The 102,443-nt window shown below is 44.7% G+C and overlaps 2 protein-coding genes across 6 annotated transcripts; both read right to left on the bottom strand.

The window, feature by feature from the left end:
• Positions 1 to 16,265: 16,265 nt before the first annotated feature.
• Kdelr2 (KDEL endoplasmic reticulum protein retention receptor 2) lies at positions 16,266 to 33,773 on the bottom strand. Its single transcript, XM_076839947.1, has 5 exons — positions 33,563 to 33,773; positions 24,175 to 24,275; positions 20,186 to 20,344; positions 18,110 to 18,362; positions 16,266 to 16,445 (listed from the first exon to the last, which is right to left on the bottom strand). The coding sequence occupies exons 1-5, from the start codon at positions 33,651 to 33,653 to the stop codon at positions 16,411 to 16,413; spliced, it is 639 nt and encodes a 212-aa protein (XP_076696062.1). The 5' UTR covers positions 33,654 to 33,773; the 3' UTR covers positions 16,266 to 16,410.
• Positions 33,774 to 48,242: 14,469 nt separating this feature from the next.
• Positions 48,243 to 81,504, bottom strand: Grid2ip (Grid2 interacting protein). Of its 5 annotated transcripts, none has more exons than XM_076840412.1 (22): positions 81,109 to 81,504; positions 75,058 to 75,212; positions 66,503 to 66,751; positions 66,215 to 66,300; positions 63,819 to 63,888; positions 63,289 to 63,383; positions 62,813 to 62,996; positions 59,380 to 59,534; positions 58,118 to 58,267; positions 57,825 to 57,922; positions 57,499 to 57,616; positions 56,600 to 56,952; positions 55,762 to 56,178; positions 53,483 to 53,570; positions 52,589 to 52,666; positions 51,850 to 52,046; positions 51,386 to 51,541; positions 51,162 to 51,248; positions 50,670 to 50,799; positions 50,464 to 50,582; positions 48,539 to 48,703; positions 48,243 to 48,314 (listed from the first exon to the last, which is right to left on the bottom strand). In XM_076840412.1, the coding sequence occupies exons 1-22, from the start codon at positions 81,502 to 81,504 to the stop codon at positions 48,243 to 48,245; spliced, it is 3,618 nt and encodes a 1,205-aa protein (XP_076696527.1). The 5 variants fall into 5 exon arrangements, with proteins under 5 accessions (XP_076696527.1, XP_076696528.1, XP_076696531.1 ...); XM_076840413.1 differs by having other exon boundaries at positions 58,118 to 58,264; XM_076840416.1 differs by lacking the exons at positions 75,058 to 75,212; positions 81,109 to 81,504 and adding an exon at positions 73,909 to 73,922 and having other exon boundaries at positions 58,118 to 58,264.
• Positions 81,505 to 102,443: the final 20,939 nt, after the last annotated feature.

Here is a 102,443-nt window from a genome sequence, read left to right as displayed (position 1 = left end):
TACTCTGGTTTCCCACAATGACATTTGCTAACACCTTATCTAATATTGAAGTGATTCATGACTATGCAAAAGTATCAAAATTCTGTTGCAGCTAAATTTTCTGTTGTAAACTGTGAAAAGCCTTGATTATTTTGGCTACAAGTAGGCAGTGCTGGTCTTACTATATGTTGATATCTTATCCAAACTAGAGTAAATCCTTAGGTTTTGCCTAGAATCCACTGTTTCCTCTCCACTTCCCTTTTCCTCCTATGGATGCTGTCTGATACAACAATGACAGTTATACTAGAGAGATGGCAGAATGAACAGAAATGCTTTGCAAGTACCAGCCTTTCAGCATAAAGTTGCACAGAGAAACACTACAGTACAGGTGCTTGGGCTAGCCTCACAGATTCTGATTAAATGGGAATGACAAATGTTTTCACTGTTATAATTTTAGTTTTGGAAACGTCTGGTTGAATAAGGCAATAGGGATCCCAAAGGAATCAAAATCACTACAGTAGGAAATAAAGAAGAAATACTTTTGTGGGGAGGTGAGGTATGATCAGGGCCTTAGAGGGAAGGGCTGTAGCAGGTCTTGAGTCTTCCAATGAGAGGGACCCTCTGAACCAGGCTGCAATCCTGGTGAGTGACAACCCCTTGCTCAGCCTTGGGGTCCATGTGAATAGAAGGCTTCTAAGGAAGCTCTGCCCACCTCTGCCTTGGCAGGCTCACGTAGCTGAGTCTTCTCCTTTCACCTTCATTTGTACTTTAGTAAGTCAACGCCCCTGTACCTTGATAAGTTCCCCATCATGATCCAAAGAACTAGTGAAACCCTGGGGGAAAAGAATTAGTGCCAAAGGTGAACTTTTGCCACTTCTACCCAACATGGAATTCACAGGGTCCAGACTTACCGTCCCCTCTGAAACAAATTCAAAAAGAGGGAAAAAGATAAGAAATGTCAATCTTTAGAAATTTAAATTGCTGAGAGAAGCCAGACCAGAGAAAGAACAGCTCACTGGCCAGATGAGGAGTCTCCAAGCCATAGAGCAGGAGAACAGCTGGGCAAGGCAGTAGTGTCCCTGAGCAGAAAGGACAGAATTGGTACCTAAGGAGACATGGCAACTAGAGGTCACAGTGCAGAAACCAGACTGAAGCAGCCTCCCAGATCTGGGCTATGGAAGGTGGGAAGCGAGAACTGGGTGGGGTCCAGGAGTTCTGACTCTGCCCCTCTTCACCACACGGCTTCCTGGACATCCAAGTGTGGCTTCCATCCTCTACCTGAAACAGAAAAGCACCCAGATAAATGTCCCCTGGAGGGTTGGACATGTGGTTTCTGTCACCATTGTCACTTTTACTCCTGTAACAAGGATTCACTACCTGAGAGGGTAGGAGTGGAGCAGTGGGGCTCTAGCCTGCCCTCTGATTTTTAACTTCTTGTCCTGTTTGCATTTGGTAGAAGAAATGACAGCAGTATAGCATAGTTTTCTTGAACTTGTAGTAAAAACAAACATTTAAACTACCTTAATATCAGAAAAAGTCAATGAAACCAAAGGACACAAAGCCCACCTGAGAGGAGGGAAGCATGGGCACATCCCATCCCTGCAGAGACTGGAGCCGCAGCTGCATCTGACAGATTTGTACCTGCACCAATGTCGCATTGCCTTCTGCCTCTGGATTCCCAAGAGAGATGCCCAATTCAGGACTGTCTACACAGTATAGGCTCACTGTAATGTGCTCCCTGCTGGCCCTTCTTACCAGTGACTCCTAGGCCTGAGGCTTTCTATGCATTCCCTAAAATCCTTCCAAAATGGGGTCCAATAACCTCCCAGACCTCCTTAGCAACTGTGTTGCTCGTCACTTTCTAGACCAAAAATGGAGTCCTCACGTGGAATTAAGCCCTCACTACAATCTTTCCACCATTAAATTCCTTTACCACCTATCTTCTAAATGCCCTCTCTTTATCTTGTATTTCCTGTCAAGCTGGTTTCATATATTTGTATCTCATTAAAAATGACCTATTCTTTTTTTTAATATTTATTTTTAGTTGTAGTTGGACACAATACCTTTATTTTATTTATTTTTATGTGGCGCTGAGGATAGAACCCAGGGCCTCACACGTGCTAGGTGAGTGCTCTACTGCTGAGCCCCAACCCCAGCCCCCAAAATGACCTATTCTTAAAGTCAGCTTAAAAACTAACACCTACCTGGGCAGGGTGGCACCCATCTGTACTCTCAGCTACTCAGAGGTTCAGGCAAGAGGATTGCTGGAGCCCAGGAGTTGGACAACAGGCTGTGCAAAAAAAAAAAAAAAAAAAAAAAAGCGAAACCCTGTCTGTAAAACAAAACAAATCTGTGCTCTGTTCCCAGATCAGTCACCCTCTGCAGCCTGGCAGTGCTAAGGCCCATAATAAGATGGTATCATGTTCCCTGCCCCTTGCCCTAATCCCGCTGCACTGAACACCTCAGGAAGGCAGGGTCTTATCCAAATATCCAAACGTTTCAAAATACTAAGCTGACTTCTTTTTATCTTGCAAAAGTGTATATGTTATAGCACTTAGTCTATGACGTGGTCATAAGGCACTAGGCTATGGATAAAGCTTCATTCATTCATTCATGTGTTCAACAAAACGTTATAAAGTGGGTCCTCCGTGTCAGGGAATAGGAACTGGGGAAGGAGATCTATCAACAGCTTGTTGAATAAGTGCTCAATGAAAACCAAGCCATCCACTAGCAAATTGGTGGGAGAGGGATGACAAATTGGTGGGAGAGAAATAAACCAGGGTCAGGTCCTGACCTATGGGGGACACAGATGTGAGCACATGGAAAAAGCAGAAGGGAAGTGGGTGAGGACGGAGATGGGGAAACCGAGTCAACTGCACTTATTGCACTGGCAATAAGCAGCCTCAGGTGCTGCAGAGGGTTTCTCAGTAGCATCAGGGTGTGAGAGGTGCCCTGCAGAAGGTGTCTGTCCAACAGAGGCCTCCGGACCAAGGGTTAACTCTGGATAGGGATGGTGTAGTCCCTGTCTTAAGATGGTCAGCCTGAATTCTTTTTAAGGATGAGGACACCAAACGGAGGTCCTTCCTGGTTGTGCCCCTGAAAAACATCCTGATTTCTTTCCCCAGCTACCTGGCTAGTGACATGGAGAAGGATAACTGGGCTCCTACACAAGACATCTTTAGTTTCTTCTATGGGAAGAGCTATACCCAGCATCCCTTGTTCCACAGACCATGCTACCAATCATCTGTTCCATGGGCTGGAAATGCATGTTTCCATGGAGGAGTGTATGGAGGTGGGTGCAGACCTGTGTGCTTGTAGAGAGGGATGGGCTGGATAGAACAGACATGGGAAAGCGAGTAGTTGCAGGTGGAATCTGGGGAGAATGCTCTGGAGGATGCACAAGGAGGGAGGGTCTTTCTGATCATCCATCTCCTTTTGTGGTAGCTATTTTTCTTTCCAGATTCAAGCTATGATCCAGAACTCTGGGTTTGCGCTGAGATCACACTCTCATGCTCTAGAAGTTCTGGAACCATGGAGGTCTATGGTCATCAGCCTGAGGGAAGGTACAAAATTCTGTATCTCTGGCCTGCTGACAGGATCATTCATTATCTATTTAGGAGATCCAAAGGACCCAGCTGCTGGATGCCCTCCTGTCACCTCCCACCCACAGCTACCTTCTGCACACCATGTAACACCACAGCCACCTTCTGCACACCATGCAACACCATAGCCATGCACACACAGCCTGAATCTCCCAGGCAGCTTCATAGCCTCAAAACCACAACCACCCAGATGACCTCCTAGAAATGTGCTGGGTGCTATGAGGCTGCTTGGTCAGACCTGAGAGAGAACAGTTTATCTAGATGTGCTAGAAATCCTTAACTCAAGAGAATTAGGCCCAAATGTCAGCAGTGATGAAAAGTTATTTTCGGTCTAAGGTGAATAACTCTTAGCCATGAGTTTCCCTCTCTCCATATAAATTAATTGCCTTTTTACACTTTTCATTCATTTGGACCATTCTTCCCTAAGGATTCCAAGTATGGAGATTTATTTAGTCAGCTAAAAAACTAACACCTACCTGGGCAGGGTGGCATCCATCTGTACTCTCAGCTACTCAGAGGTTCAGGCAAGAGGATTGCTGGAGCCCAGGAGTTGGACAACAGGCTGTGCAAAAAAAAAAAAAAAAAATGAAACTCTGTCTGTGAAACAAAACAAATCTGTGCTCTGTTCCCAGATCAGTCACCCTCTGCAGTGACTGAGAATATGACACAGTAGGATATTCCATGCAACTGTTCACATATTCCACAATGAAGATATTCTCATTAACTCTATTTTCATTACAGTTTGCTCACAATAAAATGGCTTATGGCCAGAACTCACTTCTGAATATATGCTGCCCACTGACTTATTACTTCTGGACGAAGCTCTCCTCTTATATAATCACACTTTTCCCTGTCAAGTTCATGGTCAAGGAAGTTTTTCAGAACCACAGGGGGTTAAGAAATACTAGCTTCAGGACAGCTTCTTATGCAGAACACAGTAGAGTTTGAACTTGGGCAGAGGATGAAGCAAAGATTTTATTTCAACCACATGGAGGCAACCAAGTTAGGAGCAGGCACTATGGGGACAAATGAGGGGATTGGCCAGGGATCCGGCACCTGGTCTCCTGGTTCTTGATGTTGATGTTAGTGATGTTTGTCACAAAGTTAGTTCAAATGTGAAGTAACTGGCAAGCATCATGGTGTGAGTTAAACAAAGGGGAAACTTACAGCCACTGCACTTTTCACAAAGAGCCCTGTTATCTCTGATCTACCCATTCCTGGAGGACTCAGAACCCATCTGCCCTCAGAGACTCTTAGATGATGGATGCATATATTAGAAATGAAAAGGTCCCAGCTTGGGATCACAGAGCTTGGTTTCAATTATCCTCACTGATTGCAAACATTGTGGCTGTAATACATTTCATCCTCCCTGAGAGGTGGTTAATGGGACCATGTTCATGCTGTTGTAACTATCAAATGAAAAATGACCTAGTAACTCTGGTTCTAAGGTGGTGTATTTTGGGGTGATGATGGGCCCCCACAGTTTACTAGAAGCTCTTACTCATACAGATACCTTTTTGTTACACAAACCCTCACTCAGTTGTTTCCCTGGGGGGTCTCAGGTCCAAGAAACTTTCCCAGGAATGTTCCTGATCTCTTCCTATCCACCTCTATTGGGCAACAATCCCACACCTTCTCCAATGGAGGTCCTGTTCTCCTCTCTGCTCTCTATTCGCACTGAAGCCCCTTCTGGTTCCCAAACTAACACCAGTGTTCTGTTCACAGAGGATCCTGTTGTCAAAAGATTCCTGGCCTGGGACAAGAACCTGAGGGTGTCTGACAAGGTGAGGTTGTTCTCCACTGGGCTGTGTTCCTGCTCCAGCACAGCCTGGATGGGGAGGGCGTTCTAATCCCACAGTCCTTCCCTCTGCCTCCACGTAGAGCCAACAAAATGTGCCAAGTCCTGGCTCCTTTGTGGATTGTCACATCTCCCTTCAGGACTAGCAGTTTCCTGCAGAGAGGACAGGTGGAACTTGCTTCTTCTTGGGGTGCTTTGGGCTTCAAGCCCAAGTCCACAGTCTTGCATGGCTACCCTCTTTTGCTTGTTGCCACCTGAGGTTCTGGGCTCCTCTTCTGTTTGAGCTCCCTGAGACCCCCTGTTCTCCAGCTTACCCAAGACCCTCCTCACCCAGCTGACCTACATGCTTTCCCTCAAAAGGTCCCTTGAGATCTGGCCCTCCAGTGCACACCTAGGCCTTCTCTCCCCTTGACTGCTCCAATTGACCTTGATCCTTCCTGTCCTTCCCCAAAGAAGCAGGTCTCCTTACTTGGCTACTTTCTCCTAGGAGCACTCTCTACCCCAGACCTCCATTCTTCTTTCCCCTCTTTCCTCCTCTTCCAGGATATGACCTCTCTCTCTGTCTTTCCTCTCTCTCCATCAGTACCTCCTGTCTATGATCATAGCTTATGTTAGCCAGGCTGGCCTCTTCTCCTGGCAGTACCAATGAATCCACTTCTTTCTGGCCCTGTGAGTATTTGGTCTCCTTCATCAATCAGGATTCATTACTTGGGAGGGAAGAATGGGAGCAGAGGGGCACTAACCTATAGTTTATCTTTAGCCTCTTTGTCCTGTTAGCTCTTGGGACCCCCTGTTCTCCAGTTTACCCAAGACCCTCCTGTGTACAAGAAATTATAGCATTGTAGTATGGTTGTTTTTCACCCTTCTTCTAGTCAAAACAAACACATGAGCTTCATTAAGGCCAGATTTAAAAAATTAAAGGAAACCAAAGGAAACATGAAGCTCACTTAAAAGGAGTGAAGGAAGCATTATGTCCCTGGCAGAGAGACTGAAGGTGCAGCCACATCTGACTGCTCTTCCTTCCTGTATCTACACCAACATTGTTGTCTTCTGCCTCTGGATTTCCAAGATAGATGCCCAATTCCCAGCCCGGCACAGGCGCAGTGTAAAGTGCTCCCTTCTGGTCCTTCATACAGATGCCTTCTCACATTTGTGGCCTTGTACATACCTTCTGAAAATCCTTCCAAGATGGGTCCAACCACCCCTTAGGCCTCTCCCACAACTGTGTTGCTCAATGCTTTCTAGAAAAAGGCTGGAGTCCTTCAGAATGTGTGTGTCTGGCAGAGATCTCTGGACCAAGGCGTGGTCCTCTGTAACCCTTAATAGGGCTTGTGCAGTCCTGTCTGAAGATGGTCCTCTGGGGGTCCTTTTTGGGAAGCTGCCTCCAAGGGGAGGTCCTTCCTGATTGTGCAGGAACAACCTGGTTTCTTTCCCCAGCTACCTGGCGAGTGACTTGGAGGAGGACAACCAGGCTCCTAAACAAGACATCTTTCATTTCCTCTATGGGAAGAGCTACGCCCAGCGTCCCCTGTTCCACAAACTACCAATTCATCTATTCTATGGGCTGGAACAGTCGAGTTTCCAGGGAGGAGTATGAAGGGGTGGGTGGTGCTTTGTGTGCTTGTGGGGGGAGAGGGATGGGCTGATTGGAGAAACACAGGAAGGTGGGTGGCTGCAGGTGGGATTGGAAGGGGAGAAACTCTGTAGGTTGTGCACAGAGGGAAGGATTTCCAGGCAGTCATCAGTTTGTTTGTTGCATTTTTTTTTTTTTTTTTTTTTTTTTTTAGTGAACCAAATTTGTATCTCAATTTACTGTATGCAATCCTACAAAAAATTCATGGAAATTTACTAGGTATTCATAAGTGATTCAAGTAATAAAAGAAAGTTCCATTTTAGGAAAATGAAGTTCATATCTTGAGGAAAAGTAAAGTACATTAAAAATGTAAAGCCAAATCCAATTTCTATGCATTAAGGGAACTATAGTTTAATAAATCACATATAAGTGATTTTTTAGATATATATCTTGGATCTTTAGTATATATTTATGTATATATAGATTTAACAATTGTAATCTATGGTTTATTTTAAAGGAAGTGGATAAATGAGATGAAGGAATTTTCATACTATACTAAAATTATTCACAAAGCAGAACATTTTATGGTGAAATACATTTTCACTTAAACAATTTTTGCACAATTAATTACTACTTTGGATCTAACTAAAATTACAGTTTAATTATTTGTCTGGAACACTGAGATGTACTCTTTAGTTTTAAACAAAAATCATACCAAAACTACTGACCTGCCAACCTTATGGTTATGTTGAAACTATAATAGGATTTCAATGATTAAAAATACATTTAACTATGTAACTAAGTTGTTTTGATGGATCCAAGCATAAATATCACTAACCATTATTCCACTCAAATCAGAGACAATAATAAAGTTGTCTCTTGATAAAATCAACTTTTCAAGTTTGATTTAGATGGGACACCAAAATGATTGTATCTGTCAAAGCATCTTCACAAAATTTTCTACACAGCTAGCATAATTTATCTGATATAGAATAGGAAAGTATACTTAATTTTTATTGAAAAGAAAGCTGAAATATGATGTCCCACATCTTATATAATATGCTCCTGTAAGTGTTATCCATGTTAGTAAAAGTGAAATAATGTTGCGATATCCACATATAGCTACTTCATTTCTCACCAGGATAAATAAATCTAATAATTACACCTTGCTATGTGACCTCCTTTGTAGCTGACAGAACTTAGTTAGAATCAAGCCTCTCAACATTGTATTTGTTGAGATATTTGTAGACTGTTGAATCATGGTGACTAGAAAGTCTATATCAAAGTGAAGTAATTTTAAGGAATGGGAAAATAAATTAACTTTATCTTCAAAACACTCAATATCCTGTAAAGTCATCAGCTTTGGTGGGGGCTCTTTTTCTTACCAAGATTCAAGCTTATGATCCGGAGCTCTGGGTGTGGGGCTGATATCGCACCTTCATTGCCTAGAAGTCCTAGTACCATGGAGGCCTGAGGGGAGGTACAAAATTCTGTATCCCTGGCCTGATGACAGGGTCACTTATTGTTTATTTAGGATGCTCAAGGACCTAACTTCTTGATCCAGTCCTGTCCACCTCCCACCCACAGCCACCTCTGTAGAGGTGAAACAGACTGAATCTCCAAGACAGCTTCATGGTCTCAAACCCCAACCACATAGATAACCTCCTAGAGGTGTGCTGTGCTCTGAGGTTGCTCATCCAGACCTGAGAGAGACAGTTTGTCACTCAGGACATGCTAGAAATCCTTAACCCAGACAATTTGGGCCCAAATGTCGGCAATGGTGAAAGGTTGATCTTGATCTAAAATGAATGAATGTCCTTTAGCCATGAATATCTCACTCGTAAATTGTCTTTTTTACCCTCTTCTTTTATTTCATCTTGGGTCATACATTCCTTAAGAATATGAAGCATGGAGATGATTTATTCATAGGATTGTCATAGTTTTAGTACATATGATAAATGTTGCTTATTTTATCTGTTTATTTTAAATAGTTTTGAGATAAATGGTGTTTGGAAAACTGTTATTTCTTATTAGTTTTGTAATGAGTGTTATAACCGTTTGTGTACATAATTATTTCTCTGAAGTTTTTAATCTATTTTATTTGTTACTTTTATATCTCAGTGGCATTACCCCATAGTCTTAAAAGTTTTAATTTGATGTTCAATCATCATTATTGTGAATATTGAGCTGCTGTTATTTAACTTGCATTGACATGTTTTTCTGTCTCTTTAAAGTATGGATTGTAAAAGACCATGTGTGCTATGTGATTTTTTTCAGAGGGGCCTATGTTCTTTTGAAGATCATAGCTCAGTGCATTTGTAGGGAAACTGAATAAAGGTGAAAATCTTTCTACCTTAATGATACATATGATCATGTTATTCTAGATTGTTTGTTGTCAAATGATACTGTGGTTTAACAGGGTTGTTTTTAATTAACCAAATTTCTTACCTATGGAGGAAAACACCTCAATTATTTTTCATCTTGGAAAACAGAACTTTCTAACTAGAGTCTAGAAGCAGGAAACACAGGGAGGACATTGAGAGAGACAACACAGGAAGAGTGAAAGAAAATTCTAGGAGAGCTGTATAACAATCTAAATCCAAAATCAAGAAGAGGCATCTCAACAGAAGATGCCTTCCTGGTAATGGTCCAAGGATGGAGGACACACAGGGAATGGTAGACTTTGCTACTGGAATCACAATTTGAGTCTTTTCCACAACCTATTTCTAGTTTTACATAACAGAAGGAAACCCAAAGGGTCTTGTTGAAATAGAAACGGGTGAAGGGAAATGAAGGTACTAGGGCAAGTTGTGAGATAAATGAGATGATAGGAAGAGCTCAAGCTGGTAAATAAATAGGCACAGAGAGGAAAGAGCTAACAGTGTGGGCACTAAATGACTGCAGACAAGCATCTTGGGAGATGGGAGCTTCAGAGAATAGGGAGCAGCTGTGGAAAGAAGCAGGTGAAGCAAAGTATCAATTAGAAGAAAAACAAAGCTAAAGAGAGGTGGCAACAGAGCCAGTGATCAGATGTGGTGTGGGGTTGGAGAGGCAAATGGAAATGATGTCAAGAGGCTGGGAAGTACCTACATGCAATGAGCTTAAGGCTGGTTGAATGTGTTACAAGAGGGATGGTGGTTGGGTGAGTGGAGCAACTGAACAGGTAAAAGTTCCATGAAGGGAAGTCATTAAAGACAGATACCATGGGCTGCGACTGCGGCTCAGAGGTAAAGTGCTTGCCTGGCATACGTGAGGCACTGGGTTTGATCTTCAGCACTACATAAAAATAAAATAAAGGTATTAAAAAAAAAGGGCACTGTGCAATGCAATTCCAATGCTGATTAATTGCATGGAGGTCACATGCTACAAGTTGAGCCCACTGGCCCCCTCTACACTGCCCTGTCTTCAGAAACCAGCTATAAGCTCCAAGTTTTCCAGTCTACTTGCCCTTCTCACCAATGGCTGCAATTTTAGGGCTACCCTGATCCTATTGTATAATTCTCTATTACATCTCACTAAGCTTAGGAAAGCATAAATAAAAAGAAATAGGTGTCAAATATAAATGGCTACTTTTCACCTTTCATGCTCACACACAAGATGGCTGACACAGTACCTATAACAACTGCCAGAGGACCATGATAATGATCAAGTAACTGCTCAGCAGGATTCCATCAGCACATCCAGTTTCCCTTTATATGTGACATACAAAACTAGAATGCCAATCCACCTGCCCAGAAACAGGGGGGTGAGAAATGAAATCAAAGGAACTGTTTTATAAAACATGACACAAAGAAGTAAAGGGAGTTAATATTTCCCAAAATAAGGTAAGTCTGACTGTGGAATATAATTTTCATCAGTGAAAGATATACTAAGTCTTTAAAAGAGTATGACTTTCTTTCCTCCCCATCCCCCTACTTTCTAGGCTTATATCATTGTTCTTCTTCAATGCCTGCTGAATCCATTTAAATTCCTTTCAGACCCTAAGCTAGCAAATAAAATGTCAGCCTGCTGGAAACTGCCCATCCTGACTCAGAAATGTGCAACTGGTAAACCCTTTGGCCAGCGCTGGGACTTTTCCAGCGATTACTTGGTCTTCACTCCGTTCTTCAAGAAGTTCCTGCGAGTGCTGTCCGCACTGAGTAGGAGCGGGGTTGCAGGGTCACCTGAGACAGTGATGAGTCGCCAGCCTGCCAAACTTTGACTCTGTCACTGCGCTTCCCTTGTGTTCCCTTGTCCTTACCACCGCGAAGCAGGTAGGTGAGGTTGCTGTCCTCATTGTGCAAATGTCAAACTGAGGCCGGAGGAGGGAGGCTGTGTCCAAGGTCACATCAACAGCACCACTCGGGGTGTGGCGCTGAGACCTGGCACAGGGGAGCCGGGCCAAAATTGCCGACCAGAAATTCATGGTCTCCAATTCTTCGATCCAGGTGCACTTGTGTTTTTCATTCTACCAGCTAGCAACTCCGCGCAGGCGCACCGCCGCCATACAACTACCACTCCACTCACCCAACCCCACCCCCACCCCCCCCCCCCGCGCCCCCTACACCTGTGCAGGCCCCATGACCAGGTGGATAGTGTACTTTAAAATAGAAATTAAAGCCAGCGCTGAGACACATTCCTGTGATCTCAGTGGCTTGGTAGGTTGAGAAAGAAGGATCCTGCATTCAAAGCCAAGCCTTAGTAACAGCGAGATGCTAAGCAACACAAAATAGGCCTGTGGATGTGTCAACAGTCCCTGAGTTCAATTCCCCAATACAAAAAGAAAAAAAGAAATCAAAATCTTTCTTTCAAAATGAACCATCCAGATCAAAGCATAGCTATTTAGAAGGTAAAGCACCCTCATGCCTTTTTTATTCATGAGGAAAATGTTTTGGATATAGAGGAGTTTCCCAAAACCTAACAACTCACCAGGTCTCTTTAACAAGGGATAAAATCCTATGATATTCTATTTTTCCAAAAGTAAGACTTTTGGAAAAATGAAGATCTTTGATATCCTTTTCTGCTTTCCTTTTAGGTTAACTTCACCATTTGCAAGTTACAAGAAGCAGTCTAAAAGATTTGGTACTTCATCATTATATTCACGGGGAAAAGCATCTTGAATCTTTCATTTTTCGAAATTAATTCATACCTTCCTCTATTTTTCCATTTAGTACTTGATTTTCTTTGATTAGAGTCAATCCTAATTTGGAAAAAAAAATGAATATCTTTGCATTTAGCTTTTGCCATTCTTGCCTACTGAATTTGGATAGTTGATAATTGGTGTGAATATACTATGTATACAATCAAAGATATGAAAAATTGTGCTCTATATATGTAGTAGGAATTGTAATGCATTCTGCTGTCATATATAAATTTTTAAAATTACATTTAAAAAAAAAGAATTCTGTAATGTCCTGAGATCTTCAGTTCTCAGATCCTGAAGTTAACTTTGTTTCAGACACACAATTTCCTTATGAGAGACCCATTCATGTCATAGAAACTTTATTAGGAGAATAAATAGGTTTTATCTTTTCATTCTATTCTGGCAGCAGAGTCAAATGTGGCATTGGGTTGACTAAGACACCCTTTAAGTGCTGGAGGTGAAAGTAGGACAGAGACTTGGAGTGCTATTTTAGTATGTTATGGCTTGAATATGAGGTGTCCCCCAAAAGCTCTTGAGTTAAATAATGTTCACAGATGAAAAGATTAGATTGTGAGAGCTGTAATTTAATCAGTGGTTCAATTAACTTGATGGATTAATAATTTAAAAGGACTACTGTCCTATGTGTTAAGTGTAGGCAGATGAGGCGTGATTGGAGAAAATTGGGGGGCGGGGAGCGGTGACCTGCCTTTGGGTTTTATGTTTTGTCCCTGGCGCCTTGCCCATTCTGCTTCCTGTGTGCAGTGAAGTAACCACCACACCTTACCACCACTGATGTTCTGCCTCACCTGGAGTAAAGAGTAATACAGTTGGGAGATCATGGACTAAGTAAGACCCCCTTAAATCACAAGCCCAAAATAAAATTTCCACCTCTAAGTTGTGTTTGTCAGACATTTTGGTTAGATGAAAAGTTAATAGGATTATTAAAAAAACTATCCTTGCTTTATCATTTAATAAGATGAGTGCCATGTTGCATCTAGCTTTTAAATTGCAGTTCTAAAAGCAGCCATTACTTCAAACCTGAAGAAACACCCAAAGAACCTATACCAAGACTGTACACTGTGCCTGGGCGCAGTAGGACACACAGGTAATCTCAGTGAGTTAGGAGGCTAAGTCAGAAGGATCTCAAGTTTGAGGTGGTCAGCCTCCGCAACTCGCAACTCAGTGAGGCCCTATACAACTTAGACCCTTTTTAAAGAATTCAAAAAATTTTTAAAAAGGGAATGGAGATAGAGCTCAGTGGTAAAGCAGTGGTTTGATTCCCGATACTGGAAATATAAAAACAAACAAACAAAAAGTCTATACTATAAAAAGATTTAACCCAGACAGGTGGGGAAACCCATCCCAGAGTTCAGGTTCCCTGGAAATTCCACGTATGACTGACCCCTAAAGAGAAGAAAGAGCAAAATCTTCTTGAAGCCCCAATTCATTCACCATTTAACCTGAGGGGCCATTTGGGAAGGCACCAAGAGTCAACTACTCCTCATCTATTCCTCTCTGACAAGTATTTTGAGCAGAATTGACCAGTGTCATTAATTGGACAGGAAAGGCTCTTCCAGTACCAGTTATCAGCCAGCTTTGGGGGGTGCTATCTCTAAAGAATAGGAGAGGAAAGAGGGTCTTGGAAGTGATTTATATGTACCAAGCTTGGTTTTGTAGCTTGACCAACAGGGGCTTTTTGTTGTTAAATTTGTTCTTTTTAGATATACATGACAGTAGAGCTGACATTATATATACATGGAGTATAACTTATTAGGATCTCATTCTTGTGGTTGTACACGATGGGAAGTTACACTGATGGTGTATTCATATATGAACATCGGAAGGTTATCACCGATTCATTCTACTCTTTCCTTTTCCCATCCCCCCCTTCCTTCATTCCCCTTTGTCTAATCCACTGAACTTCTATTCTTCCCTCCCCCATCCCCAAACAGGGGCTCTTTTCAGCCTCATAGAAAGCCTGTGGCAGTAATTTTCCACGTAACAGGAGAACAAGACTCATGAGATCCCATGCCCAGAGAGCTGCAAGTGCATTAACACAAATCTAATCCCAAAGCTCATGCTTTTCTTATTTACAATTCCCACAAAGCACTATGATTTCTATCAAAATTATTTCTCTACCTCCGCTCTCGGAAGAATGTAAGGCAGCAGGAAACCTGATTCAAACACTCTGACTGAACTGGACAGGAATGGATCAGTGTCCATGAGTTTTAATAGTTATCACTTCACACACACATAGGCCGAGAGTGTAACTCAATGGTAAAGTACTCGCTTAGTGTGGGCCAAAGCTCTGGGTTCCATCCCCAATACAACAAAAAGAAACAAAGAAAATACACACATACACACATAAAACACCTCAATGAAAAATACTAATTACCTGATAACCTTTATTCAAGAAGTGAAAGAAAACAGTGCTTCATAAGGCGTGTCAGACAAGGAAAGGCCTTTGTTTCCAACACATGAGGACTTGGCCCAGTCCCGCACTCCAGCTCAAGCACCCTCCTTAATAAAATGTCATCCTGATTCACCATAAAATGGGGTGACATCTTAGCCAATTTGATATTTACTTAGGAATAAGGATCTCAGGAGGCTTTGACATGTTGAGGTTCCAGATCTTGTCCTGTGCTTGGTGCTTGTTCTGTGCATCCCAGCTTATCTGATTTGCATGCGCAAAGACAGGAATTGGCCCCACCCACCCCACCCCACCCCAAGTCTGGGCAGCAAGCAGTCTGCTTGACCTACTGCCACTCGATGTCCCACCTTTCCTCCTTACTCTCAGAATTGTCCCAAGGAGGATGAAAACAGAACACAGCCACTAAACCAAGATTAGGATGCTGGGAAGACAGGTAGACTGCTACACAAAGCAAAAAACATGAAGCAAGAGGGGAAAATAAAATAAGGGTTAAACTATGCAATTATACTGCCAATTTAGAAAGACATTATAATCCACACTAAATGAACATACAACTCATCCAGCTCCCTTCCTCCACAAGACATTTTAATGCAGGAAGCAAAATACTATATCCTCCTTGTGGTAAGCACTGTTAGTATTCAACACTTTCATACTGATGGGGCATCATATAAAAACAAAGTCATATACTTTTGCATAAATCAATAAAAAGTCAATATAATGGCAAAATCAGAAAGAAAAATTCTAGTTTCTCCACAAAATACAAAAATATTTAAGATTGTTAAGTGAAATGTTTGCTGCCAAATTAAAAACAAATCATCCCAATACAGGATGTTCAAAAGCCTAATTCATAAAAAAGACAAATTTATTCTGTATTTAATAAAATGTTTATTTGGGATAACATAAGTCATGCAAGAGCTCAGTTAAAAAAAAAAAAAAGAATATAAGGAATGGTAATTGGTATTGTCAATTTAAAAAAATTGTAAATCACTTTACCACCCAAGAGTGATAGGAAAAACCGTTTGAATTTGAGCAAGGACATGGTTGTGGGAATCTTTTGGGAACTGCTGAGAGATAACAAATTGTGTTCTGTTCCTAAGAGGAATAGAGTCTCATATCTAAAGTAATCATTACAGTCCCTCCCATCACACACTGGGAGGGCAAGCAGTCTAGAGCCCCTGCCCATTAATTCTTCGGCTCTCTTGAGATAGTCCCAAACTGAGACTAACAGTCTTAGGGGAGGAGGGCAGGCACCTTTGGCGACTCTTAGTTGACACCCCATCTACATTCAGAACTTTAAAATTTGGTTCTGAAAGACTTGCAAGTCACCATCACTAACCTTAAATGTAGTGTTGTGATGTCCACAGAAGGATTTCCACGGCTGGCAGAAATAAATTTGGACAGATATACAAAATTCAACATAGTGTCTCAGATTTCAAACAAAAATAACTCATCTTTTTGGCAAAAAATAAATATAGTGGAATGCAAGTTTGATAGATGTTAGAATAGATAATCTACCAACTGCCAAGGAGTACAATTTCATTGCAGACACAATCAACAATTTCCAAGAATTTTTAAAAATAAAAAAGTTTGCACTTATTCCTCACAAAAAATCATCACTTTTGGAACTATCCCAATTAAACTACACACTGAATTTATTAATACAGCATTAAGTTTCTTTGTGTAAAAAAATCTTTGTACATAGTAATAAAAAAAGATAAGGCAAGATGCATTAAACAGAAACCTTCTGGTTCTTTTCCTCTGCTTTCTTACGGAGCCACTGATGACTGTCTGCAACAAAAGAGTTAAGTTTCTGATTTTCCGCATCAAGCATCTCATGCCTTTGCTGTGGTTAAGAATTCTGTCCACGCACCCTGAAGGACAGAGGCTGCTGATGGTCTTTGGCACTTACGCTGGCAAACTGAGCTTCTTTCCCTTGAGTACTAGAATTGTAAAGAGAGGAAGAGAAAATGTTACCGATATTGACAACCTCAATTTCCTTTTTCTCATGCTTTGAAGGCTGTCATACACAAGATTCTACCCAATAAATACAGGGATATAAGCAATTACATTAAAAAATATAAATTCAACTAAAAGCACCACCAATTTACATCTACTCTTTGTTATGATTTCCCCCCACATCAACATATATTAAATATGACCTATGAAAGGGGTCTTGAAATTTTGGATATTAAAGTTGGCTGTAGTGGCACATGCTTTGGGGAGGCTGAGGCAGGAAGATGCCAAGTTTGAGGCATCTTAGCAAGAACCTCAGCAACTTAGTAAGACTCTATCTCAAAATAAAAAGTAAAAAGGGCTAGGGACGTAGCTCAGTGGTAGAGTGCCCATAGGTTCAATCCTCACTACCCTCCTACCTACCTACACACACATACACACACACACACACACACACACACGATAAATATGCTCCTTTATGGAACAAATCTACCATGAGGAATGTTACTATACAGCAGGGATACTTAGGTTGGAATCTGTGGTTATAGCTTTAGGTACTCCTGAATTCCCCACAACAATACACATGAATTTGTGTGCATATGTATAAATATATACTTTTTATGAGCAAGGACCACAGTTTTCATCAGATGTTTGTAAAGTTCACATATTTTATATTCATGCAAACATGAAACTATAAATGTATATATAAGGAGGTTGATTTAAGCACAGGATTTTAATAGCAGCAAATTAAAAAAATAAATTATAGTATATACAACACATAATGAAAGTCTATATGGATAATTTCTATTTATTGCATGAAAAAAATGTGACTTGGGAAAAAAGCAGATCACAGAATAGTAAATATAGTTTAAATGAAGTGTCTGCATACACTCAAGAAATATCTGGGGCTGGGGATGTAGCTCAAGCGGTAGCGCGCTCGCCTGGCATGCATGCGGCTCGGGGTTCGATCCTCAGCACCACATACAAAGATGTTGTGTCTGCCGAAAACTAAAAAATAAATATTAAAAAAAAAAAAAAAAAATTCTCTCTCTCTCTCTCTTTTTAAAAAAAAAAAAAAGAAAGAAATATCTAGAATTATGATTACTGAAACGTTAATCAAAGATCTCCATTTTTCAATCCTGAAAATATTTCAATGAAATTGACACAGGCACATTAAAATAAACTGGAATAACAATATGGAACTTATATATTAAGTGTAATATGTCACATATTACAGTTGTTATATTATCATTGCTATATGATTATGTTATGTCTTATATAATTATGTATTATATGTTTTTATCTCAGACAATGGGACAAAATGGGTTAACAGTGATTATCTCTGAGGGGTAGGATCTTGATGACCATCTTTTGAAATTAATTCTAATTTGAATCTTTCATAATGAAAACGTGCCATTTCAGGGGGAAAAAAAAAACAAAAACTGTAGCCAAAGGAAAAAAGGTCCTATATATCAGACCCAAAGCCCTGATCTTGAATTTTATTTGACAACCATGAAAAGGAATTTTCCTGAAGCCAGTTCTGTTCTGAGAGTCACAGTGTCAGATGAGCAGAGATGGACAAGGGAAATGGTAAGCAAGCTCCCAATAGAGGATGTGCCTACAGGAACCATGAAGGCCAGACCCAACCTACCTTTTGTGATGTACAAGTAGAAGAAGTCGCAGTATAGAATGGTCTGGACTACACCAGCCACTACAGCAATAAGGTCAAAGAAGCCCTCAAAATAGAAGCGCCAGATCCAATTGACAAGATACAAAGCACGGTAGAGGCCCAGGAAGAACAGGTAGTGGGTAGTGATGGTCTCAGCCTCCCCAGTCTTGCTGATCATAAAGAGCTGTGGAAGAATGGCCACTGATTCAAGGTAGATGGAGAAGGTCCATAAAATCTGGAAGAGAAAGGGCAAACTTCAGTCAGGATTTAGTGCCCACCATGTTTTCAGGGGAAATACTCTTGCTTTATTATAGAGTTGCTTAAAGAATAAGAAGTCTGGGTATGGGCATCTCGGCCTCAAATAGCAGCATGGTGACTACATACATCACAGATAGTTAAGCAACATTTTAGAGGCAGGGCACTGCCCAAGATAAGCTGGGTAACTTGGACACCTTTACCTCTGAATTTTCACTACCTTGTCTAACACCTTATTTTTCCCTGTATAACATTCTATGAATCTACATGTAAGATGTTCCTCCTGGACAAGCATGTTTTACTCCAAATCTAGAGTCTCCAATCAGCCCTGATTTCTGCCACAGTTAATAATTCCAATAGTTCACTGGGCACAGTGGCTCACACCTGTTGTAATCTCAGCAATTCAGGAGGCTGAAGCAAGAAGATCACAAGTTCAAGGTCAGCCTCAGCAACTCCATGAGACCCTGTCCCAAATAAAAAGTAAAATGGTGGGGCTGGGATTGTGGCTCAGCAGTAGAGTGCTCACCTAGCACAGGGGGGACCCGGGTCTGATCCTCAACACCACATAAAAATAAAGGCATTGTGTTATGTCCATCTACACCAAAAAAATAAATATTAAAAAAAAAAAAAAAAGTAAAATGGGCTAGAGATGAAGCTGAGTGGTAAAGTGCTTCCCTGGGTTCCATCCCCAAAATGAAAGAAAAAAAAAATATATTGATAACTGTGTTCCTTATACCTCATCACTGCTGTTTTTCCTTACCAATTGATCTTTTCCAGACTCCTATATTTTTCACTTACAGGTGACCTCTGACATAAATTTGACTTATAATTTATTATTTTATGATTGTGTGAAAGCAATACACACTCAGTAGAATGATACTGTGAATTTTGATCTTTTCTTAGACTACTGATATGCACTATGACACTCTGCTTTAATGTTGGGCAGCAGCAGCAGCCTCACCAGTAAACCACACCATCCAAGGGGACACAATCAACATTCTAAAATGTACCATATGTTGCTAAGCTGATTTCCGGTAGGTTAGATGTTATTAAATACTTTTTCAACTTACAAGGGGTTTATCAGGATACAACCCCATCATAAGTCAAGGACTTATATTTTTTTATTAGTCTTCAGGCTTTCAGGAGTAGCTAAATCAAAGGGTTCAGAAACTGGAAGTGTAATTATGAAAACTCTGTCCGATGTGGTACTTTACTCATGTTGACAAAAGAAGGACTTATAAGTAGTCTAGGCACTCCCAGCACTTATCAGACAACCAAGAGCACTGCAGACTTCTTATTCTTTAATAAACACCAAGGTGCTAATCAGCAGCTCTTCACTGGGAAAGAGGCACTTAGGAACAATTCACTCCACTGTGGTGTAAAGAGCACCATAAATCACTGTCCCTAAGGTAAGAAGTTTAGGAGTGCTGCTTAGGAGATGCACAGACACAAAATCAGTGTGCAACATCCATATGTGGAAAGGAAACAAAACCTAGTCAGAGTAGGGAGAAGACCATGTAATCTTCAAACACAAGGACAGGCAGGGCTCTGTGTTTGGAACCACAGAAGTTAAGATAATAAAACAGTTTTGAGTTCTTTCTCAAGGACAGTCAGGGGATAAGCTGTCAACAGATACCCAAATACTTGCATGCTTTAATTCCTGTCTATAATATATTTACACCAAATAGTTCATGTTGCACCAGAAGTTTACCTAAAAAACAAAAACAAAACTCCACATTATCTGCATATAGGTTTATTTCCTTAGAGAACCAGACATGACTACTAAATAACACCTTAACTAACCTCTAAAGGAGAGAAATCGTGATTGACCAGAAATGAGAGTCCTCCCACAGGGACCACCAGAAACTCCACTCGGAAGGTATCATGATTTCCATCATAGGTTGCCTTAAATTTCATGTAGATCAGGTACACCGTGGCATAAGAGCAGGCGATATAGATAAGCTAAAACCAAAAGAAAAATACCAGGTTGTCAATACATTGCAATTGTTTCAACTCCTCAGCTTTCTACATCACCTCTTGCTTTGTTTGTTTTTGTTTTTAATTTAAACATAGTAAAACTCACTTTGGGGAGATGTATACTTCTGAGTGATATAAACAGGAAATTTTATCCATTAAACTCAAAATTCCATCATCCTGTCTTTGTACAAAGTCAAGCCTCTCCAGGCTTCACCTTTAATCATCCCTGTCCCACTTTGCCTTTTCTAGAATGCCACATAAATGAAGTCAGATAGCATGTTGCCTTTTGCATGTGGCTTCATTCAGTTAGCACAATGCATCTGAAAGCCAACAAACTAGTTGTTTCCCATCCTCCACTGTCTGGGGATTGAACTCAGGGATGTTCTACCACTGAGCCACACCCCCAGCTATTTATTTTGAGACAGGATCTAACGAAGTTGCTCAAGCTGGCTTTGAATCTGCCATTCTCCTGCCTCAGCCTTCTGAGTAGCTGGGATTATAGGACTGGCCACTGTGTCCAGCATAGCATATATTAATAATCCATTTTATTGATGAGTACTGGCCCATTGTGAGGGCACATCATAAGTTGTCTATTCACTCGCCAGTTAGAGGACAGCTAGATGGTTTCCAGTGTGGAAGGGTGGTGGACAACGCTGCTATCAACATGTTACAGCCTTCTATGAGAACATAACTTTTCATTTCTCTTGGTTTTATATCTAGCAGTGGGTTTGTTGGGTCAAATGTTAACTGTTAAGTTTCACTTTTTAAGAAACTGCCAAAGAAATAAACTTTAATCTCATCTTACTATTACAGCAGATTAAAGAAAAAAAAAAGTTCAATGCAGTTCAAAATCCATGAACTTCCTTCTAGCATAACATTATTCCTTAGCTAGCATTTTTGTAAAGAAAAGATGCAATGCAATTCAAGTTAAACTCTGCCATGATGATTTACATAAAATTATGTTACTTTTAACACTGAACATTTGGAAAATTGTTATGAAATGGTTTGGTAACATAACAAAAGCAAAACCTAAAGTTAATGATAATTTGGAAAACACTGCTGCCTCTAAGGGAATGATTTTGTGCACATGGCAGTATAACTGCTCAAGGACTTACAATTAAGTTATGTGTTCTTTCATCTTTAAAAGGTCAAATATCATCTAGTCACCTGACCAAGGAAAAAGGTCTGATATGCTGAAATTACATCAATTTTCAAATTGCAGAAATTTAGGCTCAGGAATCAACAGCAGATTTAGTGCATAGAGACAACTGGGATAGGGACCACCCTGCTTGGTACTACTTCTCCTTAGGAAATATGACTTGAAAAACAATTAGAAAAACATTTGGGCAAACTACTTAACAGGAAAATGAGAGCAATCATCAAGCCTTCATATGCCTAAAAAAAATGTAAACAACCCACAAAGACATTAAAGAGTCCCTGGTATATTATGCAGTTATATTTGAAAGTAAACAGTCAACACTATTCAAATTGTCAGTCATAATCATACACATGCATAAATAAAGTACATATACATGTGCATTTACACTGTGCCCTCTTCTGGCACATATGCAGAAGAGGCTCCTGGCAGCCAGGGGCTCCAGCAAGCCAGGTAGAGCCAGGGAGGTTCGGTCCATCCAGGCCTTAGCAGCCACTGGGAAACAACAGCTGCTTGTCTCCTCTCACTAGTGCTTAAAGTTCAAGTAAAACATGAGGATGTACAACTTGGGTCTAACTCCACCAGCTTTCAGGACACAATGCTTGGGAATTACAATCAAGCAAACCAGAAGGATTCCTCTGAAAGGTGGTATCCTAAAGAGGAGGTGGAGGATTCTGGCTCAAATACCTTTAATGCCTGCAGTTTCAGTTTGCCCGGGCACCAAGCAGGGACTTAGCTATTTTTAAGACAGTTGATTGTTTCCTGATTACTAGGTTTCCATTGCTTAGTAAAGAATGCAATGATTACAGGTGACTCAAATTTGCTTTTTTTCCCCCTTCCTTCTTTTTTTTGAGGTACTGGGGATTGATACTGTATCCTGCCGCTGTGTTAAACTAATTAGTTCTAGTAGTTTTTTATAGGTTCTGTAGGATTTCTTATACAGGTGATCACATCATTTGCAGATAAAAAGTTTTACTACTTCTTTTCCAATTTGTATGTATGTTCTATTATTTTATTGCAACAATTAGAACCTCCACTATTTTGACTAGAAGTGATAAGATGGAACATCTTTGTCTTTATTATCTTTGCTATATCCCAAGACATTTTTACATTTTATTTTGATTCAGGGTCTTGCTAAGTTGCTCAGGCTGGCCTCAAACTTGCAATCCTCCTGCCTCAACCTCCAAGAGCTAGAATTAGGCCATGGCACCAAGTCAAATTTGATTTTTAGTAAAGAACACAAATTCAAATATTGCTTTGTTTATTTTAATAGTGCTTAAAATACACATTTGAACACAATGTGCTGGGGGGACACTTACTGAAATTCCACACCAACAGGCTTCAACTTAAATATTACTTTCTTAGGTGTAGCTATAACCAAATAACTAGAACAATGTCCAGCATCCAAGTGCTGATTTTGTAGAATGAATGAATGAAAGAAATCAGACACCTATTACACATCCTGAAAATCTCTCTACTTTTCCTTCATTGCGTCCATCACAAATTGCAGTCATTTATTTAGTGCTGGGATGATCTGCCTCTTCTCCCCCACCAGACTATAAGACTTGCTTATTTTTCAAATCAAATGCTCAGTGCCTAATTCTGTAGGTATTTATAGCACAAGCTCAATGACTGTGGAAAAGAACTGAGGCAGTGCTTCCTCAAGTGTGGACTATGCAGGGGTATGCAGCATTTTGTATTTTAATAGTTACTAATTTGCTTTAACATGAATTAAAAGAAATATAAAAGGACACCAAAGGTGTCATGGATATGAATGCTTGGGACAAGTTAAAAGGTTTAAAACATATTAAGTAAATTGTGGTGCAGACATTATTTAAGCATGACAAAATAAACAATGAGAGCACAAACACAGAAGTTTAGGAAAAACTAAGTGGAAAAAAGAAAAAAAGTGCAAGATTATACGTAGCAGCGAAACAAGACTCTACAACCAGAAGTTCCAACTTTAATTCCTCATTATGTACTGACTTGCTAAGTTCCTCTGGGAAGTCTATGATTTCCCAGTGCTTGAAAATATAATAGTCATCCCTCTTTCTTACAGGGTTATCAAGAGCTTTAGAAGCTCTATCATATTTAAGAAACTTAAATTTAAAAATCTCTAAGTAAAAGTACTTTAAATGATTGTTTTGAAACAGAAAAGTAAGATTAATGATAACTATTTCAAGTTATACACACAAGGTGGTCTAAAAGTTTTTAAGAACACAACAGCATATTTAGATAGTATTCTTGGAGATTTTTAATTAAAAAAACACAAGCTCCCAGATATTCAGGAGGCTGAGGCAAGAAGACCACAAGTTCAAGGCCAGTCTAAGCAACTCTGACCTTGTTTCAAAATAAAAAATAAAAAGAACCAGGGAAGCAGGGTGTGGTGGCATATGCCTATAATCTCAGCAGCTTAGGAGGCTGAAGCAGGAAGATCACAAGTTTGAGGCCAGCCTCAGCAACTTAGTGAGTCCTGTCTTAAAATAAAAAATAAAAGAACTGGGGATGAATAATTCCCCAAGCTCAATCCCTAGTACCCCAAAACTAAACCAAAAAAAAAAAAAAAAGAAAAGAAAAAAAAAAAACTGACATAAATTGACAGCTTCCATAGATCTGTATATTACAGATAAAATACATCCTACCAGATGCCATACCATACCTTCATAGATGTATTATATAATGAAATAAATGAAGTAAAAAGATCCAGGTAACGAGTTGTAAAGACCAGTGCAAACAGAAGCTGGCTTTTCCCAGAAATACCTAAAGAAACAAAAGTAAAGTATTAGAAAAGCCCTGGAGAGCTTTACAACTGCTGAGATCACACTGTGCAGATAGGGAAAGTGAACACTTGGGGGTCAAAGACTGAGCTTTGGGGATGAGTAAACAAGAGCAGTTTCAATTTTCTTTCCTTTGACAACTCTTAACCACACTCCTTTCCCGCCCCATCTTTATTTTTATCTATTTATTTATTTTCATGTGGTGCTGAGGCTCAAACTCAGTGCCTCACATATGCTAGGCAAGCACTCTACCACTGAGCCACAACCCCCCCACCCCCGCCAAACACACTCCTTTTGGAAGGCTCTATCAACTTTGTCTTACTATGACTGGTAACTTAGGAAAATGACTTTGTTACACCATTTCCAACTTACCTAGACATATTCTTCAAATGAACATTAACATTATACTTCTCAAATATGTCACCTTAGGTAGGAATAAATTTCTTTTAATAATTGTGCTGTTTGTGTTATAACTTGTCTTTACCTTCAGATCTTTCTTTCCACTTAAAAAGTATATATCCATGATGATAAATCTCTTGAGTATAGAGTTAGAATTTACTCTGATTAAGGAGATGAGGATTCAACTGAGGAACACTGTTTTAGGTAAGAATCTGAGCAATAACCCTGCATCCTCTGGAAAAAAATGGCATGACCTCCCAAGGTGATTACTTTGCTGAAAACAGCATTTACTTGGATGTACTGATTTTCAGAAACTCCATCATTTAAGATCCATCACACAACCAATCTGATATTTGTTTAAACATGTTCCTGGATGCTATGATAAACACAAGAGTAGGAACCTACAACTACAGGCAGTCTTCAAAAGTGTCTAACTTTGGCATAACTTGAAACTGTTTTCATTTCTACCACCAACCCATCTCCAAAGCAGTACATCCACACTCGCTGAGAGAGAATAGTTCACATGGCTTTTCTGACATCTACATTTGACCAAATGTTTATGTGACAAATGGTGTGAACTATGGAGACTGGGCAAATCCTTTAAGGAAACTGGAAGCTGATTAGACACCAGAATCTACCCACCCTCATCTATAATGCAAAACTTCATATCATTACACATCTCAAATGTCACTGCATTTAAGTCATCAGCAACACTCCTCTGGAACATGAAAATTACATTGTTTTTCAATGCTTTTTATAAGCATTTGCAGCTTGCTAAAATTAAGCACCTGGATTAAGAATGTTACTTTTTAAATGTAAGTAACTGCAGCTCCAGCCTATACACAAAGCAATCAAAATTTAGAAAAAGATGATTCTGTCTTTCCAAATTGATCAACAGAAACCCATTTTGAGGGTCAAAGGCGATGCAGGCTATAAGGTGCTTTGTTTAGTCTTTCCTCAGTAATAGAGACCCTTTTTTTTTTTCTATCAGAGATCAATGTTCCAAAGGATAAACAATGAAGTTGGTACTAAAAACTGGAAAGAGAATACAAGATGTGGAAAGAAAAGGGAGCAGACAGCTCACATTTGGTATCTGTTGAAGACATTTGCTATGTGGCTCATTCTAATATTTTAAATTAAAACTTACAGGATAGAGATGGGTACGGAGATTTGGAAGCCAAGCAGACTTAAGTCTTCTTTTCAGCATTCCAAACTAAAAACTTAGAACCATCATATAGCTCAGATCCTTCCCCTTTGTAACCCAATTCACCTATCACCTCCCCTGGGAGGTCATCTCTGAGATGCCCTTCTTCAATGGTTGGCATTCATTCAGCAGGCATACAATGGGAACTCCTTCATATCAACTGCTGGGCTTCCTCTTATTAGAGAGCTATAAAGATACATTGTGATGACCTGGTTCCTGCCTCTCCTCTCCCGCCAAACTCCCACCTGACACAGAAATCTCTAAAGGTTGGGGTCATACCTTATTCCATTTTATATTTCCTGTGCTGGGCACTGGGCCTGACCCACAGCAGGGTCCAGAAAATATTTCCATGTCATGTGGGAAATTCTCGAGTGGTATTTTGGGATAATACTTCTGAAGAATTTCCAAGTCCCACTGTGTCTCTATGACTATAAACAGACAATGTGCTATATAAGTTCTGCCCTAATTTACTACCAGCTAGAGGGTGGGAAAGACCCCAGGGTGAGCATGGAACCGAGGAGACAGGTCCTGTTCCATGCAAGAACCAGCATGCTGGGAACTGAATAGTTCTACACAGTTCTCCCTAGCCTGAATCTTTTTTTTGCTTTTTTCTTTCGGATACTGACAGAACTTTTATTTTATTCATTTACATGCAGTGTTGAGAATCAAACCCACTGCCTCATGTATGCTAGGCAAGCGCTCTACCACTGAGCCACAACTGCAGCCCTCTAGTCTGAATCTTGATTAACAAGTAGCAGCTTTACCCTTTAAAATTGCAAAACTGTCCTGAATTCCCAGAAAGGCAGACATACCAGGTGAAGACAGAAGGGAATGGGGCAGAAATCACCTGGTCATGTGAAATAACTGCTAAAGTCAGAATGGCTACCTCCCTGTTTTATTTTTATTTTTTATTTATTTTTTTTTGGGGGGGGATGGTACTGAGATGGAACCCAGGGCCTCATGCCTTCAAGACAAGCACTCTAACATTGACCTGTACCCCCAGCTAATACCTCCTTGCTAAGACTGTATCATGTAACATGTACTTATAGAATATTCAACTGTAAAGGTTTCAGAAACTGGCGTCCTAATACAAAATGCACCAAGTTACACATTCAGGAGAATAACTTGCCAAATGGAAATAATTCATTAAATTTAACACCATTCTGGTCTTTTCCCACAGGGTCAAGTGAAGTTTACAAAAGCCTATAACTATGTACCTCATTGTATGTTATTATACTGCAAGTGAAAAGCGTCTTTCCTTACATTTCTATTGGTTGGATAGATTCCTCAACCAAAAAAAAAAAAAAAAGTCCAGGAATTGTTCTCCTGTAATAGCAGGGATACAACAAAGCAATGCAAGTCAGACCACAGGACAGTCCTCAGGGCAGCACTGCAACTGTGCTCCTATCCACTCTCAAAGGATCTGGATGTTCCCTGGAATTCTTGGCTTAGTGGTTAAGAACAACCTCTTAACAAGGCTTTTTTCCCTTATTACAGAATGTGACTTAGGAAAAATGAGGCTTTGGATCTAGAGCATCTAGGTTCAAACTCAGCCACTTGTGGTACAGGCTCCATTATATATCACCCTGACCTTATTTTTTTTTAATTGGTTGTTCAAAATATTACAAATCTCTTGACATATCATATTTCATACATTAAATTCAAGTGGATTATGAACTCCCATTTTTACCCCAAATACAGATTGCAGAATCACATCGGTTACACATCCACATTTTTATATAATGCCCTATTAGTAACTGTTGTATTCTGCTACCTTTCCTATCCTCTACTATCCCCCCTCCCCTCCTATCTTCTCTCTCTATCCCATCTACTATAATTCATTTCCCTCCTTGTTTATTTTCCCCATTCCCCTCACAACCTCTTATATGTAATTTTGTATAACATTGAGGGTCTCCCTCCATTTCCATGCAATTTCCCTTTTCTCTCCCTTTCCCTCTCACCTCATGTCTCTGTTTAATGTTAATCTTTTCTTCCTGCTCTTTCTCCCTGCTCTGTTCTTAGTTGCTCTCCTTATATCAAAGAAGACATTTGGCATTTATTTTTTAGGGATTGGCTAGCTTCACTTAGCATAATCTGCTCTAATGCCATCCATTTCCCTGCAAATTCAATGATTTTGTCATTTTTTAGTGCTGCGTAATACTCCATGGTGTATAAATGCCACATTTTTTTTATCCATTCATCTATTGAAGGGCATCTGGATTGGTTCCACAGTCTAGCAATTGTGAATTGTGCTGCTATGAACATCGATGTGGCAGTATCTCTGTAGTAAGCTCTTTTAAGGTCTTCAGGGAATAGTCCGAGAAGGGCAATGGCTGGGTCAAATGGTGGTTCCATTCCCAGCTTTCCCAGGAATCTCCATACTGCTTTCCAAATTGGCCGCACCAATTTGCAGTCCCACCAGCAATGTACAAGAGTACCCTTTTCCCCACAACCTCGCCAGCACTTGTTGTTTGACTTCTTAATGGCTGCCAATCTTACTGGAGTGAGATGGTATCTTAGGGTGGTTTTGATTTGCATTTCTCTGACTGCTAGAGATGGTGACCATTTTTTCATGTACTTGTTGATTAATTGTATGTCCTCCTCTGAGAAGTGTCTGTTTAGGTCCTTGGCCCATTTGTTGATTGGGTTATTTGTTATCTTATTGTCTAATTTTTTGAGTTCTCTGTATATTCTGGATATTAGGGCTCTATCTGAAGTGTGAGGAGTAAATATTTGTTCCCATGATGTAGGCTCCCTATTTACCTCTCTTATTGTTTCTCTAGCTGAGAAAAAACTTTTCAGTTTAAATCCCATTTGCTGATTCTTGTTATTAACTCTTGTGCTATGGGTGTCCTATTAAGGAATTTGGGGCCCGACCCCACAATATGTAGATCGGAGCCAACTTTTTCTTCTATCAGACGCAGAGTCTCTGATTTGATATCTAGCTCCTTGATCCACTTTGAGTTAACTTTTGTGCATGGCGAGAGGAGGGGATTCAGTTTCATTTTGTTGCATATGGATTTCCAGTTTTCCCAACACCATTTGTTGAAGATGCTATCCTTCCTCCATTGCATGCTTTTAGCTTCTTTATCAAATAAGATAGTTGTAGCTTTGTATCACCCTGACTTTACCCTCTGTATCTGTCAAATGGGGAAAAATTATACTAACTGTGGGAATCAAAAGAGAAGTTAAAGTTTTATAATATAATATACCTGCCATTGCAAATGCTTGAGAAATGACAGCTCATTACATACTGTTGTATCATTTTTTTCTTATTTTCAAAAAAATCCATGTAAATTATTTTATTGAAAATTTCAAGTGGGATAAAATATATGGAATAAAAAGTGAAAAGTCTCTTGAACAACCCTGCCATCTCCATTTTAAGTGTAACTTTTCAAGCTTTTTTCCTATGTGTTTGCATGTTTACTGTTAAAGTGGGGCCAATTTTGAGCCTCCCAACTTGCCTTTTGAACTGAGTACCTCAGATTCATCTTTTCCTATTAATAGGTTTAGCTCTGGCTTATTCTTTATAAATGACTGCATAGTATTCCTCAATGTGGCTATACCACAATTTGTGCAACCACTCCATTATTGTTTATAATTTTTCTTGTTATAAATCCTGCACAAACATCTTTGTATCTGTAGCAATATTTTGTACTTATTTATAAACAACAAACATTTTGTACCCGAATGCCAATTATTCACACACTAATTTCTGTAGTTCAGATTCCCTAGAATTGTTGGAGTAAAAGACATGAACATTTCAAATTTGGTAAATATTGTCAAATATCTCCTAGAAAGAACATGCCAATTTACATATCCATTAACACCAGATGGGAAGGCCCCTTTCTTCATACCTTTCGTACATTAGACCTTTTAAACCTCTCTTAACCTTTTTCTGCCCAGCAGGCATATAAACAGTATTTGCTGTCATTTTAATATCTAACCTCCAAACTTCTAGTGACTGGGCATTCTTTTATGCTTAATTGGTCTTCTACTATTCTGTAAACTGCCAACTTTGTTCATTTTTCTATCTCTACTATTCTGTAAACTGCCAACTTTGTTCATTTTTCTATCAAGTTGTTTTTACCTGTAGGAGTACTTTAATATGGATAGTAACCTTCTGTCGTTTACATATACTACAGATTATTTCTCAGTTGTCTTTAACATTCTGAATTAATAAATTAATCTGGAGGGATGTGTTATCTTGCTTCTTCATCAGTCTGGCGGGGTTCTATCCAGGACCCTGATAAGAATATACATTCAAATCATCTGTATCCATCAGCAAAGTTTTATTCTTTTCTCCAGAGGTCTTGTACACTCCTTTGTGGAAAAGTCAAAGGAGGCATCTCTGGGACCTTTCTTGCTGCTTCAGTTCCATAGGATTTACTGCCCATACAACCACATCTTTTCATACATGTTTTACTATCTCAACTGAACGGCAACTTGACTTCTTCCTTTTTTTTTTTTTTTTTGCTGGGGGGGGGGTGGTGTTGGGGATATAACCCAGGGCATCACACATACTAGGGAAGTATAGTACCACTGCAGCTTTCATAAGAGCAAAATCTTTGATTGCTGCCAGCTGCAGCTCTGAACTCTGTCTCAGAGCCTTGCACACAGTAGGTAGTCGATAAATGCTGAGAGTAATGATTACTCAAGAGACTGGAACTCAAATGGACAGAGGTGACAGCTCCAAGAGGGAGCTGAGAATGCAAACATTTCTTGAAGTATTCAACACCAACAATAAAAGATGAGGTGTTTTCCATTGATATCCAATTATATAAAATGTGGAAACATCATTCTGGCCTGTCATATTTGATAGGGTGAAAAGTTTGCAACCTTCTAACAACTACTAGGAAAGAAGGAAGGAGACTGGGGAGTAAGGCTGGGTCTCAGAAAGACTCCACTGTCATTTATGTTCAGTAGATGCAGCACTGTTAATTATTAATAATATATAAGAAAACTTAGAAAGTCCTTCATCTAAAAACCACAGCTTTCTCTGAGGTTATTCAGGTCAGGGTTTAGGACAACACACACATAAAAGTGACAACTTGAGTATACTATGGATCAAGTTGCAATGGTAGTTCAGGAATAGGAGACATGCTTCATTTGGGCATTCCTCTGTAGTGACAATGGCAGATGCAGACACAAGAGAATGCAGATTCAAAGATTAACTCACTGCCCCCAGTTTAATATAGGTCCTTAAAGGCAACCATTCTGGAATTAGAAATGCCATAAATACCGAACCTCCAGCTTCCTCATAAATCTGCCTCACCCCTTCCTTTAGGGGAAAAAAAGCCCTAAGTTCCTAAAGCTATAGGCATGTTCAAAACAGGTGCTGAAATCCTAAAATGAGCCTCAATACCAGTATTTTCAAAGTGAGAAACACAATCTGGATGTACGTGTCTCCTATTCCAGTTATTTGAGAAACTCTTATCAAGTTCTTACTCCTCCAAATGTCTCTACACAACTTTTATAATTCATAATGGGAAAACAAATCAGTGAATTAAATTTAGCATTTAATTCAGATTAAATGATCTCAGTGATTTTTTACTTTTAAAAGACCAAGAAAACTCATATCAGAATGAAAATCATCCTAAGTCTGCAAATAAGAATAACTTAATAATATCTGAGGAATATTTGGGAACCACATACAAACTAATCTATTTTTCTTTCTTTCTTAGCATTTTAGCTGAAGTACTTTATATTTCTGTTAATGCTCTAAATCTCCCAAATGTAAACAGTGAATATTAAAAAATGACCAACACAGCAAATCTTTTCACTTTATCTTTGTTATTCAAGGTTCGTTTAAGAATTCTATTTCTGGAGTTGTACTAAATTCAATCAAACATCTTAGTTTAGATACACATTTAGGAGATAGCACACTCCAACACTTATCTGCCAGAAGAGAGGATTCTGAGAAACATAAGAAGACATAGAGACACATACAAGGACACTGAAGAAAACTAAAGATTAAAAATGATATCTCAGTGTAATAACAACAACAAAAGAATTTACACTATTGACATCTAATATTTAAACTAGAATTGTTTACCCCGAAGCAGACATTTATTCAAAACTCTTAATTGTGAATTACTGATTGTGTTGCATTCCTGGCTCTATCACTACTTTGCTCACTTCCCCAAGATTCAGTTCCTCTGTTCTCAGAATGGGAATAATGGCACCTACCTCATAAGATTAAAAACCACCTGGGATAAGCTGTATAAAAGCACTTAGCTGACTACTTAGTACATAGCTAGTGCTTAAACGTTAGCTATCATAATCACTGCAATAAATCTGCTACCATTGGAAATCATGCAATTGAGCCTCTCAGCACTATGTAAAAATTGAGAGATCACCTCCATGTCAGACATGGTTTCAGTACATGGACTTTGTGACATCCATTCTGATTGCTCAAAGGTCTTTTTTGGTTTTGCTTACTTCCTGGATCTCAGCTATGTTCCAGGGAGACAGGTGAGGGCTGCAGAAAACAGAGTCAAAAACATGGTGCTACTTCAAATGTGGAGATTTTTATAAATAAACCAGGTAAAGGGAATCTCTGCCACCTGCTTACTTTAAGACACCCATCTTTAACTGCCTCTGAAAAAACTTAAGTTTATGAGTTAATCAAAAGCTATTTCATGTGGCCGAACATCAAAAATAATGCATTTTGAGGCCATAGCATCAAAAATAATGCATTTAAAGAAATTATGTAAAAATTCATAATTCTTAAGCTTTTAGGATTAATTAAGTGTAAAACCCCACGGCTATTATCTAAGAAAGGTTTGTTCACTACCTCCCAGCAATGCTTGTATGAAATGTGTACTCCTGGGGAGGGACTGAGCCAACTCACTGGTGACGTGGAGCCAGGAACTGCAGAAGACCACATGAAACCTCAGCGGTACCCAACGCCACGGTTTTAGGAGAACCACTTATTAGATGGAGGCATTCGGAGTTTGACAAACTAGCTTGCTTCTCAAAGCAGCAAGAATGGCACCAAGAATTTCACTAAGAAGACCCACCTCCCACCGCCCCTCCCTTGGCAGGCATTATTCTGCCAGGACTTGAGTGAAGCCTACACAATTCTAAGCCCAGGCTTGGCTCAATACCCTACAGATTTAATAAGAATCTCAGTCTTTAAACGGGCAGGGTGGAGAGCGAAATGACCTCTCGCACCAACTCCCTGGCCGCCCCACCTCCTCGGGTGGCCTGGCTGCCACGTCAGGCGGAGCCGACGCGGTCCTGCCCATCCTCCTCCCGCCAGTCCCATTGATTCGCGGGCCTCCCACTCGGGACCCTGCCTGAAGAAGCGCCCCAGGAAAGCCCAAGGCGGGAGACACATTTGCTGGACCTCCACTCCCATTACAAACTTTTCAGGCAGAACAAGGGCCGTAAGCAATTCGGCCAGCGCCCCTCCGCCCCAACCACTCAAGTTCGCAAGCGGACCCAGCGCGCTGCGGGGCCCGGCGCTGCACACCCCGGCTCGGCCCAGGCACCAAACAGAGAGGCCGAAGGTTCACGCCAGGCCCGAGCGCCAGGCGAGCCAGCCAGGGGGGTGTGTCGGCCCAGCGCCGTCCCGACGGGTAGCTGGGCAGCGGAAGCCGGCGGGTCCTCCCGGTGACCCGGCCCCGTGTCCCAGCTTTTCGGGGCCTTGCCCGGCCGCTCACCGGCGCAGGAGCGCGTCTTCCAGATCTTCAGCAGCAGGATGACGATGGCCGCCAGGTGGGACAGGTCCCCGGTCAGCCGGAAGATATTCATGGTGGCAGCGGTCGGCGCGGCGCGGCAGCCCCGGGGCTCGGCAGCTCAAGCGGCAGCGGCGGCCCCTGAGAGGAAGCGGCGAAGATGGCGAGAGCGAGCGCGACGTGGCCAGGGACGTGGCCGAACTGCCGTCGCGCGCGCAGGGCAGCTTGGGAGCGCCGGCCGCCCCCGGCTCCGCCCTGGCCCCGCCCCTTAAAGGGGAAGCCCCGGAGCCTCAGGCCCGGCCTGGCAGCTCAAGGGGCGGGCGGCCGAGGACCCCAAGTGCTCGCCCACTTCCTTTTCCCCGGCTTCCGGCCTCCCCTCGGATGCCAGCGATTTCCTTTAATTTTTGAAATGACACACCCCTGGGAGGATTGTCTTTTTTCCCTCCCCCCTACCATTAGTTATAATAGCTCTAACAAGCTTATTGTATGAAAAAGAGGGAAATAATTCGGTATTGCATCTCTCAAGGTCGGCATTAGGGGTGTCGTGGAGGATGCAGCTCATATGGGAGACCAAAGATTTTACCATTCCTGGGGGTGTCTTTAAGAAAGAGAATCCAAGGGGAGCACGGTGGCAGACTCCTGAAATCCCAGCAATTCTGGAGGCTGGGTAGGAGGGTGGAAAGTTCAAGGCCAGCCTCAGTAATTTAATGAGACCCTGTCTCAAAATAAAAAATGAAAAGGTTTGGGGATGTAGCTCAGTGGTAAAGTACCCCTGGATTCAATCCCCAGTCCCCAGTTAAAAAAAAAAAAAAAAAGAGAGAGAGAGAGAGAGAGAGAGAATTCAAATACTCAGCCGTAGAGCACTTTTCAACCTGGGTTCTAGTCCCAGAACTGGGGGAAGGAGGGTAGAAGAAAGGGAATGCAAAATTAGGTAGAAAAGTGAACATTCTCTAGGATGAGAAAAAAGATCCAAGAAATTACAAACAGAACCGAGCTGGCAGACAGGCTCTGCTACATAATTTATAGGACTGGTTCAAAATGAAAACACAAAATTCATAAAAGAGTAAAAGAAAAATGCCCTTAAAAGTTTAACTAAAGTATAAAGCCTTTTCTTCTGCAGTCTCTCAATTTGTAGTGTTTCTTGTTTGCTATTTAAGAAGAAATTAAAAATTTTAATTATGATTTCATTTTTCTTGATTTTAGGCAAGTCAGCTTTGAATGCAAATATTAGAGCATTTTTAACTAGATGAGGGGTCACTGAAAAGATACAATTTCTATTTCTTGGCTTGTTTGTGGAGGGTGCCTGGGGTTAGCCAGAGGGATGATACCAGGAAGGCTAAAAATAAAAAGAGGGGGCCCACCAGGCACTGAGAAGACCAAGGGGACACACCTTCAGGTAAAAGGTGCCAAATGGGCCAGTGTAAACAATAATGTGGACCAAGGGAGCTTGGAGTGAGTTTGACACTCATGTGAGTCAGGGGAGCTTTGAGGGAGTTTGATGTCTTGAGCCATGTGTTGTCATCTGTTTCCTTGCACCACTCTATCTCTAGGCAAAGGGCAATCTTCAATGTATTATCACCCCCCTACCAGGTACCTGAATTGGGTGGGGAGAGATCTGACCCTGCTGAGTTGTCCAAATGCACCCTGGCACAAACCATGATGGATAACAACTATTGTGCCTTGCCCAGAGGAGCTACAGGGCACAGACTCTCACCTGACCCAACCTTCCCTGCTCTGTGCACTTAGGTCCCTGCAGAGCAAAGGGTGGCAGATAAGAGCAGAGACCGGAGCCTGCACATCATGGAGCAAATGATCAATAACCCATCCTGGGAAGGTAAAAGGGCAGCAAGAGGTAAAACCCACATGTGCCCATGGTCCAGGTCTGTCTTGTACTCCATTGTCTCATGGAGCTTTACTACAAAACATAAAATAAAAGATAAAATTATTAAAAATTTCAAGACTGTAACTGCAGAATACTAAACCTTGAGTGTGGGCCCTTATAAGCACTGATGGCATTGGCTTCTTGCCCATGAAACCAGCCTTGCTCATAGATTCTACCACAAAGAATACAAAAATCTAGAAAATGACACAATACTAATTAACCACCTTACGGATTTTTAAAAATTTTTAAGTTGTAGATGGACACAATACCTTTATTTTATTGATTTATTTTTTTTGTGGTGCTGAAGATTAAACCTCTTGCCTCCCTAAATTTCTGTCACTATACATTCTGCTTACCTTTACACATGACTGAGTTTGCATATTTTCTATAAAGAGAATAGAAAAATGCTCTTCCTCTAGTGTTTTAGTCAGCTTTATATCACTGTGACCAAAATACTCAACAAGAACAACTTAGAGGAGGAAAAGTTCATTGGGGCTCACAGTCTCAGAGGTCTCAGTCCATAGATGGCCAACTCCATTGCTCTGAGCCCACAGTAAAGCAGAGGAAATCTGCTTACTTCAAGACAGCCAGGAAACAGAGAGAAAGAAGGTGCAAGAGGGAAAGGGGCTTCCGGGTTGAAGCACCCCTTTGGGGCACGCCCCCAGTGATCCAACTTCTCAAGCCACATCCTACCTGCCTACAGTTACATCATTCAGTTAGTCCATTCAAACTAGGATGGACTGGTTAGGTGACAGTTCTCATAATCCAATTGTTTTACCTCCAAACATACCTCTATTAACACAGGAACTTTTCCTGTGTTAATAGAGGTATTTCCAAACCATAATATCTAGAATAGCTGATTTTAAAATATTTTTGATTGCTTGAAATATTTCTTTCATGGAAATTTTTAGGACCAGTGTCACATTTGGAAAACCCTCAGTCATGCTTCTTTCATATAAAAGTTGCAAGATTTCAGGGCATTTCTGGTTGTCTTGCCCAGGGACTAATGTGTAATACTTTCTGAATTGGTGATGCAAGTTAACCATCTTGTTTGTGTTCCTTATAGTTTGTGGTTTTGAAGTTTATTCAAAGATTACTTGATACTTCCCTTAAAAAGGGGAACTTCATTCCCATTACCTTAAATGTGGGCTGGACTTAGCAACTGACTTCTTACACATAGAATGTGGTAGGGATTGGGGATGTCACTCACTTAGTATGCATGAGGTCCTCAGTTCAAGCCCCAACACCAGAAAGAGGAAGAAGAAGAATTTTGTAGAGATGATGGCTTGTCTTTAGAGGCTAGGTCATAAAAGGTACCGTGACCTCCTCTTCCTCTCCTCTCTCTCTCATCACTCACACTGGGGGAAGTTAGCTCTCGGGTCATAAGAACATTGAAGCAGCCTTATGGAGAGATCCGTGTGGTAAGAAGTGGTCTTCTCATGGAAAGCCATCAAGTGACCTTCTGCTTACAGCCACAGGAGTGAACTCTAGCCCCAGTCAAGCCTTTGGATGAGTGCAACCTTGGTTGATGTCTTCATTAACTGTTGGGAAAACATCATTTGAAATAAGATCTTCTGAAGCTGGGCTGGTAGCTCAGTGGTAAAGCGCTTGCTTAGCATGTTTGAGGCACTGGGTTCATTCTTCAACAACACATAAAAATAAATAAATAAAGTTATCGTGTCCATCTACAAATTAAAAAAAAAAACAAACCCTCTTCCATTCTCAAGTTTTGGAAAAAAAAATAAACAAATGAAATCTGCCAAATCAGTAAAAACCTCTGCTCAAAATGCACAAAAGAGCCAGGTATGGTGGTTCACACCTGTAATCCCAGCAACTCGAGAGGCAGAGGCAGAAGGATTGCAAGTTTGAAGCCAGCCTCAACAACTTAGCAAGGCCCTAAGCAACTTAGCAAGACCCTGTCTAAAAAAAAAAAAAAAAAAAAAAAAAAAAAAGCCTAGGGATGTGGCTCAATGGTTTAGTGCCCTTGAGTTCAATCCCCAGTAGGTTAAAAAAAAATGCAGAAAAGACTGAAAACATTTTATTACTGAATAATCCTCAAAACAATTGTGATGACTATCACAGGCAGTTTGCTACAATCCACTAGATTCCCAAAGAAAAAGAAATTTCAGTCTTCTGTAGAGCTAGGCAGATACAATCCATTGAACTATAAATTGTCTTTATCCCCAAAGGAAAAAAAATATGTTACTTTATTTATTTATTTTTGAAAAGTTTTTTTTTTTTTTTTTTTTTTTTTTTTTGCAGTATTGGGATTCAAAGCCAGGGTCACAGGCATGCTAGAAGTGTTCTATCATTGAGGAATATCCCCAGTCCCTGTATCTTTTTGACAAGTAGGAGGACATTGTAACTTGGAGCCAGCATCTAGGCTAAATTCCCACAACCAGAGAGACAGAGCACCATTCTCTTACTCATTATTCATATTTCAAAGAGGCCTCCAGGAAAGACATGCCTAAGGTGCAAAACTGGCAAGGGGTTTATTTAGCTTTGAAAATGACTTATATACTTCTTTCTCTTTTGGCACCAGGGAAATCTTAACATTTTTAAGTTTTTATTTACTCATCTTCATAGATTTCCTGAAGGCACCCAGATGAGCTGCTCTCAAATCCCTGGCTTTCAGAAACTTTGAGATGATGAAAATGCTTCCCACCTCTTGTACTGGGAATTGAACCCAGGGGAACTTTACCACTGAGTTACATCCCCAGCTCTTTTTATTTTTTGAGAAAAGGTCTGGCTGAATTGCTGGGAGTGACTTTGAACTTGCAATTTTTCTGCCTCAGCCTTCACAGTCAATGAGATCATGGGTATGCACAGCTGTGCCTGGTGAAAATGTATTGTTTTAAGGTGGTAAATTTTAGAGTAATTTATCCAGTCACAAATAACTAATACAGGGGTGATGCAAAAAAAAAAATGCAATTTTATCCAAAGATATGCAGGATAAATTGTACTAGGGTTGGTACATCTATATAAGGAAACACAGACATTCTATTTTACTGAATTACCATAAAAAGAAAAATAGACCAGGTATGCTGGTATACTCCCAGCAGCTCAGGAGGCTGAAGCAGGAGGATGTGAGTTCAAAGCCAGCCTCAGCAACTTAGCAAGGCCCTATGCAGCTCAGTGAGATCCTATCTCTAAATAAAATATGAAAAAGGACCAGGGATGTGGCTCAATTGTTAAGGACCCCTGGGTTCAATCCTAGGTATTAAAAAAAAAATAGATTGTGTGTCCTCATGCTAATCAAAATATCAAAACACATATTCTGGAATGTTAAATTTCTGAAAAAACAGAATCCCTAAAGTCTAAAATCCTCTAAAGATCAAAATCCTGAAAATCACAATCCTGAACAATTAAAATCTCAAATTCCAGGGCTGGGGATGTGGCTCAAGCGGTAGCGCGCTCGCCTGGCATGCGTGTGGCCCGGGTTCGATCCTCAGCATCACATACAAACAAAGATGTTGTATCCACCGAAAATTAAAAAATAAATATTAAAAAAAAATCTCAAATTCCAAATTCTTGAAGTTGGAAATCCTGAAAACCCCAATTTCCTGAAAGAAAGGACTATATAAAGAGGGATAGAAAACTGGGTGCAGTGGTCCATGCCTGTAAACCAGTCACTCAGGAGGCTGAGATAGGAGGATTGCAATTTCAAGGTCAGACTCAGCAATTTAGCAAGCCCCTCAGCAACTTAGTGAGACCCTGCCTCAAAATTTAAAAAAAATATGTGGTGACAGATACCTGTAATCACAGCAACTTGGGAGGCTGAGGTATGAGGATTGCAAGTTTGAGACACCAGCAACTTAATGAGTCCTTAAGGACTTAGTGAGACTCAAAATAAAATATTAAAATTAAAAAAGGGTGCTAGGGATGTGACTCAGTTCAATCCCCAATACCAAAGAGAAAAAAAATTAAAGGACTGGGGATATAAATCAATGGTAAGGCACCCCTGGATCCAATCGCCAGTACTAAAACAAAAAAAGAGACGGGAGAGAGAGAGGGACAGGAAGAAAGAATTGAATTATAGGGAAGGGATTAGTGTGATTTTGTTTGTATGCAGGATAGTTGTCAAATTATTGAATCATGTACTACTTCTGCCCCTCCACATAGCATTATGCTTGCCTTCAAAAATACCCTTTATCAGAAAATGAAAATAATTCTACATACTCAGCAAACTTCTGAACCAAAGACACTTGCTGATACAGAGGTTACAAAATGCATTAAATGGTAAACTATTCTTGGTAAGGGATTTGACACAAAATGCATTAAATGGTAAACTATTCTTGGTAAGGGATTTGACTATCAAAGAAGAAAGATTTGTATTACCACATAGAAAAACCATCACAAGCTTCACTTTGCTTATTATATGGTGCTTTAAGAATTGTCCCACTGTGTGCTTTTTACTCTGTATTTATTTTTACATAGTGCTGAGGATCGAACCCAGTACCTCATATGTGCAAGACAAACGCTCTGCCACTGAGCTACAACCCCAGCCCCAATTCCAGGAACTTTTAATGAATTTAAGCTGCACTGCTCAGAAGTAGCCAGTGATGATACTAACTGGTTCAAAAAATAATTATGTGCATGATGATGTATCATCCCTAATGAAAGGGGGACAGTAAAACATCATGTCCCTGAAAAAATTTTAGAATTTAGCCACATGCTTATGAATTAATGACAGGAAAATGCAAAGCAATTTGTAAACATTTATTTGGTTTATAAGATGGTGGGTTTTGCAGAAGAAAAGGGATTTCAGTCAGATACCCAAACCATGATGATAGATTTGTAATTAAGTGAGAATCCACAAGTGAATTTCAAGATGTAACCAGTAAGTGTTTTTTTTTTTTCCATTCAGTCCCTTAAATCTTGCAGAAAATCTGATGAGTGGATATTGCCATCTATCCTATCTGGTGACCTAATGCTGGGTTCACAAAATCTGACTATTCCAATAGTTTAAGAAAACGACAGGGCTGGGGATGTGGCTCAAACGGTAGCGTGCTCGCCTGGCATGCGTGCGGCCCGGGTTCGATCCTCAGCACCACATACAAACAAAGATGTTGTGTCCGCCAAAAACTAAAAAATTAAAATTCAAAAAAAAAATCTTTAAAAAAAAAAAAAAAAGAAAACGACAAACACACAAAAGTACCTTTTCAGAATCTGAGACAGCTCTCTGACCTTAAGGGTCCATGGAAAGAAGGAGAGCCACTGAAATTCCTTATTCTTATATAGGGGACACACAAGGGGGGTGTGGTTTCCATAAAACATTCTATCCCAGTAAGAGCAAAAAGATAGGATTACAAAGGAACAGGTGAGTGTAACTCAACCCCAGCGGGTGATGCCTACTCCTGGAGCCACACCTTGTTATCAGAGCTGGGGTAACACCCAAGTTACTGTGACCTGGCACTAACCGTGCCAGACTGAATGCAGTAATTGTTTAGAACCCCTTGCATTACCAGGACTTAAGGTTTCTGCATCCAGGGCAGCTCCCAACAAGTGGATTGACAGTGCACAGAGCAACAATGAAAACTTCAATTTTGTCAATAGTTTGAATTGGCATTCCTTCCAACTGATAAAATTCCAGGAACTATATTTAATTTTTTTTTCAATTGTAGATGGACACACTACCTTTATTTTATTTATTTATTTTTATGTGGTGCTGAGGATCGAACCCAGTACCTCATATGTGAGAGACAAGCACTCTACCACTAAGCTACAACCCCAGCCCCAATTCCAGGAACTTTTAATGAATTTAAGCTGCACTGCTCAGAAGTAGCCAGTGAAGTTACTAACTGGTTCAAAAAATAACTATGTGCATGGTAGGATATATCATCCCTAATGAAAGGGAGACAGTAAAACATCATGTCCGTGAATACTCCATTCTGTTTCCAAAAACCTAGCCAAGTTAAGGGAACAGTGAGATAAAGCCTGGGCCAGATATCCAAACATATTATTTTGAAGACCTTTTCTTTTACATAGTAAGAGCTGGGATAAGTTAGTGTTACCGGTAGAAAGCTACTTTCTTGCATGGTATACAAGAACCGTTGCTCTTTGGGATGTTGGTCCTACAAACAAACTAAGCAAGCTGATGCCGGTGATGTCACTGCTTCTGCAGCCTAACATAACCCTCTCTCAGTGGGACTGGCACAGAACTGAGGGCACCATGAAAAGGATACATGTTATTTGTTCAGCCAGCCACCATCAGAATAGAAAAGCTCTGTGAAGGAGAGGAGGCACTGCTTAACACTTTGAGGAACAGAGGTCCTATTTGTTCAGCTTATCAGCACTGAACTCTTCCTGAAGCAGTCACTGATCTCTTGTAAGCCTTCCCTGATAAATCATATGTCTTGCATGCTGTATCCGGGTACTTTCTTTGGCTTTTCTGAAATCTACCCACTGCCCTGGTACAACTGGGCTGTAGGTGTGGAACTCAAATGGACAGAGGTGAGAGCTCCAACAGTGGTGCTGTTCCATCATTAGTATTGTTTCTGCCAAATCTGTGGTCTATATGTGTGTACATGCAGAATGGACTTTCCACATACCAAAAACAACATAGAAACATGGCACTGAAGATGGAGGAAAAACTGGAGGTAGGCAGTACTGGGATTGAGCCCAGAGGTGCTCTACCACTGAGCTCTGCCCCAAGCCCTTTTTTATTTTAGAACAGGGTCTTACTATGTTGCTGAGTCTGACCTTGAACTGGCAATCCTCCTGCCTGAGACTCTGAATTGCTGGGATTTACAGACATGTGCCACTATCCCTGGTTTCAGAAGATAGAAAGTTTTCAAAAGGTATGCTCATGTCAGTGTATATTGAATCATAGAAAAATTCAAGAACAGTGTCACCTACAAAAAGACTATGAACAATATGAATGTATTCTCCAAGGAGAGCCATTCCCTAAAAGAAAAAAAGCATCTGTTCATTACAATACAAGACTTCAAAATATAGTTAATGATTATAAAAACTGACTAGCTCTTAGGGACTACATCCATACAATTGTCCATAACTTATACTTGTAATACACTTTTTGTATATTGAATTTTCTTAGTTTTCTTTAATATTTTTAATTTATTGTTGTTCTTTTGATTGGTTTGGGGATTTTTTTAAAAATATTTTTTTTAGTCGTAGCTAGACACGGTAACTTTATTTTATTTATTTCTTTTTATGTGGTTCTGAGAATTGAATCCAGTGCCTCACATATGCCAGACAAATGCTCTACTGCTGAGCTACAACCCCAGCCTGGTTTTTGGTTTTGAGGCAGGGTAGCTCTGTGCTGCCCAGGCTGGCCTTGAATTTTTGATTCTCCTACCTTAGCCTCCTATGTAGCTGGGATACAAGGTGTGCACCACTACACCCGATTTATTACTTTTTTAATTTTTTTAAATTGTCAACATTATTTGTTACAAGTCACTAAGGCTATGTATTTCATCTTCACTTCCCTAGTACTAGAAATACGAGTTAGGTAAATAATTTTTTTCCTTTTCTTTTTTTTTTTTCAGTACTGGGGATTAAACTCAGGACTTCACGTATAGGAGGCAACCATTTTAACACTTAACATGTGGGACTTTTTATTTTTCATTTCAGTCAGGGTCTCTCTAAATTGTTTAGGATGTCCTCAAATTTATAATCCTCCTTCCTTAATCTCCAGAGTTGCTGGAATTACAGGGTGTGCCACCATGACTGGTGAGTTATATAAATAATTCTAATCCATTTAATGTGTTTTTTTCAAATTTGATTCTCATCAAAAGACTTTGTCATGGTATTTCCAATGACTGCAGATATAAAGCTGGGTGGATATAATTAGAAATGTGTTATCACAATGTTGACTTTGTTAAGCATTGTTCATGTACATGAAAACGGTGAAACTTCCTCAATAAATAAATATCCTTTCTGTACATATGCATTTGTGAAAGACAAAATTGAGATCTCAGCTCTTTGGATCACTGCATACATGGTAGTAACCCATTGCAGTTTTTTGTGTTTTTTAAAACATATTTTTACAAGCATAAACACAGGTTCATTTATTTTTTAGTTGTAGTTGGGCACAATATCTTTATTTTTTATTATTTATTTATTTATTTACTTCTTTATCAAAAAGTATTTTTCATGTGGTGCTGAGGTTCAAACCCAGGGCCTCACCCGTGCTAGGCAAGCACTCTACTGCTGAGCCACAACCCCAGCCCCCCCATTGCAGTTTTTGATGGATCTCATCAAAAGACTTTGTCATGGTATTTCCAATGACTGCAGATATAAAGCTGGGTGGATACAATTAGAAATCATAGTGATGCATGTTAATACATTTGTTTTTTGACATATTTTTATGAATACATTTTGTCTCTTCATAACCATTATATACATGTGTGATTCTTATGATGAACCTGTGTTTATGCTTGTAAAAATATGTATATTATTGGGCTGGGATTGTAGCTCAGTGGTAAAGCTCCTGCCTGCACATGAGACACTGGATTTGATCCTCAGCACCACGTAAAAATAAATAAATAAAATAAAGGTATGGTGTCCGTCTACAACTAAAAAATATTTTTAAAGAAATATGTTATTAATGTCTATTGGAGTGGTCTATAAAGTGTTCTGTTTATGTTTTTCAAGTAAATCCATTTAAAATGTAAATTAGTATCTTTAAAATATTTTTTTCTTTTGGTACCGGGGATTGAACCCAGGGACACTTTACCACTAAGCTATTTCCCCAGTCCTTTTTAATTAATTAATTTATTTATTTATTTTTGAGACAGTATCTTGCTAAGTTGCTGAGGATCTCACTAAGTTGCCAAGGCTGGCCTTAAACTTGTGATTCTCCTGCCTCAGCCTCCCAAGTCACTGTACCCAGCATTAAAAGAATTCTTTAAAAATATTTTTAAATTTTTAAATTGGCTGGAGATATAGCTTGATGGTAGAATGCTTGCCTAAGACCCTGGGATAAAACCCAGTACCACACAAAAATATTTTTCCATAATTATGTTTTGGGGATTTTTAAAATATTTTTGGGCAATATTTGGGATTATGGCATTTGGAGTTTTGTCTTTCCAGATTATGTAAAAACTTTGAGCATGCTACCTAGTAACGTCAACTGATACTACTACTTGGAAAGATGGTGCATAATTAGGCTATGTTGTTTTGTTATATTATTCAGAGATAACTTTATGAGGCATTAATTGTTTGCATCCACATTTTGTCATTTGATAATGAATTGCAGGGAAGGGACATGTACCGGTTCTCACGTAGGACTATGCACTGACTCTGGAGTAGAACCATCATAAAATATAGGAAACTAAACTCAAGAGAGGCTGATCCATAAGATGTCTGCTGCACCCAGCATTTTGCTTGGCACAAGTCAGAAAGTATTGGCAGTTGGGTGCAGCGGTGCATGCTTATAATCCCAGTGACTTGGGAGGCAGAGGCAGGAAGATATTTCAAGTTCGAAGCCAGCCTCAGCAACTTAGTGAGGCCCTGAACAACTTAGTGAGACCCTGTCTCAAAATAAAAAAATAAAAAGGACTGAGGATGTGGCTCAGTGGTAAACATTCAATCCCCTGACTTCAGGCCCTATACCAAAAAAAAAAAAAAAAGCAAATGCATTTATGCATGAAGAGAGCTCACTGAGCATGTTAAAAATACTCCGATGTTGATCCATAATGGGGGGGGGGGCAGGCAAGGGAATAATGGAGGAACTTTGGATTGGCAGAGGGGAGTGAGGGGGTAAATAGGGTGTTGGGGGAGATGGTGGAATGAAAGACATTATTACCCTATGTACAAGTATGATTGCACAAATGGTGTGATGCTCCATCATGTACAACCCGAGAAATGAAAAATTGTTCTGTTTGTGTAAAAAATAAAATTGAAAACAAAACACCATATTCTAAAAACATCCATTGATAGATATGTTAGTCAACCCTCTTAGGATCGCAAGTGACTGAAACCCATTCAAACCACTCTAAACCGAGAAATTAAAATATAATTTGAACATTTAAAAATGGAGGGGGACTTGATGACTTGGAAACTGACAAGTCCAGAAATCTACTTCAGGCACATTGGGATCCAGGGACAGAGATGTACATGATGATCTTCTCCTCTTTCGGCTTTACACCCAGATGTCTCTCTCCAGGTTTCCACCCTCCGTACACCATCATTTCCAGAGGAAAGGAAGCCTCCCTTTCAAACAGTTTCAGCTCAAGTCTTAGATTGACTCTGAGCTGCCCAACCAAACACGAGACCATTCATTTCCAATCAGCACAACTCCAAGGCCTGGAAGTAGGGGAGGGATCATTTCCCAAAGGAAAAAAAATGAAGCTTTTCTCAGCAGAAGGGTGAGATTGTTTGATGGGCAGGCTCAACCCACTGTTGCCCACTGGACTGATAATCAGCAGAGGAGTCAGGACTAGGTGAGGGAAACATGCCATATGGAGACACTTGGGATGGAAAACCAAGCAGTGCTGGGTCCAGGCAGGATCAGGACCATGTGGAGCTTTAAGGAGCATGGGATCTGCACCAGTGTCCAGCCAAAAGGCCATGTAGTAGATTGATTGCTAAAATGGTCCACCTGAATCCCACACCCTGTGCCATGTGGTTTTTGCAACATCTCCCATTTAGAATGGAATCTGGGTTGGAGATGTAGCTCAGCAGTATAGCACTGGCATGCACAAAGTCCCAGGATCCATCCCCAGCACTGGGAAAAAAAAAACTGGAGCCCATTTCCTAAAATTTGTGCTTCCCTTGTCATTGGTATTGATAACAGAATGTGATGGAAAAGATATTGTGCTATATCTGAACCTAAACCTCGAGAGATCCTTTGTGCCTTTGCTTCTTTGTTCTTTTGTTCCCCTGCCTCCCTCTTGTAAATGATCCTGGCTGTTTGGGAGCAGGATGAGAGACCACATGAGATTGTCCCAGGTTTCTCAGCCAACACCCCAGACACCAGAGATAGCCCTACATGATTAGCAAAGCTGCTTAACTGACTCACACTGACCACAGATGAATGAGAGCATCCACAGAGCCCAGCTCAGACCAGAACTTCCAGTGACCCCATACAGTCTTGAAAGTAAGTGGTTGTCATTTTAAACCACAGAGTTTGGGGACCGTTTGTTACACAGCATTGTTGAGGCAAACAGGTAAGAGATACAAGGCATATTAGGAGAAATCTAACTAGTGGTTGGTTTGCCAAACCATGCAATCCAGGGGCTGGATCTTCTAGAATAAGTAACTGTTTCAAACTTTCAGGAAACTACTAGAGAAGCTAGTTTGGCCTGGAGTTCCAGTCTATAATCTTTACACATCACATGCAGGGACTTTAACTGACCTGACATGTTTCCCAGAGACACAAGCACTGGGAATTTGTGGAATCTAGTCAGCTTGAGCTGCTGGGGATAAGTGTACCCCACTAGCCAGATTCCTGCTTGAAGAACACGTTTTGGTTTAGACATTTTTATATGATGGTAGTGAGTGGGAACAAAGAAGGAATTTAAATGGGCCTTAAAGAGGAAAGTTGTGGAAGACTGGGAAGAACCAAATGGGTCCCAAATTCTGCCCATGAGCAGCATTAACCATTTGCTGTAGTGTAAGAAAAAAAAAAAATCCAAGAGATAGGTTGAAAGCCTATTTCAGACTTCTCTGGAAGAACCAGTCACAGAAGAGGGAACAGGCAAAGCTGCCTGTCACAGGGATCTACCAATCAGCATGGAAAACTAGTTGATCTCCTTCCCTGCTCACAGCTCCACCTGCTCCAGGCATCCAGGTAACTCCCTTCTCTCTCCCCAGACATATATAACGTGGCCTCCTGGATCCCACACATGTCCCAGATTGTGTCATCTGCTTCCAAACCTGATTCATATGACCTGTTCCAGGGAACATCAGCACCCATCCCAGTGAGAAATGTGGCAGTCAGCCACCAAATCCCACTTACCGACCACTTTAACATTCCCTTGTTCTCCCTGCCCTAACTCTGAAGATTCCCAGCCCACTCCCAACCTTCCTGCTAAGAATCTAGCCACCTCTGCAGTGGACTTGAGTTTATCCACTGGTTTCAAACCTCAATTCTGCAGTCTAACATAGCAAGACTTCCTCTTAAAGCCTTCACTGTATCTCCCTGGCGTCTCTTCTCTGGTCATCTCCTTCCAACTTCCCAGACCTGGTCTTGCCCCCTGTCTCCAGGGCCTAGGTGCTTTGGGCTCTTCATCCTGCCTGCCAACCTGCCTTTCTCTGAGGGGCCCTGGCAGCCCAGAGCAAGCTGCCTTCTGATGCTGGCATGGATGTGCTCCAGATCACCTGTCTCCTCTCCAGGACCCATTCGAGCAGGCTCAGGAAGAGGTTCACAGTCTCCTGCCAGCTGGCGCACTCCTCACAGCCACAGACACTGTCCCAGGTTGGTGACCACTTCACAATCCACCTGCAGGCTGATGTCCCAGGGTCTCACAGAAGTACTTTATTCTATTCAACAGGCCAGGAAGGGATGTGGGGAGGTGGGGAGACCACAAGAAGCCCATGGAGCACGGGACGAGACCAGGCCACCCTGCCTGTCCCCCCTGCCCGGAGAGTCCCAGCTGACCTGCAGCGGGACACAGCAGGCAGGGAGGCCCGGACTGTTCTACGGTCTGCGGCTGAGGTAGCTGGAGACGCGGGCATGCCCAGGCCCTTCCCTCAGGCAGCCACGCTGTGCATTCACCAGCCTGAACCTCGGTGGCATGCAGGCTGCCTGCCCTCTGGGGTGAAGCCTCCGGTGTCCTTTGCTGTGCTCAGGCCACAGAGAATGAGGTGTGGCTGCTGTCACCAGGCCAGGGGTGAAGCCATCCCAGAGCTGCGTGGGCCCTCCCCGGCCTGCAGGTCGCTGAGTGCTCGCTGGGAGACAGGAGAACAAGGGGTAAGGGTGGTCAGTGGTCCCATGCCTTCCTCTTTCTTTTACCAACCCACACCACCAAGGCTGAGGTTGTGGCTTGCTCTTGTCCAGGAGTGGGGCATATCATTCCCTGGAACCCTTTTTCAGTAAGGCTTCAAGGAGGATGCCCCTAGATGACCTCTGGCCCCAACCTCCCGTAAGGGACCCTTTAGCCACTTTGGCTCACCTCGAACTTGCTCATGAATTCCGCAAAAATGCCGAAGAAGGCCTCGGAGGTGGTGGCTTTGGAATCCTCCCCAAAGAAGGCCAGCGCCTTGCTCAGTTCCTCCATGGCCTCTCGCTGCAGCCCATCCAGTGCCCGAAGTGCGGGCTGGGCGGTCTCCAGGAAGGACTAAGGGGCCTTCATTAAGGAAACAGCCAACCCTCTGGTGCCCTCCCATTTACCTTGCTGGGCAGTGACCCCAGACATCATCCTAGCTGCCCCACTCCCTCTCTGCCTGAGACCTTTGGAGGGACAGGCCCTGAATTAGCAGGGAATGTGCCCTGTTCTGGTCACTGACTATTAAGCTATTCTTGGAAACTGCCACAACTCCCAAGCCTTAGTCCTTCCTGGAGACAGCCTTAGCCCTTCTTCCCTAGAGCTCTGCCTAGAGGAAGGCTTCTGCCCCATCCATCCATTTATAGTGGCTCCTTCTGTCACTGTCTAAGCCTTACACTTTTTTCTATAGTATTTGGCACTATGTGAAACCATTCACAGGTTCATTCCCTGTGGTAATGCAGGCCTGTGCCCTACATATAACTCAAGTGCTTAGGATAGCAACTGTGTTCTTGAAAAAGATTTAGCAGCTCAATTGCTACCACTTTCTAGCATTTAAGCTGTGCCAAGCTTTGTTCTAAGCCCTCTACACATTCTTGTTTAATCATCATAATACCTCTATGAAGTACATTATTAGTATTTTATATGTGAAGACGTTAAAGTACAAAGAACTTTAGAAACTAGCCCAAGATCACACAATAAGCTCTATGCCTGAGCCAGAGATAGTGTCAGAACCAGGGTCAAAACCCATCTGCATCATAACCAGATAATGACCACATGGTCCACTTCTTACCTCTCCTTAAGAAGGAGTAAAGTAGGCCCAGAAAAGTAAGTGGCTTGCTTAAAGTCACACAGCGACTAACTGAATCAGGATTTGAGCCTAAGCCTGTCTAATGCCTAGGGCTAAAGTCCCTCTAAAGAGGCTGCCCTTGAATGACCACCCATTCTCTCTCTGAAGACCTCTAAACCCATGGAAGCAGAGAGGACACCCCTGGATTGAGTGATATGAAGTGAACTGATCCCTACCTGAATTGCCTTAGTTTCCATATCTGTAAAAATCTGGATGTTACATGGGTGAAAGGGAATGGGAATGAGAAGCATCTTACACAAACCACAGTATTTGCCTGAGAGGAAAGAGGGGATCAGTATCAAATTCCTACCTTGAGCTGGGGAGGAAGCTTAATGATAGAATGCTCACCTAACATGTGTGAAGCTCCAGGTTTGATCTCCAGCATCAGGGGAAAAAAAAAAATCCTACGGGGACACACCCCCAGCAGGCTATGTGCTGGAGTCAGGGACACATGGCTGGTGCTTGCCAGGTGAGGGCCAACTGCCCCGGCTATAGGTACAGGCCCCAGAGCCCTCCTTCTTGTCTAGCTCTCCCCTCAGCAAGGAAAACCTTGTGTTGTTTTTTTCCCCCTAAGGGGTGTTGGGGCCATAGAAGGGGACAGGGAGAAGAGTCACATGCCCTTACCCCAGTCCTCCCTGCTGGCCAGGCTCTGTTGGAGGGTTTAGCAAAAATGTTCCCCTTTCCTAAAAAGCCTCCCCTTGTATCTTATGACTTATATCCGGGTTCCACTGCCTACAGAGAAACAAAGGGGAAGGCAACAGCTATGGGACAACCTACAGAGTTCTGGCCTCAGTTACTCAGATTTGGCATGAGTACGTGGACTCTACATGATCCAGGATGAAACCTCTTCCAGGATCCCTGGATGCACAACCACCTGAGCCCAGAATCTCTGCTGGGGTCTGCAGTGGCCACTGGAGCCACTGCTGGCTCTACCCAGCCACCCCATGGCCCAGCATGGTGCTGGTACAGGCTGCTCAGAGGATACCGCCATGACCACAGCAAACCTGTCCTCACTGGAGGGGGACATGGTCTGGCAGGCAGCCTGAATCTCACTGATGGTGCCATGGAGGTCAGCCAGGTCGCCAGTCAGGGCCCGTTGGTTCACTACAGGAATGAACAGAAGGCTCGTGGGGTCACATTTACAGCCCAGGACAGCACGTTTCTGCCTCCCCACCTATCTACCCAGCCTACCTTTGGCAGCCAGGGGCACGGTGGGCAGGTCCTGAGCAAAGCCCAGGAGTTCAGGGAAGTGCTGGCTCAGCGATTTGGCAAGGATGTGCAGGAAGGTGGACTTCCCATCCACTGTCTTGGTGGAGTTCAGCTGCAAGTGATCCCCAACATACATCCTCCTCAAAGACCATACCACATTTCTGGTCATACATGGCCCCAGCTTCTCCTGGACTGTGGCACCAATTCTTGGTCCCTGATACTCTCTTTCTGACTCACCTCACCTTCTCCTCTTTTCTAGTTTCGGAGGCTTGGCACCTTCCCCACCCCTAACCTCAACATCTGCTACTGTCATATTCAGGCTTCTGTGCAGCCAGCATTTCCCCTGGGGTGGGGGAATGGCCCTCCTGGGTCATGCTGTTTTTCTCCTCCCCTCTGTCACAACTTGTGTTAGGTTTGGCCAGGGAGCCTGGAGGGTAGAGAGAGCTAGTCAATTTATTGCTGACTGGCTCTCACCTCTGTCAGAAAGTTGATCTTGAAGCCCGTGGTCTTGTTGGTTTTGGGCTGTCCATCGTTGAGATAGTTGCCCATGGCCAAAACAAACTGTGGGGAGGAAGATGGGTAGACTGTGGTGCTCCCCTCACCACCCACCCACCCCCAGGCCGAGGTGTCAGGATGGGTCTCCAAGGATGGCATCTACAGGGAGCACAGTAGCTGGTTGGGGAACGATGCATCCTGACCTCCAAGATCTTGGCGAGTTTCCGGCTGTTTTTAAGCTCAAGGGAAGCCTGTCGTAAGCATTCGAGGCTGCCTCGGATCTCCTCTGTCTTCTCCTGTAGGGTGGCCTGGAAGTGGAGGCTGCGCAGGCGGGTTTTATATTCGGGAACCGACAGCATCTGCCGTAAATTCAGGGAGGGACTCACCCTTCGCTTTCCAGGGGGACCCACTGCCCGACAGCGACCTGGGTTGGGGGCTGGCTGCCTGGGTCGGCTATGCCCTTAAGAAAAGTAAGCATGACCCCCTAGGGGACACTCTTATCCCATCTACCTTGGCCCTGGTTGGGCACTGGCCATTAAAGGTGTTAAACTGGTCTCAGCACGGCGGCGGAACCCAAGGGGCGCGGGACAGAACAGTCCCCGGTCACAGAGGGGAGCCTTGACCCAGGAGGCCTTGGCCATAGGGGCGGAGGTCGCGGCCGAGGCACCTGAAGAACGAACTGATCGGGCTCGCTGAGGCGACCGGGCGCCTCACGGAAGGCCTGGTAGCGCTGCTCCTCGTCGGCATCAGGCGCGAACAGCAGCAGCTGCGCCAGATGCGCGGGCTCCAAGCGCCGGGGCTCCATGCTCATGAGCACCTGCCGCAGTTCCGCGGGACTCAGCTTCAGGTGTGCTAAGAGAATGGCTGTGGGCAGGACCGCAAGGGTGAGCCGGGGGCGTGGCCAGGGCGGGGAGGGGCGGGGCTCCGAGATGGGCCTTGGCTACTGGGGGCGGGGACAAGAACAGGGGGGCGGGACCTACAATAGGCTCCGAAGCGGGTGCGCGGGGGCGGTCCCAGAGGACAGGCTGATTAAAGGGTTAGGGCGGGATCTTCAAGGAGAAGGACCAAGACCTTAGGTGGGGCCCGCGGGGGTGGGGCCAGGAGGTAAGCAAGGGTCTGCGGGTTGCAGAGTGGAGGATGTGGCTGGAAGCGGGACTAGAACTGGGAGCCGATTGCAGAGGGTGGGGCCAATACAGGATGAAGCCAAGGTTGGCACCAGCGACCAGGTGGAATTCCCACCCCCCAGCTATAGGGCCTTGGAGGGGGGCCTTCAGGCGGCCTGGCGACAGGTGTCCTGGCCCCCATAGATAATTCCTGTTATCCCTCCGGCAGGGTCCAAGACTCTATGGCCCAGAGAAAGGGCCACCAACAGCCCCAAGAATCCTTGGGATTCTCTAGTCCCTCACAGGTATTGTAGGCCTTCTTGTGAGACAGGATCTCCACCACCTCCTTCTTTCGGAAGGGCTCAGGCCCAGGCACAGGCTCTGGAAGAGAAATTAGACAGTTTAATGGAGAGGAGGAGATGCAGGGTGGGGTGGGGTCCTAGGCTGGGGCTGCCTTAGCTGGGCCTAGGGGAGGGGCAGCCACACTCAACTGCCCAGGGCCTCCCTCCTCCCAAGCACCACCTTGACTGGATCAGCGCCAGATGTCCGTATTGCCCTCATACCTCAGTCTCCCATTGCTGATCTGAATGCATTTAGTGTGTAAGGTGTGTTTATCCCCTCACTGTCACCTTCCCAAATGCCCTCTCTCCCTTGAGCCCTCTGGGCCCAGCTAGCAGGACAATGAAAACAAACGACCTCTGGAACTTTCAGATGATTCCTGAATGTACAAGTCAGTCTTTCTCCTCCATCCTGTGACCACACACTGGGCTTCTTGGAGTCCCACCCAAGCACAATAGAGTGATATCCATAAAGGGATGAGAGGAGAAGGAGAAAGAGATGTTTGTAGATGCTTTCTGTTTACCCTATTCTGCCTGTGTGACTTTGACCAAATTACCTAGCCTCTCAGATCTTCCTCATTAGGAAGGGGAGGTGATCCTAGAATCTACCTTGCAGAGTTGTCAAGGGATTAATGTAGAAGTGAGATCACCTGACATTTGGTCAGCACACAATAAATGCCAGCTTTTATTATTATCTCCACTTTGAGATGGGAAAAACTAACGGGGCTTGAAGGTTTGAAGATAAGTTAGTCAAATAGCAGTTAGGGCAGGCTTTGGGGACTCTGACCCTAAGGAAGCCACAAAAGGTAGCAGGTTGAGATGCCCTCTGAACTTCCCCCAGGACCACCAGGCCACTCACTAGTAGGTTTCTGGGTGCCGAAGTGAAGCTCCAGGTCAAGGTATTTCACCATGTCACTCAGTTTATCGTAGTCAGAGTCCTCCCCGAGCTGTGAGGGAGTAAGGGGAGGTTCAGAGGAGGAGGAACAGCAACAGCTGGACTGCCCTCTCCATCTGTCCACTCTGTGGGCTGTCCTGGGCTTGAGGGATGAAGTCCAAAACAGGAGAATAGTACAGAAAAAGCTAAATCATTCAAGTTCTCAGGTGAGGAACTTTCCCCTTGTAGTCAACAATACAACCATTCTTGGGACCCCATCCATGCTGAAGCTGGGCTGGAGCAGGGGATGTAAAGAAGCTGTGATGGAGCTGGAGACAAAAAGAGGGGGGCTGAAGGGCCTGGCTTTGCTCTGAAGTCTCCTTTGCAGGGAGTGAGCTCACCCCAGACCCATCCTGGGCAGACAGAGCTGGGGCTGGGGGAACCTAAGCAGTAAAGGCCACGGGCTAGAAGCTGGACAGGTGGCTGAAATGATCTAAGAAGGAGAGAACCCTCTGGGGCTTGGAAAGGGAGTGAGGATTGAGTGGTTGGCCATGGAGAGATCCCAAAGGGAGAGCAGTCTCAGAATATGGCCACATGTCAGGGACAATTAGCATGGAATTGGACTTGGCCGCATGGGTGACCTGTCACACAGGGTTTTCCAGCTTTGATAACCAGTGGAAGGACTATACTGTGGAGCAAATCTCAAGGACTCACCTAACACTTGTAGGACTAGGTCTGCAGGGGACCAGTAGGTGTCCTTGACCTGCTGAAAAGCTTTTTATTATCAACATGGAAAGATTTCTTGGAGATATGGGCTGATACCATCTAGGATGGGAAGACAGGAAAAAGAACCGAGACCCAGGACATGGCCAAGAGGAACAATGACAAGCATAACCTGAACAGTGTGGTTATGTGTGAGGGCATGTTGTTGGTCCCAAGAAGATGAAGAGACTGATGTTGAGGATGAGGTTGGGCAAGACCACTGTGATGGGGCAGGCCCAGAAGCAGGAGGGACCCCAGGCCATATTTAAAGAAGAATGGTATCCAAGTCCAAGGAGGTATGCTCCCTCCTCTGAATTGATCAAGTCCCACTGAGAGCTTGGAGACTGCTCTGTGACAAGGGCTTAACCACTGGACTATGGAGCTAGAAAACACATTGTAGGGGAATGACCTAAAGAATGGGTGTACAGTGAATCTTGTTCATCTTACAGGTTAGCTGGTTTGTGGATAAAACAATATACTTGCTCTGCCTTATTTAAAGGGCCAGACAGAAAACAGGACAAGGGAATCTTGGGAAGACAGGAATTCAGAGGAATACAAAGAAAGATGGTTACGTGTATCCAGTGAGGGGCTGAGGTTGTGGCTCAGTGGCAGAACACTTGCCTAGCACATTCAAGGCCCTGAGTTTGAGCCTCAGCACCACATAAAAATAAATAAATAAAATAAAGGTATTGTGTCCAACTACAATTAATTTTTTTTTTAATTATCCAGTGAGGGATGGAAGACCTCAACAGGTAGCAAGTTCCCCACTGGTGAAGGTATTCAAGTATAAATATATACTGGGAGAATATTCAAGCATCAAAGTGGAAAGGTTGCGACTAATATGCAGTTGGGACCAGATGTTTTTTTAAAAAGCCTAGGAGAACTAGCCCAGCCTCAAGAGTGACAGGTTTCGGGCTGGGGTTCTGGCTCAGTTGGTAGAGCGCTTGCCTTGACATGCAAGGCCCTGGGTTCTATCCTAAGCACCGCGTAAAAACAAATAAATGTTGGGGCTGGGGATGTGGCTCAAGTAGTAGCGCGCTCGCCTGGCATGCGTGCAGCTCGGGTTCCATCCTCAGCACCACATACAAAGAAAGATGTTGTGTCTGCCGAAAACTAAAAAATAAATATTAAAAAAAATTCTCTCTCTCTAAAAAAATAAAATAAAAAATAAATGAAATAAAGGTATTGTGTCTATCTACAACTAAAAAAAAAAAAAGTAACAGGTTTCAAAGGTTAGTGTGGGATATTTCCAAGTGTCCCCAGTGGTTTAGAGACACAGATTGGATTGGATTTAGACTGGACCAGGTGTAGATCTGCACTGACCAACAAGGGTAGGTGTGTCCTTGGACCGTGTCTTCACACCTCTGCTTGAGATGGGGAGGACCAGAGAGTGTTCCAACCAATATTGGAAGGGGCCTGGAGGATGATGGATCTTGTCTTCAATGCTGCTGTCTAGGCCACCCACCCCTCATTGGGGCACCAATGGGCCCCAGGTCACCTACCTGCCCCCAAATGGTGCCTTCTGAGTTCTCCACCTGCTCCCACCGCAAGCGCTTGACACTCATGTGGCTTGTCTCACTGCGCCGGTGGCCCAGGCCCCGTGATAACATGGGAGGTGCACAGGGCACAGGTGGAGGAAGGGGCGGTGGGGGTGGGGGTGGGACTGGGTGACCAAGCTGGGTAAGGGGCTTGGTCAGGGCTTGAGTGGGGCCCCTGGTACTATCAGAAGTGCGGGAGCTGGGCTTGGGATCATGGAAAGGCAGGGGTGGTGGTGGTGGGGGACTGAGTGGGGGTGGGGGAATGTGATCAGAGATGGAAGAGTAGGTCAGGGAACTGCCCTCTTCACTGCTGCTGAGACACTCGCTGGCACTGCTCCGCTCATTGGTCACGAAGCTGCCCTGGTCATCATGGAAGCTCATCTGGTGGGAGTGGGAGGAAATAAGTAAGGAGAGGGACAGGCCAGGCCCAGAGAGACCAGGGCATGTGGATAAAGCATGGGGTAAGAGATTAGAGGGCCTGGGGATGAGGATAGGACTGTCTCATGGTCACCTGAAGATGGGATGACTTGGGAGTGTGGCCTTGGATAAGGAAGGGGCTAATGTGAGATAAGTGTGTGGGGTAGCCTCGGGCAAAGGATGGGCCAGTGTGGGAAAGGAAAAGCCTTGTGGTTTAACCTGAGGCTGTGAGGGGGTAGCCCAGGATGAGGAATGGGGTAGCCTGGGGATATAGAGGATAGCTTTGAACAGGGGCAGATTCCCAGGGCAGGAAGCTTCTTGCAGGGGCCAGGGGATGCAGTTTCCTGACCAAGCTCCACACTCATCTCCCCCCTTGCATGCCCACCTCCTCATAATCATTCTCAGGTGTCAGGAAATCATCCACGATGACCCTGGGGCCCAGCTGCTCGCTCAGCACATCCAGAAAGTGGTCCGTGTCCCGGCTCCGAACGGGTCGGGAGAAGGTGAAGAGCTTCCTGCGGCTGGGCGGGCGGGCAGGGTCCGGGCTGGGGGGGCTGTCAGGGTGGATGGGCCCGGGGCCTGGCTGGGGGGAGGGCGCCCTGCTGCTGTCCAGGCTGGCGTAAGGGTGGGACTCGGAGCTGCTGGGGGAGGCCAGGCCCCCTGAGCACAGCGGGTCGTAGCAGGGGGAGGGCAGGAGCCGCTCACTGGGCCAGGAGACTCCGGACAGGGTCCTGGGCCCTGGGTGGGGGATGGAGTATGAGGTTCAAGGTTCCAGGCACAGGCTGGAGGGGAGCCCTGGGGAAGGTTGGCTCTGTGTCCAGGACACTCCCCTTGCCCTCTTTGAGCATAGTACTGGAAGCCCCTGGGTGACCCTGCCTCTAAGGCTTCAGAGACCAGACTGGGTACAGAGAGCACAGCTTGGATCCAGATCAGCCAGACTCTAGCTCATCTGGGAAACCATCTTCCCAGCTGGGTCATTCACAGAGTAATGCATGCACTTAATAGTTTATCCAAGAACCAAGTGCTAACCCAGGGACTTCTCTGGGGGCATTCCTCTGTTTTTGCAAATTCATAGCTGTGGTGAGGACCCTGGGAACAACAAAGGGGCTGAGGCAAGCTAGACCTTGATGGATGATACCCATGCACGGAAGCCTTTGGGATTCCCCACAGTCTAGCTGCACACACTTTACGGGTGTGCCTGGAAGTGGGAATGACACCTGGAAAGCCAGCCAGAAGGACAGAAGCCAGTGCACCCTCAGGACCAGAGGTTGGCTGAGTCCCTACCTGCTGTGCCTGCCAGACCAGGGCCTGGTGGGGAGGCCCGGGATTTGGACACACTCCCCATTTTCCCTTTGAAGCTGCTGTTCAGTCGAGATTCAAGCTCCGCATAGACGGCCGACATCTAGGGAGTGGAAGGGACAAGTCTAGATTACTCTCATTGCTCCCATATAGCCCCAGCTGGGACTCAGAGGCCAGGCCTGGGTCATGTGCCCTAGTTTGGAGTAGCCACAGGGAGTGTCTTGGCATGAGATCTCCTGGGGCCCACTTCATGGGCCACCCATCTTCCAACCCTCATTGATTCCACGTGGGAGGCAGACAGGAGGTCTTACCATCTTGGGATTGGGGGTCTCAGGGAGAGATGTGCCATCCCCAGCCTGGCGTTCACCTGGGATCAGAGGAAGAGGCATCTCAGGGCAGTCACTGGGACCTGCTGGGAGGGCACCATGGGATCTGGTTACCACATCTGAGTTCCAAGACTTAGTCCCCAGCCCAGACCCTGCAGGCCTGCCCTACCAATCCAGGAGGGCACCACCAGCCCTGTTGCCCCCAGTCCCTGCCACTTCATCTCTCATCAAGCCCATTTTACAGGAGGGTAACAGGGCCTTCCCATCTGGGGCCTTACCACAGCTGAGGCTGGACTCCAGGCCCTGGGACCGAAGGCTGTGGCGGCACATGGAAGAGGCCCTCACAGAGCTCCGAGGCTGGGGCTCTGGTGTGGGCTCTGGCGTAGGCTCCGGGGTGGGCTCCAGGTCCAGCGAGGACTCAGGCTCTGCTGTAGGACACACAGGGGAGATGGGGCAGCTTGACTTCTTGGCCTCCACAAGAAAGGGGCCTCCACAAACACCCATACATGGGCCCTCCATAAGCCAGGGGCTCTGCACCTATATGTTGACTCTAGGCTACGGACCTTCCCTGCTGGTCTCTAAGACAACTCTCAAAAAGAAGCCCTGGGTCCAGAAACCAGGTGAACCAGGAAGCACCTCACAGTAGTCAGCCTGAGGACAGAGCCTGAGTCAGGGCCCCAGTCCTCCCCAACTGGGCTGTCTTTCAGGACCCCAATCTTCCAGGATCTCAACATCCTGTGGTTGAACCAGCTGGTCACTGCTGGACAAAGAGGCTTTCAGGGTGAAACAAAACTTCCAGGCCTAGGCAGACATGTGATGTCCAGCCTGGATTCTGAGCTTCTTGCTAAAGCCCTCAGTCCTTCTCAGCAAACTGTGGATGTCTGAGACCAGGGATAATGGCCACACAAGGACTAGCAAAAAGCACATCTCTTGCAACTGCCATTGTGGGTGCAGAGTGCCTGTAGTGGGTAAAGCCACAGGGTCTGGAGTCCTTTCCATTCACATGGCTTCAAACATGAAGTGCATGGTTTTGTGGGCCGACTGCCAGGTAAGCAGTGGTGGGAAAATATGGTTGAATGTAGCCTAGTAGGTCAACGTGTGTGGGACTGTGAACTGGAGCCCTCCAGCCAGGATGACCCAACCAGGAGTTATGTGCTGATATATTGGAAAGCAGCAACCATGGGCATTTCTTGATCTGTGATATACTTCCCAAGGTATAAAGCACAAGTGCTAAGATTACTCTCATGTTGTGGATGAGAAACCTGAGATCCCCCAGGTGGTTAGGTGGAGCCTCTCAAGTCTCAGATCATGTGGTACATGCAGCATGAAGGTCAAGCTGGGCAGGCACATGCTCAGGGCCAAGTGTAGGCCAAATCCAAGTGTGGTATGAATTTGCCTGGTATGTGGGCACATCTAGGTGTAAGAGGGGCCGGGTCAGCCATAAGAACTCACAAGTGGGAACAGGTGTCTGAATGTTCACCTGATGGGCTGGGCAACTGGCAGCATGGGCAGGGGAAGGGGTATGCAGGGGATGCTTTACCTGTCATGGCTGTGTAGCCCAGGAAGCACGCGATTTTCTCCTGACAGAGCTCCTGCTCCTCATATGTCAGCAGCTGGTAGATGAACTGCCAAAGGACCTGCTTGGCAGGTGTGTCCAACACAGGGTAGACATCCACGATGAGGGTATCAATGTTCCTGAAGAGGGTGCAGGAGCAAGGGAGTCGTAACTCAGAGGATCCCCTTAGGGATGGGTGGCCAAAGGAGGCACTCAAGGCCACAGAATTCACCCAGATGCTCTGCCCCCATCCTTGAAAGAGAGCTGTGGATGAAAAGGATTTCAGCACCAGTAGCTGATTTTCAAATCTCAGTTCCTCCACTTGCCAGCTAAGAGACCTTTCATAATAAGCTCTAGATTAGGATTGCCAAACTATTTGAATGCACCTGTGTCAATTTAATTGAAATACATACAGAATTGAAAACTTGAGACTTAATGGATTGAAACACAAAGAGTGTATTGGGAAAACAGATTCACTGTGTCAGGGACTAACAGATGATGGCCTGTGAGCTAAAATCTGGCCCATCACCTATGTTTATAAAGCAAGTTTTATTGGAACAAAGCTACAGCCATTTGTTTACATTTGGTCTATGGCTGTTTCTAGGCTACTATAGTAGAATTGTGAAGGAGGACCACATGGGCTGAAATGTCTAAAAATTTTATTATTTACTAGTATTGTATAGGAAAGAAAAGTTGGATCCTTACATAATACACACACAAAAGAAAAGCAAATTCAATTTGGATGAAAAACCAAAATGTGAAAGAAAAAAATATTAAAATAAGAGGATATCTTTTTAGGAGTGGGGGGTAGAGGGGACTGGGGATTTAATTCAGGGGCACTTGACCACTGAGCCACATCCTCAGCCCTATTTTGTTTTTTATTTAGAAACATGATCTCACTGAGTTGCTTAGAGACTTGCTTTTGCTGAAGCTAATTTTGAACTCGCAATCCTCCTGCCTCAGCCTTCTGAACTGTTGAGATTACAGACATGGGGGACCAAGCCTGGCAAGAGGTATCTTTTGACTAGAAGCAGAAAAGGACTTAAAATTTCAAAATCTGAAACAATAAGACCAAAAATACGTCGATTATACAAAATCAAGTATATCTGCTCAAAGAAGCACAACTTAGACACAATAATATTAGACATAACAGAAGCAATAGCAAAATAAATGAGAGAAGATATTTTTAATGTCCAAAATGAATAAGGGATCAGTATCTAAAATAAACAAGAAATTTGAGCAAATCAACAAGAGCCAAAAACAAAAATGGATAAAGGATAGGAATAGATGATTTACAGTGAAAACAGAAAAACTAAAGACCACTCAAAATAATTGGTTATAAAAGAGAGCCAAATTTAAATCACAAGATGTCATCTTATGACTAAAAGACCAAAAATTTTTTAAAAATGGGATCATGCCAGGTGTGGTGGTGCTCGCCTGTAATTCTAGTGGCTTGGGAGGGTAAGGCAAGAGGATCACGAGTTCAAAGCCAGCCTCAGCAGTGGTGAGGCACTAAGCAAATCAGTGAGACCTTGTCTCTAAATAAAATACAAAATAGGGCTGGGGATGTGGCTCAGTGGTCAAGTGCCCCTGAGTTCAATCGCCCGTATCACCCTGCAAAAAAAAAAAAAAAAAAAAAAAAAAAAAAAAAAAATGGGATCAGGTTGTAAACAATGAGACCTTAACTGAAGTTATAAACAAATATTAAATATGCATAGAGGTAAATATGGACAGAGCTAAACACAGTAGCCAGACATGGAAGGTGACATATAACACAATGATGATATAAAAGAAAAATACATCAGTGATGCACTCCTATGATCTGACAGGCTCCGGAGGCTGAGGCAGGAAGATTTTGAGTTCAGAGTCAGCCTCAGCAACTTAGTGAGGCTCTAAGAAAATCAGTGAGACCCTGTCTGTAAATAAAATACCAAAAAAAGGGGCTGGGGAGTTGGCTCAGAAGTAAAGCATACTTGGGTTCAATCCCAAAACAAACAAACAAACAAAAAAAACATAATAGATAGCAATGCACAGTTTTTAAGAACACGTTCAAACAAAAAAAAATCAAATAAACTCATCAGACTGGTATATAGCAGGAATATTTAAAGTTGGACAGAAAGTAAAGCTCAAAAGGAATGAAGATAAAAACAATACATATATCTATCAATGTTCAAATGAATGAGCAAAACATGGTGCATCCATACAACAAAATACGTACAGAAATGAAGTATAAGCTATAACTTGAATGAACGTACAGGAATGAAGTACAAGCTATAACTTGAATGAACTATGAAATTACTACGCTAAATGGAAGAAATCAGATTTAAAATTCACATGTTATATGATTCCTGTTCACATATAAGTCCAGAATAGGAAAATCTATAAAGAAAGAAAGTAGATTAGTGGTTGCTTAAGGTCAGGGGGTAGAAATAAATAAGCATGTGTTGGAATGTCATACTGAAAGGGCTCAGGATTTCTTTTTGATGTGGTGAAATTCTAAAATTGACTGTAATGATGGTTGCATATATTTATGAATACAACAACCACTGAATTATACACTTAAATAGGTTGTATATGAAATATTCTTTTTTTTTTCTTTTTTGATGGTACTGGAGACTCAGTCCAGGACTTCTTGCATGGTAGGTAAGCACTGTACTACTGAGCTACATTCTCAGCCCTTTAAAACTTTATTTTGAGTCAGAGTTTCACTAAATGGCCCAAATTGGCCTCAAACTTGCAATCATCCTGCCTCAGTCTCCAGGATAGTTGGGATTACTGTCAAGCACCACCATGCCTGGCCATGAATCATATTTTACCATAATTGTTTAAACAAAATAAAAGCGAAGGATTAGGGCTGGGGTTGTGGCTTAGTGGTAGAGCGCTTGCTTCCCATGCATGGGCACTGGGTTCGATCCTCAGTACCACATAAATAAATAAAATTAAAAAACTAAAATAAATATAATGTTTATTTATAAATAAATAAAATAAAAAACTACAACTAAAACAAAATAAATAAGAAAAAAAAGTGAATGATCAAGTGAGGCTTGGCACAGTCCAGAATAATGATCCCATGGGCCAAGAAGGCTGATCAATGCAGTCTGCTGCAGCTGAGGTGCAGAAAGAAATATCCTACTCTCACTCGAAGAGCCTGGCTCATGACAAGTGAGGCTCTCATGGGGGTCCTGCCAATTTGCCCAAGGCTATGGGGCTAGGAGGTGTCAGAGCCAGAGTTTGTTCTAGGACAGACCAACACTCCAACCCCTGATCTCCCTGGTGCCAGCCACTGCCTTCTTGTACTCTGCCCTGCAAAAGAAGGGGCTGAACTGAGGAGGCTCAGGCTCCAAGAAAAGGGTGCTGAGTCTGCACAGGACTTGGGGCACACCCACAACAGGTTCCCTTCACCACTCTGCTCGCCCACCTGTGCTGGAAGAAGCTCTCAAGGGCCCGGCAGACCCCATAACGTTCAGGAGGCGTGAGCAGGTGCTCCAGCTGCTGGCTGAAGGTTCTCCCCTGGACCCGGATGCTGGAAGGCAGGATCTCGGCCACCCACTGCAGGGAGGTGAGCGCTGATGACGGGTTGGGGGAATCCATAGAATCGGAGTCTGCTGGGGCCATAGACAAGGGAATCAACAGTGACCCAAAGTCCCCAAGCCAGGTGTAGTTTTATTTTGGCAGCTGAAGTCAATGGCTCCTGAGCTGGGAGTGCCATGCATTGGGATGTGCACTGCTGCCTTCAGCGGGGGACTGGGATGGAGGGAGAGCCTTGAGCGGCTTCTGGTCGCTGTGCATTGGGACTCCATAGCGCCACCTTGGGCAACCCTGGGAAGGGAAGCTGCAGGTCTGTGAGAAGATCACGGAAGGGGCTGACCCAAGGAAGAGGCATGCAGGTCTCACCGCTAGCGAATGGGACGAGCCCTTCTTCCACCACCAGCGTGGGCATTGCGCCACTGCCCTGTAGCATGGACACCACCTTGTCATGAGAGCAGTTCCTGCCAAGCAGACATGGCCCAGGAGGGCCAGATAGGGGTGAGTCCTGTCCCCCTCCCTGCCCTGTCTGTAGAAGTCACACAGCCAGACCACAGCTGGACTAGCCAAGGCCCTGCCTCTCCTGTTCATCAATCTCCTGTGCAGAAGCCCCAGGCCTCAGCCATTTTGGTTTGCTACTGCCCTGAGTCTGACCTTCCTGGGCACGAGGAAGGAGCTGGGCCTGAGGAAAGAGCTGGGCCCATGTCATTCTGAGGCAGAGCTTCCCCTCCAGATTAAGACACAGATGGTCCTTTCATTTCTGTGTCCCCAGTAAGGAGCTGGAGCATTCTCTGGTTTGAAGTGATGACCTGCTGAGGGATAGATCCAAGAGTTCCCGGTAGGAGAGGGACAAACACCTAGGGCCAATAAATCAGAGGAGATCAGGACTAGTCTCTGACCTCATGTCCAGTCCATTGAGGAAGAGGATCCGGTCACCTGATTTGAGGGCTGCATTATCAGCTGGGCTGCCTGAAAGCAAGAAGAGAGGGCATACTGGTCAGTTAGCAGGGCCCTACCCTGGCCCTGTAGGGCATCCATCCCACTCTTCCAGCCAGATGCTATTCTCCTTATTTACAGGAGAGAAATAGAGACTCGGATCCAAACTAGCACTGGTAAGTGACTCACTTCTAAGAATGCAGACCAACCAATCCAGAGCCCACACCCAACCACCTCCTCTGTGGAGCTCTTTCACTCTGGGCCACTGTCCACCAACCCTTATCACACCAGGGCCAGGCACCCACTTAGTTGGTTTAGCCTGCCTCCCCCCTTCCTTCCTGTGAAAACCACAATAAAGACTCTGTTCATATTCTCCCCTTGCTCTGTCAGCCTCCGACCAGCCCCAGCACTTCTCCTCATGTCCCCTGTGGCATCCTGTACCTCCTCCTCTTGGGATATGCCTTGGCAAAACGATATTCCAGTGGCAAATGTCTCCTGACCCATTGGCTTCACCACACCTGAATCAATAAAACCTGCCTTTTAAGACACGTGGGAGCAGCTAACTTTTGCTGTCTGCCTTGGCAGCCCTGAAGGTCACCTACCACCTGGAAGGGAAGCTGGAAAATCAGCTCCTATGGATACAGATTTGCTCATTCTGCTTCCTTTACTTGTCATCATGCTAAACTTGACTTGGAACTAAGTAGGGAAAGTGATAAATGCCTAAATAAAATACAATCCCAGACTGTGCGCAATGCTCTCTTGAAGCTGTGGAGATTGTCTAGAGAGGAAAAAGACAATCTGGGAAGACTTCCTGGAGAGATGGGATGGGGGGACTGTTCCCAGGAACAGGAAAGGGGGAGAGGGTGATGCTGGTTATTAAACCAATGTGACCTGTCTGGAAGGGGTGGAAGGGCTAGGGGGCTGTCCCAGGGAACCAAAGATCACACCAGGCCTGGAGCCAGAAGACACCATGTTCTAGTGTTTGATTTGCCTGGGTCTCTTTAGGCCTCTGTACCCCCATCTGTAAAAGCTCCCATGATATAATTCATTCAGCGTCCTATGATAAGAAAAGCATGAGGTTACCAGCCTAGAGGTTGAGTTAGGGAGACCGGCACACCTGGATTTTAACAAGGCCCTAAGCCAAGTATCTTTACACACCTGGGAAAGGCAGGAAAGTGGGTCTTAGGGCGGGGAACAGTTGTAAAAGCCATAAACAGCAGCGTTAATCATTTCTAGAGGAAGCCCTCTAGGGAGCAGCCTTGGGCCTTTTTCCTACACCATTGTGTCAACAACTAAGTGATGCCCAAATCCAAACAGAACTACAGCATGCCAGTTATCAGGATAAGGAAGGTCTCAGAATGATCTAAAAGGTTGGGACAATGATACAAAAGCACTGAGGCTCTTTCCCATTTCACAAATCTGTATGCTGAAGATGCAGGATATGGAAGTGTAGAAAGGGATTAGCAGGGATACTGGTGGGGATGTGTCAATAGGAGCATCATGCTCAGGTGCTGGGAAGGGAGGGATGCACATTCTGGTCCTTGATTTCCCTGGGTCTCTTTAGGCCTCTGTTTCCCCATCTGTAAGCTGCAAACTTATGTGTAAGAATTCATTCAGCTTCCTATAATGGGAAAAGCATGAGGTTACCAGCCTCATTCAAACAGCAGTAGTTAATCATTTCTAGAGGAAGCCCTCTAGAAAGCAGGTGGCCCAACCCTGTGGAGGGGTTACAAGAGGGAAGAGTTCAATTCAGTGCCAGAAGTTTCTGCCTCACTGACACCTTCCACAATGGATGAGTACCTCCCCACCTCTGCCCACTGACAGGACAGGAAAGGATTCCTTCACTGCAAAGGCTCTGCCTTCTTGAAGATGCCATAATTTCAGGAGCAAGAAGGGGAGGCTGGTGGGAGGCAAAAGGGAGTCTGTCCAGTTTGGTGGCTGAATAGTGGGCAAGGCCCTGAACGGCAGCATACTTGCTAGCAGGTGCTCATGGGCTCTCTAAGCAGAGAATGTTGTTTGGGACTCAGTCTGGCAGGCACCAGCTCTGCCCTGGCTGCCCCAGTGTCCCAGAGAGTGTCCACAGCCCTCTCTTTGGACATAGGAAAGGTCTGGATCAAGAACTTGGATCACTTGGCTTAGAGTGATGGTGAACTTGGAGACCTCTAGCCTCAAGTATCTTAAATAGCTGGTTGATTTGGATACACTGGCACTCAGAGGACACAGGTTACATGACATGAGGTGGAAGTTTTGCTGAGCAGCAGTCTACAGGGGTAGAATGACAAGGGAGAAAGGTCTATAACAGGGTCTTTCACCAATCCCGAACCTTAGAGACTCTAAAGACAATCTGCCCACCCCTCACCAGGAAGGACGGACTCAATCCAGACTGGCCCGTGGCCACGCAGCGTGAAGCCGAAACTCTTGTTGCCCTTGTAGACTCGGACAGTCCTAGGAAGAAAGAAAAGCCAAGACGGGAGACTGGCAGCCTCCCCTGCTATGGGAGGAAGAGCTCAGCGGGTGGAGCCTTTAACCTCCTCTTAACCTTCCCTGTCCCCCCACATGCCCACCTCCCGTGCTCTCTGCCCACGTTTCCATCTCAAGGACTCAACAGAGAGGGGTCCGCTGCCCGTGCCCGCGCGCCACGGATTACCTGCGCGCTCCCCCAGGACCTGCGCGGCCGCCCACCAGCGAGGCAGCCTTGCGCGGCGGCGGTTCGTCCGGGCGGCGCGGCGGGGCGCTGGCGCGCGTGGACACCAGGAGGCGCTCGGGTCGCTCCTCGCTGCGGCTCCGCCGCAGCCGCTGCGCGCCCTGCGCCCGGCGGGCGCGGCACAACTTGCCCAGCAGGCCCTGTGACACTACCTCGTCGAAGCGCGCTCGGTGCTTCTTGGGGATGAAGATCCTGCGGGTGAGGAATGCAGAGTCGGGGTGCACCCCCTGACCGCGTCCCGATGGCGGCCCAAAGGTGTTCCCCGGTAGATGCCACCCGCAGCTCTCCTCCCCTCCCTCGGGATGGAGGTGGAATCTCCAGTCTCCCGCTCTGTGCCTGGACTTAGGCTCCCACTCGTCCTGGGTCACACCAGGAGGGTGGCGTCCTTCTCGCTCCACCTAGGGAAAGTCATGTTCACTGTCCCTCATTACTCTGACCTCTGTGGAGTTAGCATGCTTCGTCCATCTCCGATGTCTCCCCAACTCCTTCATCTCATGCCCTTGGACCCTCCAGGCCACGCCCCTGCCAGGTACCTGCAACCTCTCCACTACTTGTTTCTCTGTGTCTCTGCTGGAAAAAGAGCAGTGGCCACTTCTCCCAACCTTCAGGACACCTCCAGTCTTCCTGCTTGTTTCTCTGTCCAGCCCTGCTCTCCAGCTGCTGACTCAGAATTCACCAGGACCACTACATATGCCACATTTATTCCCACCTCTAAGCTTTCATCCAGGTTGTTGCCACTGCCTGGTCCCCTCTGTTTGCTTTCTAAACTGGTCTCGCCCTTCCATACCCAACACTGGTCTCCCTTCAATTTAATCCTATATGTATTCAATGAGTCCCTGCCATCTGTGCTGGCTAGGTACTAAGGCTCAAAGCTGAAAGGCCTGTGGGTGCTGCTTTCCAAGGAGTCACCCTGGAAATGTAGGGTGGAGAAAGCATGATCCCCATGCAGGGTCCACACCCTGGATGAGTCCTTGGCCTCCATGGTTCTCCTCTTGTGAGGCTGGCAGTTCTCCGAGGGCTGGGTCTGTAGCTCAGCTATGAGCTCAACATTTAGGAGGGACTCAGGACCCAGGGGGGCTGCAAGGATTTAATCACATCTCCAAGTAACAACAGGAGCTAACATCCTGGTGGACTTTGCAACTGGCTGCAGAGGATTTTTGAGGCACAGAGAGGATCTGTGACTTCCCGAGGTTACACAGCTGGCCCTAGGCAAGGCTGGAATCAACCTAGCCTTGGAAGCCTCAGCACTGTGGTGGAGTTTCTGACACCAGCAAGGACTCCCTGGCTGTATCCCAAGGCTCCCTTCCCTGTTCTTTGTATCAGAAGCCAGTGCCAAGGAAATAATGGGGAGCCGCGAGACAGGGGAACGCTGGCCTTGTGGCTAGCTGAAAGAACGCCCTCTGAGGTTGCTCTGTGGCACTCACACAGTTCCCCTGGCCTCTGTGGGCAGGACTAATAAGGCCAATCAAGCAGAATAGGCTGCCTAGTGGGAGGGAAGAGGAGTAAATCCTCTGGGAGTGGGTGAGCTGGCCCTGTCCCCCAGCGAGCTCTGCTCCAGGTCTGCATATTCCAGATGACCAGGAGGCCAGAATGAATGACCTGCTCAACTCTTTTGGGAGCCCTTTCCTACCTACCAGCAGTGATTCTTACAAATCTGGAGCCCCAGCCTCATTCCTCAGATGGTCACTCAAGGTCTCTGGAGCCTGACACTTCCATCTGCCTGGCCTGCACAAGCCCCACACCCTCCCAGTTCTCATGCCTCATGCCCAGGAAAAGGAGGGATGACAAGCCTGAGACTGTCCAGCTCCAGCCCCAGGCTCTGCAAGGCATCAGCTCTACACACCCAGCTCCTGAGTTCAGCCTGGGCAGGGGCCAAGTGACCAGCCCAGCTCCACCCTCCAGCAGCAAGTAGAAAAGTCTCTCCCCCTACTATGGGAATCAGACTGAGTCACCCACTGCACAGGTGGAAGAAGGATGAGTGACAAGTTCACTACTTGATGTCCTTGGGGCTGAGCCAGAGGCCAAGTCTGCCTGGTGAGCCAGACACCCTCCCTGGCTTTTGTGGGCCATCCATTCTGGCCATTCACCCCTGGGGCTGCTATGAATTGACCAACTCAGCACAGCTACATGCAGTAGAGTTGAATTGACTCTTTTGACGCCCCCTCTGACTGTGACAGCCTGGCAATAGGTATCCAGGATTCCCATGTCCCTCCTATGCCAGAAGTCCTTTCTGAGGTCCCTAGATTCTTCCTGAGAGCCACACAATGACCTTGCACTGGAGGTCAGTTCTGCTACCAGGGGCTTCCCTGGGTCCTCTCTCTCCACCACATTCCCTGGCCGGACCCAGCTTTCTCCATCTTGCCCTTGATCAACAGCCAGCGAATTGGTGTGGTGGGGATTGGGGTGAGGGTGCCCTGGTTCATCCGGGTTCAGCTTGGGACGGGCCATAATTGAGAGGTCGTGCCTTCCAAACTCGGGACAGGGAACGCTGCATTCTCACCCAGAGCACTCGACCTGAGCCTCGGCTCCCTGTCCAGTTCCTTCCACCAGTGTAGGAAGGAGAAAAGAGGGCTTTCCAATCCTAGCTCTTCTATCCGACCCCAACTCCTAGGATTGCATACCGAATTCTTGGTAACACGCAAACCTCGCCGCTCTAGTACCCTCCCAGTTTATTTACACCCTCCCCAGCCCCCAACTCCGCCAGAGCTCGGTGGATACCCACCCAGGGCAGGGAAACCCCTCAATGCCCCAGCCCCACCCACTTTCAGGTTAGCCCCAGACGAATTTGCCGCGCCTAGGGCGCACAGTTTGGGGGGGAAGGGCGCGGGGCGCAGTGGGGAAGCTACCTAAAGTGCCGAGAGAAGCCCTGGTCCTTCCCCATCTGGAACCCGGACGGCGGCGCCGCAGGTGCAGAAAGGCAGGGAGTGGCGGAGCCCGCGACCGAGCTAGGGCGCCGCAACTCCACGCGCCTCCGCCCGGCGAGCGCGCATGGCCCCTCCGGAACGGTCCGGGCCCCGGCCCGGCGCCCGCCTCCTCTCGGTGGCCCCGCCCCGCCCCGCCCCTCTCCTCCCCTCTTGGGGACCCACCAGTTAGCCGGAGGATGGGTGCGAGAGCCGCGGGGGCGGTTCGAGAGTGCTCTACTGCCTCTCCTTGGCTCCCTCCTTTACTCCCCCCCACCCCAGGAGCTTCGCCTGCGACCTTTCCCGCGCGGCACCCTGCCCCCCTGCACGGTGGCCAGTCCTCAATACCCAGCTGCACCCGACAGCTCAGAGGAAGCCTTATCTGCCTTTTGTAGAGCACGGAAGGCTTTCAGGAGGTGGTGGCCATTGTGCTGGGCCTCCGGGGGTCAACAGGAGTTGGCCAGCGAAAAGAAGCCCTTCCCTCCTACCCAGAGGTCAGCTGCGGTGGAGAAGAGGCTGGAAAGGGAGGCCTTGAATATCACGGTCAGCAATTGAAACAGCACCCCCAGAATAATGGGAGGGAGATGTGGGAGCTTATGGATTCAAGGGGAGGTGAAGAACGCCAGAAGTTTTAGTACATCCGGAGAGGGATGCTACTGGGAGGGGACCCAGGGGAAGGTGTTGGATTGCACAAGAGGCTAGATTCTAAAACACAGAGGAGGTAAAGATTTTGCAGCTTGGTGAGTGAGTAGAAGTGAGGAGGGGACTGCTCAGGAAGTAGGTCTCCCAGGAAGTAGGTCTCCCTGAGATGAACAGTTCCCTCCTGAGAGAAAAGCTAAGGAGGAGGAGAGAAAGGTGACAGAAAAGGGTCTGGATTCTTCCCCTGGCTCTAGGCCTGCTACTCCCTGAAAGTCAGTACAGTAGCGGACGCCAAGGACCTTCTCTGCATGGTCATTCCCACTGACTCAGAGTCCTGACCGCTGGAGAGGCCAGGATCTGAGATCTTGGATGGAAATGATAGATTCTAGGGAGCCAGTCCAAGCCATCCTCAAGGGGGCTTCTCAGAGACAACCTCAAAGGGGGACATTGACTCAGCAGGAGACAGACACCACCCAAATAGGCTCAAACTGCAGAGTAGGGAAACTCAGGACTTTACCTCTGTGTTCATCACCAGGGGCTGGCCTTCAGTTGCCACAGGAAAGAACCTGCAGAGCTGATCAGGCCATACTGCCCAGCACATCTCATGCCCCACCCCCCCATTCCTGGTCCCAGTGAGGCCACCACCCTGCCATGACCTCCCAGGGCTGCACTGCTCCCTAGCAACAGCAGGAGCCAGAGCCAAACTCCTCAAGCCATGATCTCCCCACACCTTGTCCTCAGCCCTGCCAGGGAGAGAAATGTTTGGTAACCCTCTCAGCACCATTTGCTGACATCCGCAGGGCTACCGCCACCCTCCCCAGGCAGGCATCATGACAGAGCCATTTCTGGTTGTTTTGTGCCAGCTGCAATGGTCCAGAACCAGGCACATCCAAAGGCTATGAAAACTGCCCACTGTGCCAAGGGCAGAAGAGATGTAAGCATGGAGCAAAGGCTTGTGCTGGATTCCAGACATACTGCCTCTGGGCCAAGTCCATTAAGGCACAGTGACCGCCCCTGATGGGCCAGCAGCTGGTTCTTTTGATAAAAATCCAAGGCAGCTTATGTGGGCTAGGGGACAAGTGACAGAAGCTGGGCTTCTCTGAAGTACCTGCCTCAGCAAGGAGTGTTCCCAAAGACCATTCTAGGATAATAGTTCTCAAATGGGCAATGATGCCCCTCCCCCAGGGGCCATTTGACACTGTCTGGGAATATCTTCGGTTTTCACAAAATGGCAACTAGGGGGATGCTGCTGCCAAACATCCGATACACACAGGGCAGCTGCCAACAACAGAGAAATTGTAAGAACAACAGAGAAAATGTCAATAGTGCTATACTTGAAAAACCTGATCGTGTTAAAAAAAAAGATAAGAGACCCCCTCCAGGAAGTCAATATTAATTGATCACATACTATGTGCCTTGGCACTTTACCTACACTAGCTCATAGAATTCTTCCAATAACTTCACATTGTGGTGTCCCTAGCACTTGTCACTGAAGAAGAGGTGGAGGGGGTGCAGATGGTCCCTCTCCCACCTCCAGATTGTCAGCTAATCCCTTTTCTGCCTACAGTTGGCAGGGTTCATTTCTACGGTTTCCTACCAAGAGTCCTGCTGGGAACACACGGGTTGACCAGACCTATTTTACAAACTGTAAAGGTCAACGAACCTGTTTAAGTTTGCACTGTCAGTGAGGGGAACTGGGGTTCCAGGTCTGTCTTGATTTCAAATTTCAGCTCCTTCCCCTACCTCAGTTGCTTTCCTCTCCAGCCCACTCTCACACACACCTCTCCCCCTTCCTCAAATGTTCCCAGAAACACTAGCGACCACCCAACTGACTGCCTTCCTGTTCCCTCCTGGCCACCTCACACTTTCCAAACTGCCTGGCCTGTCCTAATTAGAAAGTCATTTTATCACTTCATCAGACTAGGATCCCTCTGGGGACAGACCCAAATTAGGCTCTGAGTCACAGCATTAACTGATATTATAAAGGAAGCCTCCTTCAGCTTACATTGCAGCCACAGACCTGTCTTGCACCTCAAAATACTGCTTTTCAAAGGAGCCTGGATGTGTTCTATGTCAGCATTATCCCAGATGGTAGTCACTAGCCATATGTAGCTATCATATGTAGTGCCTGAAATGTGGCTAGTGAGACTTAGCTGAACTTCAAATTGTATCAAATATTAGTGAAAATTTAAATAAATAATCACATGTGGTTAGTACTACTATGCCAGAAGGCTCAGGTTTATGGTTTCAGTGCTTTTTCCTCCTGTTCCCCAAATTTTGTCTTTTAGGCACTGTGACCATCCCTCAAGAAGTCACAACTTTCTGATTTGGGTTCTAGTTTCCATGTGGAGCCTTGGCACGTACACACACACACACACACACACACACACAAATATATATATTTTTTTAACCCATCACCCTGTAGCAGCTCAACCTCTTATTTAAGCCTTGACTCCTTTTTTTTTTTTTTTTTTAAAGAGAGAGTGAGAGAGGAGGGAGAGAGAGAGAGAGAGAGAGAGAGAGAGAATTTTTTAATATTTATTTTTTTAGTTCTCGGGGGACACAACACCTTTGTTGGTATGTGGTGCTGAGAATCGACCCCGGGCCGCACGCATGCCAGGGAGCGCGCTACCACTTGAGCCACATCCCCAGCCCCAAGCCTTGACTCCTTGATGTGGGTTCTCCTGCAGGACCAGTCTCTCTGTGCCTGCATCCCCCCCCACCCCCAATCCTACGCTGGATGGTTTATAGCTGGCACAGTCGACTTCCAAGGGCTACTGAGACACCTCCCTCATCCTGGTCCTGACAAATTTTCCTTGGGGACTCTCCTCCCATCTTCGAAGGACACACCACCAGAACTCCCCCACCCCACCCAAGTCACTGTCTGAGCCACAGCACTGACACTTGCTACCTCCAGAGAGGAGCTTGCTCTGATTGCCTGTGGATGAGCTGGCCATGGTCTGCCCTGAGCTGGCACTTCATCCTCAGAGTCACAGCTGGTTGTGGCTGGACCCTTCCTACCTGCTCTGAGCTCTCCCAGGAAGGCAGTGCCCTGGAATCTCCACAGAGACCCCAGAACCCACCTTAGAATCCAGTAAAAGGTGAGGCTGGTGGCAACTGGCCAGACCTGGGAAAGAGGTGCTTGGAAGCCCTAGTGGAGAGGTGGGGGTGGGGACCGGTGGCTGAAGCCCTAATGACAGGGTAACCCTCTCCCTGCAGAGCTCAGCTGGGTGCCGCCCCCTCCTCCAGCAGCCTCGCCAATTTTCCTGTCTCCTTTGACACCTGCTGACAATACAGGCAGCTGTTTCATCCGCCCCGGGAGCTCCTAGGATGCTACGGGCACCGGGCATCCAGGAGTCCACGGTTCCCGCTTCCGGGGATTTAAGTAGAGCCACCGCCCCCCACCCCCGCCCCGCCTTCCTGACCTGCTACCTGGCCGCGGGTCGCTGGGGGACAGCAATCCTGAAAGACAGGGGCGGGGGCTGTCCCGGGAGAAGCGGGAGAAGCGGCGGGGACTCAAGCCGAGCAGCACCGAGGGAAATGAGGGGACCCGAGAGGGCCTCCAGCTGAGTCCTGCTGCTGGCACCCTGGGGACAAGCGTGCCAACTTCTCTAGGGACAGCCGGCCGCCTGAGCCCTCCCCGGCCAGCCCAATCCTGGTGGGGCGGGGCGGGGGGCTGCCCATCCGTCACCTCCCCAGGGATCTCTCAGCGCCTGTGCATTATCTCCGCGACAAATTCGGCTCTAGAAAGAACTTTTTTTTTTTTTTCCTCGCTGGATTTTCCCAGCAAGGGGCAGGACCCTTACTCACCCCAGGCAGCTCATGGTGGCCTCTTTCGGTGGCCTCCTATGCTCTGCTGCAGAGCCGAGACTCTGCGCCCGGGCTGGTGGGGGCGGGGGGTGGCCAGCCCGGTCCCTGACATTGGCCAGGCCCACAGGGAGGGGCAGGCTGCGGGGTGAATGGCAGCCAGGGATGGGGCGGGCTGAGCCCTGGAACCGCGAGGGCTGGGGGCAGTCACAGACCCGAAGGAGAGGGTGGGGGTGGGTGGGCAATAAGATGGGAGTTGAAGGGAATGCCCCACAGGATCCGGATAGGGAAAGCCCCAGAGGGAGCCTGATCCAATCTGGGCAGGCAGTGAGACCCTCAATCAAAGACATGGGATCTGGAGATTTATGGGACACCTCGGGTCACTCCAGGTGAGTACCATTTAGGATTTTATTTTATTTTTTTTTCCTGACAAACAAATTTAGACAGTGAGTCCACGACAGAGCAGAACAGCAGAAAGTGCACAGCAGACTAGCTTTAGGGTCCTGGGACTGCCACTATTTTGCTGTGTGATTTTAGGCCAGTCTCTGAATCTCCCTGAGCCTCAGTTTGACTCTGTGAAATGGATTAATAATAACACCAGGGGAATTCAGCAAAAGAATGTCCATCAAGGGCCTGGTGAGGTCCTTGGAACACACCATCATCATCATCATCATTAAAAGGTGTCAAAGGGCAGAGAGCAGGCATCATCTGCAAGATTGAGAGTGAGTGTCCAGATCCACACAGCACTGTCCAAGGCTTCCTGCCTTCCCACTGTGCCTCTGCTCAGCCTCAGTGAAGAACTGGGAGTATCTCAGTATCCTGTTGGAGATTTCCACCATCTGGAGTTGGGATGGAGCAGGGCATCTGTGGCTTTCTATCAGGAGGTGGGCCCTCTCTGAGGCCTATAGCAGCCTAACAGTTGGCAGTCCCTGTACTCACACAAGGTGATGTCCTGGCATCCAGCAGAGCCAATAGCTACCTTCTCTGGTTGCCTTTCAGGGTGATTAGCCTACCCTTGTTCTGGGCTGCAGATGTGTTGGTGGCCAGTGCAAGAGTCACTTGTGTTGGTGGGGTGCTCAGGATGATGGTGGGAAAGAGGACAGTGTGAGTAAAAATTACCCTCCCCACCCACCCTGCCCCTGACTGAGTCACCTGAGGTTCTCCAGGAGTGGCCCACAGGCCTCCCGGGGCAGCGCCAGGGTGAGAGCCCACACCAGGTCATCTACCCGTGGCTCAGCTGCAAATTGCTTCAGAGCCGAAAACACCTGCTCCTTGGCAGTCAGCTGGTCCCCCAAGATTTCATCCACCTGCAAGAAGGGATCCATGGTAGAACCAGGGAGAATCACTCACCTCTGTCTTCCTCTCTCAGTTTGCTTCCACAAAGTAGCTGACATGGAGAGAGTTTTGCCTATATCATCATTTTAAACCTTACAGCTTTCTCTAAATATTCATTCTACATCTAAAAACAAAACAAAACAACCCTGAGACTGATAGAGGTAAAGTGACTTCAGAAAAGGAATTTGTGGGCAAAACAGGTCATAGAATCAACGTGGGTTGCAAGGTTATGGGATCAGGGTTCAAACCCAGGGACAACTATTCTAATGAATATTCTAAGGATCAAAGGAATTAATACAAGAGCTGAAAAATGTGCCAGGCACTCACTAATTGCTAGTTACTATTATTATAATACTATGTTCTCTTCCGCTGAGCTGTTTGCTGAGAGATCCCACAGAGAACATTCTGGCTTCATAAAAACGTAGTGGAGTGTACTGTTAACCCTGAATTTTGACTCCCTCAGTTCTCCCTTTGGACTTTTGTTTTCTTTCTCTTTGTGCTCAAATCAGCTAATACTAACCAAGGCACATCTATTCAGAGGAGCGCGTATCCATGGAAAATGGGCCTGCAAATGCACACAATGTTTCTGGAAGGTAGCTTGTTAAGTGTATTGAAGGCCCATTCTTTTATCCAATGACCTGGTGTCTAGGAATCTATCCTAGTTATGTCCTGACAAATGCAGGATGATGTATGAGTGAGGAGGTCTACCTCCTCATTGTTATCATACTTAGATGTTGGGAGCCATATAAATATCTGACAATATGACCTAAATAACTGCAGCACATTCATGTGGGGGATATTTGTAGTTTTTCTTTTCTTTTTTTCTTTTTTGGTGCCAGGGTTGAACCCAGGGGAGCTTAACCACTGTGTCACATCCCCAGCCCTTTTTTATATTTTATTTAGAGACAGGGTTTCACTGAATTGCTTAGGACCTCGATAAATTGCTGAGGCTGGCTTTGAACTCTCAATCTTCCTGCCTGAGCCTCCTGAGCTCCTGGAATTACATGGGTGTGCCACCACACCTGGTCATATTTGTAGTTTCTTGGTTATCCAGCCAAGAAGGGAGGAAACCCCAAACTAAGTGAGAAAGAAGATCCTGGTGGTTATGCCGCAGCTTTGGCCACTCAGAGGCCCCTAGCTGATTGGAGGCCAGGACTTTGGCTCTTGAAGGAGTGCTGTAGAAATGCAAAGATTGTTTAGGGCATAACAGAGCTCCACAGTGCATCCTGAGCAGATTCTCCTGAAGGGTGCTTTAGGACAGCTGTGTCCCTGGTTGGAAATCCTTTCTTGATCCTAAGCTTGCTCAAAGCTGATACTGTGAACTGCCACTCCCACAAACTTCTTTTCTGCCTGTCAATGGAGTCAACTTCCATTATTCTATAGTCAAGTACCCTCCATACTATCAACATTGTGTATCACTGATTCTAGGGTGAGAATTTTTTAATACTTGAACATCTCTGAAATCAGATGTGTCTTGTTGATAGTCATTATTCCTGTGCATTTGTGAGAAAGTCGTAGGTATTCATATTTTTACTACCACTAAGTTATACGCATTGCTGGTACTAAATGTCTAAATAAATCTAACAGAGCTCTTTAGGTAACTACTAAATTAAGTGATAAGAAGGTCATAAGGAAGCATGTGTCATATTAAATAGCAAGAGTTTTGTTTCTTAGTATTAAATGAAATAATAACAGTGCATTGAAGCTTAGATTCTTTTTTTTTTTTTTTTTTTGGTGCTGAGAGTGAGCCCAGGATCTCATGCATTCTAGGTGAGCACTCTGCCACTGAGCTAAATCCCCAACCCCTTAGATTTGATGCAGTGTGGTACTCTCTAGCTAGTGATAATGATGAACTGATGCTCTCAATCTTTGTTGAAAACTATGACATGTGGAGTGATGGCTAAGGGGTGCCAGGTTTTCTATTTTATAAATTTGATTCTTATGATGATTGCATGACTATGTGAACATACTAAAAACCATTAAATTGTGCACATACCATACAATTTACCCATTTAAAGTACATGCTCCATGAGAGCCCTCTCTTATTAGTGGAGAGTTTGGTATGTCTCTGGGGTACTGACATCTTGAGCTGATCTTGAAACAGGAAGGAAGGTTGGATGGCTGAGCAAGCCATGCATCTCTCTCTCAGGGGCTCATGATGCAATCTCAGCCTGAATGGGGGTTGTCAGTACCACCTCCCAACTTCCCAACAGACCCATCATCCTTCCCTTGAACCCTCCACTATGAGATTAAGAACTTCCTTCTTGATAAAAGCCAACCTACCAAGCCACTGACACCTCACTGCCCCCATATTCCCACCCTCTCTTCCTGTGACCTACTTGTCATTTATCTTCCAACTCAAAAGTCCCCCTCTCAGTGAGCCTTTCCTGACTGCCCCATCAAAGTGACCTCTATCACCCTCTCCCCTCGCTCTGTTTATTTTCTCACTTCATTATCATTATCTGGAATCACTTGTATATTGATTTGTCCAATTGCTTATTGTCTCTTCCCTGCAGGAATGTTAGTTTAGGCTCCTTGTCTGTCTAAGTGATGGCTGCTTCCTCTGTCCTGCACAATTGAGAGTCAATGACAGCTAAATGCATGGTTTTGGCATCTCTACTGCCTCCTTCTCCACAGCTTATATAAATGTTCAAGTCTGTCCAAAACTATGAATGAACAAATGAATGAATGAATGAATGAATGAATGAATGAATGAATTCACCCTTGGTCTCACAACTCAATCATCCTTTTCCTTTTTCTAGCCCAGAGCTGTCTATATGTTCTATTTCCATACCACCACCTGTAACCACCATAGTCTGCCCCTGACTCCATGATTCTGCTCTGGTTAAGGACCTCAGGTGGTAAATGATATCTTGATCTTCCACCTAGGGCTTGCTCTTTAACTTATATATCTGACTGCTTCCTAAATTTTTCCACCAAGGGATTAAGACAGGCTTTCCAAAGCCTGACACTAGAGATGATGAGTAGGTATTAGCAGTGGTCTTTCAGGAATCCAAGCAGAAGCTACTTTCTGTGTATGTCTGAAACCTAGCAAATTCACATCACAAGTATGTGCATGTCGTTGTCTGTCTCCCCACTCCACACTCCCCACAGCCAACTAGCCATATGAAGGTAACTCTCTTTCTGACTTTTGTGCAGCCTGTAAGCACAGGGCCTGGCACAGAGAAGAAACTAGTGCATGTTCATGGAACTGAACCAAAAAGCAGCAATGCTTTGCATTTCCTACAGATCCTCAGCTGACCTGTGGATAGGGCACCTACAGCACCAGGCACCCCCATCCCATGCACTGGCCACGCTGGGGAGGTTGCTGGTTTGAAATCAAAGTTAGCAGCAGCTTCAATTCAAAGGAGAACATGGCTAGCTGCAAAGATATTTTATGTAAGAAAGAGGAAAAAAATAACTCCCCCCCCTCCTGGGGCCTGTGCCACAGTGCAGTTTTGGTGTCAGTTATTACCCAGATGTTCTCAACCTACATCTAAGCATGAGACACCATCACGGGACACTAATGGATTTTCTATTAAATATCAGCTACTTCAAGGAGGAAAAACTGGGGCAGGCAGAGTGCTGAAGAGCACCCAGGGGGCTGGTTATTGAGAACTGGCGGAGGCTCTGCAGAGGCCCTTCATCTTTGGAAGGCAGTCTTTTTTTTTGGGGGGGGGGATACACTTCGCTTCTGAGGATTTGGGGGGAGTCCTAACTATGATCCACAACTCTCCTTTTTTTTTTTTTTTTTTGCCAGAAAACCCACTTCAGCTGGCCTGGCAGCATGACAAATTCCACTTTAGCCAGCCTTGCTTCCTGGCCAGATCTGCATATCCACTGTACACTGTACCCTGTTCTGAGTCTGTCCCCTTCTAACCCTGCAGGAATTAAGTGATGTTTGGGACAGGACTTTGTTCTCTGACAGGCCATCTGGGATTGTTGCAGATATTAACTTTTATCAATTTTTCTAGATCTTCCCCCTCTTCCTGGATACATAAAAGACTACATTTCCCAGCATCCTTGAGGAGCATCAGTGTAACCAATTCTGGCCAATGAGTATTGATGGACCATGCAGTTCTAAGAGCCAAGGCACAATTTCCCATGCATGTTTCTTCTTCCACAAGGAAACTTGAAGCTTCACACTGAGATGGGGGACATCAGCTACTCTGGAAAGTTGCCTGAACCCTTAGAGGACTTTGTGTGGGTAAAGCAAACTATAGTGCAAAAGTACCAAGATGCTAATTTTGTTTGTTAAAGCAGCAGAATTCACCCTGGGTATAGGAAGAAAACCACAACTTAAACAAAATTTTTTTTGTGGTGCTTGGGATGGAACCCAGAGCCTCATGCATGCTAAGTACATGCTTTAATTATTGAGCTATACCACCAGCCCAGAGAGTCAAGATGGCAGAGGTTGAAGGGCCCAGGCAGGGGTCATGCCAGGGTACATGATAGTGAAAAGACTCCTGGAGGTGGGGGGGGGTCAGTTTAGAAGTAGGGAGGACTGGACCAAGCTTGAAGGCTGGAGAAGGCTTCTGTGTGTGTGTGTGTGTGTGTGTGTGTGTGTGTAAGGGCGGGGGAATGTGATACTTAGGGAGTGGAACTGGGAACCATTTTTGCAACAGTCAAGCTCCAACAGGATTTCCAGATTTCCTGGGCCCCCTAAACCTTCAGCCAGGCCATGCCAAGGGCAGGACTGAACAATTCCTCTTCCATGGAGAACAAATCCATGAACTCAGATGTTCCAGTAAATAAGCAGTAAGTAACTTGTTCCAGTAAGTAAGTTTGCAGGCTTGGCATCCAGGCATCCATCTAAGCTTCAGATGGGGGTGGTAGTGGAATGTCCCAACTCCAGATTATTTCCTGGTCACACTTAGGTTCACTCTTTATTCTGCTGGAGCCTTAGCTAAACAAGGACCACTACTAAAAGTCCTGGAGAACAGCCATATGAAAGTGGATGGCCTGAGGGTATTGCTGTACTGAGACCCTGCCGATCTGTCCTCCATTTCTCAGCCCTGGGTCTCTGAGACAGGCCTCCCTCTCTCTTTTTTGGCCACTCCCTGTTTCCTGCAAGTAATTCAGGACTTGGGCTCCTTTTATGGCTTTGATCATTCCAGGTTCTCAACTCTCAGTCTTCAGAGTCACTCAAACTCCCCACCTGTGACCTGGCAGAGTCTATTGTGCTAAAGTCTGGCAGGAAATGCCTTTGGAAGGTTGGGGTGGGGAAGTCCTGCAGCCAACCAGCCATCCTGCCTGCTGTGCAAAGTCAGGGGGAGCTATTTTTAAAAACACCAACAATAAAAAGATCTTCTGCCACCCAAGTGTGAATGAAAGTCACAGATACAATGTTGAGCAACAGAAGCCGGCACTGAACAGTACCTGCTGAATAATTCCATTATATGAAGTTCACAAATAGCCAAGATTATAATGATGGCTGTGGAATAGCAGCTCCTCTGAGGGGAAGGAGAGCCAGGGAAAGGGTCAGGTGGGAGCCTTCTGGGTTGAAGGAATTATCCTACAGCCTGCATTCTATTATCTGATCTCAATTTTTGTTCATTTTGATGAGGGGGGATTACAAGGGTCTGTAGATGTGTGAGATAGATATAGATAAATAGATATCTATATATGGCTCTTTACACCTACAGTACCTCAATTAAAAAAAGATAAATGATTCCCATACAAAGTGAACAAAGTTACAAAATTAGGTACAGAGCCCTCAGTCTTGACCATCATTCTATTTATGGTAAACCTGCCTCTCTAAATTTCCTCTGCAAGAGCCCCCCCACCAGTCCAGCGCCCCGCCCCCGCCCACATTTCTAGCACCGCCCCCTCCACACCCATATCACTAGCCCCGCCCCCGCGCCCTACCTTGCGGCTGAACTCCTGGGCCTTGCGCCTTCGCTCCCGGTGCACGGCATCTGGGCGCTTGCGGCCGGCCAGGCGAAGCAGCTCACGACCCAGTGCGAGGCCACGGCCACAACGCGGCGCCCGCAAAGCTGCGGACAGGGCTACCGGGCCGCCGTCGGGACCGGGGAGCACACCAAGGCTGGGTGGCACACGAGGGCAGCGCCGAGCAAGGCGCACCAGGCGTTCACGGCTCAAACCGCCCACAGCCAGCCCCTCCACCTCCAGGATCTGGTCCCCGGGCCGCAGTCCCCCGGCGTGTGCACTACTTCCCTCAGCCACCTCCAGGACGAAGCATGGGCCAGAGCCACCTAGCCGGAAGCCGAAGTCCTCGGGCCAGCCCTGGTTGGTGGCCGGCATGGCAGCCGCGATGGTGTGATGGTGTGGCTGGAGCAGAGAGAGACAGCATAGGGATTCTTTGTGGCCCTGTCTATGGGAACAGGACTGGAGTATCCTGGGCTTCCACTTTTCTCTGACTCCTCCCTCTGTCTCAGTTTTTCTCTCTGTCTGCGAGTTTCCCCTTCCCCATTCATTCACCTATCTGTAGCTGAGAAAATGGAGCCCAAGAAGAGCTCAGTTAGAGGAGGGAGGTAAAAAGGGCCATGGGGATGTCTAATGGATACAGACCAGGTTTCAGACCACACAGAGGCAGTGTGGTGGATGGAGGTTGGAGCAGCAGTAATTGGGGTGCATGGTCTTTAGGTAGAAGGGCAGAGAAGAGCCCAGCTGCTTGTCTCTGTACCCTCCAGGACACCAAGGGACAAGGTGGAAGGGGATCTTTGAAGACATCCACTCATTTCTCTATGTATCCCTTACCCCTTGACTTTATAATTAAAACAGCCCCCTCCCCTTTGGATGTAAGACAACCCTCCCTGAATGTCTTCATTTGAGTTCCTTGGTGTTTTGACCAAGGCCACACACTTTTCCAGGGGGCTGTCTGGCTTTAGGGTCTGGCTTCCATGATACATCTAGTTTCCACGCCCCCTTTTCTATATATATATATATATATATATATTTTTTTTTTTTTTTCCCCTTAGTTGTTGGTAGATCTTTATTTTATTTATTTATATGTGGTGCTGAGAATAGAACCCAGTGCCACAGTCCCAGCCCTCCATACCCCGTTTTCTCAGCAATCCTTCCAACTTCATCCTCTTATTACCTTTTCCATCTGCCAGATCCCCTTTCTGAGTCCGGTATGAATCATACCCTTTCAAAAGGGAATTTTGGAGCAAGAAGAAGCCCCAGGTGACCATTCATATCCCCACCCGCTGCCAGAGGGCAGTGCCTTATAAACCTCTAGACCCAGGAAGTGGAGGGACCACTCCTTGAAACTGGGGAATCTCAACTCAAGGTCAAGCCCCTGGGAATGGCAGAGCCAGCCTGTTCCTCCAGCCTCTCCCTAGCTCATTTTTGTCTGTGTATTGCCCACTGTGTACCGCCTATGTTGGGAATGTCCACACAGACCTCCCACCACCTGTACTGTAGGAGATCCAGTAATTTGACTACCAACAAGCCCTCCCTCTCTCCTTGTTCAGGGCTTCTGAGGGAATAGGCAGTTATGTACTCTCCCTGGTAGCAGGAGCTGGCATTAACCAAGCCTGTTCAATCATCATATCCCAGCCTCAGTGCCCCAAGGAGAGCTCTCTACAGCCTTTTCAGACAAGACATGTTGGCCTTGGGAGAGAGACATTCTTTTTCTGGGGCCATTAGCTGCAAGGACATTGCAGGCTTGGGGTTGTTGGCCACGTGTTGCCGCCTTATGAGGGATCAGTTCTTATTATATTTGTGAACTCCTGGATTCATTTGCTTGAAATTCACCCAATTTTCATTTGACAAAAGGACTTGTTAGTGTTTCAGGCTCACAAATTTCTGCTTATTTTTTCTTCCTTTCTTTCTTTTGGCTGCTGGATTTCTGTTGCTTGCAACTGATAAGATAATGAGTAATAGAAATGTCTAAGAAAGAGAAATGAATAGGTATTAGTTGGAAGTGCTGTCTCCTTCCCTCATAACTTTTGGTGGTGCTGCTGGGATTTGTTTTTTGAGTTGGGAGGCTTCTTTTTTTCCCTGAGTACTGGGGTTTGAATCCAGGACTGCACATGCTACCATGTGTAGGTAGGCCATTTTTATTTACCATTTTAATTTTTTATTTAGAGACAGAATCTTGCTAAGTTCTGAGGCTGGCCTGGAACTTGCTATCCTCATGCCTCAGCCTCCTGAGTATCTGGAATTACAGGCATAGCATCCTGCTGACATGCTCCTTGACCTCCCAGAGAAAGGATGGTGTGGCTGATTTGAGATCTGTGGGTTCTTGACCCGATACAGGCTCTAGGGAGGTGGTGTCTGTCCTCCAAAACATGTATTGTATGGGCTGGTAATATATCCTGAGAACATAGACACAGCCCGACAAGGAAGGACTGTTCTGGATGGAATAGTCTGTATATGTCTGTCTGTTTAGGGCGGAGATTCCTTATAGGATTCCATGGAGGGCCTCTGGCATTTTAGGTAGTGTATGGGGTGAAGGCTTATTGTTCTGGTCAGTGTCTGAGGGCTCCCTGATGCTGGGACCTTTGAAGGCTTTGAGGGACCTTTGAAGCCTGAGCTTCAATGGTATGGTTTCAGATGCCCCTCAGCCCTCTGCAGATGCTTGGAGACATGCCTACTGGAGTCATCTTCTCAGTCTTCCCTCTCCGAGGAAGCAGCCTTCCCCAGAAGGTGGTGCTTAGGGAATGGAAGCCCAGGTTTCCAAAAGCATGATTAACTGGGAGAAAATGTCCCTCAGTCACATGCAGAGAGAGTCTGTGCTACCTGGCCATCAGTGGGCATGATGTAAGAACTCACACTGGGGTGGCATCCTGAGGCTTGTAGGATCAGCCCTAAACTGCCAGGCTATGGTGCTGGCCACTAGGCATGGAGCCTTGGGGAAACTCCTCTATCAATTGTTGTAAAAGCACTGGACTCCTGGAGACCACTAGGCACAGGAGAGGTGGAGGCATCACCACATCTTGGAGGGGCCTGAGGTCAGTTTTGTTTTTGTTTTTTTTTTAACCATGATAGAAACAGAGTCCTGCAGGAATCAGACCCTTCCAGAAATTAGAATGATGGAGTAGAAAGAGGACCCAGAAACCACTTAGATCCTGGAGGTGAGGGGTTTATAAGCATCCCAGAAAGTGGAGTGTCTGTACCTTGATAGGAAGGTCCCAACCCAAGGTCACCCCTCTGGGAAATGGCAGAGCTTGTCCCTCCCTCCAAAGTTCTTGCTACAATGCCCCCCTCCCATCTCAGACAAAGCTTCAAACCTTTCCAGAGGGCTTAATAAAGAGGGGCTGGCTGGAAACTGAATTTAGGGCCAGGTCCCACACTCCCTACCACTCCACAAGCACAGCTATTCTGACCAGCACAGCCATGCTGGGTGGCAGAGATTCCTGTCAGAGTCCAGAGCAGGCAACTCCTAACACCTCTGCACCCAGCCTGAGGAGCCCACCAGGCCAAGGAGGCTGCCAGCACTCAGACACCCCAAAGCTTCTGATCTAAGTCAAGCCCTCCAGTGTGTTCCCAGTCCTGCAGACTGACTTAAGCCTTCTCTTCCACCTACCCACCCAGAGTCCCCAGTCTGGGACATTCTCTTTTCCTGAACCTACCCCTGGATGCAGGAATCCAGGCTCCTGATCAGGCAGACTGGGCTGTATCAGGGCATGAGTGGAAGGCATCTTGGAGGACCCCAACCCAGATTACTGGGTGCCACACCTGCTTCCCCAAGTATGCTCACCTTCCAAGCTGATGACTGCAGTGGTCACGGAGGACAAAGCACAGTGCTCACAGAACACCCAGGGACGCTCGCTTGCTGCTGGCTCTCTGCTGCTCAGAGCTTTGGCATCTGTTACTGATGCACCCAAGGGGACAGCTGGAGTTTCTAAGGCAAAGTGATCCTCTGAGTAACCTGAGAAGGCCCCCGTTACCAGGTAGACCAGCAGGACGGCTGGACAGCTTGGCCAGAACCCAGGTTGGCCAACCCCTGCTGCACGGTCCTGGGGGACGAGCAACATTCCTCAGGCATAAGAGAAGACTTGCTGAGGTGGGCCTGGGGCTTAACTGCCCATGTAGTCATGGGGATTGGCAGATAGAGCAGGAGGATTAGATTGGGTTGTTTTGAGAGGGCAATATGAGTTGGTTCAGCAGGATCAGTGATGGTGAAGGGGACTGATGAGACCCAGTAGGAAATGGAATCCAGTTCCCCATGGAGAATGTCTCAGTGGGAGCCACACGGACTGTTTATTGGCAGGAGGAGAGACCAGGTCAGAAAAAAATAGTTTGGGTTGGGGAAAAGAGTGTTGACTTAAGTAACTGGAAATGAGTGGAGTCTATAACCTGAAGGCAAAAGAAACTGCACATAGCACTCTAGTCTAGTCAGTATGGTTGTTTCCCATGGAGGTACAGGTTCATGATTCTGAACCACACCACACATACAGACTGGAACTGAACAATGCAATAAGTGGATGGTGGGTGCCGGGTTCCTCTGTTGAAGTGGAAGGTTACAGACCAGCTAAGGAGGGAAAGCTGGAATGATCCATGTGGTACTGGATGAGAGTTAGGGCCATCAGTGCTAACTCAGGTTTAACTCACTATATACAGATGGATGCATCTAGAAAGCTTTGTAGATGTAAATTCATAGACTGATACATGCACATGTACTTATGTGCTCTGTCAGCCCAGAGGACCTAGAAATAAAGACAACCCAGTAGTAACCAGCACATCCAGTGCCCAGACCTTGATTTCTAGTATCAGTGTCCAATTAAAGGAGTCCTGGCTTCTTGAAGAAATGGCTGATTATGGAAGTGGGGAACAGTATATTCTGATACTAGAGAGTAAGAAGTGTTAAATGCACACAGAGACTAGACTTGTCAGAGGGACAGGGCCACCTGAAATTGTTCCTGATAGCTTAAGCTGGAAAAATTTGAGCAACAAAATAAGTAGCATAGGCCAGGTGTGGTGGCACATGCCTATAATCCTAGGGACTTGGGGGGCTGAGGCAGGATGAGCACAATTTCAAGGCCAACCTCAGCAGGTTAGTGAGACCCTCAGCAACTCAGAGAGACCCTGCCTCAGAATAAAAAGGAGCTGGGGATGTAGTTCAGTGGTAAAGCACCCTTGGGTTCAATCCCCAGTACCAAAATAAATAAATAAATAACATAGCATAGTCATCTCTGGGTACTGATGGGGGGTTGGTAGCAGGACCCCTTTGATACAAAAACCCACAATTCCTCAAATCCTTTATATAACATGGTATAATATTAACCTGTTCACATAAACCCACATACTTTAAATCATCTCTAGATGACTTATGATACATAACACAATGGAAATACTACATAGATAATTGTTATATTGTATCATTTAGGGTATAACAGTAGGGAGCCTGTACATGATGAGTATAGACATAACTTTTTTTTTTTTATGGTGCTGGGGATTGAACCCACTCTACCAGCTGAGCTATGTTCCTAGCCCCAGACACAACTTTTTATGTATATATTTTTGCAGTACTGGGGATTGAACCCAGGCACTCCACTGCTGAACTCCATCCTAGCTGAAGGGAAAACGAGGAATGAGAGACAAGTGAGTGAGAAATGAAAGACAGAGACCAGGCAGAGATACACAGGAGAGTATACTTGTCAGAACTGACAAAAGCCATCTTTCTATAGTGGAGAGAGGCAAAACAGGCTTGGGTTCCAGGACTTTTATGAGACAGGCTCAGGAATCAGAGCTGGGCAGGTCCTAATGCAGGTGGTTAGGAATTGGGTCGGTAGGAGGGAGTGGTGAGCCTTTCGCAGAAATGCCCTTGGGTGGGAAAGTGAAACTCTTTCCTTAAAGGGGTGGCTGTCCCTTAAAATGGCCATCCAGATGTTAAGCAAGGACCTTATACTAGTCCCTCCCCCACTTTTTTAAAAAATTTGAGACAGGGTCTTGCTAAATTGTCCAGGCTAGCCTTGAACTTGTGATTCTCCTGTCTTAACTTCCAGAGTAGCTGGAATTACAGGCAAGCACACCTGTATCCAACTAGACATGATTTATTTTAATTTTTTTTTTTTTTTTTTTAGTTGTAGATGGACACAATACCTTTATTTTGTTTATTTATTTATTTTTATGTGGTGCTGAGAATCGAACCCAGGGCCTCAGACATGCTAGGCAAGCGCTCCACCACTGAGCCACAACCCCAGCCCCTCAAACACGATTTTTAAAAGTGTTTTCAACCCATGGTTGGTTGAGTCTGTGGATGCAGAACCTATGCATATGGCAGGAGGCAGCCATATTGGGGTCTGACCTAAAGTATAAAACAAATCCCCACCAGTCCCTACTAATAGATGATTTATTTGATAAATAAATGAGGGAAGAGACAAATCTCTCCATGTTGAAGAATTTCAAATAATTTACACTGAAGAGGTGGAGCATAACTCTCTACTTGGCTAGTGATTTCCTTTCAGAGTGTCCATATGAAGGGGTTGGAGCAGAAAATGTAGAACTTTACAGTGGAGAAAGCTGACAAACACTACCTTAGGGGATTGATCAAGGTCAATGTCAACAGTGATAAATCACAGGTGTAGTACACACCCTTGACTTCATGGGATGAGAATGACATTTTGCCTCTTCTCTCCCAGCCCATAAATAGTCTGAGAAAACAGCAGTAAACCCCAATTGAAGGGCCCTAAACAGAATTCTTGACTCTCTTAGACAGACAAGATTATCGAAAGCAAGTTTTAGTCATATTTTTCATCTCTATGATCAAAAGACCTGACAAGAGCAACTAAGAGGAGGAAAAGTTTATTTGGGGCTCATGGTTTAGAGGTCTCAGTCCATGGATGGTTGACTCAATAACTCGGGGCCTGAGGTGAGGCAGAACATCATGGCGAAAGAGTAGATAGAGGACAGGAAAGCAGCTCAGGACATGGCTGCTAGGAAGCAGAGAGAGGTCCATTCACCAGGGACAAAATACATACCCTCAAGGCATGCCTCCCCCAGTGACCTACCTTCTCCAATCAACCCCACCTGCTTACAGTAACCACCCAGTTAATCCATATCAAGGGATTAAGCCACTGATTAGGTTACATCTCCCATAACCAAATCATTTTATCTCTGCACTTTTTTGCATTGTCCACACATGAGCTTTTGGGGGGATTCCACCTATCCAAACCATAACAGCAAGAAATTGGCATAGATTGGAGGAAACTAAGGAGACATTGTTACTATCTAGGGGTATTGGGTTCATTGTCTCTGCTCAAGAAAGAACTGTAGAACAGGACACAGAGATAGCAAGCAAGCAGCAGGTATTGCAAAAGCTACAGCGACAGACTTTTCCAAAGAGAAGGAGCCCCGGAGTCAGGAGTCTGATGGGGAAATTTTGGCTTGTTCTTTTTATGGTCCCTGGAATTTCCTCCTTTCCTGATCTCCTCCCCTGTCCTCAATCTCCTCACTATTATTCATTGGTGCCCTCTGTGTCCATGCATCTATTTTAGTTTTTCTATTGGATCCCCGGCTCAGTAGGACAGAAGTGTCTGACTTGGTCCCTGCTTGTGTCCACGAGCATTTCATCAACTGGGAAGTTGACCTCATGGGAAGACCTTCTTCATGCTCCTTTGGCTTGGCCCTGGGCCTGACTTCCTCACTTGCCATCTTTCCCTGGCTGCCTACATCCTTCTAGATCTCCCTCAACATGATGAATAAATGCAGTTCAGTCTCCTGGATGGGACCCTGGAACAGAGAAAGGGTATTAGGGAATAAGTGAGGTACTCTGAGCTAGTTAATAATAATAGATCAATTTTGGTTCATTTGTTGTGACATGAGATGTGTAACATGAGATGACATCATTTGGGGAAATGAAGTGCAGGTACAGGGGAACTTCATCCCATCTTAACCGTTCTTCTGTGAATCTAAAACTATTCTAAAATTAAAAATGTATTTTAGGGCTGGGGTTGTGGCTCAGTGGTAGACCTCTTGCTTAGCATGTGTGAGGCACTGTGTTCCATATTCAGCACCACATATAAATAAATAAATAAAGGCCCATCAACAACTAATAAAATTTTTAAAAAGTGTACTTTAGGGACTGGGGTTATAGCTCAATAGTAGAGCGCTTGCCTAGCATGTGTGAGGCACTGGGTTGGATCCTCAGCACCATATAAAAATAAATAAAGACATTGTGTCCATCTACAACTAAAAAAAAAATTAAATGTATTTTTAAAATTGTTTTCAGAGGGATACTATGGCATGTATATGTAATCCCAGCTATTTGGGAGGCTGAGTCAGAAGGATCACTTGAGCTCAGGTTCAAAGTCAGTCTGGGTGACACAGGGAGACCCCAGGTCAAAAAAAAAAAAAAGTATAAAAAATACTCTTCTCAGGGTGTGGAGGAGGAGTACCAGACTACAAGGTATTTGTAATAAGCTTCATGTTTTTCACACTTGTTTTAGCCAGAGGTACTCTCCAAAGGGTACACACCAAGGTTATTCTGTATGTGTGTGCATGTGTTTGTGTTTGTGTGCACATGTGTGAGAAAGAGAAAGAGATGGAGAGAGGGATTTGTCCATATGTTTTCTTTCATCTCACATACATTATCACCTCTTTGCTGGGAGCGAACAGTATATCTTCATGGGAAAAAAAATAAACACAAGTGAACAAAAGTGATCTCAGAGCAGTATTACAGCATCTGATATTGTAGTAGAATACATTGTAGAGCATATCTCCAAAACTTAACAGGCTGCATAATTGTTGTGCTGCATGGTAATTAGACACAGACAGTGGCAGGCACATGGGTGACTTGGCAGGCTCTTTTGTCTTTTTTTTTTTTTCTTTTTTTTTATTGTTGGTTGTTCAAAACATTACATAGTTCTTGATATATCATATTTCACACTTTGATTCAAGTGGGTTATGAACTCCCATTTTTACCCCATATACAAATTGCAGAATCACATCATTTACACTTCCATTGATTTATATATTGCCATACTAGTGTCTGTTGTATTCTGCTGCCTTTCCTATCCTTTACTATCCCCCTCCCCTCTTTTGTCTTTTTGCAATAACAAACGGATGTTTCTCCAGTATTACAAAAAAAAAAAAAAAAAAAAAAAAATGGAATCACCTGACACCGCTGCTGGTAATGTGAAATGGTGCAACCATTATGGAAAACTTTTTGGAAGTTTCTTAAAAAGTTAAACATGTGACAACTTCCCCCACCCCACTCCATCTCAGTCTCTTTGATCTACTGTAATAAAAATACCACAGTACTCTATAAATAATGGAAATTAACTGCCCACAGTTCTGGAGACTGGGAAGTCCGAGATCAAGGCAACTTGTATGTGATCTCACATGGCAGAAAAGACAAGCCTATTTTAAAACAGTACTAATACTATTCATAAGGGTGGAGCCCTCATGACCTGATCACCTCCCAAAAGTCCCCCCTCTTGGGCTGGGGTTGTGGCTTAGTGATAAAGGGCTGGCCTTACAAGTGTGAGGCACCAGGTTTAATTCTCAGCACTGCATATAAATAAATGAATAAAGTAAAGGTCCACCAACAACTAAAAAAAAAAAATGTTTTTTCAAAAAAAATCCCCTTCTTAAGAAAGTCACATTAGGAGGCTATGGTTGTAGCTCAGCAATAGAGCCTAGTTCGTTCGAGGCCCTGGGTTCAATCCTCAGCGCCACATAAAAATAAATAAATAAAATAGAGGTACTATACCCAACTACCACTAAAAAACAAATATCTAGAAAAAAAGAAAATCACATGAGGGATTAAGCTTCAATTTATGAATTTGGCGGGGTAAAACACGCAGACCAGAGTACCACCCATTCCACCTGTTTTTGCTTGACCTGCCATAACAAAATACTACTGACTGGGTGGCTTGAATATCAGACATTTATTTGATTATGGTTCTGAAGACTGGAAGATCATGATTAAAGAGCTGTCCAGTTAAGTTCTTGGTGAGGGTTCTCTTCCTTGTCTGAAGACTACTGCCTTCTCATGGTCTTCAATGACTTCTTTGTGTTCTTTCAGAGAGGGGGAGACAGAGAGAGAAAGAAAGAGAGAATCTTTGGTATCTCTTCTTATAAGGGCACTAATTCTATCAGATTAGGGCCCCATCTTTATGACCTCAGTTATCCTTAATTACTTGCCTAGAGGCCCTATCATCAAATTCCAACACATTAGGGTTAAGGCTTTAATGAATGAATTTGGCTGGGGATACACGCAGTCAGACCAGAACAACCCTTCTAGGCATTTATCCAAGAGAAATGAAGACATATGTTCACACAGAAACTTGGACATGAGTGCTTAGAACAGCACTATTCACAGTTACCAGAAAAACCGAAACAATCTAAATATCCACCTGCTGGTGAATGGATAAACAAATTATGGTACATCTGTTTAATGGTCTGCTACTCAGTAACACAGATATGAATGGGTGCACACAACAACATGGTTGAGCCTCAAAAACATGCTAAGTGAGAGAAGCCAGAAACAAAAGGCTCTTGGATCCATTTATATAAAATTTTACCACACGTCAGTTGTGGTAAACTCCTGTCATCCCAGTGATGCAGGAGGATAGCCAAGTTTGAGGCCAGCCTCAGCAACTTAGAGAGAACCAGTCTTAAAACTAAAAAAAAATTAAAAAGGACTGTGGATGTAGCTCAGTGGTAATGTGTTCCTGAGTTCAATCCTCAATACCAAAATAAAATAAAATAAAAATCTACTGAATGACACTACCTATCTGTAGTGTCTGAAGTCAGATCAGAGAGGACTAAAGGTGTGGCTTAATGATAGCACTCTGATGCTTAAGGCCCTGTAGTTATACTTGACCCCTAGCTTTGGAAGAAGAAGTGTGGGGAAGGGAAGGAGGAGAGGTAGGGGAGTGGGGAGGGAGAGGGAGAAGGACCAGGAGGCTGGTCTGTGATTGCTGGGTCTGGGGTGGAGGGAGGGATAAATTGCAAAAGGGTGTGAGGAAACTTGGGGATGAAGAATAAAATATCCTGTGTTTTGATAATGGTGGTAATTTACTGGGACACACATGTCAAAACTCATTGAACTGTTCATGTATGCAAATTGTTATATTAAATTACAGTTCCAAGCAGGGCCCAGTGGTACACGCCTTTAATCCCAGTGGCTCAGGGGGCTGAGGCAGGAGGATCTCAAGTTCAAAGCCAGCCTCAGCAAAAGCGAGCTGAGTGTCCCTGAGTTCAATCTCTGGTACCAAAAAGAAAAAAAAAAAGGCTAGGGATTTGGCTTAGTGGTTAAATGCCCCTGGGTTCAATCCCCATACAAAACAAAACAAGACAAAATAACAACAAAAACTTATATTATACTTCCATTAAGTTGATTTTTAAAAAAAACTTGAATGCTAGGAGGAGTATATTCCTAAATTCTGTAGCCTATGGGGATGAGGAAAATAAAAGATGATAGACATTTATTTTATTTATTTATTTTTATGTGGTGCTGAGGATCGAACCCAGTCCCTCATACATGCTAGGCAAGCGCTCTATCACTGAGCCACAACCCCAACCCTGCCAGACTCAATCTTGTGCCAGGCGAATTTCAAACATTTTTTTTTTAAATCTCATCCAATTGTCATAACTCTCCCAACAAAGCCCAAAGTGTTAGTCCGGTTTAGAGATGAGAAAACAGAGTTTCAGAGAGATCAAAGGACTTGTCCAGGGCCACACAAACTCATGAGTGACTGAGGCTGTATTTGTGCCTGGCTCCAGAGTTCATGGATTGCCCAGAACTCCTTGCTACTGTGAAAAAATGAGAAATATATAAGGTGGTTCCTGGCCCTCAAAGACCTTTTTAATTTCTTGAGCAATAGGAGCATTTTAGAAGGAGTCCCTAAATCCCTTGGAATTTCCTGTGTGATAGAAGCATCTTTTGTTCTAATGAGATGACTCCTGGTGGGCTCCTGAGTAGCTTCAGGATGGGGGCTGGTTTCCAGAGGAACTAGCCAGCTGATTAGAGGGTTGGAATCTTTTGCCGAGAATAGCTGACAATTGAGTTCATCACTGATGGCCAAAGATGCAATCTCACCATGCCAACAGAATGGAGCCTCCATAGACAACCTAAAGGAAGGCTTCAGAGAGTTTATGGGTTGGTGGAGAAAAACACACGTTCATGCTGGGAGGATGTACACCCTGATTCCATGGGGTCAGAAGCCGTCCTGAAACTGCGTCTCCTTGCTTAGCTGTTCATTTGTACCTTTTTTTTTTTTTTCTGTGTGTGTGTGTGTGTGTGTGTGTGTGTGTGTGTTAGAAAAAAATGTATGAGTTGTTCTGGTGGATGACACATAATATTGGGCATTGGTCTCCTTCAAAATATCCTTTTTAATAAACTGGCAATGATAAGTATCCCCCCAAGTTCTGTGAGCTGCTCTTGCAAATTAAGTGAACTCTGGAAAAGGGTGGTGGGAACCTATAGTTTATAGCCAGTTGATCAGAAGTCAAGGTGCTGACCTGGCACTTGCAATTGGACTCTGAGGTGGGGCTGTCTTGTGGGACTGAGCTCTTAACCTGTGGGATCTGACTTTAACTCCAAGTAGTGTTCAAGTTGAATTGCATCAGGGGACACCCAGCTGGTGTCTGCTGGAGAATTGCTCGGTATAGGAAAACCCCAGACACCTGGTGTTTATGGTCAATGTTGAGTATTGTATTGATGTGAGTGAGCGTGGGCAAAACAGTGCAGTTGTCCCATCTCTTACAGCCTCCTGATAGCCCCCAGAAGGGACTCTGAGTCAGGTAGGTAGTCTTCTATTGACTGCAGAAGAAAGTACATGCTGTGCTGCCATTGGGCGCTCCTCCATGTTCCACCATCTTGCCAGCAGGTGAAGGGAGGAAGGGAGGGAGGCCAAGCCAGCAGGGTTATTTGCAAGTATGGAGAAAGGAACCCCTGGAGACACTAGGTGGGTGCTATGAAGAAAGGTGGGCATCTCATACTCAAACACCAGCAAATCTTGGGAGGCTCAACCCTTTACTTTCAAATTATAACCAGAAAACACCCACTTCTCTCAATTCTCCTGTCATCAGTGTAGTGCCAACTGCCACCATCTCTGTCATGGACTGGTTCCTTGATTTCCTCACTGGTATCCCCTTGCCCCCTACAGTCTATTGTCAACACAGCAGCCAGAACTAGCCTGAGCCTGACTGTAAAGGAAAAGTCAGATCCTGGCTGTTCAGTTAAGACCCTCCCCATTCCTCGAATCCTCCCGTGACCCACTGGGCCCCACCCAATCCAGCCCTTTGTATCTCTCTGGATTTCCCTCACCACACCACCCCTTGTTTGCTTATTCCTTGCACAGGCCAGGAATAAGGGCCTTTGCACTGGCTTTTCCCTCTGCCTAGACTGTTTCTGCCCACATCTGCAAGTCTCTCTCCCCTCCCATCTCACAGTCTTGGTTTAGAGGTCTCCTGTTCCTGCAGCCTCCCCTCAGCCTCCCATCCTCCCTTTCTCTGCTTCTGTTCCTTCACAGCACTTCTTGCTGCAGGACAGGCCACACCACGTGTCCTACTATCTTACATTTGAGCATGGGTTCCAATAGGGCCAGGATTTCTGCCTGTTTGCTCACTGCTATACTGTAGGACCTAGAATAATGCTTGGCACATCATGGGTGCATGATAAATATTTATCCAATAGATACATTAACAAATTCCTCATTGAGGGCCTACCCACCCCAACAGAAGGGAGTGGATCCTCCCTTATGGGGGCCCTAAGTCATCTTAAGGAAATCTCAAAAACAGGCCCCACCCCCACGTGAAACATGGTAAGCTTTGGTTTTTTGACTATTATTATTATCACTAGATGCATACTAGGTTGAGCTACACCCACAGCCTGCAAAGTGTGTTTCAAAACAAACTTTTTGCTGAGAGGCTGAGGCGGAAGGATCATTTGAGCCCAAGAGTTTGAAACCAGGTTGGGAAATAGAGTGAGACCTCCATCTCAACAAAACAAAACAAACAAAAACATAAATAAAAAATTAATTTTTTTGTTTGACAGTATTTTTAGTTTTACATTCACCTGTTGAAGGACATCTTGGTTGCTTCCAGTTTAAGGGAATTTGGAATAAATCTGCTATAAATATTCACATGTAGACTTTCATTTAGACATAAATTTTAAAATCAACAGATCAAGTAAATACCTGGGAGAATAGCCGCTGGATCATATGGTACCTCTGAGTTTGGCTTTGTAAGAAACTTTCAAACTCTCTCCAAAGTGGTTGCATCATTTTACATTCCTGTCAACTACTCTGCATATTTGTAGGCAATTAGCATTATTAGTGGGGTTTTTTGGTGGGGGTTGTTAGGCATTCTAATAGGTATGTAGTGGTATCTCATTGATGCTCATTGATTTTTTTTTTTTTAATTTTGGTACAAGGGACTAAAATCAAGGGTACTTTACCTCTGAATTACTTCCCCAGCCCTTTTTTATTTTGAGGCAGGGTTTCAATAAGTTGCTTAGGGCCTTATTAAGTTGCCAGCCACCATCTTGTAATCCTCCTGCCTCAGCCTGCCGAGTTGCTGGGATTATAGGCGTGTGCCACTGAGCACAGCAAGTTATTTATTTTTAATTAAATATGAGGTTTCACTATGTTGCCAAGCTGGCCTTAAACTTCTGGAATCAAGCAATCCTCCTACCTCAGCCTCCACCTCTCTAGGTATTGGGACTACAGGCATGCTGCCATGCCAGGCTCATGGGTAAATTTGTCTTTTCCTAATGATGCTGAGCTCCTTTTCATGTGCCTATTTGTTTTTTTTTTTTTTTTTTTAAAGAGAGAGTGAGAGATGGAGAGATGGAGAGAGAGAGAGAGAGAGAGAGAGAGAGAGAGAATTTTAATATTTATTCTTTAGTTTTCGGCGGACACAACATCTTTGTTTGTATGTGGTGCTGAGAATCCAACCCGGACCGCACGCATGCCAGGTGAGCGCGCTACCGCTTGAGCCACATCCCCAGCCCCTCATGTGCCTATTTGTCATCTGTCTTCTTTTTTTTTTTTTTAAAGAGAGAGAGAGAGAATTTTTAATATTTATTTTTTAGTTTTTCGGGAGACACAACATCTTTGTTTGTAAGTGGTGTTGAGGATTGAACCCAGGCCGCACGCATGCCAGTCGAGCGTACTACCGCTTGAGCCACATCCCCCGCCCCATCTGTCTTCTTCTTTTTTTTTTTTTTTAACATTTTTTTTTGAGAGAGAGAATTTTTTTAATATTTATTTATTTATTTATTTTAGTTTTCAGCAGACACAACATCTTTGTTTTGTATGTGGTGCTGAGGATTGAACCCGGGCCGCACACCTGCCAGGCAAGCACGCTATCACTTGAGCCACATCCCCAGCCCCCCATCTGTCTTCTTTAATGAGGTGTCTGTTCACATATTTTGTCTATTTAAATTTTTTAATTGTTGAGTTTTGAGTGTGTGCGCGTGTGTGCGTGTTGGAGAGATGTCCTTCATCCAGTATGTGATTTACAGTTATTTTCTCTTAGTAGGTGACTTGTCTTTTCATTTTCTTAACAGTGTTATCTATAGAGCAAAGGTTATCAATTTTAACAAACTCAAAGTCATGTAAATTCCCTCCTAATATTTTTTTTCTTACAAACTCTGGAAAATACCCAGCTAACCATGGTACCCTGTTAAGAATATCTTGTAGTTGGTCAGAGAAGGGTCTTTCTTTTTTTTTTTTTTAATATACTGAGGTACAACCCCAGCCATTTTTATTTTTTATTTTGAAACAGGATCTCCCTAAGTTTCCCAGGTTGACCTTGAACTTGGGATCCTCCTGCCTCAGCTGTCCAAGCCGATGGGATTACAAGTGTGCTCCACCATGCCCAACTTGAGAAGTGTTTTTTTCCCTCCTTAAATTACCCACAGAAATATGACCAGGAACATCACAAAATGGACCCTTCTTGTTACGGGCCAAGGTGTGTCCAAATTCAGTGTTGAAGCCCAGAGTCCTGGTACCTCAGCATGTCACTGTATTTATGGACGGACTTTTAAACAGACCATTAAGTTAACATGGGGTCTTATGGGTTGGCCCTAATCTAATAGGATTGGTATTCTTATAAGAAGGACACAGGCATACACGGGGGAAAACCATAAGGAGACACAGAGAAGATGGCCGTTTGCAAGTCGAGGAGAAGGGCCTCAGAAGAAATGGTACGCCAACACCTTGATCTCAAACTGTGGCCTCCAGAACAGGGAGGAAGTAAATTTCTGTCATGTAAGGGACTAGTCTGTGGGTATTTTGTTATGATGGGCTCTAGCAGATTAATGGCCTGCCATAGTAAAATTTTATCTGAATATGGCTAAAGGCTCTTCATTCAGGATGTGTTGAGGGCACTGGAAAGAGACTGTCTGAGGAAAGCGAATGAAAGCAGACAGGGATTGATTGGGAAAACCCAGACGTTGGTTTAAAACTGGCTGGCGTCTCTCCTCTCCCTGCCAAGTCTCTCCCGACATATCCAGCCACTCAGGGATGAGGAGATGGAGTCCAAAGTGAGGATTTATATATTGCAGTCATGTACTCTTGCCTAGTTCTCTGTGTCTGCATTGTACCCTTAAGACCTTAATGACAAGGGTAGAGTGGGTGTAACAGTCTGCAGAAGTGGGGGAAGGGGTTGTTCCAGATGATTGTCCATCCCCATGACTGAGCTGAGGTTGACCAATGGCATAATGGCATTTTGAGGGCAGGCTTGATGGGTGGCACTGGGCTGTGCTATCTCTTTCACTACCACCAACTTGGGTAGTGTATTAGCATCATAATGCTAGCTGTTGAAACAAACAGCCTCCAATCTCAGTGATTTCATATAACCAAGTTTCATTTATCACCTACCTCACAGTCTGGTGCTGGTCCATGAACCCTGATGTTGGCCTCTCTGAGCACTTAACTTCCTCCACAGGGTGGGATCAGCTCCTGGCTTACCTTGTGTTTCTTACTTGAATTCTCCCTTGTCTTGTTCTGCCCTCCACTCACTTTAAAGTTGTTTTATCTTATTTTCTGTGTCTGTGCAAGACATCCCCAATCATGCCTGGACAAAGTGATGTAAATAAATGTAGCAAACAACATTGCTCCTCCTGACTCCTGTGGTCAAGGTAGCTTTAGAACCTGATAGGTTAGTCTACAGTCATCATCGGGGCAGGATGGCAGGCTACCTTTGCATTCCCCTGGGCACATTTCTTGGAGTCCATGGGTGGCTCCTACTAGCCCCTCCCATTGCTCTCACCTGTTTGTACTTCCCTGGAGAGATCAGAGTGAATCTCTTCTGTTTGGCTTCCACAGTGCCCCTCTCCCCTGGTTCTCTTACTTCTTTGACAATTTGAACTTGGTCTTCTTTGCCATCCTCTTTTCGTGTACTCTGTGGGCTTGGAGTACCTCCACCTCTTCTCTCTTTACATTTTCTTGCTCCTAAGGAATTGCATCCTCTGGGGGTGACCTTGGACCACTGTGCGACTGCAGCTTTGTGGATAAAATTTCTTTCCCCTGCCTTTGAAGGCACATTTTCCTTGAATCTGCACCAGGAGGTGGCTGCCAGGAAGGGATTTTATTAATAGATTTGCCTTTGAGTCTGGGAAGTGAAGGACACCTAACAAGTTACTGCTGGGTCCCAGAGCATTCCACATTTTCGATGTTGTGCCTTTATCCATACAGGGCTTAATATTAACTTTGGGGGACATTTTTTGACATATTTCTCTCATCATTCCAGACATCACAACTTGTTAGATGCCCAATTATCAATGGCCTATGCAGAATGCATGCTTCTTCCTAGTATCACCCAGGCCTTTCTGAAATTTTCTCATTCCCTGAGCAGCTCATGTGCTGTGGGAGAAATTATCTTCTCTGCAGATACAGCAGGGGACCTTGTTCAACTCACATTAAGTGGTACATTCCATTTTCTGACTCTGTCATTGGTTCAGGAGTAAACCTTTTTGACCCAAGATAGTCCAATCAAAGTTAATCTCAGCATTTCTATCTGGAATGCTAGGGTAGACATCCTCCCATTCTCCCTTCATTGGATATGAATACAGAAGCATGAAGCCACAACGGTGACTGGCAGCTATTTTACCACCAGGAGGAAGGCTGGTTTGGAGATGGAGTTGATACTCCACTGGCAGAGTGAGGAACAAAACAGCTCTGTTCTTGATGATGTCATTAAGTACTGACTCAGACCATTCCTGAAGTCACCCTATCTCTGGACATTCCTGTGGCAGAGGACAAGAAGTCTTATTTGTTATTTAGTCCAGATTGAGTTGGGCTTACTATTACTGATAACACAAAATGTCTTGATATGCCAAATCTCTTACACCAGAATTACTTTCTGCTTTGTTTTTCTGTGTTGATCATATTTGTTAATGTTGAGGATTGCATCTACAATATTATGGTCAATATTTATTAAATTTCCTTTAGGTGCATTATCTTATTTAACCCTCGTAACAACCCTTTGAGGTAGATTCTCTTATCCTCACTTTACAAATGAAGAAACCAAGGCTCAGAGAGGTAGAGAAATTGGTTTAAAGCCACATGGGCAGAAGAAAAAGATCCTTGACTGGAAGTCAGGAAGCCTGATGACCAAAGAACGCTGAGCTGTGCCAGTTCAGACCAGTTCAGAAATAAGTCAGGCAGTGGAGATTCTGCCCTGACCACTCCCTTCCAGAGGTGCCTGAGCACAGTGCTTTAAGAGACAGAAATCACAGTAGCAAAGGCAAGTGGGAATTCTAAAGTGTGATTTGGGTACCCATACTATGTGCTCCAAGTCACTTAACAGCGACACTTGTCGCGCCACCTACTGGTCAGAGCACTTTTTCTTTCGGTATTAGCTAAGACACAGATTTCTCTCCAGTATGATTTACCCTTTTTCTTTCATTCAACACATTGAGCATCTACTACGATCTAGGCACTAAAATAGTTACTATTGGCATAATAGTAAGCCAACACACATCCAGTTCTTGCCCTTCAACAAAAGTACTTTCCTTGCAATTCTTTTTTCTTCTTTGTTTCTCTGTTGGAAAATTCTCACCATTAACAAATCACTGTAAAGGAGCAGCGCTAAAGTCCTGCATCCCATTTTCAAAGTATTGGAAAAGTCATTCCCTTGGGGAGAAGAGAGCATGGTGCAAAAGGTGATTGATCCTGTCAACCGATCTTGCAGCAGGTAAAAAACTGATACCATAGGTTCAGTTTCAGGGGCTGACAGGAAGGTTCAGGAATACTCCTAATAGGGATTATTTGCCACATGCATCAAAGATGATCCAATCCTTCCTATCATACTTGAATTAAATTTTTTGTTTTAGGTTTGGTGTGTTTTCTTCTATTCTACTTATAAAATACAGGCCTTAATATTTGTGATTGGAGGTTTTGAAGAACAGAAAGGAAAAATAAAACGCTAGAAGTGCATGATTTTCAGGAACTGACCAACCACTGAGAGATTCATCTTTTTTTTAATATTTATTTTTTAGTATTTGGCGGACACAACATCTTTGTCTGTATGTGGTGCTGAGGATCGAACCCGGGCCGCATGCATGCCAGGCGAGCGCGTTACCGCTTGAGCCACATCCCCAGCCCCTCATCTTGAGTTTTTGTTTGCTTTTATTTTTGCAGTTCTAGGGATCGAACCCAGGGCCTCGCACGTGCTAGGTGAGCACTAGCCCAAGAGAGGGGTTGGGGAGCTATCAGTGTGGGGATGTAGCTCGGTGGTAGAGTGCTTGCCTAGCATGTGTGAGGCCCTGGGTTTGGTTCCTAGCACTGAAAAATAAATTAAAAACCAGTAAATAAAAAGCTGTAAATATGGGCTATAAATATGGGCTGGGGATATAGCTCAGTTGGTAGAGTGCTTGCCTTGCATGCACAAGGCCCAGTGTTCAATCCCCAGCACCACAAAAAAAAAAAAGCTATCAATAGGCTAGTTGCAAAACTACCCATAACATTAAAAAGTATGAAATAATGCAATTTCCAACAATAATAAAATGTTAAGTTCATTATACTGTAACTGAGTAATAAATAAAACTACCTTGTTAGATGAAAAATACTTGTTGTAAACTAAATAAAAAAGTTCAAAATTGTTTGCACTGATTACAACTATGTAAACCTTATAAGTGAATAAAATTCATATTGTTCTATGTATATAGAAATACTCCGTAATAAAGTAGAAGTTTATATAGATAGATAGATGGTACTGGGGATTGAACTCAGGGGCATTCGACCACTGAGCCTCGTCCCCAGCCCTATTTTGCATTGTATTTAGAGACAGGGTCTGTTTATTGTTTATTGCTATGTTCCTAGGGCCTATAACAGCACCTAGGACGCATTTGGGACACATTTGGCACTCATCATACCTGTGTTAAATGAATATATATGTATAAATTCATAGAAGAGGGCTTTGGAGGATATACATTAAAAGTAATTCCATCCAGGGGTTGGAATTTGGGAAGAATACTGATTACGGAAGGTTTTGTTTTAGATAGTTTTGACTCTTTCACAGGAAGAATATATTGTATTTTTTGCATATATATATATATATATATATATATATATATATATATATTTTAAATTAAAGGAAGGCAGCCCAGCACAATAAATAGGTGATCAAGTCAAGATTCAAAGTCTGAACTGAAGCCATCCAGAGAAAAGAAAAAGGGATAAAAAATAAAGTTCTGCATTTATGAACAAAAAAGAAAACAATTTAATTTTTTTAACCACCAGGTATTAGCTCAGTGTTAACCAACAGGGTGAAATCAGCTGGAGACAGATGAAATCCAGCCCCAACTCTGGATGTGAGATTGAGCTTTATCCATTACTGGTTCTCACTGGTCAAGGCCTTGAATATAATGTATTCAATAGGTGCGCAGCTTGGTAAGTTTTTTCTTAAAAAAAAAATAGAAGCGGGGGTGGGGGGGGGTGGAAATTAAGTAGCTGGGTCAGGCAGCAAAGACAAACAGGGAAAGAGCTTTGAGCCCAGTGTTTGGAGACCAGATATTTCTCCTCAAAGGAAGAACCATCCTGGCTCAGGTTTTCAAAGGCATCAATAGACAGTTCTCAGTGGATTTGGAAACGTTTAGAGCTAAGGAACACTCCACAGGGGCCTTCTCCATGCTATGTTTGGAAGCAGCTCTTCTCGCCCCAAGACTGACTATCATCAAAACAGCCTTCTCTTTCATCCTCAAGGCTTGCGGTCAAGCACTAGTCACTGACTCCAGGGGGAGGATGCTCAGAGCTGTACAGAGAGCAGAAGCAGGAATGCGCGAGGAGCGGAATATGACCCAGCCGGTCACACAGTGTGCCTTCTGCGGTGGA

Source organism: Callospermophilus lateralis, chromosome 19 (genome assembly GCF_048772815.1).
Source record: "Callospermophilus lateralis isolate mCalLat2 chromosome 19, mCalLat2.hap1, whole genome shotgun sequence".
NCBI lineage: Eukaryota > Metazoa > Chordata > Mammalia > Rodentia > Sciuridae > Callospermophilus > Callospermophilus lateralis.
The sequence above is the reverse complement of the archived record's forward strand: the minus strand, read 5'-3'. Positions and strand labels throughout refer to the sequence as shown.

Coding starts and splice junctions, on each gene's coding strand:
- Kdelr2 (XM_076839947.1), bottom strand. CDS start 33,653: ATGAATATCTTCCGGCTGACCGGGGACCTGTCCCACCTGGCGGCCATC. Junction 20,345..24,174: donor TATATAATACATCTATGAAG/GTATGGTATGGC, acceptor TTTTGGTTTTAG/CTTATCTATATCGCCTGCTC. Junction 18,363..20,185: donor ACGATTTCTCTCCTTTAGAG/GTTAGTTAAGGT, acceptor TTTCTCTTCCAG/ATTTTATGGACCTTCTCCAT.
- Grid2ip (XM_076840412.1), bottom strand. CDS start 81,504: ATGCCGGCCACCAACCAGGGCTGGCCCGAGGACTTCGGCTTCCGGCTA. Junction 56,953..57,498: donor TGGTCTGGCAGGCACAGCAG/GTAGGGACTCAG, acceptor TCCCCCACCCAG/GGCCCAGGACCCTGTCCGGA. Junction 53,571..55,761: donor AAGGCACCATTTGGGGGCAG/GTAGGTGACCTG, acceptor ACTCCCTCACAG/CTCGGGGAGGACTCTGACTA.